Here is a 141,028-nt window from a genome sequence, read left to right on the forward strand (position 1 = left end):
TCAGTAATCTAAACAATGCTGAGATAAACCTCTGGTTTCTGGATTAGGAGTTTAATATGCAGTTTGAATTTTATCCACAAGGGGGAAGCAGACCACCATGAGTGGACAAGCTAAGTTTTAAAAGCAAACAACTAGAAAATTCTTTGGCATACATAAGCTCCTCCCAAGCTTGTGAGGTAGATATTAATATGTTCCCCCATTTTCTAGGTAAGGAAACTAGGTGGGGGGAGAGTAAGTGATGTAAGTGTACAGATTCTCACCACCCAGTGCTGTGGTGGGATTCAAAACTGCCTTCTGATTCCATAGAGCTGGCTCGCTTCATTCCCCTGCACTTCCAAAGCTGACAGCAATAAAGGATTCTCCCTACATTCAATTCAGTTCTAGGCACTGTGCTGGGACACCATGCAGAAATATATAGGAGAAGCCCTGCCCTTTAAGGGGTCATTATCAGGTGTGAGGACAGACTTCTACATAAATAACTGAAAGACTAAATGTCCACCAGAATGGAGAGAGCCCAGGAAGGCAAGAACGTTACTTTGCAGTAAGGCGAAGCTTTATAAAAGAGGCATGGTAACAGTAAGAGCTAAGGTTTGGTTACCATTTCCTCTGTAAGAGGCACCATGCTAAGTGCTTTATGTGCACTCATTAGAAATTCCCCATAGACTTGGAAGGGATTATATCTTTTTCACAGGAAAGAAAATTGATGGTCAGAGAGTTAAGAAACTGGCTATTTGTGAGAGAACACTGGAAATCACATCCTTCATATCAGTTTGACAGGACCTAATAAGGGATGGTGGACTTTCAGCAGACAGAGCTCTGAAAGAGAATTCTAGGAGAGGAAACATGGAAATGAAGTCTTAGAGTCCAGAAATACAAGTACATTTGCAAATGCAAGGGGATCAGTGTGCCTGGAGGTTGAAAGAGGAGGAATCTGAAGAGATCAAAGCTAGAAGGAGAAAGCTGAGTCAGATTGGAGAAGTCTGGGAAGAGCAAGCCAAGGAGATCCTACTGGATTTCGTATTCAGGGGGGAACCAACCAAAGAGAATGACATGACCCATGCTTTATAAAGATTATATTGTTGGATTGCATAAGAAGACTAGTTAGGAGACTGTTAAAATAATCCTGGCCAAAGATAACCAGAGAAGGAATGAGGACCAAAAGACATTACTGAGATAAAATCCACAGGATGTGACATCTCACTAGACGTTGGAGGGAGAGAGGAGAACAGTATGATTAAAGTTTCCATGTCTGGGCAACAGGGAGAAGGTGAATATATATTCCAGAAGAGGGGCTGCAGGGAGGGAAGAAGAGATGAGGTCACTTTTCTTATGTGAGATTGAGGGAGCTCTGGTGGAGATGCTCCCTGGGAAGCTCAAAATAGGAAGCTGGTGCCTTAGATATGGTACCTGAGAATCACAAGATGTGGCCCCAGGAACCAGCTAGGGAGAATTTATACTTAAGATTCCGCAGGGGATGTTCTTACCCCAATAACCTGTAATTCCACTGCCAGATTTCTGTCACAGAAAAATAAAATCGCATGTGCACAAGGTGGATGAAGGATGTTCAGGCAGCATTGTCTGCGTCAGTGAAAGGATGGGTGAGGGGAGGAGCTAGCAAATAAACCATAAAACACCCACATTGTGCAGTGGTTAATAATTAATTAGATTAAAAATGATAGCATGGACAGATTTCCCAAACATATAGTGGATGGGGAAAGCAAATTGTAGCACAATAATGTGTCGTAATACTTATGGGAAAAAAAAGGTAAACCAAAAAAAAAAAAAAAGCTGTCACATATATATTTTAAGCAATGAATGTGTAGGCAGAGAGAAAAGTCTGGAAGAATAAACCTACTGCTAATTATGCTAGAGAAGAGTTGTGACAAAAATGGAAAGCAGAAAGGGTGGAATGGGATTTTCACCTTAGTTATCAAGTTTTAATTTTATAAGAATGTAATCATGTATTACTTATATGAATAAAAATTCTCGAACTGTTCAAAAATATATAGATCCAGTGGGACTAAGAGAGAAAGGAAAAGACAGGGACAGATTCTAAGACTCAAGGTGGGGCAGTATTATTGGGAACAGTGAGAGAAGTTTCTGGAAGTGCAAGTGGAGCGGGAGGGGATCCTCCACACTCACCAATTCCGGAGCAGAGACCAGCAGGATGAGCCCTGTGAGTTCGGCTAGTTTTCAACACCTTTCAATTACGGCCACAAGTTCCTGTGTCCTTGAAAGGTCACCACGTCCTACCACTTGCCTTGGAACTAGATGGTGTTTGTGCTGTTCTTTCTGAATTGTAAATATCCTCAGACTTTTTATCCAGTTCTTGTGTTTGGACATACCCTCCCTTTCCCAGAAATTCCACAGGGTTCTTGGTATTCTCATCCCAGTTCTTCAAACTGTCTATGAAACCTACTTCCTCTTATTCCAGCCCCAGCACATACCGGCCACATCTCTTTTTCCCCATTCAAAAATATTCCCATTCCAGGCTACTTGCTGTGGGAGGCTTTTAATGGAATTTCTCAAGGGACACTCGGCATAGGTGTAGCTAACACTGAGTGAGCACGTGGAGGTGCCAGGCACAGTGCTAACCTTCATAGAAGTGTCTCGTTTAATCCTTCCAACAACCTAGCAGATAAGTACTATTATAACCCTCATTTCAGTTGAGACCTGCTGTGTGGTGGTAATCATGTGGTGGGTGAGTGAGTAAGTGAGAGAGAGAGAGAGAGAGAGAGAGAGAATGTGTGTGTGTGTGTGTGTGTGTGTGTGTGTGTGTGTGTGTGACTGTGTGAATTTGTCCTAAGGGATTGAATAGCAGGTGTGGTGATTGGGGAGGCATGAGGGACTGGACTGGGAACAAATTCTCAAATGCTCAGGGGGGGTTCAGTTTGCCAAGTGCCTTTATAGCCATTATTTCATTTGATTTCACCACAGTGCTCTAATGATGGTGGTCATTAGGGAAAATAATGAGCTGAGTCAAGCTTAATTCCCTTAAAGTGGCAACTATTGGGTCAAGGGTTCTTAGGGCCCATTAACCCACCGTGCAGCCTGGAGCAAATCTACAAGGGGGTGGATGTAGACAGATTGTGTGCTCTCTGTGGCTTCTTTTGACCCCGCTCTTAAAGGATCATTGACTTTCTAACCGCCACTCCTCCTAGTCTGGAAACTCTTGGCCCGGTGCCCCCTGCTCTCCAAGCCCGCCCATCCCAGAAGATAAAGCTAAGTGGCAGAGGAGCCAGTTTCCTGGGGTTAATAAACAGGCTGTTTATAGCCTAGAGCAGTCACGGGGCAGGAACAGGCAGGCTGGGAGGTCATGCTCTTTCTGACTGTTGAGGTTTCTCATAAACATGCCCCCGTCAACCTTCTGGGATTCAAGAACAACTCTGGGCCCATTGCCCTCTCCTCCCTTCCTTCTTTCTCCCTGTGATGGCTCTCCTCCTCTTTCCTTTCTCCTCTCCTATCCCCTTCCATCACCCTTTCTTCCATAATGAAAAGAGGATCCATTTTCACATTAGACACACTTGATAACTTTGGGTAGGCAATTCATCCCTCTGAGTCTCAGTTTCCTCCCTTGTACAAGGGGGGTATAATGGGGCTCTCCTCAAAGAATATACATAGGAGAAGGTGCCCAGCACTGTGTTTAGCACACACAATGGGTATTTAAAATCTGTTTGCCCTTCCCTTTTCCCCCTCCACCCATCCCATCTCCCTAATCCTGGCCCCCACCCATGTTGTTTACATTCTTCTTGGGAGGAGAATAGAATAGACCATAAATAGGTAGATAAAAATAAATGAATGAGATCACTTAAAATTGTGAAAAGAAATAAAAGAATAACAAAACAAAGTGATGTGAGGAAGGAGGCTTTTTCTGTCTGCTGTCCTCAGGATAAAGTCCAAGGTCATCAAAGCCCATCTCCATCTGCCCTTGTTTACCTCTCCAGCCTTACCTTGAGTCACTTTTCTCCTTGAACTCTCTGCTTTAGCCATGAGGAACACGGAGTATAAAAGCTGGAAGAGGTTAGTCAGTCTTCGATCCAGTGGTTCCTTCAACCCCACTCTTTCCCATGTCTCGCCCATGAAGGAGTCGTCCTGCTCCTGCCCAGATTACTAGTTACTTCCACCTGGAAGCCAGCCATGCAGCCACTCATCTGAGTTAGGTTTCCCTTTCTGTGCTGCCACTTTCCCCTGTGAGAGTATCCATCACCCTGCACAGCTGGTTTGTTTTCACCTCCCCACCAGACTGTAAGCCTCTTGTGGGCAAGAATCTCTTGTTCACTCTGAGTCCTCAGCAGTAAGCATAGTGCATAGCACATAGTAAGTGCTTAACAAACACCTGTTGTTTACTAATGTGCTTGTGGAATACTTAGTTTAGTAAGTTTAAGAGCTCAGTAAGATGAGGAAAAGGCACTGACAAGGCATGGCTCTGGAGGCAGAGAATGAATTGGAAGGGGGAGAAAAAAACCTCCTCAGTTCTTAGAGTTCTTGCTCTAGTTTCTTCCTGTTCCAACGATCTATCAGCGCCCCCTAAAAGGCTTACTGAGCAAGCAGAGCTGAAAGCGTGGACCCCGTTTAACACCTTCCAGGGGGAAGGTCACACCCTAGAGGGGTGGCTCTGCTTTGGCTGAAGTTACCCAGCCAGCTGGTGGTAGAGTGTGTCTTAATAAGGTTAGGGCCCAGAGGTGCGGGGCTCAACCTCTTCATCTTGCAGGGGATGTGGATGGCAGTGGTGATATGCAGACTCTGAACTAAGTGCCTCGCTCATTTCAAATCAAAAGAACCATTTGAGGGCGATGGTACCCACAAAGAAGGAGACAATATGATTTACCCACAGTCCACCCTCACCCTATAACCCACCCCTGACTGGGCAGACTCTCCTGGGCACCACTGCATTTATCTTCATGGACTCCTCCCCTGGGGTCAGTTCATGAGAAATGGCACATCACAGACTGCCTGGGATGGACAAAGCCCCGGAATTCTGATTTCCTCATTTCAGAGTTGGAGGGATTGCAAGGTTCAGAGAGAAGGGACTAGGCTATGGGACATACTAAGATAGGATCAGGACTCCAGACTCTCACTCCAAAACCTTCTCGAGTATACCTCACAAGCCCCCTTGGCATGAACCTTCTGAGTTGGGGAAGGGGTAGGAATGATACAGACCTGACCTGGCCTTTTCTTGGCTGTGGTCATGTTGGGAGAAGAGGGAGGGAGGGGCAGTGATAAGCTACCCACCTCATCTTGTTTGCTGTAGAGTTTATTAGTTCCTTCTAGTCCCCGTTGGTTTTGTGCATTGTTAGTTAACCCACAGGAAGTAGGATATGGGTTGTTCACTGTTAAGTGACTATTTATGAAGGTTGTTATTCTTCTCCAACACTATAGTCTCCCAGCCCAACAATAACCTAGAAAGGATGGAGGTGGGTGGTGTGAGGCTAGCAGAGACATAGGTAGGGCTCACTACTACTAAGAAATGGGAAAAAGAGTTTGGGGTTCTAGAAACATATAAGGAATCCCAGAGAATGGAAGGGTCATTGTGACTGAAAACTTGGAACTGTATCCAGCCTGGTGTGACTCTTAGAGATGCCTGAATTTGCTGTGGGGCCCTAGACAAATCACTCAGCCTCTCAGAGATTCAGCTCTCAGATGAGGGCCAATTGAATGAGATAGTCTGTAGGGGCTCATTATTTTTTTACAAGTCTCCCTCCAACTAAGCAGGCTTCGGAGTGAGAGGGAATCGTTGACTCCCATGTCAGGAAAGCTCAACACCTGGTATTTGCCAGGCCAGGTCCTGGTAAAGTTTAATTGGGAGATCTACAGAAAAGAGTTAACGTAGCAGGACTGCTACGCTTAGAAAAATCTGCTTGCACAGTTGGCCCTTGTGTTGGCATTTGGGAACTTCAGTTTCAGTTTTTCAGGAGGATTTCCACTATTCCCAGAACTGATAAGAGTAGGTCACCGTGCCCAAACTATTTATACAAACAATGTGGTTTATGCTGAGCACCTGCCTTCCTTCTGGAAGTCTGGAATTTTGGCACATGCTAAACAGATGATGCCTACATGACCAGCCCCCAGTAAAAGCCGTGGGCACTTAGTCTCTAATGAGCCTCCCTGGCAGAAACATATTACATGTGTTGCCACTGTTCATTTAGAGGAATTAAGCACATACTGTGACTCAGCTGGGAGAGGACTCTTGGAAGCCTGTGCCTGGTTTCCTCCAGACTTTGTCCCATGCACATTTTTCCTTTGCTGATTTTGCTTTGTGACTTTTTACTATAATAAGTCATAGCATGAGTATGACTATATGGTGAGTTCTGTGAGTCCTCCTCCCGAATCACTGAACCTGGATGTGATCTTGGGGACTTCAGACAGGAGATAAGCCTGGATTGCTTTTCTTTCTTCTTCCCTTCCCTTCCCTTCCCTTCCCTTCCCTTCCCTTCCCTTCCCTTCCCTTCCCTTCCCTTCCCTTCCCTTCCCTTCCCTTCCCTTCCCTCCCCTCCCCTCCCCTCCCCTCCCCTCCCCTCCCCTCCCCTCCCCTCCCCTCTTTCTTTCTTTCTTTCTTTCTTTCTTTCTTTCTTTCTTTCTTTCTTTCTTTCTTAGAGATAGAGAGAGAGAGAGGGCACAAGTGAGCGAGGGGCAGAGAAAGAGGGAGAGAGAGAGAAGTGGGGCTCACCCGAAGCTGGGCTCGAGCTCACCCAGATGCGGGACTTGTCCTCAAGGACCATGAGATCATGACCTGAGCTGAAGTCAAATGTTTAACCAACTGAGCCACCCAGGCGCCCCAGGAGATAAGCCTGGATTTCACAGACAACCATAATCCTTTACCAATCTCATGATTATATAGCCTAAACCAGGACTGTCCAATAGAAATATAACATCTCTAAAATGTAATTTTACGTAATTTTAAATTTTCTATCAGTCATCTTTTAAAATGTAAAAAGAAACAAGTGAAATAAATGTCAAGAATATATTTTCTTTAACCTAATCTATAAAATATTAATATTTTAACATGTAACGATACAAACATTTATTAGGGTATTTTACATTCTCTTTTTCATACTAAGTCTTCTAAAACCAGTGTGTATTTTATACTCGTAGCACATCTCAATTTGGACTAGCCACCTTCCAGGCACTCACTAGCCACACCTGGCTGGTGGCTGCCATGTTGGACAACACAGCCTTAGAGATTAAAGGCAAGAGCTCTGGAGACAAAATACCTGGGTCAGAATCCTGGTTCTACCACCTATCAAACTGCATGACCTTAAGCAAAGTTACTTAACCTCTCTATGTATTAGTTTCTTCATCTGCAAAATGGGCATAATAATGTTACCTACTTCATGAGGCTGCAGGGATTTTTCAAAAAGCTAACACATCTAAAGCAATACCTGGTACATACAGGATGCTGGGGGCTGGCTGTTACTCTTACTGTCCAACAATAAGATCAACTCGTCCAACTTCTTACTCCATAGATGAGGAAACCAATGCCCAGAGTTTGAAAGGCCCACGTTTCAAAAGTAGGGGCTCTAGCTACGTCTCTTAAAGAACTCCCTGTCTCTAGGCTGACTCTGAGATCGGATCAGCTAGTTATTTAGGCAACCGGCAGCAACAGGGCCACACCTGGGTTCTGCAATCCCTTCTTGATTGCAAAAGAGGGCTACCGTTTGAAATTGGCACTGAGGTGATGGGAGCTGGGCCTCCCTTCTGCTGCCCCCATCTGGACCCATCAGTTGGGCTGGCTGACCCCATCACCAAGTCCAGTGCTTACTCAGCAGTGACAGGGCTGGCTTCCATTGTTTTGGCTTTTTATAGCCCCTCTTGTTTATTAACTCACGTTCTATCTTCCTCAGAGACAGAGAGCATCAGTACTTTTTAAAAACCTCCTTTAAGTCATCTGTGGTCCCTGTCTACCCACCAAACAGTAAGCTCCCTATTTATGTCTCCAAAAAGGATGGAGAAGAGGCACTGGGTGCCCATTTGTCTAGGACTCTGGAGAGCACATTCTCAGGCTGGAAACACAACTGGCTTATGATTCCTCTACAGCATCTGTTTCCACCCTTCCTCTCCTGAAATCAATGCAAATCATTTACTCTCCTGTGATAACTCAGTAACTCACATGTCTCGAATCTTACTAGCAGCTAGAATCAGACCAGTTTTGTCTGCTCAAACTGTTAGCACGTGTCGACCTGAAGTTCCACTTATTCTATATGCTAAGTAGCATTTTATTTAACATTCATTTATTTAATATTTCCTGAGCATCTACCATGTAGGAAGCCCTGTGAAAAGTTTTGGGAACGAAGCTGTTGTGGACCTTGTGACTTAGTGTAGAAAGTAAACAAGAAATGATGATAAAGGACAACAAAGGGTTGATATAGAAAGTATCAGATGCTCTAGGAACAATACTAAAGCAAGGGGACCTGAACAAAAGTGGAGACCTGATAAATGGTAGGAGAGAACCAGTTAAGGAGAGAATGTGGAGTGCTCCAGGCAGGGGGGACAGCCTAGACAAAACCTGGAGGCAAGAGAGAATGGCACATTGGAAGAACTGAAAAAAGGTCTAGCACAGCTGGGGTAGAATGAGAGGAGTGCGGCTGGATTTTGAGGACATTGTCTGAAGCGCTAAGGAATTTGGACTTCAACCTGAGAGCAAGAGGAAACAGCCCAGTGGAGAATAACATCTTTCAAAACATAGGGTTCTGGGAACAAATCAACCAAATGAGCTAAAAATGTGGGCGGCGAAAAGGCGGGGGCATACTCTTTTCATGTTTGTCTTCGTCTTCTTGGTGGGAAGTCTCAGCCCTCTTTTGAAAGCAGTGTGCAGGCTATCCTCAGTGCCAGGCCGTGCTCGCCTGACCCCCACAGCCCACTGTCCGTGAAGCTAGTACTCCTGAGTTTGGTGCAGCACAGGCCTTCCTCAGACCCTGGGAACTGTAGAGCCACAAAGACCATCCATATGAGACACTGCCAAAGGCTCTGAGGCCCAGAGAAGGAAAGTAATCTGTGTGTGGCCCCACAGTAAGCCTCAGGCCTCTGGCTTCTTCTTCTTTCCCCCGAAGAAAGTGAACACCAGGTCTGGGACTAGGATGAGGCAAAATTTAAGGAGACACTTACAAAATTTAAGGAGACACTCACTCTCAGGTGCCAGCTGTGCGTTTGCAAGACCCTAGGTGCCCACTTGCCTCATCCTCATCCTGGCTCTGTTGGACACACCTGGAGGGCTGAGACTGTAACTTCCAGAAAACTCTCTGACATCTCTCGTGGTGTTAACATGATGCTAGGCACATATTTTCAGGGTCATTAGATGCCTACTAATGATAATGAACAATGGGTTTCTGACAAACTGCTAGGTAGACAGACATTTTTGTATCTTTGGGTAAATATGACCTTCAAAAGACAACAGAACAAAGTGGAGAGTGCCTGAGACTGGAGTGTAGAGATCTTGATTCTGGTTCCCTCTCTGCCACCGATTTACTATGGGAACTTGGACAAATTGTTCTCCATCTCTAGGCTTCAGTGAAAGGAGGCGGCTGAATAACATTTATTGAGCACTAACATTTAATGACTCTGTGTCAGTCATTGTTCAAATGCCCCTGCGCTTTAACTCATTGAAAGACTTTCTGGCCTTCAAGGTTCCCTTTCCTTCAACAGGCTGTGATCTGAAGTAAGAAAGGCTTTACAGAGAATGTGGGACTTGAGACAGAACTTCCAGGTTCCCACGCAGACAGTATCTTCCATTATAGTGAAGGCATGCTATCTCAAGGCACTTCTCCACTAGAAGACAGAGAATCATCTGCCTCAGAATCATGTTTGGAACATGTCTGAAGGCAGATTCTTGGCCTCTGCCCCTGGAGATTCTAATACAGTGATTCCAGTGGGGCCTGGGAATGTGTTATAAGCTTCCCAGGTGACTCTGGTAGTTGGGCAGATTTGGGAATGCACTGATCCCAACGCATTCCCCTATCTATGAGCAGGATCATACAAGACAGCCCAGACCTAGAGCTGCCTGACTTCATCAGCAGTTCTCCCCAAGCAGAGAAATGAATTATTTGATTGATTAATGCAACAAATATTAAGCACCTGTGTTCTGGGCCCCGTTCCAGGTGGTGGTTTTGGTCTCTGCTCTCCGGGAACTTCTGTTCTAGGTCTGTCACTTATTTTAGAACCAGAAGGTCTTCAGGAGGTCAACAACTAGTCCCATCATTACACAGTTGGGTAAACCAAGACCCAGAGGGGGAAAGCAACACATTCAAGACTACACAGTGAGCTAACGTACTTTCTGCTCCCACATCAGTTGAGGTACCCCAGTGTACCTCCTGCAAAATCCATGGGCACCCACTGTTTGCTTCTTAAGCACTGAACCTGCACGGAGCAAATGTTCCTGAAGGCTCACGTCAGATCTTGCAGACATTTTTAATCCTCAACATCCCTTCAACTGGAATGGAGGAAAGAGGAGAGAGGGCACACCGCGAGTGTTTTAAAACCTAGGGCTAAGAAATGCTTCCTAGGATTGAGCCTTGCATTAGTTCCTCGGTGCTATTTAAAGCCCTTTCCCCTGGTTGTGCTGGAGGATATTGTGCCTGCCTCCTCCTGCACTTTAGAGCCGAAAGAAGAGGGGGCCGCCCCATGGGTTCACCAGGACCAGCTCCCATCTCTGCCCAGACTTGCTTATGTCACTGTCGCCCGGAGCCTGGGGAGGAGAAGGAGTGCCCGCCCCCGAAGTGCCAGTCGCCCTGCGATTGGCTACAGGGACTCCGGCCCGGCCGCGGATTGGTCATCGCCGAGGGCTTGAAAGGTGGCTGGGAGCGTCGGACACCTCAGACGGCGGTGGCCCGGGATCAGACCGCGTCTCAGGCGAGCCCGAGACGCGCCCCCAGCCCGCCATGGCCCGCCTGTTGCGGGCGTCCTGTCTTCTCTCCCTGCTCCTGGCTGGCTTCGTCCCGCCGAGCCGGGGGCAGGAGAAGTCCAAGGTGAGTGAGCCTCCGGGGTGGGGACCTGGCGGGACGAGCAGAGCCCCCAGGTGTCCATTTCTCGGTGGCGAGGCACCCCTCTTCCCAGGCTCCCCTCCAGAAGGGCAACACCTAGTGCGAGGACCCTTAACTCCGGTTCCTCCCTCTCCGCCGCCGCCGGGACCCCCACCCGGAGAGCGGGTCTTCACAGCTCCATCTATGGGTGATCTGGGTGCCCCCGGTGGGAGGAGGGGCATTCTCGCTGAGTTGACCCCTTCTGCCCCACAGCTGCCTCAGAGTCGCCTTGCTACATGCATGACACGACTGTCTTCAGCTACTCCCTTCCAGTCGGGCCTGAAGGGGGCGGGGGCGCAGAGACCCGGGGTCTGGGTTGGCTGCTGAGGTTCCCGGGGTGACTGACAGGCTAGGAGAAAGGGAAGGAGCTGGGTAGTTCCCGTCTCAAAGAACTGTGGTGGGGGCTCTTCTAGCTCAAGAATTAACGCAGGTAGAAATGCCCACTTGGATTCCAGGGCGTCGGTGGAAGGCGTAGAGATCTGTGACACCACTCAGCACTCTGGCTACATCTTCAATCCTTTCTGGGCCTCAGTTTCTCCATCGGTGGGGACGGGTGTGGGGGTGGTCAGGGGCACAATGAAGCTGATGGTTTCAGAGAGGATGCTTGGAGAAGCTGCAAAATCTACAATCCTTGAAGGTCTGGGCAGAGTTCTGGGGCAGCCTCACTACCCACACCCACTGCCCATAATGGCCTGAGCAAAGCCTTGTAGGGTGGGGATGCTGAGGCCAGGAGTGGGGTGACCCAGTGTCCTTATGTCTTTAGACAGCGTATGCCAAGGTGGGCCCAGTAGATCTCTTCCAGGGTGGGAAGCTGAAACCAGGCAAAGGGATAAACCCAAACAGAGAGATTTTTCTCTCCACCCTCCCAACACACATCACACACACACACACACACACACACACACACACACACACACACCACATGCTTGTGTAAGCTCAAGAGAAGCTTTGAGCTTCTGTGTTTCTAAAATCTTCTGGGTTTTTATTTTAATATCTTAGGAGTTCATAATTCTATTTCCAAAGTTCTATTCACTATTCAGTTAGCCCTTTCCAAGCACAGGGTTCCTTCTGTATGTTTCTATCCCCCTGTCCTGTCCTCAGCTAAATCCTATTCAGTCTGTTTCTCTTTGGAGTAAGCATAGAAATTGGATGGCCGTGAAGCCACCTCTTCCATGCCTCCTCCTTTGTATCCAGCCCTGTTCATTATCCCCAACTCATTTTCTAGGGCAGAGATGGGACTGAGTTTCAAGATGGTGGTGTGGGGTAGAGGTAGGGGTAGGCAGCCCAGCACCATGGAGTCAGTCCTTTACCCTGTTTGGGGAGAGCCAGAGAAGAGAAGATTGGGCCCTGACTCAAGAAGGTCGGGGGTAAGAATGTGGACCCCGTGAATAACTGAATAACTCATCATAGCCATGTGTTGTCTGGGGAGGAATTGATGGATTCAGAGAGAACAGGATGGGTATGGTCTAGAGGAGTCTTAGGGTGAGGTATGATCCTATCAGATACAAACCAGCTAGGACCTGTTGGCTAACAGGCTGGGTATGTGCATCTCTCCACCCAGGCCCTTAGAGAGTCGAAATGTCATAGCGCTGGATTCTAAGACTCAACCACCTACCTTACCCCCCGACTCCAGGGCCAAGGGATAGGATGGGGGGCCTGTGAGGAATGGGATAGACAGTAGGTGACAGTCTCAAAGGGTTGGCTGCCTCCTCCCAGTTCAAAGGGAGGAGCTTGGATAACAAAAGGAATCCTCCTTTCCTTGCTGTGTCCCCTCTCCAGTCCAGCTTAAAGCCACCCAGGCTCTCTGTACTTGCTGTGCAGAAGGACTTTGCAGAAGCTGAAGAAGGGTAACAGCTGCTGACGTGCATAGGATCCTAGTAACCGCTGGTTTCTAGGTGACTAAAGCAGGCAGAGAGAATCATGGAACCACAGGCTGACAGAACTGAAGAGCCCTTAAGACAGCACTGAATCTGAGCCTATCTGACAGGCGAGGAGCCAGAGCCCCACAGAAGGGAAAGGAGTGGTTACAGGAGTCCTGGCCAGGCCCAGAACTCAGGTCTCCTGCCCCCAGGCCAGGTCTCCTTTCATACCATCACATCGATGGGAGTGGTAGATGGAAGAGGAGAAAGATCCAAGACCAGCAGCCCAAGCCAGCCGGGGTCCTGGCTGAGACCCCCTCCAGCTCCCAAGTCACCAGCACTCTCCTGTCTCATCCAACTGTGGCAGGCCTGAGGCACTTGAGCTGCCTCTCCCCACCATCTCCTTTGGCCTCCCTGTTTAAGGTGCAGGGCTCTGGCATTCCTGGGCCCAGAGGAGGGAAGGAGGCTCACAGCTCGCGTAAGGACTGGGTAGCAGTGCTCAGTGGTGAGTACAGGCCATGGCTTCTGCCACCATAGGCCACCCTCTGACCCCCATCAGTCTGAATCCACAACGCCGGCCTCACTGTCCCCACTAGAAAGCTCAGAGGCTTTGTCATCATCCCTTCTCCTGGAGACACCTTGCACAGTGCATCATCTTCTTTACACTGGCTGGGGAACATCAAAGTCCTCTTCACAATAATGTAGGGACATTAGGGCCCTTTACCCTAGCCTCAGGCAGAATAATCAGTATCCATCCCTCGACGTGGGGATTTCTCTCCAAGAGGTCTTCCAGACTTCTTTGATCTGCCTATAGATTCTTACAGCCATTTTGGGAGGTGGGTGGTAATATCCTCCCCTGTCAGCTGACTGAGGCTTGGAGAGTAAAATTGGCTCACTTGCCCCGGGGCCCCAGAGCCAGCCGCGTCTAAAACCTAGTGAGAAGAGGTTCCCCTTGCCCCACCCCCAGCCCAAAGCTGTGCCCAGAAGCTGATCCTCCTGTTGTTTACAAGCTTCCATTATTTAGACAACCTCTTGGCTTTTGTTCTCTCCATTTCCCAGAATTTGTTTTTGGATTAGGGTGGAGTTTTGGAAGAGCTGGAGAGGCTGGAGAGACGTGTAGGGAGGCCTTTCCTTCTGGCTGCTAGACCTCTGTGGTCAGCTGGGCTATGTTTGTTGTGTCCTGTTTGTCTGTATTTTGTGGTGGAACCCACCCAACTGGGGCCAAGGAGGCCCGAGGGCTAGAGGAATGTTGAGCTTAGTTCTCAGGCCTGCCTCCAGCACCCACCAGAAATCACAGGGCATGGAATAACAGCCTCATGGAAAGCAGGGAATTTGCATCGAAGCCAAGAAGAGAGTTTGCAGCTCTCGGATTGGCTTGTTGGAGGGAGCCCTACCTCATCTGGCTCAGCAGGCCTGCGGCATCTTCCAGACAGAGGGTGGCTTTTCTGTACTGTCCTGGGGCCACACCCTGCTAAGCCAGATGACTCCCTTTGCCCAACTGGGCCCAGGTACCTCGCCTACAGGAAGTCTTCTTGGTTGATGGGGAGGAGAGGGTGTGGATTTGCTTCTGTAACTCCAACCACCTGTCTCTGTCTCTCCTGGTCTATAATGGTGTTTTGCATTTGATTTGTTTTATTGTCTTGCGACCCCTCTCCTACGACATTAGGGCCAGAGATTTCCTGCTACAGTGGTGGCAACATTTTCCTTTCCCATCATGACCAGCGCCTCTGCTGATTGTGTTATTGATGCCGAGTCACCCTTTCGAGAGCAGACCCAGATTTTTGTAGTCTGTACCAGAGCCAGGGCGGGCACAGAGAAGGGTCTGATGCAATGTCGTGCTGGTTGGCAGGGATCCCACTCCTCCTCTCCTGATAGTGACGCTGACAAGTCAGCAGGGTTGAGCAAAGCTGGTCCAGTTCGAGGTTCTCATCTTATGAAAGAGGAAACTGAGACCCAGCCCAGAGAAAGGGCCAGCACCAGACCACACAAAGTGTCAGTGGCAGAGCTGGACGAGGACCCCAGGTCCCCCACCTCCGAGTCCATTGTTGGCTACTTGTTCTGGAGGTTGACTGGGGGTAGGGCAGCAAAGAGGGAGGCATAACAGTCGTCTCAGCTGCACACTCGCAGGAAACGTCTCATACGTGCCAGGCTTTCCTCTTGCCGTGGTGCCAAATCCTCTCAGCAGGACTTTCCCCTTCCTGGTTCCTCCTGCTTCCCTGTTTTATAGCAACAGCCTCGGCTTTCCAGCCCTCCGGATTTGGAACCTCCGAATCACCCCTTTCTACACTGCCACTTCCTCCTTTCTGTCCAGTCCCTCTTCCACAATGCTGTCATTCAGGCCCACATCATCACTTGCCTGGCTGGTTGCACTGGCCATGCCAGGAGTCTCCATCAGCACCCAGAAATGCAACCTCCAGCACCAGCATGGTCTCCCTCCAAGCCTGGCAAATGTTCACAAATTGGCATGTGAAGTGGAAGTAATGGTCACCGTAAATCATTCTCCGGGTTTCCATACGATCACCAGACAATTAAGTGCTTTCGTAATCATCCCTTTGCATAAGGAATTAGAGCTCGGTTCTGGTCCACTCTGGAGTGGTCTTGGGAAAGTCACTCCCCCTTACTGGTATCTTTTATTGTCTTGAAAACGGAGATGCCAAGTTCCCTTCCAGCTCTAACTGCTCCCGGGTGCCGGTCTTCCTGTGTTTCAGACGGACTGCCACGCTGGCGGGAGCGGCACTATCTATGAGTACGGAGCTCTGACCATCGATGGGGAGGAGTACATCCCTTTTAAGCAGTATGCTGGCAAATACATCCTGTTTGTCAATGTGGCCAGCTACTGAGGCCTAACAGGCCAGTACGTTGGTAAGAGCCCACTTTCCCTCTCTGCTCTGGGACTGTTTCTGCCAGTTGGGCACATTTCAATCATAGGAGAGTTTTTGATGCAAGGGGAGAGGGGTGACTGATCACGAAATGCCAAACCGTGTATCCCAGTTCTACTGTGTTCCATGGGTTTTTTTTTAAATTTTTTTTAATGTTTTTATTTACTTTTGAGAGCCAGAGAGAGACAGAGCATGAGTGGGGGAGGGGCAGAGAGAAAGGGAAACACAGAACCCGAAGCAGGCCGCAAGCTCTGAGCTGTCAGCACAGAGTCTGATGCGGGGCTCAAACTCACGAACCGTGAGATCATGACCTGAGCTGCAGTCGGACACTTAACCGACGGAGCCACAGAGGCGCCCCTGTGTTCCGTGTTTTTGTGAAGATTATGTAAGCCCAAGGTCTGATCACCTTCAGACGTGTTCTAGAACATTCCCAGTTATCCTTCCTCCCTGGGTACCTCAACTGCCCCGAAAGCAGAGAGAGGGAAGAGACTTGTTTTGTACCTGGAGTGTCCTTTCACTAGAGTAAGAAATGGTAGCTTTATCCTGAATTTCCCATCTGCCCTGGTGCTTCTCTTGGCCCCTATCTGGAAAGCAGACAGTTGGGCTGAGGTCCCCAGTGGTGTGTCAGTGGCTGTATTGGGTGTTTCACCGAGATTTCATGATCCTCGTATCCTCCCTCCTTTCTTCTCAGCTAGGGCTAAGGGTCAACAACCTGGGGGAACAGGCAGGCCAAAGGCATCTGACGGCACCCACAGGAAAATGCTCTGGGGCTGAGCACAGTCTGCTGATGGGGCTGGGGGAAGCAAGGGCAACCTGACCCTGAATGTCTGCCTGCCAGACTCAGGCAAATTCCTGGATGTGGAATGACGCAGGCCGGATGGCCCAGTGGGCACTGGGTGCTCTGGCTAGAATGCTTCTGTGTAGCTCTTGGAAGAGAGCAGAGTGTTTGTGCAACAGATGGGCTGGGTGCTGGCAACTGCACGAGAGGCCAGGTGCACCAGGTGCACCGAGGGGACTAGGGTGCTGGGCCAGGGCCTCCCTTTGATTCCCAAGCTGGGGAAGTATGGGAGAGTGGTGATGGCCCCGCCCACCTCCCACCCCCTCCCCAGGAAGTCCTGTCTTCTGCCCAGGGATGTATGGCTCTTGGTCTAGGCAACTCAATCCCGACAGTCCGGCAGGAGCCCTTGGCTTACTGGCCCAGTGGCAGTGGGCAGGTGACTGACTACTGATTTGAGGAAGAGTATTGCTCTCGCTTCTCCCCAGACCTCCAACCCAACCAGACTGGAGTCAGGAGGATGGGACTTGCATCCCAGTGGTGCCACACTCCCTGGGCGATCTTGGGCAGGCCCTTCCCCTGTCAGGCCTCAATGATTTCAGCTATCCAATGGGAGAGCAGGAGGAGTGGTACGGATGACGCGGGGCTCTTTGATAGACTACCTTCACCTCTGCCCTCTTTTTCCCTGGCCCAGAACTGAATGCACTACAGGAAGAGCTTGCACCATTTGGTCTGGTCATTCTGGGCTTCCCCTGCAACCAATTTGGAAAACAGGAACCAGGAGAGAACTCGGAAATCCTACCCAGCCTCAAGTGAGTGCTTGCTTCGTGTCCCGAGAAAGCTCCTCTGAGAAAGCACAGCCCCGCCCTGTGCCTCCGCCTAAGCACCGGGCATCTCTTGCATTGGCCCCTACTCATGACAGATACTTAGCCACCAAGAACGATGCTCCCCTTCCAGGAACCCCATTCATTGAAATGAACGGAAGAGGGGTCAGGGACAGGGATGACTGCATGTGAGTGCACGATGGGATGGCATGGGTGGGTGGGGGAGGAGTGTAGGCAGGGGACAGGGTTACTGAGAAGGTACCAAACTGGAAAAAGAAGCTTGCAGACCCACACTATGCCTATGCCCATTCAATATCAGCTCCAGCTGCCTGGTGTGGAATAAAATCCAGATTCCCAACACCCCCTCCCTGTTCAGTCCCTTCCTTGTCATTTCTGGGCCCGTGCCCATCTCCTTGGGACCCACATAAGAATATTCTTTGTAGGCATGTCCGACCAGGTGGGGGCTTCGTCCCCAATTTCCAACTCTTTGAGAAAGGGGATGTGAACGGGGAGAAAGAGCAGAAGTTCTACACGTTCCTGAAGGTGAGTGTATAGTCACCTCTGCGGGTGTCTCTCGGCCCGGCTGACACCGGCTCTGAACAGGGCTGCAGCCACTCCTGTTCCCGCCCATGCAGAGACAAGGCCTGGGCCACCCTCCCCTGCTTCTGGGTTCTGGGGGAGTTTCTTGGCATCTATCCTTGCAACCATAAGACTCTGCAGACACTAGGCTCTCAACAGCCCATCTTGTAGATAAGGCCCAAGCAGGGCCCCACAAGTGATTGGCTAAGAGTCTCACAACCTGCTAAAGCCACTGCTGGTCCCGGGACCCCACTTTCATCTCCCAAACTGGTATTCTTTTCGCAGTGCCAGGCTGTTCCCCTACCTGCCAGGAAGGCCCAGGGCGGGAGGTGGGGAGGGCCCCACGTAGGGTTGACACCAGTCTCATCCCTGCTGCAGAACTCCTGCCCACCCACCTCGGAGCTCCTGGGCTCACCTAACCGCCTCTTCTGGGAACCCATGAAGGTCCATGACATCCGCTGGAACTTTGAGAAGTTCCTGGTGGGGCCAGATGGCGTGCCCCTCATGCGCTGGTACCACCGGACCACGGTCAGCACCGTCAAGATGGACATCCTGGCCTACATGAGGCGGCAGGCGGCCCTGACAGTCAATGGGAAGTAAATCAGGCCTGCCCCACCCCGTGTCCACCATGCAGGGGCTGGGGAGGGACTCTGTTCAGGAAGGAACCCATTTCTCTAAACACAACACACTCCCGCCACAGACCCCTTACTAATATACAAGGCCCCGACCTGACCCAAACGTGCACGTACGATTGTCGTCTGTACTGCTGCGCATGTGGGTGTCTGCACACGTGCCTCCAGGTGTGTGTGACCGTGCGTGTGCATGGGTACAGCCACCGCTGTCTACCTGCACAAATATGGGGGATGTGAACCGTTTGTGTGCCCACAGCTGTGTGTTATGGAGAGTGCTGGAGAACTCCCCTTTCTCTCCAGTTGTCTGTTCCAGTGACAGCCATTCACTTTCAGTGGAGCCCAAGTTAAAACCAGCTCCAGATCCAACTGTTCTGCTCTGACCCGGACCTCAACCTTGGGGCCGGCATCTCCCACTGCCTCCAAACCTCACCACTGAAGTGCCCAGAAGTTTCTGGGTCTACCACACTGCCCCACCACTGAAGTGCCCAGAAGTTTTTGGGTCTACCACACTGCCCAATCTTCCCCCTCTCCATCATGCAGTCTCGCTCCTTCCTGAGGGGCCCTCCCAAGCCCCCTCCCCCACCCCACGGTGCTCCCTGAGAGCAGCCGAGGCAGACGTGAGAGCAAGGGCCACATCCCCGTGTCAGGGATGGTGTCTCCATGAAGGAGGGGCCCGAAGCCCTTGTGGGCGGACCTCCCCTGAGCCTGTCTGAAGGGCCAGCCCTTAGTGCATTCAGGCTGAGGCCCCCGGGCAGGGATGCCACCCCTGCTTTTCTGCAGGATGTGCCCTCTCCCCTCACCCTGGCTCTTGGTATTAGACTCACCCCTGTGTTCCCAGTAAAGGCCTTTCTGCAGCAGCTGAGCCTACTGTGGTGCTTCCTCCATGGGGCCACCCTAGCTGGGGAGGGTGGGAGGGAGCAGAAGGATGGAAAAAGAATTGGAGGGAGTGCTTTGGGCGCCTGCTGTTTGGTTTCTACCTAGGCCCAGCCCACTCTGCTTCTCTAACTCGGCATTTGGAGTTTATAAATCCAGTTCATATCCGCTCTCGTTCCCTCCCACATTTCTCCAGGCAGCTGGAGCTGAGATGAAGTGTTCCATTTGACAGGTGAGGAAACTGAGGCTCACAGAAGGGCCAGCCTCGCCCAGGGTGTTCTGGTAGGTGAGGGGCAGGACTGGAATACAAACCCAGGTCACCTCTCAGCCCAGATTCTGTCCACTGCCCCTGGCTGCCCACCCTCGAGGAGGCGCAGAGCAGGGCCCAGGGGATATTTGCCAAGAGTCGGGGCAGTGCTCTTGGGACTAGGGGCCATGGGGCACAGAGGGAAGAGGCCGGGAAAGCAGCACTCTCACTGACTGGGAGGAGAACATTAGCCCGGACGTAAAAAAAAAAACACAAGTCACAGAATACTGATCTTCAACTTGGATTTATGTCCAAGGTTCGTGCAAACAGCTGCCCAGGGACAGCCAGCCACCCTGTTCTGGGCCTCTGACACCACAAGCCTCCAGCTGCAGGGCCGGGGCTCTGGTAGCTTCACGGTGGGCCCCTCAGCGCATGTGACTGGCGTGGCCTTCATCCCAGGCTGTCATGGCACCAGCAAGGCTGGTGGGTGGAGGTGGAGGGCCCTGCAACGGAACACCCCGTCATTCTCTTCTGTCTCCGGGGGCAAACCTGCCCTTCCTGCAGCTCCTCAGAGGGGAAGGGATGGGCATGGGGCAGGTCCTGCTGCTACAGAGCTTGAAGCGAAAATCAAACACACATATGAACTGAACGTGGTCCCCAGAGGGGCTGGAACCACTTCTGAGGAAGTTTTGAAAGGAAGGGGTCTCAGCTGGACCCCACTCTTGAGACTGACGTCCCCCAGCGCTTCTGCAAAGCATGGCAGGTCAGAGTCAGATGAGGCCTCTCTCCACTTGGTGGCAGGGTGGCGAGTTTCTCCTGGCCACTCCACAGGAGGGGCCCCAGATGGAAGCCTTCTGGGTAGAGCCTCTCCAGTCTGTGAACAGTTCAGGTCGGGCTGGGGCACAAGCTGGTGGCCCATCAGCCTCCCATCCGGTCGGGGCACTGGCTGCATACAGAACGTGGCCTCTAGTTTTTCAGTAATCTGAGATCAGGTGGCTCTGGCAAGACGAAGGTGGAGCCAAGTGACATAATCTGGTCTCACTGAGGCCCCTCACGGTCATTTTTCGTAGACTCTAAATAAAGAAAAATGTTGAGGACTTTAAAAGATGATACGATAACAGTAGGTTCCAAAGGCCTACAGAAACCAGTAAGTAACGATGAACGTAACACCTAGAGTTAAGTGTTGCCAAGTGCCAGGCCCCGGGTTAGTACCTTAGGTACATTTGTCACTCAATCCTTCAGCCCTATGAAGCAGGCAGATTATTGGCCCTTTATGGAGGAGGGAATAGGCGCACAGAGAGATTTTTAAAAATTTGCCTGAAGTTCCAGATCTAGGAAGTGTTTGAGCTTAGCCAGTCTGGCTCCACATCCCAGAGTTAGAGAAGTTCTGGGGGAGGAGACAGCCCTGCCCACTTGCCCCTCATCACAGCAGCCTGTGACAGGCTCCACACAACCTCTAGGGCTCTGTGGGGAACCATGAGAAAACGGCGGACCGGTGCAATGCCTCCTGCCACCCACTACGTCTTCCAAACCACGCTGCCTCCACGTCCCCCTGCAGCCTCTGTGAGGGACACCTTCTGCGAGGGGCACTCTATCTCCTGGCACAGCTGGCTCTATCGCTGCACGGCCACAACCCTTAGAAAACACCTCTTTGTGCTGGGAAGGACTCAGCTTCCCTGACGCTTGCCCCCACAGGCAAGATGGTACCTTCTGCCCCACGCAGCCTTGCAGAAAGCAAAGGCTGTCACTAAGGGCCTGTAGTCCTCCTGTGACTAGTGAAGAAACCGCCAGTCCCCAACTGTTTACGGCCAACACCGTGACCTGACGGAGCTTTTCAAAATGCAACTCTGGGGGCACCTGGGTGGCTCAGTCGGTTGAGCGTCCAACTCTTCATTTCGGCTTGGGTCCCGATCCCAGAGTCAAGGGATCAAGCCCTGCATCAGGCTTCGCACTGAGCACGGAGCCTTCTTGAGATTCTCTCTCTCTCCCTCTGCCCCTCTCCCCCTCTCGCTCTCTAACATAAATTAAAAACAAAACAAAATGCAAATTGAATCTGTCATGACACTGTGCTTTAAACATGTCCAAGGAATCCACATCATCTTTAGAATAAAGACCAGAACCCTGCCATGGTCTGCAAGCCCTGCATGGCCTGGACTCCCCTCCCTCCCTGACCTCACCTCGCCTCGCCCGTCACTCCTTCTCCACCTTGTTCTTGGCTCCTGCAGTCTTCCCTTGATCGTCCAGTCTGCTTCCTTCCTCCCTCCCTCCCTCCCTCCCACCAAGGCCTATGTATTTGTCATTTCTCTGCAAGAACGTTCTCTTCACCGAGTTAACGCCATGCATTCTGAGAGTCTCGACTCAAACATCACTGTCCCCGGGCCAGGTCAGGCTCCCCCGGTATCTACCCTTCTTCCTTCAGGGCACCTGAGTGCAACTGAAGGCCCATTTGTGTGATTTTTTTTTTTTTTTTTGGCATGCATTTTATTCCTTTCTGCCTCCCTCCCTAGACAGTGCGCTCCATAGGGGCAGAGACCGTATCTGTTTCTCCTCACTCGGCACCCAGCACCCAGCACAGCACCCGGCGATTAGACACCACACTCAGATGAATGAATGACTTCAGTCCCCTCAGCCTGCAGTCACCTCCCATTCTCGCAACACTGTTTTGCAAAGTGAGGCCTCTCTTCCACCAAGATCAGAAGGTGGTGAGATCAGCCCCAAACTGGGGCACACCTGCCATGAGAGAAGTTATCTCCCCGAGGGGACGATGAGACCCAGTACAAGCTCCCACTCACCTGGTTCCGCAGGCCTGGCTGTGGGCGAGTCCATCACTTGGGAGCTCTGATTGCGCATCCCTCCACAGGGCGGCCGCCAGGTGTATTCTGGCTGCAACAGGACCGGTGCTTAGTAATCGGTGACCACGCTCAGAAATTACAGTAGCGGCTACCATGCCAGCATGGCGCTAAATACACATTAATCTAGTGCAACTGAATCCTTAACAACAACCCAGGTTGCCACGTCCATTTTACAGGTAAGGAAACCTGAGGCTCAGAGGGGTTAAAGAAACTTGTTGAAGGTCATCCAGCTAAGAAAGTGGCCAAGGGGCACCTGACTGGCTCGGCTGGTTAAGCGTCTGACTCCTGACTTCAGGCCATGATCCCCCCCGGGCGTGAGATCCAGCCCAGTGCCTCTCTCTGCCCCTCCCCACCCCGCCCCCGCTCTCTCTCTTAAAATAAAAATAAATAAACCAAAAAAAAACAAAACAAAAACAAAAACTCCCTTAAAAAAAAAAAAAGAAAAGAAAACAAAGTGGCCAAGCTTCGGATTTAGGTCTCTATATAAGCCCAGAGCCAATCTCTTAAGTCCCACACTCTACTCCAGTGTTTCAAGAAGCTGCGTAAGGACAGGGCCTAGCAGGAGAAGCTGGAAGAAATGCCAGGCAGGAGGCAATGTCATCGTCCAGGTGGGAGCAGGGATGCCTGAGCAGGACTGTGGCAGAACGATGCAGAGGATGGGATAGGGGACAGCAGCTCTTTGGAGAAAGAATGATAAGCAAGGAAAAGGAAATAAAGAAGGGTGGGGAGGGAGCGGGGAGGAAGGGAAGGGAAACTGAAAAGGAGAAAAGAGAAGGAAAAGCAAAGGAGAGAATGCACGGTGAGGACCCGGTACCTGGTTACATGCAGAAGTTCTAAGAAAAAGTCAAACTCAAATCTGACACCCCTGGCCTGCTTGGTTGGAGGCAGCCCTCCTTCCTGTCCTGACCTCTGAGTCTTTTCTGTTCAAAACAGTGACCTTGAGCAGCTCTGGGCTGGAGAGTCCTGCCAGGCTTGGACATCTGCCTGTACACCACAGTGTTGTTCGGCAAAGAGCCAACCCAGCATGCAGTTTCAGACCCCCTCACTCGATCCTGCCCTCTGGAAAGTGTGCGGGGAGGCCTGTGTGTGTATCCTGGAGCAAAGGAGGGGCACAGACTCACCAGATGGAAGAGGCGTGAGTTGGGGAGTGGGGGCGGGTGCTCCATGGCCATGGGGGGCGGAGGGTAGCGGATCTGGGACCAGTCCTCAAAGCCGTGGTGTGGGACCATGGCTGGCATGGGTGCGTAGGCGTACGGATAGGCCCCGCAGAGGTGTTCTGGGTGGGGCTCCATGTGGTAACGGTCCGCTGAGGCCTGCAAGAAATGCTGCTGTCCGACTCTAGCCCGTGATAGGCTGCACAGGCCACCCCCAGCGATACCCGTCTCCTCCCTTTCCCTATTCAGAGTCTTAGTTTGCTGAAGGCTGGTAGATGGGCACTGATGGCTGGTACATGGACACAGAATAACAACAATGATGACATCTAACGTGTCCCGAGCACTCACTCTGTACCAAGTGCTGTTCCTAGTGCTCTACCTGCATTACCTCATTAATTAGTTGGACCCCTGAGCAAACATGGCCTCTCCCCTCAGACTGTAGGTCCCTGAAGAAGGTAGGATGAGGTAAGTGCTGCTTCCTCCCTCAAGCCTCCTCACCTTTGCCTTCCTCTTCTGCTGTTTGAGGGCTTCTTTTGTCTTCTCCTCATCTTTGAATGCTTTGAGCTGAGAGAAGGAGGGAGGGAGAGAAGACTTGGCACAGGCACTTCCTGGCCAGGCTGGGACCCGGGGCCTACGCAGCCACCACTCTCGGCTGCCCGCCTGGCTCGGCCCCAGGGCAGTGTCTGGGGCGGGGGGGGGGGGGGGGGGGGGAGGGGAAGGCCCCCGTGGGGCAGAGCAGAGCCCAGGCTGGTGGCTGCAGGTGAGGCCTGCCCTCCGTGGGTCTGAACACAGGTCAGGAGAGCCCCCACGGGCCTCCTGTTGCTCTGCTTCCCTGTCAGTGTCCTTCACTTCCGTTCTGTGACAGAGTAGGTGGCTCCGACTGTGGAGGCCAGAGTTAGAGGTCAGGGAGGGGAAGGGACTTGCTGAGGTACACAGAAATTGGGTGGCAGAGCTGGGAGAAGAACCAGTGAGTGTCCCGACCTCCAGTGTCACCGGGGACCCTCCACACCCCCCTCCCCGCCCAAGGACAGGCCAGCTGCCCCTCCCTCCATCCAGCCGTTCCCACCTGGGCATTGGACAGGGTGACCTGGGCCTGTAGTTTCTCCACCTGCTTCTTCAGCTCTTCCTTCTCCTCATTCATGCGTTCTCGATCACTGCGCTCCCTCTGGAAGTCTTCCTCGAAGATCTTCACCTGCAGGGGAACGGAGGGGAGGGGGTGGAGTGGGGGGTCGAGGGTGAGGAGGAGGAGTAGTCTGCTCTGGCCTCCAGCTGCTTTCACCCCATCTCACAGTCGCTGTGAGGAGGGGAACGAGTGCACCTCGGGCTTCCCAGCCCTCACTTCAATCAGAGAAACTCTGGGTCCCTCTATTTCATATTCCGGGCTTCAACACAGGCTTTATTTAAACAAGGTGCCCGTGGCCTAAAAAAAAAAGGAGGGGGGTCACAAGCCCCCAACCAGTCCAATCCTGCTAAGGCACAGCCACAGGCCCAGAGCGTGGGTGCAAGACCGGACTTTGTCTCCCGGCTCCGAGAGCAGAGGACCCGCAGGGCTCTCCCAAGGCTTCGGGGGTGCCCTGGCACAGAAGGGGCTGGGGTGGCTCCCTGCCTCTGCGTCTGCAGTTTCACATCCCACTGCAGACCAGTGAGACGATGTCCAGGTTAGAGATGGTTTAGAAGCCTCCAAATCATGGCATCCAATAGAAACACGTGGGAGAGCTCCAGCCTTTCCAATTTCCTTTCAGTCCTTCTGTGCCCCGCAGGGAGAAAGTCTGTGTTTATGCTAGCATGTCTTCAACACCTTCCTAGTACTTACTAATTTCAGTTCCCTTCCCTCGAAGAGGACTCAAGTTCAGAGTCTTCATCAGGCAAGGGTATCCAGCTGGAGTTTAATAACACTGCTTGGCTTTTACTGCATTTATTGCTTACAGCTACTTTGACCGGTGGCAAATAATAAAGTATTTTCCATTTGCAGTATTGTTACAAAGTTCCTTTCCAAATACGTTTACTGAAAGTAACGTATTTAAAATTTATTTTTAAAATACTAGGTCAATAATAGCACAGCTGGGGTACAGAGATGGTTAAATCAAAAACGCGGCAGAGGAATGACTTAGGGATACAGTGCTGGAAAGGATAAACCAAGAACCAGACAGGGGTCCTGGCCAACAGCCAGAATGTGGACTACTAATTACAGCTTCCACAGGATTTCAAGCCCCTCCTGGGTCCTCAGGAATGCTCCAGCCCCCCACTCAGCACCTCCTACCTGACCTCCACCTCTTGGGCTCACCTGCTGTTTCAGCAATTCGTTCTGCGTGACCAGCTCCTGTCTCCTTAGGAGGCCACCAGCTCCTTCTGGGCCCCCAAACGCAGCTGGTGGAGAGGAAGGGGAGGCCTGGATGCTCAGTGCTTCCTCCAGGGCCTGGGGATTGGGAAGAGAGGAGATGGACCCATCAGCAGGAGCCCTGGCAGTCAGGCCCCGTCGGAGAGGTCACCTTAGTAACCCCCTTCCTGATAAGAGTGACAATAATAATGACCACCTCCAGTACCATTTAGTAAATGCTACCCTATTCATTTACACGATACACACATCATTTCACTGGATCCTCTCCACAGTCCTATGAAAAAAAGACTATGATCATCACTCCCATTGGACAGATGTGAAAACTGAGGTTCAGAAACATGAAGGGATCTGTCCAAAGTCACACAGCTTTTAAGCATGCTAAACGGGGGTCCTCATGTAGAAAGGAGACTCTGTCCTTCCCTGGGCAGGTGCAGCTCAATTCCTAGCACCCAGACCTAGACAGAATATTCAGTTCTTCGGGGAAGCTTCCGTGTCCTCAACAACTGCCCTGCCCTCAGATTTTTTAGCTTCCCAAATCCCTGGCTACCACACCAAACTTTCTGTCCCCAACTCTTCTGTGGTTAGACTGGATTTTAATTTTGACTTATTTAATATTTTGCCTTTCTAAGCCTGAAAATGGGCTGAAACATCACCAAAGAAGATTTTGAAAATTAAAAAAAAAAAGCACCCTTATTCTACCACGCTCACAAAATACTTTCCTTTTTGTAAACAGTGTGCTCCCACCTTCTTAAAAGGGTCTCTATTGGGGCGCCTGGGTGGCTCAGTCGGTTAAGCGGCCGACTTAGGCTCAGGTCATGATCTCGCAGTCCGTGAGTTCGAGCCCCGCATCGGGCTCTGTGCTGACAGCTCAGAGCCTGGAGCCTGTTTCAGATTCTGTGTCTCCCTCTCTCTGACCCTCCCCCGTTCATGCTCTGTCTCTCTCTGTCTCAAAAATAAATAAACATTAAAAAAAAAAAAATTTTTTTTTAAATAAAAAAAATAAATAAAAAAAAAGGTCTCTATTAACTGATTTTCTCCTTCAGCTTGGTTAACATGTTACTTGAGAACTCTGGACCCCTGCTCAACACCGACCACCCTCCTCACCACCTGCACTTTAGCCCCTGGGACATCAGGGCTTCCGCTCGCCATGCATTAGCAGTGCCCACAGTGCCTCCCTAGACAGTGGGGAGATAAAGAAGACCTTCTCCAACTTGGACTTGGGCCCCCACGCAGTCTCCTTGTCTCTCCCAGAAACCCGAGGAAACCGCTGAGCCAGAGGAAGCCCAGGACGCTGCAAGGGGAAGTTATGGCTCTACTTTATCCTCCTACTTACTCCATCTGCCTATATTTTATTTATTTATTTAATTTTTCAATGTTTATTTTTGAAAGAAAGAGGAAGAGAAAGGGAGGGAGAGGGAGGGGGGGAGAGAGAATGAGCAGGGGAGGGGCAGAGAGAGAGGGAGACACAGAATCGGAAGCAGGCTCCAGGCTCTGAGCTGTCAGCACAGAGCCTGATGTGGGGCTCGAACTCACAGGCCGTGAGATCATGACCTGAGCTGAAGTTGGGCACTTAATGGACTGAGCCACCCAGGCGCCCCTCCATCTGCCTATATTTTAGATGAGAAGACTGAGGTCCAGGGACAGGGAGAGACTTGTCTGAGGTCACAAGCAAAGCACGTCACTTGCCTTGCATCAGTCACCCACACCTAGGTCTCTGTCCCCAGCGATGCCAGGGAAACTTGGAAAGCAGTGATCCTGCCTGAGTCATCTCTGTCTGCCACTCTGTACAACACTGTGTCCGAATGTAGACCCCCAAATCCCCCAGCTCAGGACAGGTCATTCTTTCCACTGAGAACAGGTCCCAAGGTTCCCCAGACTTGACATAATCAATGCTTATCAAATTCCAAAACCAAATAGAAAGGTTTACCCTAACAGGGCTAGGGCCCAGCAAATGCCAAACTCATGCCGAGCCTGTGTGAACAAGGTCAGGTGGCAGGAGGGAAAGGAGGACAGCCAGGCAAGGAGGAAAAGATGAACCAGAGACAATTCCTCCAGGCCTTCGGGGAACTCATCTCCTCGGAAGAGGAGGCCTTCAAAGCTTCCTCTTGTCAGTGCACCTGTGCTGGAAGGTGGGTGGGGCTGGAAGGAGTCCAGCCAGGGTTCAGATGGCAAAACTGAGAGGCTGAAGTGGCTAAGCTGGGATCAGAATCAGCCCCCAGACCCAGCCTGTTCCCTGCCCACTCACCTTGGCCCACGAGGCAGCAGGCCTCGGCTTTAAAACCCAGCCTCTGCCCAGGCACCCCATCTCTCTGGGTCCCAATTCTCGAGGGCAGGAACCCTCAGGCCGTGCTCAGCTACTCCTTTGAGCAGCTGTGTCCTGACCTTGCACTTGGTGCCAGGCACGGTGCCAGGCGCTGGGGGCACATACACTGGTGAAGGTGAGCACCTCCCCCCACTGGGAGACAGATCATTAAACAGGAAATCACAAGAAGATGCAAGAAGGAGAATGAAAGAAGGTTCTGGTGCTTTAGGAGCATACAACAGGAGGACCTGAATGAGACTCCAGGGAGGCCTTGCAGAGGAAGTGGTGTTAAAACCGAGCCTGAACGATGAGCATTGAGTGGGATGGGGCCCTGTGAGGAAAGGGCTCGTCCAAAGGCCTTGAGGTTGGAGCGGGCACATGCACATCTCAGGGCTGGCCCCTCGGCACGTGGGGAGGGAAAGGCAGAGACAGCAGGAGCTGCGAGGCTGCATGGAGGCCCTCAGCAATGGCTCACCGATCCACAAGTCACCCCTCCTGACTTGAGGGTCGGGGGTACCGGCAGTGGAGGGGATGTTTGCGGCTGGGCTCAGGAAGCCCTGCCTGCTCCAGGCGCCCACCTTGTTGAGCCGCTGGATCTCCTTTTCCTGGTACTCCCGCTGCCGGGTGAGTGGGCTCAGCTGATCCTGCAGGTACTTGACCTTCTGGCGCAGCTCCTTGGCCTCTGCTGTCAGCTGCTCCTTGTCGGTCTGCAGGGAACACAGGGTTGGTGAGCAGGGAACCCCTCTGGGAGGCCTGACCTGCTGCGCTTCCTGCCCCACCCTCACTCAGCCATGCCTCCTCTCTGCCACTCCCCCAGCAGCCCCCTGCAACGCTCATGGTGTGAAGGCACCATGCAAGGCACCTGGCATCAGAGCCGTGATGCCATAAGGTCCTGTCCTCAAGGAAAAGGCAGTTTGGGTGGGTTCTGACACCAGCTCCTCTACCAATGGGCTGAGACCTTGGCCACAGTCACAGTACTCTCTGGTCTATGCTCACTTATCTGCCATGGGTAGGGGGTTCTTTTCTTTCTTTTTTTTTTTTTTTAATGTTTGTTTATTTTAAAGAGTGGGGGAGAAAACGTGAGTGGGGAAGGGGAAGAGGTGGGGGTTGGGCAGAGGATCCAAAGTGGACTCTGCACTGACAGCCGAGAGCCCGGTGAGGGGCTTGAACTCACAAGCCGTGAGACAATGACCTGAGCTGAAGTCAGAGGCTTGACTGAGCCACCCAGGCACACCGGGGAGGGGTGCTCTTAACGTGAGTCACAGATGGGCGTCAGGAGGTCTGTGAGCCCCAAAACGGGCTGCAGAATTTTGTCTGTGCAATTCTCTAGGGAGAAAAGCCATAGCGTCCACGAGATTCGCACAGGGATCTTCTGTGATACACAGAAAGTGATAAACCATGAAATCTCTAAAGGATCTTTTAGTTCTTATGGTCTCTAAGCCTAGAGGAGACAGGACCCTTAAAGAAATAAATGCAGCATAAAAGGCAGAGTGTTCCTCCACAGAGAAACAAAGCACTGTGAGGTTAAAAGAAAGAGCATCACAGCTGAGAAGAAACCAGGGAAGGCTTCAAGGTGGAAGCCCTGCCCCCACACCCACTATGGAACAGGCAGGGCTCCTTCACTGCAGAGGGCCACAGCTGGATTGGCCTTTAGAGAGCACCAAATCTTAGCCCTTTCACGTGATGGGAAACGAATGTCCAGAGAAGGGAGGGGACTCACCGAAGGCCACACACAGCGAGCTGGGGCCAGAACCCAGGTCTCCTAATTCCAGTGCTCCCTCTGCCTTCGCAAGTCAAAGGAAGTGTTTCAAATAGGGGAGGTCAGCCAGAGATTGGGGAGGGCAGCCTTGGGCAGACCTCGGGGGAGGTGTTCTGGATTCCTATGTAAGAGGCTCCAGGATTAGCATGGCCTCTATCACCACGTGTCCTTATCACAGGGCCATGCTTTGTCTTAGGACACCCCACACCCCCCTGCTAATGGGAGACTGTCCCATGCCAGGGACTTATTTTGCCTCCTGATGGGAGCTAGGGGAAGGGACCAAAGAGCCAGGGGTCTGGCTGCCAGTCACCGACGTGACTGCACTTGGAGAAAAGATGGGCAGCATCCTTCCTAACACAGACCTTCAAGGCAAGGGGTGGTCACTGAGGCAGGATGACCCCTCAGATAAAGCCCCTGGGTGTCACATGCTGACGGAGGGAACTCTGAAATGCAATTCGTGTTGAAAACGTCCATTTTTAGGCCAGGCAAAGCAGCGTGTGCCCAGTCCCCACGAACGGGAAGACACCGTGATACAGATACTATCTTCTGAGAGTCTGGGGGTCAAATGGCCTTTCCTCTTTAAGCTGTCCCGGGATCCTGGAGTGCCTTGGCTGCTGTCAGTCGCACACTGACAGGCCAGATACTATTTCTCCTGGTCTCCCTTTCCGCCCTCCTGTGGTACTTTAACACACTTCTACTTATTTGCTTCTGTGATGAGCTGTTTAGTGTTTCTTTCCCACCAAGGGCAGGACTGGGCTGTTTGCCGCTAAGCCTCTGTGCCCAGTATAATGCCAGGTGCACACTGTTGAGTAGTCGCTCGATGCGTGAAGAAAGGAAGCCCCTGCCTAATGTTTTAGCTGCCCCACCCCCAAACAGCCATCACTACTCTAAACAGTCAGCAGCGGCCCAGCCCCGTCAAGTGTTCCAGAGCAGCCTCTGTGTCTCTTGTATTGCGCTTCCCTGTACGGTTCCCTGGTCCGTGAGATTTTAAGTGAACAAAAAGCTCTTCCGCGCGCGGGCGCCTGGGTGGCTCGGTCCGCTAAGCGGCAGACTTTGGCTCGGGTCATGACCTCATGGTTCGTGGGTTCGAGCCCCGTATTGGGCTCTTTGCTGGCGGTGCAGACCCTGCTTGGGATTCTCTCTCTCCCTCTCCCTCGCTCTCTGCCCCTCCCCCACATTCTCTCAAAATAAATAAACTTTAAAAAAAAAGCTCTTCTGCATGAAAGCAAGAAAATACGGAAAGCAACAGCTAATCCGATCTCCTCACTTTTCAGATGGGAAACGGGGGCACAGGGGAGGAAAGTGCTTCTGCCTGTGGCCACATAGCCCTGAGCACTAGAGGCAGAGACGGAGCCCCCAGGTCTCCCAACTCCAGCCCTCCGCCCCGCCCGTTCACTTCACAGAATTCTCGGCTAATGAGGCGGGAAAGCGGCCTCCCAAGCTGGAGCTGCAGGGACCGGCAGCCGACTTGCCTCCTCCATTTCAATCTTGGACTTGGCCAGGAGGAGCTTCCGGTCAAAGTCACGCTGCTTCTGCTCCCGCTCAGCCTCCAGGTCAGTCACCTGCTTCTGTAGGTCCGCCAGCTTCTGGCGCAGCTCGGTGATCTGGGTTCAAAGGCGAGAGGGGGGATAGTGCGTGAGGGAAGGGGTGAACCTTCAAGGTTCAAAGCTCCTGAGAAGGAAGCAGCAGGCAGAAGACTGGGGATGCTCCGACAGCACAGCCAGGAACCTGGGGTTCACAGCCCTGGGTTCCCATAACCCCCCAGTACCTTCTGCTCGTACTGCTGCTTCATGGACCGGAAATGCTGGTCCCACTGCTTGTTCACTTCGAGCAGCTGTGGGGAGAGACTGCGGTTAGCAAGAGATAGGCAGCGAAGGTACAAAGAGGGACAACTCCATGCAGACCAGCAGTGTGTGAGGGAGGACGGTGGCCACGGACGCTGCCTCAAACCCTCTCTTCTTGGAAATTCAGTGTTCCCTAAGGAGGAACTTTTATCAACTGCCATGTTTTATCCTTGCCAGGAAAGCAAGACTAATAGCAAAGGAGCATTATATAATTTGGGGGTACAATTACGGAACACATGTGCAACCTGGGACTACGTACTCAAGCTTCACGTTCTCGTTTTCCTTAACCTGGCATCTCTCTCTGAAAATGAAACCTAAAGATGCCCTTGCACAAGTGTGCAAGTGCGTAAGCACAAGGCTGGCTGCCTCAGCAATGTCTGTCTCACAGCAAACTCTAGAGGACCACCTACGCAGAGGAGGTGGGTTAAGAAAAGTCTAGCACAGGTAGGGGGTGGGAGGGAGGGGAGGGTGGGTGATGGGCATTGAAGAGGGCATCTTTTGGGATGAGCACTGGGTGTTGTATGGAAACCAATTTGACAATAAATTCATATATTAAAAAAAAAGAAAAGAAAATTCTAGCACAAACTAAAAACAAGGTGCTGTGCAGCTGGTAAGAAAATCAGGCCCCTAATACACTGCCTCGTTTCTAAGACGACCCTAAATTATTTGCCATACACGACAGAACAACTCCTCAGGGAAGAAAAACAATCCTACATCATTAAATACAAAAAACAATGGGAAAAGGTATCCCAATTTCAGACACAGTAACATATGATAAAGAGTACTCAGAATCGAAGAAATGTATGTTTTACACAAAAATAAATACCCTCAAAGATATAGTTAATTTTAAAGGAGAAGAGAAAAACAGCAATCTGCGATGCAGTATATAGGATATAATTTTTCTGCTTAAAAAAAATTTTTTTTAACGTTTATTTATTATTGAGAGACAGAGAGAGACAGAGCGTGAGCTGGGGAGGGGCAGAGAGGGAGGGAGACACAGAATCTGAGTCAGGCTCCAGGCTCTGAGCTGTCAGCACAGAGCCCGGTGCGGGGCTCGAACTCACAAACAGCGAGATCGTAACCTGAGCTGAAGTCGGAGGCTTGACCGACTGAGCCACCCAGGCGTCCCTAATTTTCTGCTTTTCTGCTTTTTAAAAAATTTCTCATGTTTATTTATTTTTGAGAGAGAGAGACAGAGACAGAGTGCAAGCAGGGGAGGGGCAGAGAGAGAGGGGGACACAGAATGTGAAGCAGGCTCCAGGCTCTGAGCTGTCAGCACAGAGCCCGACGCGGGGCTCGAACTCACAGACCGCAAGATCATGACCTGAGCCGAAGTTGGACGCTTAACCGACTGAGCCACCCAGGCGCCCCACTTTCCCGTTTATTTTTAAAAACAGATTATAAATTGATAAGTACAGAATAGAACTTAGGACTGTTGCCCACTGGGGGCATCTCTAGGTGGTGGGGTTCTCAGTATTTTTCGAATGAGTGTCACATTACTTTTGCAATCAGAACAAATACCTTACAGCGACAGAAGAAGAAAACTAAAATTGCTAGGCACATAAGCAAAAGACTAATGGAGGCCTGACTTTCAAATGTGCTGGAGGCCCAGGGAGGGCAGCAAGGCCCAGGAATCTGGAGAAGAACCCGGGCTGTGTGGAGTGGAGAGGCTAAGAGAACAGACAGGAATTTGGCTCCGCCTCCAGCCTGGAAATACTGGCCTGGGGTCGGGGATGGAGGAGGAACATGCATGGGACACAAGGGCATAGCCTCAATTTTGGAGACTTCCAGCCGGTTCGAAGCAGTGCTATAAAGCGTCACATCCTCTCCTTCTGTGACAGTCCCTCCCTGAACCAGCTACAATGGTGACAGAGGAACCCCATGCTCCCCCTTCCTGATGCTGCAACTTCCCTACCTTATCACAACTCCTTTCACCATCCAGGGCTTACCAGGGAAGCCTGCTACACTCTCCCTCCTGCCAACAATTTTAGGCCACGCCCCAAATGCCACGTCTGCAGAGTGACCCCCGTGGGCAGGGGAACTGATCAAGAAACAAGAGCCCAGGACAAGGCAGCAGGTCTCTCCCGTGGCCAATGGTTCAGTGGTCACCACGGCAACTCACCATGGTGATCTGAGACCAGACAGGGGGCCAGGGAGGGCCTTTGCTCCTACAGTACAGTCCGGGGAGGGAAGGAGGGTCTCCCTTGGCCACCCCCACCCCCTCTAGCCACCTACCTCTGTGCGCTGCTGCTCCAGCATTTTCACCTTCTTCTCAGCTGCACCCAAGGCTCCGACCTCTGGGATCTTACCTGCTGTCACACAAGCCTGGGGAGAAACACGGAGGGGCCTTCAGCAAAGCCTCAGAGAACAATTCTGTCACTCACTCAGCGCTCCTTAAAGGCCTCTACCCAGGGACCCAGCCGTGGGTCTCCCACATTTCTAATCCCCTCACTGGCCAGGACACCGCTACATATCCCAGCCATGACTACGCCTGCTTGGGAAAGTCTGCTGAGATCATTATTCCTCCTCCCCTCCTCCCCTGCCCTCCTGCCCTCTGCTCCCCTGCCATGGCCACTTCTTCCCCTGCTCAGACTCTATCTCTAAGACACTGCCGCCTTCCCTCCCCTCTTCTTCCCCAACACACACCAACCAAACGTCTTCTGACCTGGAAGGCAAGAGTTATAGATTTTTTTAAACATTTTACAAAATGTTTACTTAAAGACCTTTTTTAGAAAGATACAGAAATAAAGACGTATGTGTATGTGTGATCAGTACCTGTGCGTGTGTTTCCTAGCTCTGTCCTCTGAGAAAGCCTAAAGCCATGACATGACACTCCAGTGGCAACGAGCACACCCAGGGCCCAGATCTTGGTTTCTAAATGCCATTCTCTAATAAAAAGAAATAGGGTTCCTTAGAGAAGTGGTTCATTCCCAGGGCAGGGAAAATATAAGGAGAGCTTGGAGTATCTTGTGCCAGAAAGTAAGAAAGTGCTCGATAATAATTACATGAAGAAGGGCGTGTCTAACGGGCAAAAGAGACAACTCGAAAGAGCTTCCTGTGGCCAAAGCTGGAGCGATTTGAACAAAAATATACATCGCGACAGAACTGGATCATAGCCCAAAGAATAAAATAAATGCCCGGAGTCCATACTGGTAGAAAGGAACAGCTGAATAAATAGATAAGTGGGGGAGAAGGGGCAACTCTTCCTTACAGAAGAATTCCAATTACTGAGTATAGAGGGAATGAGAGAAATTCAAGATCTCTGTGAGAACACTATCGTCATAATGATCGCGGCAGGTGAGATCCACCAATGGATACGAAAATTAGTGAGAAGTGTAAAAAGAAACAGGACATTTGCACAGACTTAAAGTTTCTCCTCAAAAATAAGTCTTTGTTGGGGCACCTGGGTGGCTCAGTCGGTTAAGTCTCCATCTTTTGATTTTGGCTCAGGTCATGATCTCACAGTTTCATGGGTTCCAGCCCCATGTCAGGCTCTGTGCTATTCTGCAGAGCCTGCTTGGGATTTTCTCTCTCTCTCTCTCTCTCTCTCTCTCTCTCTCTCTCTGCCCCACCCTGGCTCGTGCTCTCTCTCTCAAAATAAATAGAAACTTAAAAAAATTATTTAAAAAAAGGATTTATTAACTACAAAGGGAAAATTAGCCCCTTTATTATGGAAAAACCAACACACGCCCCCTCAGCCAAGCAATCAGTGTTGACAGTAGTAAGATACACTGACATCACGTATCCTTGACATGATGCACCACGAAGGGCATGGTGTCACTCCCGGGGAAGCTTGCGCAAATCCACATCTCAATCCGATCACGAGAAAACATCAGTTAAACCCATACTGAGGCACATGTTACAAAATAACTGGCCAGCACAAGTCAGAAGCGCGGAACACAAGGTGCAGCTGGGAACTGTCACAGACTGGAAGAAACTAAGGACTGTGACACCCAAGTGCGGCGTGGGATCCTGGACTCCCAGCGCCAGCACAGAAAGTAAGAAAGACGATATGAGCGAGAAACTGGTGAAATCTGAACAAAGTCTGTAGTTTAGTTAATAGTGTTGTTTGTTTTTGAGTTTTGGTCATTGAACCGTGGTTATGTAACTTGATAAGGAGATACGGGGGATCGTCCGGACTACTTTTGCAATTGGTTTTTTGTAAATCTAAAGTTCTCTAGAAGTTAAAAAAAATTTTGTTTAAACAGGAAATGTGGAGGTGAAAGAGAATGAGCTTAGGAGTCCAGCAGTGGAGTATTGGGTCTACCTCCAAGGCCCTGCATGAGGCCAAGACCCACCCCCTCTCTGGGCCTTGGTACAAGGGAGATCAAGCCAGATGGGCTCTGCAGGCCCCAATCTCTGACACCCATGGGCTTGTCAGCATTTGTCCTGGGGTCGCTGCCCACATTCTCTCTATCCCCTGCCTTCCCGTGGCTCGTGGGGGCGGGGCCGGTCCCTGACTGCAGGACTAGTGAGGCTCAGGTGCCCCCTGCAGGCGAGCGCCTGCCAGCACACCACAGAACCCGGGAGGAAGGGCAGTGGGCTAGGGGAGCCCTCCAAGGACCGTCACCTTTAAGAAAGGCAAAAGATGGGCCTGCCCCTAGAAGCCTGCTGTGTCCTCACAGGACAAGGAGGAAGAGGGGACAGGGTCTCCTGGGGGGCACACAATCAACCTCCACAAAGAAGAGAAGAGTCGGGGGCGCCTGGTGGCTCAGTCCGTTAGGCGTCCCGACTCAGTTTCGGCTCAGGTCATGATCTCATGGTTGGTGAGTTCTCAGGCTTGGAGCTGTTGGTGTGGAGCCTGTTTGGGATTCTCTCTCTCCCTCTCTCTCTCTGCCCCTCTCTCAAAATAAATAAATAAACTTTAAAGAAGAAGAAGAAGAAGAAGAAGAAGAAGAAGAAGAAGAAGAAGAAGAAGAAGGAGAAGGAGAAAAGAATCAGCCCACATGGCTGCTGGCACCAAAGCTACCATTAAAAGCAACAGCTAGTGTCACTGTTTACCATGTGCCCAGCGCCACACCTACTTTACAGGTATCACCCTGAACCCTCCCGCCGTCCTCCGAGGTGGGTGTCACAGCCTCCATTTTACAGAAGAAGAAACTGAGGCCAGACGGTTGGTTTATGTCACTCAGTCACGGTGGCCGTGCTGGCATGAGGTGGAGCCAGCTCCAGGGCACATGCTCCACCGCGACCCATAACACATGCCTCCCATGGGGCCTTCGTCCCCAGCAGGGTGGTAAGAAGGGCTGGGCCTCTGGGGAGTCAAGTTAGATGAGCCGACATTAAAGGGCTTGGGAAAGCAAAGAGGCCTCTCCAGGGAATCCCACACCCGTGGTGGCTCAGGGAACCCACGGGGGATCAGGGGGCTCCACAAGTCACTTCCGCAAGGGGACGGCCAAGCAGGCTCTGCCCTGAGGGCTAAATGGAGGAAGGGAGGGGCTCCCTAGGCTGGAATTCAGAAGGCCATTTATCAGCGCATTTCCCTGAGGCACCCCGAGGCACCCCTCTGTCTGCCTGATGGCAGGTGATGCAGGGATCTTGATGACAGGAAGTCACATGACCTCTCCACACCTCCTACCACCGCTGTGTCATGGAGTAATAGTCCCGGCCCTGCCTAGCATACGTGTAGAGTGGAGATCCAAACAGGATGATGGATTTGCAAGCCCCAGGTAAATGCTACATTGCCACATAGTAGTGAGGAATTAAGTTATTAGGATAATTACTGCCTTTACATAGGTGTGGGTTTGTTAAAGATGTCAAATCCTGCCGCGCAGCCATTAAACCCTAGTAAGAAGGGGAAACGTGTCAGTAAAAAGTTGGGACTCAGCGCCACACCAAGGGGAAAGGTACACACTGGGCAAGGGAGGAGACTCAGCTTCTGCTCGGGAACTGGGCGTGAGGCACAGCTGAGAGCCGCGGTGGGAAGGGGCGCCGGGCCATGGCAATGTCAGGTAACCCCACTTCTGTCCAGGTCAGAGGCTCTAGGAAGCGATCCCAGGAGCTTAACAGAGTCCCCTGATGGGCCTTCTCAACCCAACACCCTAATTCTGCCAGGAATATCTGAGATGTTACACTGACTTTTGAGACCCACCCACAAGAGACCTTCACAAACTGGAACGTGTTTAGGGAATGTGCCCAAACTGAGCGAGGGACTCAGTACCACCTTCTATGAGCCATGGCGGAAGGAAATGAAACTACGCAGCCTGGCGAGAAGGCCGGTGGGGGCCACGAGGCCACAGTCATGGCCAGCAGCCCAAGTGTGTGTCCCAGGGAATGGGATGTTCCGTGTGGCTAAAGGCAGAAGGAGGGCTAAGAAGTGGAAACTCCGGGACAGGTGGACTGTCAGGCCCAGCTAAGGAAAAGCCATCTAACGGGAACCCTGTAACAGTAGAACAGGCTATGGCAGGAAGTGGTGAGCTCACTGCAGGGGGCAACGGAGGCTAGACAGTGGCAATCCCAGATGCTGTGGAAGGAGTCTGTGACCACGTACCTGCTGCTGTCCGGCCACCCCCTTCTTGCCTGCGCCTTCCATCTTTGGGAAGCCCGGCTGCCCACAGGTATCCTCTTTGCCGCAGCTCATCAACAACCTCTTGAGCTCCATGTTTTCCTCCCTGGGTCGGAGGCAAACAGAGAGGTCACGTTGCCGGCCCTGTGTTAAGAAGCCTGGGGTTCTCAGACCTACTACTCATCACCTACTACTACAGCTGAGTTCTGGGGAAGAAGGGAGGACCCTGAAACCTGCCCTTGGATAGAACAAAAGAAGGCATCCTTAAGCCACTTTGCTGGCAATGTGGGCTTGTCTGGGAGTCTCCGATCATCAATCAACAGCAGGGTTTCCCAACTGTGGGAGGTCTGCAAACAGGAGAACTCCAGGATGTGTCCAAACCTGCATCAAATAACCCTGACCGCACTCTAGTGAGGAAGTTACACCCTTTCCAATCATCTTCAAACTTCTTGTGTAGAGCATGGGAACAATCTCAGCTGGTGCTGACAGGTCTTGAGCACTCCTCCAGGACTTGCCAGTCTCCCTTGTTCACAGGACAAGGGCAGACTTCAGGCTCAGAGCTTTCAGTGGGTGGCGGCACTCTGCCAGGACTCACTAACACCCAACACCCTTCCGTGTTCGGTGTATTTGTTAGGGTTGTCTTCTATTTATTAAAGGTAATGGTGTTTTCCATGAACTCCAATGCAACTTTTCTTTATCATCATTTTAAGCGAAAACATTATTCAAATTGAAGCAAATTCTTAAATCAATAAGGTAGGTGATATAGGACATAATAAACGTGGTGATATGGATTCAGGTATGACTGAAGTAGGAAAAATATTTCTTTACGTTGTATTTGCCGGCTAAGTTTCCACGTAATAACAGAAGAAAAAAAAAAAAAAGAGAGAGAGAGAAGTAAAGTGGCTTTCCCAAGGTCACACAGCACGGACTTGCACTCTTGCTTTCTAGTCACGACTCATTCCTCCGACCTGGGGTTTCGGATCCATGGATGGAGTCATTACGGCTCTAAAACTCCCAACTGTTTGGCCGTCCAGAAGTAAATAAATATATGCTGCCTCAAAATGACACAACGGCTCAGTGGTTACATATGACTCTCTCTGGGCCTCAGTCTCCCTCTGCACCATGAGGGGTCTGACCTGCATAACCTCAAAGGGCCCTTCACACTCGGACAATCAAGAGCAGTGTTTCTCAACTGTAGTCCTGGGTCTACCTACACCGTAATCACAGAAGCCCTTGGGAAAATGCCTAGGTCGGCTTCACATCCACTGAATCAGAATCTCAGCTGAGGAGGGAGGGGTGGGAGAGTGAAGCTGTAATGCCTTCCCTGACCCTCAGTGATCCTGAGGCACAGTGAAGTCTGAGACCAGGAGGCAAATGAGGGACCCCTGACTGTTGGCAGGAAAACAGCAGGACATGACGGTGGCCAGAAGAGGGCAGCAAAGTCCTGAGTCCTCTCCCCACAGCAGACTGGTGGTTGCTAACAACAAGCTAAGGGGGCAAGTTCCCAAGGAAGGAGCGCGATTTGTACAGACCCTCTTCTGAAGCTCTCAAGGCATTTTATAAAGGTACTAAAAGGGCCAGAAAGGAAACACCAAGGTACCCAAGGAAAAGGACCAAGACACCTGACATCCGAAGCCTCAGAGCCCTCAGCCTTCAGCCCGGAAATCGGTGCCATGTACTATCCCTCTCTTCCTGCCCACCTGAGTCCTCACTCCTGAGGAGTCTGGACTTACCGCAGCCTCTCGGCAGCCTGATCCCGCTGCTCCAGGCCCTTGTCCAGCTTGGCCTTCAGGGCCTCATTCTCCTTCCGAAGCTGCTCACACAGAGTCTGCAAGGCAGAGAGATAGATGGGGGCAAGGTGAGGGAAGGGTTGGACCCTAAATGCAACTTGATGATGGAGGACAGAGCCATGCCAGGTCCCAACACGCTACCCCCCTTTGCATGGCCTCACCCAATCTGTCTCAGGACAGCTGAGAACCCAGGCGCTAGGCCCATGCAGGCTCCTCTATGCATCCTCTCCCTCCGGAGCCAGCCATGGGGATGCCTGACCAAGAAGCGGCCACAGGGCCTTCTGGTCTTCCTGGGCAGAGAGCTCCATCCCTCCTCCTCCCACACTGCTGTTCCTACAGCGGAGAACACTCCTGCCCCACAGCCTTCTCCCCGGCTCCCTTCTACTCCTGCTTTAGGTCTTAGTCTGAACATCACTTCCTCAGAGAAGTCCTCCCCGACTCCCAATCTCGGGTGAGTTAGGTCACCTCCATTATTATCCTTGGTCACCCTTGGTGCTTGTGACAATTACGGCCAAAGAACCACTCATGTCATTGTTTCCTTAACGTCCACCCCCGACTCTGCCCGCGAGTCTGCGGGCTCCCGGAGGGCTGGGACCCCCCCCCCCCCCCCAGGACCTCAGCCCAGCTCAGCACTTAGCACGGTCAACACTAAACTCTGCTAAAGGAATGCACAACTGAATGACTGAATGGCCAAATGAACGAATGAACAGGGGAAGGGCTGAGTCCTAGGAGGCCCATGAGCTCAGTCAATCTGGAGAATGTAAGAGGCTGCCAGTGCTGTCCAATGGTAAGTTGGAAAACAGGGCACTCAGCCAAGACCTCAGCAATTTCTCAGGTGTGGCTCGGGCTTGCTTCACTGCTGAGACACAGTTTCCTCCTCTCCGGATGGGGACAACTGTTCCTTCTCTGCCTCCTTTACAGGGCTGCTCTGAGGACAAACAAGACCTCCAGGGTGCAAGTGCCCTGTGACCTGCCAGTCATGTGCTGATATCTGAGGCCTCCTGTTCGAAGCAGTGCAAGGGTGGGGTGGGGCATGGAAGATGGGCAGTTGGACTCAGGGCCCCGCAGACGGGGAGGGCAGGGAAGTGCCGACCGGTGACGTGATACCCCACGTCGGTACAAAGTTACCCACTTTCAGCAAATACTCAGTGAGCACCTAGTACGTGCCACGTCCATGGCTAGGTGCTCCTGCACTCGCTGCCTCCTTGGGGCCTCGCCGCTTCCCCAAAGCTGCGTAAGTCACCTGGCTCTGTTTTAAAAGTGAGTCATCGCAGGTGAAATAATTTGCATGAGGTTGCACAGCTGCTGAGAATCGCCGCTGGGACTGTGCTCCACGTGGCAGACCCTCAACTGGTGTCTCCCCGCTGTGCGGAGGGTGCTGGGGGGGGGCCGATGGTATTCACTGCATTCCGCCTGCTCCCTTCCATGTCCTTGTCCCGGGCTGTCTGTGACCATGTGATTACTTGTGGCCAATGAAAGTGAGTGGCAGCGCCCCGTGTCCACTTCTGGGCTGGCTCAGGCCCAATTCTTTGGTCTCTCCTGTGGCTGTGGCTGCCTTATACACCAGAGCGCACGAGATGGTGGGGTCTCTGTCAGCCTGGGCCCCTGAGTAAACCGAGCAGCAGAAACTAGCCCCTGCCACATGGAATCGGAGGGAAACTGTATGTCAGCCGAGGAGATTTCAGAGCTGTTTTGTTTCCACGGCAAAACCTAGCCCTTTCTGACTAACACAGGGGAGACCTGGGAAGGCTGCATGGAGGAGACAGCCTGGAAACGGAAGCTGGTAGGACATGAGGGATCCGAGGCCGAGAGAATGGAAAACCGCGGTGACTGGTTCCAAAGTCTAGCAGACGCCTTGCACCATACCTGGCTTTGACAATGTTTGTCGAGTGAACCAAGAAACAAATCAATGAATAATTGAGGAGGAATTGGATTAATGTGGCTCCACCCACAGGCTAGGCAAATACCCAGGATGCCCTGGCCAGAAACAAAACATCCTGCTCCTAGTCACTAAGGGAAGGCCAGGACAAGGATTCACGTGCTGTCTACCCTTCCAGTCCAGAGGGCAGTTTCCTCCCAGTCCCTGAGCACAAAACAGCTGATAGAGAGAGGCGGTCACAAAGGTCGTCCACTGCCATCAAAGGGAGCCAACAGAGCTTTCCTGTGAGGTCCTGTGATTCACTCACTCACTCAAAAATGCACATGTAGCACCTGTTAAGTGCTGAACACCGGGATACCTGACGAATATGGCAGACAAGGTACCTGCCCCCACCCCTTGTGAGACTTATACGCTAACAGGGAAAAAAATCAAACACAAAGTAAATAAGCCACGTCATAAGATAAAATTATTACAACCTATGATAAGAGCTAAGAAGGAAACACATACAGGAGCTCGCTATATAAAAAACGCCAAAGGCTGGCAGGACCCCCTTTGACGAGGCCTGGTATCACTCCCCATTTCGAAGCCAAAATGGTGGCACTCAGAGTGATCTTACTCCATGAACAGCCCCAGGTTTACCTCCCCGGAGCTCAGCTTTGACACCCCGAAACCCCTGCCATCAGAAGGGTGTCTCCCTCAGCCTGGCGCCCCCAGACCCTCACAGCATGTCACTCCCTTCAACATGTCCCTCCCTCAAGGTGGGATGGGAGTCCTGCCCTCTCCCTGGAGTCCTCTGCCCCTCACATCTCTCCTCACACCTGTCTCCAGCCTGGACGCCCCTCCTGCTCTTGTCAACCCAGCCCTTCCCAAGGTCACACACGGTAGACGTCCCCCCCCCCCCCCAACTTCCATCAACTGGAATATCTTGAATGTCTGATGACATGAATTAGATCACAGACCAGTGACTGACCAGTGGCTGGCATGGTCTAGGAAGGAGGAAGGAGACTTCAAGTTATGCCTTGTCACTAAGGTGGCAGGTGCTCTGATCCTCATCAAGCCCCAGTTTTGCCATCTGTGAATCCTTCCCTATCCAAGGTCCCTGAGGCTAAGATCCCCTGCCTAGTACGGATGATCAATCACCATGAAATTCCAACAGTGACCACTTGCTATGTTTGAGGCTGCTCTGGGTGCTTCATTAATACAGTCATCCCACGAGGAAGGCATTCCCCACTCCATGGTACTGATAGGGACAGTGCGGCACAGAGAGGGCAAGTGACCTGTCCACGGTCATACAGCAAAAAAGAAGTCACTACTGGAACCAAGGACCATTCTATTCCAAGGCCTAGCCTGGCCTAGGAATGAAAGCTGACTTCACTCCCAAGGCACAGGGAAAGTTGGGAAAGAAAGACTCCCTGGTGGGGAGGCAGGTTTGGATGATGGTTAAGAGCATGGGATTTAGAAAAGAACAGATTGAGGTTTGAATCAACCGTATCGCCCACTAACTGGGTGACCTTAGGCAAAATAATCACCTCTCCAGGGCTGCACCCCCATCCGTGAAGTGGGGGTAATGATGTTACCACCACAGGGGGCAGGGACAATAACATATACAGGCTGGCCTCTGTTCCTTCCCCCCACCCCACATGTGAAGACCAGAGGCAGGGCTGCTGCTGACCTGCCCACATCCACGCCCCGAGGGTATCCCCAACCATGAAATTTGCATTGCCCACCCACATTTTCCAATTTCCTTCCTCTTCCTCCTGCCTTCCCACAACTTCCTCACTTTGCTCACTACCCTGAACAATAAGCCCAGAGTCAGTCCCCAACATTGCCCTTAGACATGCCCGTGGTACCCCTGGATCCCTGAGAAGAGCTGGAGGAGGCGGGGGAGGGGGGAGGCACACCTGCCATCCCCGGCAGCCCTCCCACCTGCTGGCCTCACCTGGAGGATGGAGGTGCGCTGCTCGTTCTTGTGCACCTTGGACGCCAGCCGGTTGAACTCGAGGGCCATGCGACCCAGGTGGGTGAAGAGCTGGCTGTGGTCCGGCTCCTCGGCACACACGCTCAGGGTGGTCTCCAGGCGCTGCAGGTGCAGCATCAGGTTGGTGTCCTCGTGGGGCAGGGGGCCCAACTCCTGGCGGGAGGGAAGGGACACTGACCACTCTTCACCGGGGGCTGAGTAGGCACCGCCGACCATTCTCCCTCTGCTTCCCCGTGCCTCGTGACTCAGTTTCCCCTCTGATCCCAGCTAGCCCAGGGAAATTCTCTAGTTACACAGGTTCCCTGTCTGGGGCTGACTCACGGGGCAGGACCTGGGGCTCCCAGGCCACAGGCGGGCTTACCAGCAGCACAGTCACCTTCCTCCCACACTCCGGGCCTCGCTGAGCACCTGTGGGTAAACCACTTGTCCACCAGGTCTCAGAATTCTCACCTCCTAAGTGCACACACACTCCCTCCTTCCCTTCTATCTCATAGGGTTCTTATGAAGGTGAACTGACTTATGAAAGCTACAAGCCCAGGAAAGTGGTGTCGCTCCATGTCACTGCTTCTTCAGCTTGGGGACTCCTGACCAGGAAGCCATGCAGGGACCAAAACTGTCCCACTTCTATGTCTATGTGTGTCTTCTGGGGAATGGTCCAAGCATTCATCAACTTCTTAGAGGACCCAAGAGTCAAAACAGGTTAAGAACCATTGCTCTAGATAGTGCAAAGAACCCCAATCTAGTAGAGTGTGTAAGAAATGAAGCACACTGTGGGCACGACAGTCGAATCTCAATAACCAATCAGTCTCTTTCTCTCTCTTAAGCCACCTCTCCTCTGTCTAGAACTTTCTTACCACAGATAGTGCCTCAGCTACACCAATACTGTGCCCAAGGATCCTTATAGGCACCTTACAGCTCACTGCATTGAGCCCAGCTCCCCTGCCAGGTATCTGAGTCCCCACCTTCCCCTGCCTGAGCCTCCGTGTACCAGGCTTCGGTCCCACAGTGTCCTCCCTGCTCATCCTTCCTGGCCCTGTCCACATTTCCGCTCCTCTAGCAGCCTCCCCTAAACGTTCATGGAAGTCATGGACATCAGAGCTACAGGGGAACCTCTCAGGGCTCAGGCTGGGAAATCATGGGATGGGGAGAAGGAACTCGCCCAAAGTTGCCCAGCAAGTCAGTGGCAGAGCCAGGACTGAACTTTGGCTTCCTGGCTCTCGATCCAGTGCTCTGCCACACTGAACTCCTTTGTCTCTGCATTGCGCAGCGCTAGAAATGCCCTACAGCCACAGCGTGGTGCTCAGTGAATGCCTACGTAATATTGTTAGCACCTTATTCTAACAGGAGATAATGTTGCTTCTTCAATTCTGCATTCATTCCCCCCACTGCCTCTTCCCACAAAGGATTTGAGGCGGTGAATGCCGCTCTATTTAAGGCTCATGAATGGCTTCATCCCTCCGGTTTCTCCAACCAGTCTGTAAGCTCCCAGGCTGGCTTGGCTTGGCTTGGCTTGGCACGGAATAGGCACATGGTGGGACTAAGGAGGAACTTATTAACAAGATGAAAGTACTGGTCCAAGGTCACAGACTGAACTACTCTCTGAGCAGCGGGGTCTCACCTCCTGAGCCAGCATCTCAGAGCCTTCAGGCATAGGGCAAGACAGGGGGCAAAAGTTCCCAGGAGACAATATACGGAGCCTTTCTACTACTCAGACCTGCCAGATACGGTGAGGAGCCACTTGTCACTGAAGGCATGCTAGCGTAAGCTGAATGACCACTTGATGGGGACCTTGCACTGGGGACTGACAGACACAACATGAACTAAAGAGCAACATCTGTCCCCTAGGCCTTGGTGAGTTGAGGAAACAGGACATCAAGGTGAAGAGTTAGGCCACTTACTGTCTTATTACCACCACCAAAACCAAATCTCAAAGTGGAGAGGGAGGGCGAAGGAGGAAAGGACAGGGCTTTAAGACTTTTGGAGAATATTCCAGACCTTTTGCCATGGTTCTCCAAGAAGTCTGCCATTTTAAGAGAGAGCAGAGGAGGACATAGGTGGAATAAAAGCAGCAGGCAGGGTAAGGTATAGAAAGAGTAGCTGGGTAGACACCCCAGAGTTAGAGGAGTGTGTGTGTGTGTGTGTGTGTGTGTGTGTGTACATGTATGCCCTGAGGGGAAGCCTGGGAGGAACAGAGGGCCTGCACAAAAGGGTAAATCACCTGCCTTAAGCTGCTCTGGGCTTCTCCGACCCCTTCTACTCCAGCCAGGCTAGGAGCCCACAGGCCCCAAAGCTGAGTCATAGTGTGTAGAGGCACCCCCCGACAAGGCAGAGACCAGCAGGGCTGGCAACATGCCCAGGCTTTCTCAATGGTCGGTGTCTGTATGGCCCAAGTCGGGGAAGTCACCAGCCAGGAATTTGCATATGTGAGCGAGAAGCACCCCTTGCCCTGGCCCCTCGTGTATCCCCAGGTAACTCCAGGGTGCCCAAGGGATCTCAGTGGATCCTGTGCCTCTCAGCCAGGGCTGGGTGACTGAAACAGAGAGACATGGGACGTGCTGGGGACCTGCCATCCACTCACCATTGTGTTTCTGGCTTGGCCACCACTCGCCGGTGGAGAATTCTGCTCCTCGGCGGGGACCACTTCAAATTCAGACGAGGTGCCCTGTGCAGAAAGGGAGTTAGGGACTGCCCGAGAGAAAGACACCTCACCCCTCCGCTGGGGCCTCGAGACTGAGAGCAGCAATTCAGCTGGGCAGCCCCTCCATGCAGAGGCTGAGCTCACAGGGCGGAACCACGTGACTTCATGTGAGACCACAGAGAATGATTCTCAACAGGTCTGCCCACACCCCACTGTGTGATCTGAGGTCACTTTCCCCTGAGGCGAGTTTCCTCATCTGTAAAACAGGGATGTTGGACTAGTGACCTTGAACGGCTAGCACTTTACAAACGCAGTCTCTTTCGAAGGCCGTGCACTTTTAAAATGTTCTCACAGACTCCATTATTTCTCAAAGCAACCCACAGAGGGCTCAGAGGGTTATATCCCCTTTGGACAGATGAGGAAACGGGAGAGCATACGGTTAGTTAATGCAAAAGCAGGGACTGAACCCAAGGACTGCAAGTCCAACACTCTTCCTGTGGCATCAGAGCGATCTCCCAGGCCCAGGTGTCTCTAGTTGGTCGCCCAGAGAACACAGATAGCATTTAGCATGGCCACCACCAAGGCGGTCCTGTGCCAGCCTTGCCAACCCAGTCCCAGAGATCCCAGAGGAGTGGTCTGATCTGCAGTAAGTCCCAAGGATGCATCAACAAATTTGGAGACACTTTTACAGGATTTGCCTGAATCCTTGGGTGGCCAAGGACTTCGGGACTTCTCACACCTCTCGGCCATGCTGAGTAGAATGTACCGGTTGTGCAACCAGTGGATAGGCTGATAGTTCCTCTCAACCAGGAACTGACTCTGGGATTGCTACCAAACCTGGTCTCCAAAGCCTGTTCCAGACTTGCCTCATCTCAGGAACAGGCAGATACGTAGAAGGATCTCTACTCAGCTTCAGCTGAGCCTCGTGGTCTCTAAGAACCCTGCTCTGGATCTCAGCTCTGCTCTAGAAAGTCTCCCTTTCACCTCCATTTCCTCAGAAACACTCTTCTCTCTCTGGACCCCATCCGTGGGATGAAGACACTGAACAATATGACCATGTGGCTCCCTTCCAGGCCTAGGATACCAAGAAAAACTTCTCAAGGCAAATATGGAGAAGACACCTTCTGAGGCCCCTGTGAGAATCTGAGTTCCATGTCACATCTGTCTGTTTTCCCAGCACTGTACCCGGCCGACACACGCTTGGCATTATACAACTCAGTAAATGAGAGGAATGCCCTGTGCATACGAGAGTCTTCCTGATAAGTTTTCACCATGGCCTTCGTTTGAAAATGGGGAAATCAAGCCCCCAGAGAGACAGAGATCAACTTGCCCAATGTCTCCTAGCAAGTCAGAACCCAAGTTCCTTGACTTTAATCCTCTCTCGTCAAGTTCTTGTATCTGCCAATGAGCACCTGAGGTCCAGGCAACTTTCAGCCATGACTCCAAATGTTAACTTACACTGGATGGAGGTTTTTGGACCGGCTCTGCCTTGTTGCTGGGGTGTGCAGGGTCAGCAGGGGCTGCTGGGACATCTGCCTCCTTTCCTGGAGAATTGAGAACACATGGATAAGCAGCAGGAAAAAGGGGAAAGCCCAGATACCATGCCCTCGCGGACAGCCCCAGCCAGGAGAGTTCTACCCAAGTCTGGGAAAATGAGAGGTGGTCCTGCCAGGGCCAGGCAGCCTGGGAAAATGACTGGAATGATGGGGACAGAACCTGGGCAGAGAGACTATCTTCTTTGGACTTGCTGGGAAAATCCCAAGGTGGCCACTGCTCCTCGCTACCCGGGACCTGCCTCAATGATACCAAGGGAGACACTTTACAATTAACAAAGTACTTTTATATTTGTCATCTCAGCCAATTCTCATGACAGCTCTGTATCTCCAATTTGAAGGAAGGAAACTGAGGCCTGGAAAGGTCACCAGATGGCCCACAGTCACGCAATCAGCAGCTGCACCTCTCACTCAGGGCGTGGGCCTGGCACCAAGCTGGGACTCAGAAATCGCTGCTGAACAGACAAGAGGCTGGAAATGCCCTCTGACGGCAGCACAGTGGACTCTGGGATCATCACTCTCCTCCATTTGTCCATTCAGCAAATGTAACCACAGCCGATGGAAGGCTCGCATACTGGCCTAGGCCAAGACTGTAGGTAGGCGGCAGCACAAGGCACTTGAGCCCCATGTGTGGGGGCCTTTTCTTCCCTTGCCCCGGACCTTGCCCCGTACTCAGAGACATGCTGAGGGATGCGTGGTGACCACACACAGGACCGCAACCCTCCCTCACAGGTGACGTGTTCCTTTAACAGGCAGTGTGTGTGCCTTACGTTTGAGGTACACTGCAGCAAGCTAACAGGAAATCCAGATTCTTCCGTGGGCCCCAGCGGTAAATGGAAAAAGTGGGGCCAGACCAGAGAGCTGTTGGTTCATGTGCCAAGTCTGAGTGACCCGAAGTAGCTGTCTGGAACGCTAGGCCTGGCACGCGGGAGCTGCTCGTTAAAGATCTGCTGACTAAATACGCTGATAGAGATCCTGAGGCCACATCTCAGGTGCAGTGTGTTGTTGTGATCCATCGCTAATGTCTGCCAGGGCCTCAGGAGTGCTGAGTCACCAGCCATTTTTACACAGAATTATTTTCAAGTCCCTTCCAAGTCTGACCTTCTCAGGGATGCTGTAGACAAAACATGACTAGGAGGATGGTCTGGGGCCCAAGGATAAATGGAGGAGATGTGGGTTTCTGAATGAGGAGGGAGACACTGTTAAGGGTCTAAAGGCTTCGGAGTCTGTTGAACGCCTGAAAACAACCCCGGCCCCCCGGTACCTGTGAGCTCAGCCAAGTGGTCAAAGGAGGCCAAAGAGGGAGATGGCGGTGGCAGCAGCTCGCTGTCCTTGACCAGCTCCTCGGCCTTCTGCCGCAGCCTAGATGCTTCCATCTGGGACTCTTCCAAAAGCTCCCCTGGGGAGATGATGGGCATAGGAGGAGCAAAGGAGTTACTCAGCTCAGTGCACCGGTTCTCCCGTCCCCATGCCCCTAAGCCTGCTTTTGCGTGGCTTCTGATGCTGCGGGTCCTGGGCTGCATTCCCACTGTTGCCTTGTGGGCTGAATGTGACACACCTCATTCCAGCCCCTAGGCATAAATGGGCCGGGTAAAGAAGGGGCCTCACAATCAGGGAGAACAGAGTAGAGGGGAATCTAGAACAAACTCTTGACCTCCTGGCACCGTCTGTCCTCCTGCCCCACTCCGGCCATTCCTGGCCAGGGGCTCTCAGACTGCCCGTCATGGTACCTGCGGCTACCCACAGCCTACAACCACCCTGGTCAGGGGCTGCCTGAAGGGAGGAGGCCCTTGATAATACCACCACCCCTCTCGGCCTCCTTCCCTAAGCTGCCATTCCAAGCAGAGATTTGCCAAGCAAGGATTCAGCATTTAGAAAATCAGGCACATGAGCTCACCCCCAAAGCCTCAGGCCAGAGAAGATGGCAGCAAAGCAAAGAGTTTTAGGGGCGTAGAGGAAAGAGACTCCTCTGGACAGGGTATCAATGAATCCTTCGCATGACTGGTTCAGTCACGTGGAGGTAAGCGGACTTGCTCCAGGCAATGGGGACAGCTTGGGCAAAAGCCAGGAAAGGAGAAATCAAGGGACCTATTCCCGCTTTGCTTCAAGCCAAGCTCAGCTCCCTGCTCCAACACTTGGGGGCCATGCCCTCGTTGCCCCAGTGATGCCAGCTCTCCTATATCTGGTGCTTCTGGAAGACGAGGCCATTCTGTTTCCATGTCCCCAAACTGGGCCTTCTAGCTCCTCCCCCACCTCCATGCCTCCTTCTAGGTCCCTCAGGTATTCTGAGTCCTGTCATCAGAAGGAGCTGGGGTGCTGGGGTGCTGGGGAATCAGGGCTGGGAATGCTGCCATCATGCTACAGAAGTGCACAAAGACACAGCTGTGGGACAGAAGCCAATGCTGGGCCAGGAGGGACAGAGGGATGACTTGGGTGGGGGCATATGCCAGCTGGCATTGCAGGCTGCAGGGAGGAGGCTTGCAGGGAGAGCGCAGGGTCTGTTTTACCTAACATCTTTATCCCTTGCATTTTTTCCTTCAGTCGGGAATTCTCCTCCACTAGGCGCTCAAAAGCTGCGGAAGCCTCTCCTGGAGGCACGCCGCCCCCAGGGTCGTAGATCCGGTATGGTCCTCTCCCTTCCATGAGGGTGGCTCCACCCCTGCCGTGGTGCCCACTTGGCTGTAAGGACAACAGCAGTATATCAGGGGGCAGGCCAGGCCACTGAGGCATCCTAGTCAATCAATGCCCCCAGAAGGCAGTCCCATAACCCAGAAAAGAACACAGCACTTGAAGCTGGTCTGGTCACAGCACAGCAGAGCAAGACAGTCACCTCCTTTGATCTGGACGCTGTGTCTCTATTAAGAGACACCCAAGAGTGGCATCAGTTTCTTTGGGCAGCCTCACTGTGCAGCTGGTTCATTTGGAACAGTAATCCACCATTGAGTACAAGAAAGAGCAAGGGACTTGGGAGTCAAAAAGCCTGAGCTCACGTCCTGTTGGTAGGGTCCAGAAGGACAGGGACCTTGCATTATGGCAGCCCCAGCGCCCAGCTCGGTAGAGCTATAAAGTGAATGTCCAGTGAACACTTAATGACTGAACAAACGGTCTAGCCATTAACTCACTGTGGGATTGTGGGTAGTCCCCTCCCCTCTCTGAGGGGAAATGAGAGTCTTCCACTAAATCAGTGATCTTTACGGTAAAACAAATGGGCCCTCAGGGATAAGCAAGTCAATCCAATCCAAAGTTTCACTCATATGTACGTTACCTTTTCTAAAAGAAAGAAGAAGGAGAAACCCTGACTAATATTTAATACACTCAATTGACACTGTCACCCTTTTCCTTCAGTCTCATATCATGTATGGTCTGTCCCTTGCAGTTCTAGTGAACAGATAAATTTTCCACCAAACGACTCTCTACTTGTGCAGCAAGGGTTTTGCATCAATCTGTTCAAGTAAGTTCATCTGCTTTATTCATTGGAAACTGCCCTGCAAAGTGACTGGAGAAGCCTAGTTCTGGAACTTAGCAGAGAAACTTCTTTCTTTCTTCCAGTCATTCATTCATTCATTCATTCATTCAGCAATTATTAATTGAGCATCTACTCTGTGCTGGGTACCAGTCTGGGCACTGGGAAATTATCAGCAAATAAAACAGACAAACAAATCCCTCAGGGAGCTCACATTCTAGTGGTCAAGACAGACAGACAGCTCGATGATAGGTGGATAAACATGGTATTAGGGGTGATTAAAACATCTATGGACAACAATTAAGCAGGGAAATATGAGGCAGGGAACTTACTTTTAAGTGGAGTTGTCAGGAAAGGCCTCACAGAGAAGGAGGCATTTGAGCAAAGACCCGAAGGAGGTGAGGGAACTAGCCAGGCAGGTTACCTGAGGGAAGAATATTCTAGGCAGAGAGAATAGTTAAGGGCAAAGGCCCCGAGGCTGAGAAGGGGATCCAGCTTCCAGCCCTGCAAAGGGCTTGCCACCCAGAAAGAGTTCCGAAGGGCAGGCTCCACTGGAGACCTCAGAAGGACTTGGGGCCCCAAAACCTCCTTCCCAAGATCATCACCCCCAGGGCAGGAATCCTCAAAGGCCCTTTGAGCACCCACACAGGGCTCACTGAAAGAAAAGGGTGAGCAAGTGCTAATAATGACAGCCCCATTCATTAATCATCTACTCGCCAGGCACTGCGTTCACCGCTTCGGGTACATTATCTCAGGTAAGCTGTGCACCAACCCTAAGATACCAGCTAAATTATCCTCATTGCATAAGGGAGGCTCTGTGAGGTTAAGTACCGAAGCCAGGATTACGTGGCCAGCACATGAGAGCCAAGATGCAAACCCAGCCTTGCCTAGGAAAGCGAGTTAAATTAACCCCCTGCTACACTGGCATACAAACTCCCATTTAAGACTCAGCCCCAAGGGCCAGACAGCGAGTTCCAGTCTGTGGGGTAACACCTGCCGAGCTGTCAGGTACCCTCTGGGCTGTTTCCCCCGCCTTGCAGCACAAGAAGTAATAAGCATTTTGACCAGAGGGTCCATATCACCACAGAATGGCATGGGCCAGAAAGAAAAAGAGAGTTCTGGTGAGTGGGACCCCTCCCCCAAAGACTGACAAACAGAAGATGAACATGTACTTCGAGAGGCACCCACGCCCTGCTGGGCCCCACAGATGCAAAGGACGGCTGCCCACACACCCGACACAAAAGTCATCACTGAGTTTAGGGGGGACTTGTTTTCAACGTGAAAGGTCAAGGTTATACAGCAGAGCATTAAAGCACCGACGTGTTCCCCGAACTACGGAGATGGCATGGGGAAGGCACTTAGCACAGTGACTGGTGTTTAGCAAGGTGCTCAAAAATGTTGGTAGACATGGTGGGGGAGTCCTTCCTCTGCACTCCCCACTCTCCTCACGTGCCTCTCCGGCCAAATACTTACCACCCTGTATGCAACGTATGTGACTGGTGTAAGCATTTGTGCATTTGACTGAGAACTTTCCGGAGGCTGTCACCAGCCTAGGTCTGGCACCTGGAAGGTGGGCCATGATTGAGAGCTGAATAGAGTTCACATATGGGAGGACTGAAGGCTTGGAAGAGGCTTGTAGCCACTTTTGGTGATAAGTGGCCCCATGTGTCCTGGGTCCTGCTCACCACTCTACACTCACCCTAAACGGAACTCGCGGCTGACATTCCATGATGACTTGGGTATGGCATCCGGCTTGCCCAGTAGACCAGGAGCTCTATGAGAGCAGGGGTCAAGTCCACCTTGTCTACCAGCGTATCTTCAAAGTGGTCCACAATAGAGCCTCAGTAAGTGTCTAATCAGAGCAGAGAGAGCCTGTGACCTGCCTCTGCCTCCTGAGAAGCCAACTGAAAACATCCCAAGAGCCTGGCTGTGACCCGCCACCGACCAGCGGCACTAGGATGGCCACATGCTTCTTTTTTTTTTTTTTAATGTTTATTTATTTTTGAGAGAGACAGAGACAAAATGCGAGTGGGTTAGGGGCAGACAGGGAGGGAGACACAGCATCCGAAGCAGGCTCCAGGCTCCGAGCTGTCAGCACAAAGCCCGACACAGGGCTTGAACTCACGAGCTGTGAGATCATGACCTGAGCTGAAGTCAGATGCTTAACTGACTGAACCACCCAGGCGCCCCGAGATGGCCACATACTTCTGAGACCAGGGCCGGCACAACCATGCTCCTTTAGGGATACCCGGATGTCAGGCCAAGTGACAGAGCAGGATATGGGATACAGGAACTGAAACCTCATCTCCGTGTCCTCCAAACTGCATGACACTCAGTGTTGGGGAGCCGACACAGAAGAGGGTTCAGGGAAGCCAAGGAAGGAGCAAGCAGGCTATTCTCCCGACTCCAGCCTCGCAGGCAGCGCCCGGGGGCAGGGCGAGCAAACAGGCTGCGGGGCAGGAGGCCAACGGAGCCCACACACAACAGCCCGATGTGAGAAAACCCTCTCTGGAGGTGAGGGGAGCCACCCAGGGGAGGGCCTGGACTTCTGGAGGGAAGAAACGCAATAAGAGAAATGGGGAATTTCCACATCCTGCTGACCTCACGCCCAGATGGTCAGCGGCAGTTCCAGGGTGACTGCCGGGTAGATGGGAACTCTCTTCCTGTCACTGTGGTTTCTGTAACCTTTCCTGAAGAGGGGAATCATTCCCAGGATGACGGAGCTGGAAGGGAATCTCCAAGGCGACTGGCATGACCCAGGGGTCCTCTGAGGGAGGGGCTGCACCCCTCTCCTGTCTCCCATAGGCAGCCACCTAGTCTTCCCTGGTCACAGACGGCACAGTGTGTGTGGAGGGGCAAGGGGGGACGGGCCCCAGCCCCTGCGAGGGGCAGCACCGAGGCCAGCGCTGAAGCTTCCTGGACATCGGCTCACCTGACTCTCCCTCACAGTATGAGGACAGCGAGTCAGGGCCCAGAACGTGAAGACCAAGGTCACTCAGCAAGATGGAGCTGGAACCAGAAGGTCCTTGCTCTCGATCTCGAGTCTGCCCGCTGCCCTCGCCCTCCGTTTCCCCTCCCGAGCTAAGATCCCACTGCAAAGCAGAGACCCCGCCCCATGTTCTTATAGGACCTGGTAGAATCCACGTCCATCCGGGCCTGGTGCCAGCAGCTACAGAAGAGCAAGTGCCACACCAGCAGTGCAACACCAACCCCCGCCTTCTGAACACAGAAACAGCCGGGAACGAAGTGGCAACCGCTCAGACCTCTGTCCTAAGCAAGAGCTCAGCTGAGGGGTGCCCTGGGCTCCCACAGCCGGCCCCAATAGCCTGGGAGTACCCGCTGGGGGTACCAGAAGGTCCCATCTGGGGCAGAAAGGGGCCCAGATAGATGGGAGGCCAGGCGGCAACCACAGAGTGTGAGGATGGAAAAGATGCTGTTGAACCTGAAGCAGCCCCAAAGAGGAGGACATGGTGTGACAAGGTGACAGAAGAAGAGCCAAGTGGGTGTGGTGGGGAGGAGGGGGGGGGCAGAAGTGTGGGCTCAAATCACAGCCTCCATCTGAGAAGAAAAGAACTGAAAGAGGTTGGACTTGGAATTGAACTTGCATTCCAGCTCCTGCACCCAAGTGTTCTGGCCCATCTGAGACTGTCTTGTGATGAGCCGTGGGCTGGTTCCAGGAGGGGGCTCCCAGGCCCTCCAAATGACACGAGCTTGCATAACCTGTAACATGTGCAGAACACCTAGCAGTGCCCCACGCTTTGTTTTTCCATCTGATTGTCACAACAGCCGTGGGAAGATGACAGGGCTGATGTCTATTTGCCAGATGAGGAAACTGAGGCCCCTGGGGAACTTTAATAAGCTCAAGCTAAGGCTGCTGGGCACTGGCTGCATACTGCGGGAAGTGAAGTTCTCCCTGCCCCCGAGGGAAAAGCCTGAGTGGATCTCTGGTACCTGGAGTCAGGAGGTCCCAGGTAGCCAATGGCCACATCCCCAGGCGGAGGCAGGGGCTGCCAGGGATGCCAGTGGGAAGGGGCAACAGAGGGCCGAAGGGAAGGGGTCTCTAGGAAGGAAGGCACAGGACAGAAAGTCAGAAGGTGCTAGCATCTACTCTGCTGCCCACTTTCATGGCCATAGGCAAGCCTGCCCACTCTCTGCACGCCGGGTCCTCGTGTGCACAGGGAGGAGCCTGGACTAGAGAGAAACATGGTGATGTCGTAGGGCGGGCCTAAGGATCAACCAAGACCCAAGCCCCGGGAGCCAGCAGCAAGGCAAGGAAAGAGAGGGGGCCCAACACACCGGAGGTAGCACAGCCGTGGAGTCAGGAAGAAAGGGTCCCGATACAGGGCGTGGGTGATGCAGGTGAGGCACACAGCGTGTAACACTGAAAGGGGTGCTCGAGTGCAAGCACGGGACCCGGAGCAGGAGCCCCCCTCAGGTGCGGCACCAGGGGGCGTCACCTGTGCTGACCCCTCCCGAGTCCCAGCTCTGTCTACCCCTGCAGGCTGTGTGCCCCTTCTGAGCCTCAGCTGCCTCTGTTGCACAACAGGAATAACAAGAGAACCCACCTGCTGTCAGACTAAAGAAATTAATCGCAAACATATATGTACAGTTGTAAGGGAGTTCTCACTTTCTACTTCATACTTCCTGGTTACTTGATTTACTCAACAAGAAACATTCATTTTATAATAAAATTTCCAAAGTAATTATGATGTGTGTATAGCACCTAGTTAAGTGCCTGGCACGCAGTGGGTTCTTAGTAAAAGGTTGGGGCAGCCCCATAACTCCAGCCCACTGATTTAGGGCCAAGTCTCCCCCACTCCCATATACCCCCCCTTTTAACGGAGTTTTTACGTTCCTCTGCCGGCTCGGTAAGCTAGGTCGTGACACCACTGAATTTCTGGTAACTGCAAAAAAAATCGTTGAGCACGACACTGGTACAACCACAGCTAATGGAGACGCAGCTCTGAAAAGCCGAAGGTACCACACTCACCAAAGACTGCGAAGCATCTAAGCCTCCCTTTCCTCAACTGTAAATGGAAATATCCTCCAACCCTCCCCCCCACCACACCCCCACCGCCCGGGATGAGAGGAAGTCATGAAAGCACCTTGCAAAGTAAAGCAAACATCTCTTTGTGTTCGTACTTTATGATGATCTCCAGTCCTCCCCACCCATTTCACCATCAGGGAAACTATGGACCCAGGGCCATCCATCAAAGAGCAAGCTGTGCCCTCTTGATGACCATCAGCAAGGACACAGCACCTACTTTAGAGGGCGTGTACTTGGGAGCACGCCCTGGCATCCTTGTCAGTGAGGACTTAATGCACTCTTTGCAACAATTCGGTAATCAAGAGGCTGCATGTAAAAACAAGGAACTGGGCCCAGAAGTCATGGGATCGAGGCAACGTCCACCAGAGCAAACATCTTCCCCTCGCTGGGCTTCAGTTTCCTAAAAAGAGGGGCCTGTATCTGCAACACTAGCAATAACATAAGGGATTGACTAGACAATCTTTAAGGCCCCTTCTAGTTCTGATATTCCAGAACTTACAATTTATCATTGCCCCTTTCTGTAACTGTCTGACCTTGAGAAGGCTGCTCTCCTCAGCTCCAATCCCTCCTAATTCCCAAGTGGATTCCCCTGAACCAAGAGTCTTCCCACAAGTGCTATCAGAGTGCCTCTGCCGCCCCCAAGAGCAGTCAGAGAGCCCCAAATGATGTCTGCAGCCCTTCGCTGGGTCCTCCCTGCCTCCCTAGCATGCACCCAGGCTCCAGTCCAGCTTGAGGACTGTGTCCCTCAAACACAGCACACATCTCCTCTGTGTCCTTCTTCTTCCCGTCCCCTGTGCTGCCTCCCCCACAGAGGGAGCCCCACTGGCTCCACTCAGCCTCCAAGATGCAGGCTCCCCATCATGAGCCTGGGGACAAGACCATGGACCAGAACCATCATCTGGCTGGCACCACTGCAAAAGGAGGAGAAGGAGCATCTGACGCAAGCTGGGAGAGGACCTGGCAGTTAAGTGCTACCATATGCCAGGCACGGGGCTGTATCATTATGCACACTGCTTCATTTTCTCCTCACCATAGAGATGAAAACTGTCCCTGTTTTCCAGCAAGGAAACCAATCTTCTCAGCTAGATAGTGTTATCTCTATTTTTCAGGTAAGGAAGCCAACTCAGAGAGGTTAAGTCACTTGCCTAAAAACACATAGCTGGTGAGTGGCAGAACAAATAATCCAGGCTCAATCTGTCAGACTCCAACACTGGGTGCCCTTTCCACTGGCCCGTACCGCCTGAGAGACAAGGGGCTGAGGCACAGTGGGAGGAAACCAGTCCTGCCGTCTGGCTATCTGGAACATGCTCCCCAGTTCCCAGCACCTGCCTCCATGCATCTCTAATTTTGTATACAACCAGGCCCCAGTCTGCCCTTGATCACCTGCAGTCACCAGGGCTTAGAATCTCAGGCTGGAAGGAAGCTCAGGGGAAATTCAGTCCTGTACTTATCCAGTCCCCAGGGGAGCCAAGGGACTCCAGATGACCATCTTAGGGACCCAACTTCCTCCCTAAGGACCCTCCCCTGGGTAACCAACACTGGCTGTGGTTAGACTACTCCCAGTTCGACTTCTACCAGCCCTCACTTTACCCTCTGGGGTCCTCTAGAATAAGGAACAAGATGCCCCTCTTCTCCAGTTCAGCCCTGCAGAGATTTGGAACCTACAGCATTCTCTTGAAGCTGATTAGACCCCGTTCCCTGTGCTGTTCCTTGAGGGACTGGCTTCTAGACCCCTCCCCCTATCTACCTCCCTCAACCCTCTACCACTACCCTATCCGTAGCTGGTCCTGAAATTGGACACAACACTCCAGGTGTGGTTTACCTGACCAAACAGAAGAACTTTCACCTCCACCTTTTTAGGTATTGTGTTTCTCTTGATACAGCCTTGTGTACATTTGTTTTTCTTGTAGCTGGGTCACCCACAGCGTGGAATGTTGTTTCTCAATGACGTCAACACCTGCTTGTACGCCTGATCAGCTGAGAACAAAGTTCTCATAGAAAAGTAACGCTTGAAGTTTCAATCATCTACAGGACCAGAGGTAACTGACTATATCAGTAATCCTCTAAGAATCCAGAAATTTTTGCGTCACTGCCCACAGGAGCTGAACAAAAATGTGCACTGCCACATGCTTTGTAACTGCGAAATGTCCTAAACGTCCACCAGGGAGGCACTGGTTTTATAAACCCTGGTGCATTCACTCGCTGGAATACTATGCAGTCATCAAAAAGAACGGGGCAGACTGATGTGCAATGACATCAAAACATGTCCATAAAATATCGTTAGGGATAAAAAGCAAAGTCTAATACTATTTTTGTATTTCTTTTTAAAGTTTATTTATTTTTTTTAGTAATTCCTACACCCAGTGTGGGGCTCCAACTTACGAACCTGAGATCAAGAGTTGTATGTTCTTCTGGCTGAGCCAGCCAGGCACTCCAGGATACCACTTTAAAAAAACCCCACATACAACTGCATGTGTGTCTATATGTACGTACATGTACGTGTAGATACACAGACATGTACACGTCTATGTACATACATGTGTGTAAAATCTTAAATCACATAGAAAAAGGTTTGGAAAGATGCACACCAAGCTGCTGTAGCAGCTCTAGAGAGGGACTTGGGATAGGGACTAGAAACAAAAGAAACTTTTATTTTACCTATAAAACTGAAACTCTTTTCAAGGGAAATCTAGTCCTGTTCTATTTTAAAAATACAGTCGGGGAGCACCTGGGTGGCTCAGTAGGTTGAGCGTCTGACTCTTGATTTCGACTCAGGTCATGATCCTAGGATCATGGGATTGAGCCCCACGTCGGGCTCTGTGCTGAGTGTGGAGCCTGCTTAGGATTTTCTGTCTCTCTTTCTCTTTCTCCACCCTCCCCCCCCCCCACCATGTGCACGTGCACACTCTCTCTATACATAAAAAAATAAAAATACAGTGGGGATAGGGAAAGGGAAAAAGAAGGAGAAAGAAGACATCTTTCTTTTTTTTAATTTTTTAAAAATGTTTATTCATTTTTGAAGGAGAGAGAGAGAGAGACAAAGCGTCAGCAGGGGAGGGGCAGAGAGAGAGGGAGACACAGAATCCGAAGCAGGCTCCAGACTACAAGCTGTCAGCACAGAGCCTGATGCGGGGCTCGAACTCACAAGCTGTGAGATCATGACCTGAGCTGAAGTCGGAAGCTTAACTGACTGAGCCACCCAGGTGCCCTGAAAGAAGATATCTTTCATTTTTTACTTTATGCCTTTTGTATTGCTTTAGTTCTGGGGAATTTTCCTCTGATGAGAATGCCATTGTAACTTTTTTAAAGGGATATCTTAAAATAAGTTTTAAAAATTTAAGTGTCTTGGGGCACCTGGGTGGCTCAGTCAGTTGAGCGTCCAACTTCGGCACAGGTCATGATCTCACGGTTCGTAAGTTTGAGCTTCATATCGGGCTCTCTGCTGTCAGCACAGAGACAACTTCGGATCTTCTATACCACCTCCCCCCCCCCCCCCCCAACCACCTCGGCCTGTCTCCCCCTCTCTCTCTCTCTCTCTCTCAAAAATATATAAACATCAAAAAATTTTTTTAAGTTCTGACAAGGTCATGACAATAGGGAAGGCCCATTCTTCTGGCACCAAATGAGGCCTGGAGGGCTGTGGGCAGGAGTGAGAGCTCATTATGTACCTGCTTCATATGGACAGACAAGGTTATAGGGATTTGATCACAAGAAAATTCCAGGAGCAAGTTTTCTAGTCAGGGAAGTCAGTGAATGGAGAGTTGGCAACTGTAGAGGCGAGTTTCAACCTGGAACCTACTGGAAAGGATCTGGCTTTGGGAAGGCCAGGGCTGGCCTTGAGATGACAAAGGCGGGAAGAGAAGCAACAGACTTTGGATAACCACCCTCAACTGGGAACAGTACAAAGCTCCCCGCCCACCGCCTGTGGGTCCTCACAGCAGGAACACCTGCTTTGCTGGAGAGGAAGCAGAGTCCAGACAGGTGCAGAGCTTGGCTCAAGGCCACACGATTGCCAAAGGACAAAGCAGAACCCACACCTGATCATCTATCACTGGTCCCACCCTGTACTCCTTGCTGCCGAAATCTTCCTAAGAGGGGTTGAGAGAGCAGCCCCAGCAACCCCAGCCCATGTTCCTTCCATCCCGTGCGTGCCTCCTCTCAGCTCCTGTGATCCACAGGTACACACACTCCGCGCCTAGAAGCCAGCTTCCATCCCAGCGGCTGGGACATCACTTGGCCCAGAAGGAGTGCCTCAACTATCAGCCATGGGGACAAAGGGCACCAGGTCCACCCTTAGACAAAAGGAACTTGGCTGGCCTTCTGTCTCCCAGTCCCCAATATGCCCAAAGCTGGTTAGCTAATGAAGGCTTTCTCCAACTCTGTAACTACCCCTCCAAGGGGGAAGGGGACAACCTGTAGGAATTTCCCTTCTCGGGGACGTCTGGGTGGCTCAGTCAGTTTAAATGTCCGACTTTGACTCAGGTTATGATCTCACGGCTTGTAGGTTCGAGCCCCGTGTTGGGCTCTGTGCTGACAGCTCAGAGCCTGGAGGCTGCTTCCGATTCTGTGTCTCTCTCTGTCTCTGCCCCTCCCTTGCATGCGTGCTCTCTCTCTCTCTCTAAAAAAAAAAAAAAAAAAAAAAGAATTTCCCTTCTCTACATATGGTGGAAGGAGGGCTCAAACCCTGGCTCAGTTCCTTGCCAGGTGACCCTGAACATACTACCCTTGTTCCTCCCCGTGGAAATGCTGGGAGGACCAACTAGGAACCACAGAGCTCCTTGCAGACCTTAAAGTACAACCCCAGCAGAAGCCACAGTGACTAGGAAGGGGACAGCTGGACAGGGGTGAGACCACTCAGATAAGAGCCAAAGATATTTTGTTCTAGAAGCAAAGGCTGGAAACTACCTAATGAAGAAGAAAATGAATACACTGGGGCAAGTTCATACCAGGGAATACAATACAGCCGTGAAAATGAATGAACTACAGCCAGAGATACAAACATGAATGGATCTCACAAACGCAATATTAGGCAAAACACAATTATCAGGCAAAACAATGCATACGGACAGTATGATAACATTTGAATAGCATTTTTAAACATATGAAATTACTACATATTGTTTAAGGACGTATATGTGTATAATAAAACTATAGAGAAACATAAGAGAATAAACCCTCAATCAGAACACTTGCTACTTCCATAAAGGGGATGATCACGGAGAAATTTCAGGTGTACAGGATCTGGATCTCTTAAGCCGGATGGGTGGGTGCCTGGTGTGTGCACGTTACCTTCTATGTCTGAAAGATCCCTTCATATTCTCTAAATGTCAGTGTTGCCATGCTTAGACCTCTGTTCTTCTTCCCAGGGGTTGGGGGATGGGGGAACACGTGCAGAGGCAGAAGTGGGGACAGAGGGACCAGCGTTCCTCAGACCACTGATGAAGCTGGCCACGAGGAAGGCACAGGACGATGGCCTGTCAGTCGGTGGAAAGTGGAGCGAGTACTCTCCAGTGTGGGTGGAGACCAAACCAAAGGCCCCTGACTCATGGGACACCCCCCACGCCCGCCCTAAAAATACCAGCTCTGGCCTCTAAGTATGACTCCTTGGTGACACAACTCCTACAGCACCCCCACCCTCCCCCCCCCCCCACACACACATATCTGCCAGGCCACCCGGTTTGTCCACCCTGTAGGTGTTCAAGAACACAGGGAACAGCTTCAGGGTGAGGTCCCTGGGGAGAGAGGAGCTCAGCCCTGCCTGGGGACAAAGAGCCAGCTGTTCCTCAGGCCAGTCATCTGTTCCTTTCAGAAGAGTGACTGTCCTGGGCCAGTCATGGGGAAAAAACATCAAAAACTTCCTGCAACTAACTGGCCATCGTGGCTGCCAAGGTCTATCTCTGGAGATTGGGGAGCTCTGCTCCGCAGAACCAACGGAGCTGCTCCCTGCTTCCCTGAGCCTCCCTTTTGGGAACTCTCCAGAGGGTCCCAGACACCCTCCTTTCAAAGAGGGACGCGGAAAAGAGAAGCAGGCACTTCGGGCAGGCAGGGGTACAGCAAGGAGGCGTGGGCAGGGTGGACCCAGAAAGGCCTGGCCCGGCGGGAAGAGCCAGAGAGAGGGCAGGCAGCCCGGTCACTGGGGTACAGAGTTTTTAAGGCTGAAGGAAAACATTCTAAGACACCAGCAAGTGGACTGCCTTCATTTTGCAGTAACACCAAAGCCAGCAGAGGAAGAAGACCTGCCCAAGGCTGCCCAGGATGGTGGGGACACAGAGGGGAGGCAGACCTAGGCTTTCTGGGGCTCGCTGGGCACCCTCTTCCCACACGGAACCATGCCTGCCCTCCCTCAAAGCGGTCGGGTGGCAATGAGGGAAAAGGAGGTGAGACCGGGGGAACCTGCACCTGGGGCAGGGGGTGCCCACAAAATCAAACCATCCATAACATGGGAAGAGGCTGCCTACAGGCAGTAGTGCACTCCCTGACCCTGGGGATGGGGTCAAGCTGAGGCTGAAGGACCACCTGCCGGGGTGCGAGGTGCTGTTGAGGGACTTCAGGCCAGATGTCTGCTGTGCGTGCGTGTAAGTGTCCACTATTCCAAACAGGGATGGAAAGGCATCTGACACAGAGCAGAGGACGACCCATCCAGACAGGACACAGCATGGTCCGCAAGTGGCAGAGGGGTTAAGGCCGGTTATCCCCAAATATGGAGTATCGGACCCTCTCCATCATTGTCCTACTGAAATCCCTGCAACATCCTCATGACAATCATCACTAACAAGGTCAGCAGCTAGCACTGACTGATCACTTACCCCACATCGGCCCTGCGCTGTCCCATGAATTCGCAGCATGGGAGAAGACAGCGCTGACCTCAGAGAGCCTTACAGATGAGGAGGCAGGGGCTGCACCCTCTCAGGTGTGCCAAACTCTGAAGCACACGCTCTCCACCAGGGGTTCCCACCGTGCGCCACACCAGGCATGGGCACGACCCGCTGCCTCGGCCCCTCGGGGTACAGGGACCAGTATGCGTTTAACAAGCCACCCAGATGCTCCACATGCGTGCTTACAGTTTGCCAGCCCCGCTGCTCTAATCACTTCCCAAGGCTGCCAACAAGGGAGAAACCACCACTTCTCTGTCTGGTAGTCAAGACCTTCAGGGTTTTTCCTGGGCTAGCTGGTCAGCTCCCCCAACCCAGCAAAGCCTTACCCCCAATCCTCTACCCAGTCTACAAGTTCCAGAGGGGCTCAGGCCCCACTCTGCTCTCATCGTCTTCCTAGAGTCCGGCCTTGAAGTCACCTCCCTCCGGAAGCCTCCTGACCACCTGGTGCCCCCAAACTGCCCTGCACTCCAGTGAGACTTATGCCGGGCACTTGGGGGCACATGCTCAGAGCACATTTCTCTGCATTCCACTGCCAGTTCCCGGACGGCCAAGCTAGTTCCTTATGTACCCAAGCATCATGTTCCTCTGCAAGCACTGGGCACAAGGGTGGTCAGGAAAAGCGTGCTGGCTATCAGAGAGAGAGAAAAAAAAATCCCTTGGGGAGCACGTTCTGGTTCTCCGACTGACGCTGCCACTACCCTTCGGGGACAAGTGTGTTCCCATCTCCCCGCCTGGGTGAAATGCACCATTATTCTAGTTTCTTTTATTCTACGCATCCATTGAACCCCAGACACTCGTGTACCAAGAATGCACATGCACTAAAGTGGTTCCTGCTCTCATCCTTCTCTCCCGGGAAAAGAGAAAGACAACAGACAAGTAAACACTAAAAATTATTATATTCTAGACACTAAGCTCTGTACATATACTTTCTCAGTCGCAAATAAACAAGATTATTTCAGAGCATGATGAATGCATAAAAACATAACAGTAATACGACAGAAAGTGAAAAAAGGGGCTACTTTGCATAGAATGATCAGGGAAGGCCCCTTTAAAGAGGTGACATTTGAGCTGAGACTTGGCAGATAAGGAAGAACCAGCCACGTAAAGAAATGGGGAAAGGTGTTCCAGGCAGAAGGAACAGCACATACAAAGACCTCGAGTCAAGAACAAGCTTGGTGTGTTGGAGGGAAGACAAGCAGGCTGCAGGGGCTAAATTGCAGTGCAAACAGAAGTAATACCAAGCAGTACTCAGAGACAGAGGCAGACAGACGGCCTCCTACAAATGTGAGGGGCTCAAATGAGGTCGGCCCCATCCAGCCCAGGACATCTGGACCCCAACTCACAGGCAACATTAGGGTCAAGGGTATAAGTCAGACCCCTTAACTTCCTGGGGCCCCAAAAGACCTGGTGTGGGCATAGGGGCAGGCACCACCCCTCAGCATGAGAGCCTCACGGGTACCCACAGGACACCCCGGGGTGGTGGAAAACAGGGCCACAGAAGTATGTAGAATACAGGACACTCACAACTGCAGCTTCCAGGGGGACATGATCAAGTGCTTCCATGAAGTGCCAGTTCCTGATTACACTATTTTCCCAGGACACAGAGAGGACAGACACCTTGGTCCGTGGAAAGAGAACAGGGCCATGCTGTTCAAGGCTTACTGGTCTTGGCCAAATCTTAACCTTTTGGGGTCTCGATTCCTCATTTGAAAACTGAGGCTACTAGTAGGCACTAGAGCTAATAGCAGTTAGAGCCGTTGAAAAGATTAAATGAGATACTGAAGGTGAAGCACTATGCCCAGCACACGGTAAGTGTTCATAAATGTACACTGTCATCGTTACTGCCATTGGATTTTCACTGTCTCAGTTCTCTCTGCTGTAAAATAAGGAGATTAATCACGAGATTCCTGTGAGCTTGTACTAAAAAATGTTCTAGCCTCTTAATGCAATATCCGTTGTCAGGAATACAAAAAAAAAAAAAAAAAAAGAATCCTCTTTCCTGACTTCTCATAAGATGCTGAATTCCCCTCTACCACACCCTGCTGTTTGGAAAATAGATGTTGATTAAATTCTATTTTAATGATACTGTGAAATCAACATGATGCACTGGGAATCCACAGATTTCTCTGTACTGTCATTCTGCAAGGAAGTAGGGATGGATGTTGCTGATTCTTCTGTATCCGGCCCCCCAACCAAAACACAATCTCTCATTCAGTCGCACAAAACTCCCACCCACTTCCATACACACAATTAATGAATGTATAATGCAACCACTTCCATACACACCACCACACACACACACACACACACACACACACACAAATGTCCTACAGTGGAAAACTCACCCACGCGTAGAAACACATCCAAAATCACTCCCAGAAACTCACTACGGCTACCCTGCAAAATGCACACAAATGTTGCTTCCAACAGTGTGCAAAATTCGTTCAAAAGAAACTGAATAGCAGGGACTCTGAAGCCAAAGGCCCGGGTTCAACTCCTTACTTTGCAACTCCCTAGCTGTGTGACCCCAATCTCTAAGTGCCTCGATTCCCTAAACTGTAAAATGGGGATAATAATAATACTGATTTTAAGGGGAAATGTGACAATTACATGAGTTTAAAACATGTTAAAGGTTTAAATCAGCACTTGGAAAGCGCCCAATAACTTCGCCCAATAACTTCTTTTCCTCTTCCTTACATGTGCACACTGCTCCCAAGCTGGTCTCGCACACTGTAAACAGACCCACGCCAGCCCACTGTCCCCTAACCGGCGGCTCTGCACGCCCCGCACATTCGCCTGCACGCTGTTCCCAGACAGCGCTCACCCACGCAGTGCGCAGGCGCGCCCACCGCCCTCCGAGCCCTGCAGGGATTCGCCACTGCCCGACCCCAGCCACCCGGGCCTCACGCGCCGGGGCCCAGAAGCCGAGGAGCCCAGGCCACCGGGCCGGGCCTGACCTCCCCCTTCCTCCGTGCCGGGTCACTGCCGAGGCTCTGAACGGCCGGGTCCCGGACTCCCTTCCGCCCCACCCTCGCTCTGCCCGGCAGGCTTACCTGAGGGTGGGGGTCTTGGGACACAGCGCCCCGCTCTCCGCGCCCAGCCCCGGGTCCAGGGACAGGTTATGGGCCGCGGCCAGGATCTGGCCCTCAGAACTCCTCGGGCTCCCGGCCGGGGCGGAGGACCGCGCCGGGGACGAGGAAGTGTCGGGGGCTGGGCCACCCTACCCCTGGGAAAGTCCCCGGAGATCGACAGGCCGCTCGCCCAATCGCGCTACGCCGCCGGGGCGGGCCCGCGGCCGCGGGGGTGGGACGAAACGAGGTAAACAGCGGCCGCCCTGGGAGGTCCGGGGCGGAGAGCAGCCGAGCGGCCGCCGGTGCCCACTCCCGCAGGCCCGCCCCTCGGGCTGTGACCTCCCGAGCCTGGGCAGCCCCTCGCGGCAGTCCCCGCGCCGGAAGCCCCGGAGCCCGGGATGAGGCCGGAATTTCAGAGCGGAGAACAACCGCAGAGACCACCCCACCGCTTCCTTGCTGCGGAGGGGCACACCGACCCGAGCGGAGAGGGGACTTGCCAAAAGGCACGCAAGCATCTGGAGCTGAGCCAGAGCTGGAGCTCAGGGCCCCAGAGTTGGGTCCAGGGCGCTCCTGGACAACTTCATAGAGTTCCCACAAATTCGAGGACCCCTAAAAGAAGATTGTTTGCATACTTACTGTTCCAGACATTGTAAGCACTTTGCATGCATTAATTACTTGATTTCCTTCGCACGCCACCCTAGTGAGATGGGTTTTATTCCCTTGTTTACCGTAAATAAATTTACAGGCACAGAGAGGTTAGATGATAGTAAGTGGCTGAACCAAGATTCAAACCCAAGTGGGCAAATCCAGAGCCCGCCTCCCACTGTGCCTACATATAAGTGGGCCAGATCCCCTGAAGAGCTGTGGGATTTCCCAGACCCTTAAGAAGCGGCTTGGTTTAACGGTGGGAACTCTTTTTTGTTGTTGTTTCTTTTTAAGCCCGTCATTTTATTTAAAAGAGAGTTTTAATTTCAAAAAGTGGAAGGACCTGAACTTGGAATAAAGGACAGCTCTTTTCATGGGGTAAATATAGCTTTATGAAAAATCGATTGCAAAAGACCCTTTTCTCCGGAAGTGGTGAAAACTTAGTCATTGACAGGCCCTCATCCTCAGAAAGGATTTGGGGAGGTATTTCATACAGGCCCTCATTTTAGGGAAGGAGAGATCTGTCAATCAACTGTGACTGTGTGAACATACACATAAACACACACACGCCTACCCAAATATAGACCCAATCCAAGGAGTCTCCTTTGTAGCTTTGTAAATTCAGTTACCTCAAAGACGTTTCCAAATTCTGGGATGCTCTAAGTTACTTCGAAAGTGTTATCAAATTCTCAAAACAATATTCTGGTTCATTTTAATTATGAAGATAAGTACTCAGATACTCTGATTTTTAAAGAGGTGGGGGGAGGGAATGCAAAGGCCAAGCAAAGCACCACTGAGTGTCACCAATGGGGGGTGGGGTACAGGGGGATTAGAATCGCCATCCCACGGTTTATAAGCAGCTCTCAGGCATCACCACCACCCATTAGGCTTCCCCAAACTGGTTTTCTTCTTGCTATTTGTCTACACTTCCCAATTTGCCTCCTCCTGGAATGCTGTCTTTCTTCTCTCAACTTGTCTTCTCATGAACACCGAAATTTACTTTAAAAAACGAAGAGTCTCCAACTATTTGCGTTTTGTTTCCAAACCATTTCAACTGTTTTTGTAAAATATCTGACCTTAGAGAGTTAGACAAATAGTTTCATGCCTTAAAGCGTCTGATGACTCCTAGGTGGACTTGTTGGACAGTGCTCTGGTACTACATAAAAAGGTCATATGATCATTTTTTTGCCTGGTTTCCAATCTTGGGATAGTTTTTCACACTTACAATATGTGAGAAAACTTACCTCTTCAAGGTCATGAGCACACCCATCCTTCCTTTTAAGTCTTAGTTTGAATTCAGAGCATCCCACCACATTAGCCATGGAGACCATTGTTCACAATCCCCTATTTGATAGGTAGGGAAACCAAGACCTCAGTGTGGTAAAGGACTTGTTCAGGGCCACATACATTGAGTGATGCCTTCACGGTTGGAAACCATGACCTTGATTTCCAGTCATGTGTACTCTTTCCACTGTACCATGTTGTTTTCCCAGTATCATGATTTTTCTTACACAAACTCAACATTCATTATGACCATAGGCTATGAATTTAACTAATTGGGTTCTAACCCCTACTCAACCACTTGCTACCTGGGTGGCCTCCCTAAGCCTCAGTCCCTCCCTAAAAAAATGGAGAAAATAATTGTACCTTACCCCTAAGGTGATCATCAAGATAAATGAGATAATGCAAGTAAACCCCAAAGCTTGGCACCCAGTAGGCACTCAAGAAATGATAGTGGCAATTTTACAGAAAGCAAAATTGGGGCACCTGGGTGGCTCAGTTGGTTGAGCATCTGACTCAACTTGATTTTGGCTCAGGTCATGACCCCACAGTCATGAGATCGAGCCCCGAGTCCGCTCTGTGCTGAGCAAGGAGTCTGCTTGGGATTCTCTCTCTCCCTCACTCTCTCTGCCCCTCCCCCACTCATTCTCCCTCTCTCTATTTCTCCCAAAATAAATAAATAAACATTTTTTAAAGTAAAAAAAAAAAAAAAATGATAGTGGCATCTAAACATGGATTGCCAGCACTGGACAGAACTTCACTGTTAAACCCAGGAATGCATCCTCCCCAAGTTCCATGTCACCATCCACATCCTCTATGGGACCCTAGCCCCCAGGTGGAGTGGGAAACAGCACCCCTCACCTTGGACAGAACTTCACTGTTAAACCCAGGAATGCATCCTCCCCAAGTTCCATGTCACCATCCACATCCTCTATGGACCCTAGCCCCCAGGTGGAGTGGGAAACAGCACCCCTCACCTTGGACAGAACTTCACTGTTAAACCCAGGAATGCATCCTCCCCAAGTTCCATGTCACCATCCACATCCTCTATGGGACCCTAGCCCCCAGGTGGAGTGGGAAACAGCACCCCTCACCTGGCACCCCCTGCCACCCTCAGATCTAGAAGGAGATGTCCAAGCCGGAAGCTGAGTGACCCAGGCAGCTGGAAACCTCTTGCTCTTCCAGAGTGACAACAACCACGGGCACAAAGCTCTACCTCAGAGGAGAATCAAAGGCCTGTGTTTTATTTTGTTTTGTTTTAAAACATGAAACTTCCCAATCTCCTTCCTGCCACTCCCTACCCTTGCACCACTTCCAGTAAGGCTGCCCCGAAGGAAGATCTAAGCCCACGTTTGAGGGAAACAAAAAACATACCCCCAAACTCACCCGTACCTGATTAAGCTCCAAATCAAGTTTCTAAAGCAGAGTGGAGGTAGCATATTAAAAAGGTTAAGAGGTAGCATTTATGGAGTGTTTGCTATGTGCTAGGTCTGCACTTTAACATAACAGGGTATCTCCCAGCCACCATGAGGTTATTACCACTGCCATCCCCACTTCACAGATGAAACTGGGGCTTTGAGGTGTTAGATGACTTGTGCAAGGTCTTACACAGCAACAGGTAACTGGAGCCTGAAGATCCAGACTCCTAACCGCTTAACGCTCTTGAGCATTATGCCAGAGGCTTGCCAGCTACTAAGACAGAGCTCAAAATGCCAGTCCTTAAAGGGTTGTTTCGAAAGGATCAGACCCAGCCTTTTTCTCATAGGGATGAAGCTTCTGAGGGCCAGAGAAGGGTAGGAACTTGCTGGAGGTCTTACAGCAAGTCTGTGGTTCATATTCAGGGCTAGGACCTACAGCTCCTGCTCCTAGAGCAGTCCTATTTTCACACACCCCACCAATGGGAAGTGAAGCTTCTAAAACCAACAAACTCGGCCTCACTCTATTAGGTGAGTTTGTGAGCTGGGGTCTTGACTAGAGGTGAATGAAAGTCAAGGTGAGCAGCTAATGAACTAGGAAAAGAGCAATCCTGGGTCTGGGTCCCCTCCTTCCATCCGGGCTCCTGTCTCCATAGCCCAGGGCAATCTTGGGAATATGAAACCCACGGTGGATTCTAGGTGCTTTTTGGTATTGGGTGTGTGCACACGAGAGAGAGAGATTTTAGTGATAGCTAAATGAGAAATGCACATCGAGCACATGATGTTGACTGAAATTGTCGTAGGTAATCATATTTTTTGGTAAGAAATAAATAAGTGGGCAGTACCTACGGTCTCTGCTTCCCACCCTCGGCCTAAGAAGCGTTTTTAATTCTGTCTACCTCCCAATAACTGCCAGAGGGATGGATAGAATGGCTTTAAGATATCCATAACTTTTCACATTGATTATACACCTTAAGGTGAACTAAAGCATCTCATATTCATGATTTCCCCCTCCTCCAAGAGCATGCATGCCATGCAAGGGTTAGGGTGTGGGCTCTGGAGTCAGACAGACCTGGGTTTAGGTCCCAGCCCTGCCCTTACACCTCATGATAGCCCTCTGCCTGTTTCCTCACCAATAACCTGAAGTGTAGAGTCTGATGCATAGGGTAGAGAAAGAACGAGATGCCACGGGGCCTGGGGTGAGTTAAAGGCAGCGATGCCCAGGGCCCAGAGCTGAGGATGAACTTGCCCTAGACCTCACAAAGCGTTCTGGGAAGCACCAGGCCTAGAAGGCATTTCTCTTGACTTTTTCTCCAGGGTCTTTCCTGTTTTCCTCTTTCTCCCTCCCAGCTGTTTCCGCTGCGGCCCTGGGCCTGCCAGTCACACTAGGGTTTCTAGGACACCACTGGCAGAGAGGAAAGAGCCAAGTGACTCTGGGGGAAATTCCCGGCCTCGGAGCATATGTGGCCTAACCAGGCACCTCCCACAGTTCCTGGGAGCCCCAGGCTTCCCCTGGTCCACCTCCTCTCCCTTGGGCCTCCCTGTCTTCAGGTCAGCATGTCAAGCCAGATCTGGGTTCGGATCCACGTTTGCTCCTTGTCACCCTCCTGGAAGCGGAGAGAGGCCAGCCAAGCCCATCCCCTGAGGGAGGCAGCCCCATGGGAACCAGACATTTCCTAATCCTGGGAAGCCCTGACAGGGCCCAGAGAGCCATCCTCCTTCAGCCTCACCCCGTGTCCTCTCTCATTCTCCCTCTCCCAGGGTCCCTCCTGCTTCCCCCTCCATTGTTCTCCAGCCCAGAAGCAGCTGTGCCAGGGACTTGGTCTCTGCTTCTTGCTCCTCCTAGCAAGGGACTTCCCTGGGCTGGGCCTCTGACCAGCTCTGGAAAATCTGGACTGCTTGGGGTTTAAAGAGGAGGCCGTATCACCACTGCCTGCCAGCTCTCACCCACTCCCAGCGCCTGAGGCCCTCTGTTAAAGGTTCAACCGCAGAAGGGTCCAGCCAGCCCTAGGGAGAAAGCAGGTGAGAGAGCCCTCCAGAGATGCATTTGCCCCAGCGCTAAGGAGGGTCCCAGCCTTCCATCGTGTTCCCAAGGAAGGCGGGGCTAGACTCCCACCTGGTCTCTTCCTACCTCGCTGTAGACCACTAAAGTGCCTGATACACACGCACACACTCACCCTCCAAAGCTCACATTCACACACACATTCACATAATGACCCAGACACTCCCCAACACAGACATGCTTGTGAACTTGCGCTCAGGCCCATGCATATATACCTCCATAGATCTGACACATGCTCGCAAACATGGACACACATTCTCAACACCGACACAAATCCACATTCACACTGGTGAGCCCAATCCCTTTCCTTCAGGGAAGGGTAAGACAAAAAGCGACTTTTCTTTTCCTTCCCTTTGGAAGAACTGGCAGCGACTAGAGAGAAAAACACTGGCTGAGGAGGGGGCAAGAAGAGGGGGACAGGAAGAGGAAATAAGAAATGGAGGGAGAGCAGCAAGAGGAGAATGAGGCCAGGCAAGGAGGCAGAGAGAGGCCCAGAGCCCAAGCCCTGGGGGGGGGGGGGGGGGGGCGGGGGGGCGGGGAGAGGGAGCTGGCACAAGGGACCAGCCGAACCCAGCTGGCAGGAAAGTAGGAGGCCAGGTGGCTCTTGGCGCAGAGCTGGGGGGTGATCTGGTGGCCCCGGCACCCTTGTGCAGTGAGCCCTCACCCCTGTCCTGGCTCATGGACGCCCAGGCTGGGTCACTCACCTGGGGCAGAAGACGAAGGTGGGTGCAGTGGGGGCTGCCGCCCTGTGAAGGCTTCTCTGCTCGCTGTGCTTCTGCAGGAAGGAGGGCTGGGCTGGGTTGACTTTTAGGCAGGAGGGGAATTCCCCGAGACGGAGGAGCCAGCCGCCAGGCAGCCCCACAAGGCCCAGCTGAGGCCCCATCCTGCCCCCTGGCAGAGCACAGGGCCCTTCTTTGTCGGTTCCCCACCTGTCGCTTCCCAGACTGGCTATCACTTGCCAAGCATTCCAGGGAGAGGAGGGAGTTCTGGGGAGGAGCTGGGGGCCTGATGATTCTGTGGCTGGACCAGGAACTGGCAGGGGGGCAGGGGCGACCTGGTCTGCCCACCTACCCCACCCCTGGGTTCTCCCTTGGACTGCTAATTCCTCCTTTGCCTGAGGTGGGGGATTCCAGCCCCCAAGGGCCTCAGGAAACCTCCAGATGCCCAGCCCACTTTCTCCTCCCCACCTCCCATTCCTTTTCCGTCTGTTTCCATTCATTGTCTGTGGACTCTCCACAGGGAAGGAAAAGCTCACTCCTTCCCACTGTGCTGGGTTTCATTTCGATGTCAAGTGGGGCCTTAGGGACCTACCCACCACGGAGCAGCCCAGCTCTACACTAACCAGCTCGTTCTCCTGAGCCTCACTTCCCCATCCGGAGCCTCAGTGATCCCCTGCTGTAAAATGGGGGTAATGAGTCCTGCTGGGCCTGCCTCCTGTGAAGGTAATTGAAATAAAATGGTTTGCTGACATCCTTTGTAAACTCTCAAGTACTTTACAAACATAAGATCTCAGTTCATTATCCACTGAAAAGATGCTTTCAGAGGGGATGGGTTGGCTCTGGATCATTTCAGGTTTCTTGGTCACTTCAGGTTCCAGAGTTTCTTTATTCTTAACAGCAACATTATAGACCACTGAGGATACAAGAATGGACCAGTCAGACCCACTTCCTGCCTACTCAGAGGTCACAGACTCTGGGGCTGCCCTGTCCAGTACAGTAGCTGTTAGCCATACATGGCTATTTGAATATAAATTGGTTAAAATTAAGTAAGTTAATAACTCAGTTCCTCAGGAGCACTAGCCACATTTCAGACACTCAGCAGCCAGCCACATGTGGCTATCACGGTAGACTGCACACGTATAGAACATTTCCATCATCACAGAAAGTTCTATCAGATAGCATTGCTCTGGGGGCTGGAGGCTAATAGATAATTATAACAAAGTGTGGTAGAGATGTGTTTTGGCAGGAGAAATACAGGGAACTACAGGAGCCTGGACAGGGGAGCATCTAGTCAGGATTGGGGGATCTGGGACATCTTCCTGGAGGAAGTGACATGTCAGCTGAGACCTGAAAATGGCCAAAGCGAGAGCACAAGGAAGGGTGTTCTTAGGAAAGGGAATAGAATATGCAAAGAGAGAATACATTCAGGGAACTGAAAATTGTTCACTCTGAGTAGAGCATGGAGTTTGAAGCAGGCAAGGGGGAAGTAACAGAGTTGGGCCTGGAGAAATAAACAGGGCCAAGTCACATGGGGCCACATTCAGCCTGAGCAGGGGGATGAGAAATGGAGGGTAGGGGGTGAGGGAGGGAGAGAGTCCACTGAATCCAGTTCTCTGCTGCTTCTGTGTTCCTCGGATTGGAATCCCATGGGGAATGCTAGGGGCACCTCCTGGCCCAACAGCCTCACTTTACAGATAAGGAAGTGAAGGCCAGACAGGGGAAGTGACTTTCCAAGTGAGTAAATGAAGGGACTTCCTGACTCCTAGTCTAGTGCCGTTTCCCACACTGCACTCAGTCCCTTGGTCTCACTGGCCACTTTTTAAGTGTTCAACAGCCACATGTGGCCAAGTGGCTACCATACCAGACTGTGCAGATGTTTCCATCATCACAGAAAGTTCCATAGGACGAATAACACCAATCCCTGAGCTAGACCAGGTGCAAAGGATAATACACACTCCTGCACATAGACCCTTTTCTCTGCAGGGAGTAAAAATACACTTCACACTGAGGCTGTCAGATGCTCCCCTCTCTGCCTTCTGATACCAACTTGCAGGGCCTCCGTCACCTATGTCCCCAACTGGGACTTAGGATGGTAGCAGGACTCAGCATCAGAGAGAGAGAGATCGTGTCCCTGGCTCCCTTTGAGAAGCCTCCTGGTGACCTGTGACCAGCCATCTGGGTCAGCCAGAGCCTTCTGTGAAATTGAGGAATGTCCCTTCCTTGAGGAATTCTGGTTTCAGATTCCTCATCGGTATTGTGTGTCATTCAGCCCTGACATTTCTGGATTGCAATGTTCCCTCTAAACATGATATTTTCTCTCCATGGGCCACAATAGTCATAGATCCTCTATGAGTTCACAAAGCCTTGCTTGGACCGGTTCCTGCTCATGGCGTCATAAATGGTGGCAGGACCTTGAAGGGCTAAGGAGGCTCAAGGAGGTAGGCCCATAGGAACTAGAATCTTCAGTTAGGAACACGGCTTGCACATCCTGGGGGAAGATTAGCTCTGGGCTCTCCTTACTGGAATGCTGAACACACTTAACTTCCCCTGTCTTCTCTCTCACCTCTTCTTTGTCCAGCCATGGATTTTCTGAAATTGCCTTCTTTGTTCAGGCCACGGGAAGAACATCAAGAAAGAAGAGGCCCTTGGACTGGGCATTAGCGGAGCTAAGTTTGAGTCCTGGCTCTGCTGTGTGGCTCTGGGCAAGTCCCTTCCCTTCTCTGATACTCAGCTTCCCCTTCTAGACTGTGAAGGAATCAGACAAGATGATCACTAAGGGACCTTCCATTTTGACACCGTAAGGAAGTCCAAAAGTTCAGAGAAAGGAGAAATCAGGGCTGGCCAAGACGATCAGGAAATAATAACACTAATAGCTAATATTTAAGATGAACATGTACCTGACCTGATGCTAAAGGCTCTTAAGTAGACTGTTTTCATGCATTCCTCATCAGAACCCTGTGAGATTGGTACCACTGTGTTTTGGATGAGGAAACTCAGCTTCATAGTGGTTTAAGCCAATAGCTAACACATGGCACAGCTGGAGTTCAAACTCAGGTCATATCTGCAGAGGTCACCTGAAGGGGACAAGGCCTGTGCCAGACCTCAAAAGATGGGTGAAATTTGCATATGCACAGGCCCCTCTCCTTTGATACCTAATCACCCAATCCCACCTCTCTAACCCTGACGTCTCTGGTCTTATTGATGTTGTGGGAACAGCACTAGGCCAGTCTCACAATAGTCAGTCGATATTTATTTAGCAAATGCTAAATTTGACTCCTCGGGTTTCCTGATTGACCAAGTCTGTTGAATGCTCCTCAAGGATGGGAAATCCTTGTACCATTGGGACCTAGCAGGACTCTGGGCCGACCTCTGGGTCCCACCACAGACCTAAGAAATCATATTCTCTGGGGGACAGGGCCCTAGTGGCAGCATTTTTAGTAAGCTCCCAGGGGTTATCTCAGTACTTAGTAGTTTGAAAGGTCGAAGATCCCTAACTGGGTCTTCTAACTCCAAAGTAAGAATTATCTGCTCATAGAAAGGCAGCCAAGAACTCACTGTCACAGACCAGTGGGACTAGCCTGCTAGTACTTCTCTGGGTCACCCATGTAACAAATGTGTGACTTTTGGAAAAAAAAAATTTTTAGTAAATTTTTAAAAGTTTTTTTCTTGTTTTGGTTTTGTTTTTTACTTATTTTTGAGAGAGAGCAAGAGAGAGCGAACATGGGAGGGGCAGAGACAGAGAGGGTGAGAGAGAGAATCCTAAGCAGGCTCCATACTGTCAGTGTGGAACCTGATGTGGGGCTTGCACTCAGAAACCGTGAGATCATGACCTGAGCTGAAATCAAGATTCGGACACTTAACTGACTGAGCCACCCAGGTGCCCCCCAGAATACTTTGAGTCTATAAGCTTCCACTAGGTGCCAGGACCACTACTAACCTTGTATGACCTGAGCAGCAATTTCCTCTCTCTGTCCTTTATCTTCCTCATCTGTGAAAGGGAGTCAATTCTTTTTGTCCATGCATAATCCTGGGAATACCTGTGTGCATAGAAGAAATGCCCATTAAGATAATTTCAGGGGCACCTGGGTGGCTCAGTCTGGTTGAGCGTCCAACTTCAGCTCAGGTCATGATCTCGCGTTCTTGGGTTTGAGCCCAGTGTCGGGCTCTGTGCTGACAGCTCAGAGCCTGGGGCCTGCTTCGGATTTTGTCTCACCCTCTCTCTGCCCCTCCCTTGCTCACGCTCTGTCTCTCCCTCAAAAAATTAAAACTAAATAAATAGATAGGATAATTTCATAAAGAATATCATAGGTCAGGGGTTCATCAACTTTAGCATCTGCCAGATTTGGTCTTGGGTAGGGCCTTAGATCAGTGGCTCTTGATCCTGGCTGGACATTAGAATCACCTGAAGAGCTTTGTAAAAATACAGATGCTCGGGGCACCTGGGTCGCTCAGTCAGTTGAGTGTCTGACTCTTGATTTCAGCTCAGGTCATGATCCCAGGGTCTTGGGATCGAGCCCCTAGTCAGGCTCTGTGCTGGGTATGGAGCCTGCTTGAGATTTGCTCCCTCTGCCCCTCTCCCCTGCTTGCACTCTCTCTAAAATAAAAAATTTTAAATGCATTAAAAAAACACAGATGCCCAGGCCCTACTCCAGACTAATTATATCAGAATCTTGGGTGGGGGGGTGGCCTGGGACTGGTATTTAAAAGCTCCCCAGGTGATTCAAAGTTGTGACTCCCTCTCTCAAAGCTGCCTTTCTAAGAGTTGGTTCTGATGCAGGTTGTCCCAGGACCTCATTGTTCCCCCTTTTTGTTCCAGGGAAAGTGCCTTCTCAGTACCAGTGTCAGAGACCAAGAGGACAACTGATCTTAGAATCTGGAGAAAAGGGAGCTCTGTTCCACTTTTTGTGGTCACACGGCATTCTACATAGTGGATGTGAAAGGAAAAATTAAACCTCAAACCAAGTCGCTCCGAGGAGAGGAGGTACATGTTGATTCTGTCGGCATCTGGAAAGTGGGATTCAGGAATGCATTTTGCAAAATTGTGCTTTCCAAGGAAAGGAAAGAAAAACAGATATAGGGCAGTATGTTGCAAGGTTCTTGTCAAAGGAAGAAGATCCAAGGACGAATGTTGCAAGACTGTGCTGCTAAAGGAAGTGGCTTCTTAGCTCATTTGATCTGGAACAAAGCTTACAGATTATCTTGGCCACTCCCCTGGCTGGACAGAAGGGGAAACTAAGGCTCGGGGAGGGGAAGGCCTATGCCCAAGGCCAGGCTGGGAGTTCCTGACAAGCTGGCATTACTAGGCTTCTCAACCACCTCCTGCCTGCTGCCTTTCCTCTAGCCCTTGAGCATGGGTCACGACCACTTCTGATTTTGCTCCAGGCCCCTAGCCCACCCCCCACCCTCACATTCTCTTGGACAGCATCCCTGATCACAAGATAGGACTCAGTCTGGGAACTTGGATCTCCACCTGCCAGATACCAGGGGCCAAAGCCAGTAAGAGGCTGGGGCGAGCTGGAGAGGAAGGAGCTGAGTCTGATGATGTGGCCTGACCTCAGAAAGGAAGCCTGGTCACCAGGGGGAATTTCCCCGGGGTGAGGTCTCATGTCTATGCAAATGATGGACTCCAATTAACCTGGACCCCAGAACGGGAGAGGGGCAAAGGGAGAGACAGCACTGTGCTAGGCTCCTCCTGTGCTGCGTCTCATCTTGTCCCCAGAACAGCCACCTAGGTAGGAAAGTGGGAGGTGTGGCGGGGGGGGGGGGGTGGCGCTGAGGCCCAGTGAGGGGAAGGCAGGTCTGTCCCAGAGAACGCAGTGCACCCCCAAGGGGACACCAGGCCTTGGAGAGCAATGCCGAGGGTGGAGTTGGAGCCGCTGCTGTTGCCGCTGACCAGAGTGACAGTGTCAAAGCTCGAGTGGGAGAAGCCTAGCAAAGTTTCATTTTGGGTTTCCATCTCACTCACCTGGGGACTTTTGTCCTGGGGACAGCTAAAAGGCAAGCGGGGACGTAGGGACCCTGACTCCGCTTGGGCAAATCCCTGCACTCAGGTTTTCCAAAGCCCGAAGGTGGGGTGTGCAGCAGTGCCACTGTTAACCCTTTCACCGCCAGCTTCTAGAACACTCCTTGAAAAGTGGACCGAGTGGGATGGGGGCTGTTGACAGCAAATCTCTCCCTCCTGCCTCTTTACATTTCACTCAGTTGAGCCTCACTACGCCACAAAGACTTCCCTGGGGATTTCGTTCCTCTCAAAGGCGGATCCCGCTTACTGCCTGGTTCTCCAAGGAGCTGGTCTTGCCTCCCCCAGAGCAGGGCTGCAAACAGGAGCAGAGCTCAAGTCCAGAGCATTTGGGCGCAAAGTCTGCTCTCCACAGAGCCTGGTTGTTTGTTCTGCTGTCGAAGAACATACCCGAGAGCAGGCAGGTCAGTGATTCCTGGAGTTGTGTGCCACACACTAAGGCTGTGTGCCAAGGAAAGTATGAGTGCATATGTGCTCTGGTGAGCGCGTGTGAAAGGCGAGTCTAGGTACTTGTGTGAGGAGTTTCGTGTAGTACGCATATGGACAACAGTATCTGTATTTCTGAGCGGCGTATTTGTGGGCCTAATCATTTTATTTTCCCGTGTGGTCCACAGTGTGCATTTCTGTGTGTGTGTGTTACCAGCAGTGTGCTTCTGATTCTGGGATATACATGGTGTGTCCCCATGGGTATGACTGGCAGTGATGTGGAATTCTGTGTGTGTGATAAATGGGATTTGGGGGCTTTGAGTGGACACCAGCCATGTGGGAGAACAGAAATCACTAGCCCAGCACAGACTTGGGATCTCTAGATCCATTCCCCACCCTCCCTGCTCACCTGTCAGGCCCTCCCAGCCCCGCCCATGGCTATCTCCAGGTCAAGGTCCAAGGCCATCCCAATGAGGTAGCCACTAGGTGGTTCTGGCTGCAGCTGGCAGCACACTAGGCAGATGGGGGTAGCTGAGAGGGAGGAGTGAGACCGTCCCACAGAAGGAAATGCATGTTCTGCAAACTGCTACAACAGCTGGCCCAGGGGAAGGGGCCATTGCCAGACAGCTCCCGTATGGCTTCTCCAGTTCTCACCTGAGAGGTGGGTAGTGAGATGGCCTGCACTGGAGGTCTCCGGCCTCACATGCTGCTTTTAAAAGCACCTGCTGCCTCTGGGTTCCCAGGTAATGACATTACCTCTGGCTTTGTATCTCCCTCCCTCTCTAATCCCCCATGGCAGATTGGGCAGTTTCCTTGGTTTCTCACACCACCATGTTTTTCTTAAGGCTCTTTTCTCCATGTCTGCTTTCCTGCCCTGGCTCCTGTCCTCATCCTTCTATATCGGAGGAACACTGCAAGCCAGTCCAATGGTCTCCCAGCCCGTTTCCTTCTTCACACTGGCCACAGAGATGTCTTTCTAAAGGACATCTCCTGTCCCTTGCATCTTTGGGGCTGGCTGGAGGGTAAGGTCCACACTTTAGCCTAGAATCCCCTTCTGGGTTCTTCTCCTTTATGAAATGGAACCTAGCCTACTTATTAATACCAAAGAGCTGATATTTATTGAGTTCTTATTATGTCCCAGATAGTGTGCTCAGAGATGTGCATGCATTGGCTTCTTTGATTCACAACAACCTTGTGAAATAGCAACCTTTGTCATTCCCATTTTACAGATGAGGAAACCAAGGCATAGGGAGGCCAAGTGACTTATCTACTTCTAAGTGGCTGACTGGGATTCGATCCAGCCATCCTGCCTGCCTCCATAGGTTAACCTCTGAGTAGAGGGCTCAGTTAAGAACTAGAATTTCCTGCTTGCCTAACCCAACTGTAAAGTGAGGAAGTCTGCCTGGGGAAACCTGAGGTCTAAGAGGCCTGTTAGAACACCGATGTGCTGCTTTTGGGTTCTGAAATTCGGGTTGGGCAACTTGACACTTCTCCCTCCCATTCTCAGCTCAGCCTGGCTTCCGTAACCAAGAGGAGGAAGACCTGTGAGTAGTGAGCAGAGCAGGAATCAGGAGACCCAGGTGCTAACCCCAGATCTAGCCTTTAGTAAGACCATGGTCACTGGGTCTTGATTTTTGAACTCCTGAAACAAGAGCGTTGGTTTGGATGAGCTGCAAGACCATTTCCAGCTCAATCCACGTGTCCTGTACCTTCAGGCAGTTTGTTTGACCGCTTGGACCCTTGGTTTGCTCATTAGAATAAGGGTGATCACCCTTGCCCTCCTCCCGTGGGATTACCCATTATTCTCAGCAAAGCTGGGGCACAGTAAACATCAGGGGGTTCCAGATAGCCAGCAGTTCCCACACCGCTGTCCAACAGCTGGAAATGTGGCCGTGGCAGTTCTCAAATAGCGGCTCTCTGCTCGGGTTAGAAGGGCAACCGCCTCCCGGCCAGTCGCTTCAGATGTTTCCCTGTGGCCCCAAAGAGCGAGGTTGGAGCTTCCCAGTCTGGAGCTTCTGAGAAGGGTTCACTCTGAACGGAAAATGCAGGGCTGGAGGCAGGAGGCTGGGCGAAGAGCAAGGGGCGGAGCTGGGGAGAGGCTGAGAGAAGCCCCGTGGCAGAAGGGGGAAGAAGGAAGACAGTGGGAGAAGACACGGGCGGGGGTCCAAGAGCACCAGATGGGGCAGGACTGCAGGGTTCCAGTTCTGCCTGCCGCAGAAACGCTAAGTGCCCTTGGGACAGTTGTCTGTGAGAGGGAGAGGGAGGTGAGACTTTCCGAGGGCCCCTTCCACACTTAGAACATCACCACCATCCTCCTTTTCTCCCATTTTGAGACAGCAGTGGTTTGGGCTTCTGCTTTCTCTTTCCTTTTAGTTTTAATTTAGTCCCCCGCCACTTCTCTCCATTGAACTTTGGCCACAGAAGCAATCTCCGGTGTCATTTAACAGCGTGTTTTGGAGTAAGCTGGGTGACAGGGACACTCAAATGTCCACTCTCAAGGATTAGGAGGCAACAGTCTTAAGTTTTGATATCTTTAGTATCCACCACATATGGCATGGCATACAGGAGGCATTCCAGAAGTGTAAGCTGCAAGAGTGAATGAATGAATGAATGAATGAAGTGCAGGGATTCTGAATAGTGGCTGCTGCCTCCTCTGCCACAGCTCCAAGGGAAAAAAAATGTGATTTGCTCTGCAGGCACCTGAGTCTTAAGTGGGATTGTTGCTTTAGCCTTCCAACTGGCCACCCTTCCCTCACACAGTTGGTTTTTCTCAAGTGTGTGGCTAGATGCATACCTTCCCTCTAAGAACCTCCAAAGGCTCCCCTGTGGTGTAAGGTAAAATCCTGACATTCCCCCATAGCTGGGTGCACACTCCCATTTCTAATGCCGTCTGCCTCATCCCACAAGCCCTAAGGGTCTCCCTCCTACTAGAGACCAATCCCAGAATGCAACCCACCTTAACTGAAAAGCAAGTGAAAATTGCACCTTGAGGAACTACAACAGGCTTGTACATTGCGAGTGATCAGTTTCAGCTATCCTCATTCCTGGTTTCTGGGAATTCAAGACATTCCTGGCCTCTCTGCTTGTGTGTTCCCCTTGGCCTCAGGGGGCCTCCCCCTTCTATTCCCTCCGATTCCATCACTCGTTCCTTGCCACTCCCAGAACTGTTCTTCCCTCGGCACATGTTTTTAAGGTGCTTTCATGTTTGTTTTTGGGTGCCCCTGTGATCTGCAGTTGACTTGACAGCAGAATCAGAAAACATCTTGGGATCCACTTATCAGCCTCCTACAACGGGGCCTGGCTCTGGGCAGGTGGTGGCCGACAGCTGACTCCGGGCAAGGCAGGCCCCTGCCGAGTACTTCCCTGCATTACCTCATTTCCATCTCAAAGGCTAAGAGATGGGTGGAACTGGACGCCCTGTTCTCTAGATGAGGAAACTGAGGCTCAGAAATGCCATGCTCACGGTCAGTTAGCGGCAAGGGCCTGACTCCACAGCTTTTAACATGGCAGCTTTGTTAATTTGTCTTTTGATAATAGTTGCAGTAAGTTGGGTAAATACCCAAAAAAGCTCTCAGCTGACTCTCCTGGGATGTGGGTTCCCAGCCTGGTGGAGGACAGAACAAGATAAACCATCTTGCTCTCAGCCTCATTATGGCAGAGATGAAGATAGGACTCTTTAAAACCACTGGGTCCAGGGGCGCCTCGGTGGCTGAGTCAGTTAAGCGTCCGACTTTGGCTCAGGTCATGATCTCATGGTTTGTGGGTTCGAGCCCCAAGTTGGGCTCTGTGCTGACAGCTCAGAGCCGGGAGCCTGCTTTGGATTCTGTGTCTCCCTCTCTATCTGCCCCTCCCCTGCTCACGCTCTGTCTCTCTCTCAAAAACAAATAAACATTTAAAAAAATTTAAAAAAAAATTGTTGGATCCAACCCCTCACTGTACAAATGTAGAAACTGAGACCCAGTAAGGGCAGTGGCGGGCCCAAGGTCACTCAAGTTTCCCAAACCCCGTGCCCCCTGCACAGCTACTATAGCAGACACACTTGATTTGTCAAAGTAGGTCAGGTCAGTCAGGATAGGGAGCAGGGCCCCCCAGTCAGCAGGCGCCCTCGCACCTCTGTCACCGTCACCAGACAACTTCAGACCTAAGTCTCAGAGCAGAAACACATCCGATGGAAGGGAGACGGAGAAGCTGCTGCTTATCAGTGATCTTCACAAAGTAGAAACTTTCCACGGGCCTCCCCAGATCACGATCACATCTGGTGCCCTTGAAGAGCTCAAAAGAGGAAGTTTTGGTTTGGTTGTAATGAATGAAGAATGCACAGAGACACGTCCAGGCAGCAGAGGGAGGAGGGAGTATCTGAGACCTGGAGGGGACTGAGGCAGCCTTTCTAGGCTAGATGTTAGCTCAGACTCTCACTCGGATTCCCAGTCAAGAGCATGAGGGTAGAACTTACTCCTGGGTGGGTGAATACCTCAGGCTGTCATGAGGACAATCCAGCGGCAGGTCTAGGTCAAAAACACAGACCCCGTGGGAAATATGTTTATGTGTCTATATGTGTGTTTCTAGTTAGAGAGGAAAGTGGAAAGGGAATGATTTGGGGGCACATCTTACACTGTCAATGTTAGAGAAAGCCAACATCCTTTCATCCAACTCTCCTACTTTGTAGATAAGAGAGTAGAGACTCAGGCAGGGACAGAGGTTGGCCTGAAGCTAGAACGCATACATGTGGCAGATGCAAATTTGAACCCAGGTAGCTAGACTCCCGGTTCCATCTCTCTGGATGGGGGCAAGTGGTGAAACAGTGGGGGGACTGGCAATTGGCTGGAAGGCATTGACCCGACCCTTCTCTCCCCCAGGACACTTAATCGGCACCTGCCACCACACGCTGCCATTCAAAGCACACGCTTCACTCATTTCACAGACAGAGGCTCAGTATGTTTTTGGATTTGACAAAGCCCAAAGCAGGGCAAGGGCTGCCGTAAGGGATGGAAGCTGGGAAGGGCTGAAGAGGACGATGGGGAGTGGAGGTGGACGGGATTTGTGGCTACGGCTCTTCAGTTGCTCACATGTGAGCAGAAGTGACCGTGCTGGGCCTTTAGTGGCCTGTGGGAGTGGGAGCCTTTCCTAAACCCCAGCTGAAGACAAAAGCCCACCCCTGACCCCCTCCCCCCACCCCTGTCCCTTCCTTAGTCTCTGGAGCTGGAGCAGTTAGGCTCAGTCATGGCGGCTGGTGCTGCTGACCATTTCTCGGCACAGGTGCCAGCCAAAGCTGGTCGCCCTAGTCCTCGCCTCCACAGATAGCCAGCAGGGCCTTCAGGAAGTCTCCAGAGGTGTCACCCTGGCAGGAGCAGAGGAAGAGCAATGAGTTAAAACAATCCTGATGGCCTCAATGCCCCTTCCTCCCAGCTGTTGTCAGCCTAATGTCTCCCAAACACACAAATGTGACCATGTCCCTTCTGTGGCTCCCCACTACCCTCAGGAAAATGTCCAAGCTCTCAGCCTGGCCTCAAGGCCTTTTGTGGTCTGACCCCCATGAAGCTTGGTGGCTTCACCCCCCTCCCCCACTTCTGGGAGCATCTAGGTTCATCTTCCTACTTTAATGCCTACCACTCCTGTGTCCAACATGCCCTCTGCACCACTCCCAAATCCTGCCTGGCCCCTGATGCCCCTTCTTCTGTGAAGTGTTCCTGCCCTCTGTTCTTCCCTTCCTCCTCCCACAGCCATTAACACATGCGCAAATGAGATTCCTTATTTGAACAGACACTGTGGAGCACTTACTGAGTACCAGGCCCTTGCAGGAATTTATGTGAATGTCATTGTGTTTTTGACACATAATATCTGGCCTCCAGCAGAACTGTGGGAGGCCAGACTCTCCCTCTTTTTAGAGTGGCTCCTGTCATTTTTATTTTTATGATATATGCTTTTTTTCCTCTTTTTTTGGTAAACTCATCATTATATCAAATCATCATCATTTTAAAAAATCATCATTATAAATAACGATGTAAGTCAAAGGAAAGATGATACAATAAAAATCTCCCATTCCTGACTTCTCTTTCCCCAAATCAAGAGAGAGCTACGATTACCGTTGTCTTGTGCGGGTTCCCAGCAACAATCTGAGCATATACTAATATGTATATGTGTAGAATGTCCCTTTTCTACACAAATGTACACATAGCACTCACACTATTCTGGGCATACTTTTTTTGGCTTAGAGGAGATCCGAAATCAGCAGATAGAGCCTCCTCAAGCTTTTTCATGGTTGTATCGTGTTCTATCGTATAGGTGTACCATACTTTCTTTAACCAGCTCTGTACAGAGGACTTCCAATATTTTGCTACATAAATATTCTCTTACACATCTTTGGGAACATGTGTAGCTAGGTCTATAGGATCAATTCCCACATACAGAAGCAGCAAGTCCAAAGTGTACGCATTTAACATTTTGAAAACTGCCAGACTACTCTTTAAAGATGTGCTAACAATGTACATCCTCCCCACCAAGTCTGTGTGAAGCATTTCCCAGTCTTGTCGGCCAAGCCCAGTATCAAACTTTAAGATCTTGGCCAACCTCGAAGCCAAAAAAATGGGCTCTGTAAGTGAAAGAAGTCAGATACAAAAGATCTCACATCACATGGTTCTATTTCTATGAAATAGCCAGAAAGGCAAATCTATAGAGACACAAAGTCGCTTGGCGGGCAGGGGTGGGAATAAGTAAGGAGGTACAAGGGATCTTAGTGGGGTGATGGAAATGTTCTAAAACTGGATTGTGGCAATGGTGCACAACTCATTAAGTTTGCTAAAAAAAATATTGGGTCACCTAGGTGGCTCCATTGGTTGAGAGTCTAACTTTGGCTCAGGTCACAATCTTACAGTCTGTGAGTTGGAGCCCCGCAGTGGGCTTTCTGCTGCCGGCACAGAGCCTGCTTTGGATCCTCTGTCCCGCTCTCTCTCTATGTCTCCCCTGCTCACGATCTCTCTCTCTCTCTCTCTCAAAAATAAATAAACATTTAAAACAGGTGCACTTTATGGTCTATAAATAATATTTCAATAAAGTCATCTTCAAAAAACAAAATAGGCTGTTTTATCTGGAAATCTTCCTTATAAACCTTTGAGCCATCTGGAATTTATTTTGGTATACACAATGAAGTAGGTCTTTCATTTATCAATGTCCTGACTGAGAACTCCTTGAGAAAAGACTATGGGAAGAGAAAGGACTTGTAATCTCATGGTCAGGGATCTGACACTCACGCCCCCTGCCCCACTGACCTCTAACCCCTCCCCCTTACTTCAATCGCTTGGTGGAGAGACTTGTCGTATTTCTCGATGAACTCCCGCCGGATGTTGAGCAGGTCGATCTCACTCCGGGAGATCATGATCCTGGTGAGGGTCTTCTCATCTGTGCCAGCACCCTGGTGGAGCCAGGTGAGAAGGAGACACAGGGCAGGAGAAGAAATAGGGTCAGGTCAGACAAGAGCTCATGGGTGTCTGTCTGCCTGTCTCTCTTTTCCCTCCAAACCAGGGTGGGGTATCCTGCCTCTGTCTTCCACAAGTAGTCCTGACCCTGCTTCCCTTGTGCCTGGGACTGGCCAGACAGGCAAAACCAACCTGTATGAACTGAATAGTATGCCCCCCAAATTCAGATCCACCTGGAATCTCACAACGTGACCTAATTTGGAAATAGGGTCTTTGCACATATAATGAGTTGAGGTCATATTGGATTAGGGCGGGCCCTAGATCCAACAGCTCGAGTCCTTGTAAGAGAGGACACATGGACGTACACACAGAGAAGGCCATGTGAAGATAAGGCAGAGTCTGACGGAGGCATCCAGAAGCCAGGAAACACCAGGATTCCTGGCAACCACCAGGTACTAGGAGAGACGCATGGGAGAGTTTTCCCCTCAGAGCATCTAGAAGGAACCTAACACCCTCATTTTTCACTGCTGGCCTCTTGAACCACAAAAAAATAAAATCTCTGTTGTCAATTTGTGGTGATTTGATAAAGGAGCCCTGGGAAATTAACAGGGGGCCCGTGCAGCAGGCACATGACATGGATGTGTGGGCAGCCACAGCCCACTTCGGCCCCCACGCAGCTCAGGAACACCAACTTGGGGGTCAAAGCTGGACGTGGTGAGCGCTCAATAAATGGCCATGATGTTTGGGGACTGTAGGCCGAGAGGGGTCTCAGGCTCATTCCCACAGTGTGCCCAGGCTCTGTGAGCAGCCAAGGGCAGTCCATTTACTGGGCTGAGAAGGTAGCCAGAGTGGCCGGGGTTTTCGGGAAGCCGGAGCTAGTCCCAGAGCCCAGCACTTGCTACTTTTGTGATCCTTCGTCATAGGAGGTGACACTGTGTCACCTACTGGAAGGTGAGTTCTAAGAGGGCAGAGATTGAGCCCCACTCAGCCCTGTGTCCCCAGAGCAAGTTTCTCAACCTTGGCCTTTGGGGCCGTGTCATTCTCCGTTGCGGGATCTGTCCTGTGCATTACAGGCTACTGAGCGGCGTCCCCGCTCCCATCCCATCAGAGGACAGCAACACTCCCCAGGTTGCGTCTGAACATTGCCAAATGTTCCCCTGGGGACAAAAATCACCCCTACTTGAAAGCTACTATCGTGGAGCCAGACATGAGGCAGATGCTGGTAAATACCAAGTGGGTGGACACAGTTGCCATGAGTCCTGACCCGGGGAACTGCACACACCCATGTTTGCGGGTGAGTACAAGGGCAGGAAGGGAAAGGAACAAACATGCAAGTTTACCTTCATGGATTTGTACAGTTTGTCGGCAAAGAAGAGAGGCTTGTTCTTGACACTTTGAACTGGTAGGAAGAGGAGAGAGATGCAGGAAACTTGGTCAGAGGTGGCGTGCCCAGACTAAGGGCCCCGGCTGTATCCGCCCACCTCCTCTCCCCCCAGCCTGGGCCTGCAGGGCATTGCCAACCCTGGGCTTGTCCTCAGGGCCTGACACCTTCCCTCCCCCTTCCCGAAGCCCCTCCTCCCGCTCATCCTAGACCTGGCTCTCACTGGGGTGCAGCTCAATCCTGCTGAGGTGCCTGCAGCTAACCAAGGTGAGTGGAGGACACAAAGGGAAGAAACCCTCAGAAGCCCAAGGCACGGGGACTCCAACTTCTAAGTGCATCAGAATCACTGGAGAGCTTGTTGAAAACTTGGGTTCTAGGCTCCACCCTACAGGCTCAGATTCAAGAAATATTTTGAGCGGCAGTTCTCAAAGGATGGTTCCTGGACAGCTACAGCAGCAGCATCTCGGAACTTGGTGGAAATGCAAATTCTCACGGCCCTCCCCAGATGGGCTGAGAATGCCACTCTGAAGGGAGGTAACCCACTTTGCCCAGGACATTTGGGGTTTTAGTGCAAATCAGAATGGTTGGCCTCCCTACTCTGGTGCAGCCCACTGTTTGAGAACTACTGATTTGGAGGAATATTATGCCAGAGAATGGGTGTCTGTTGGCCTAACTGAAGGCACCATGTGAATCCCAGGGGCTGACTCTTGCCCCAGAGCCTACACGCTCTAGCCTCACTGGCAGCCCCTGCCCCCCACCCGTCACCACCCCAGATAACGTCTGCCTGACTCTGCCGGTCCCTGCCCTTTCTCAAGGCCCAGGGGGTCTCCAGCCCTCAGCAGCTGCTGGATTTCAAGGCCCCAGAGCCCACACGAGGGTGTCTCAGGCAGCTCAGGGAGAGGGAATCAGACCCTAGTGCCAGAAAGCCAGAACGATTCTGGATATAAAGGTATCTCTGGGAGGAGGGCAGGGGGCAAGGGGCTGGAGTTGCATACCCCAAGGGCATGGTCACCCAAGATGTGGCCATGCACTGGCTCAGGAACCCATGGGAAAGATCGCATTGTACACTAACCTTCCCAACTCCTCATGTATAGCGTGCACACCCTAGTCTTGCAGGACACTGTGCCCCTACCCGATGTTGCCATGCCTCCCCCCGCCCCCCATTACCTCCCCAGGGAAAGCTGTTCCGTCATCCTGCCCTGCAGCCTGGAACAAGTCCTCACGCTACCCCACCAACCACACACTGGCAGGACCCCCGCAGCAGCAGGGGTTATTTTCCAGTAATAGTAGCTTAGGAAGTTGCCACGGCCACACTTGTCCAGGGAATCTGGCCACGTTCCCAGTGTCCCCAGAGCCTCCCCAGGACGTCCATCCCCTTCCTTTGGTCCCCATTAGTTACCAATGGCCACAAACACGTCCCTGACATCCCCTGACATCTCCTTCTTGATGGTGTGCTCCACGTCGTAGTTGGTCATCTTGACAAACTCCTGGAAGACTGGCCCCAAGAGAAGAGGGTGGGTGAACTTCAGTTCAGAGGGAGGGGAGAGATCACCCTTCCTCTTCCCCCCAGGCCATGCCCCAGGAAAGGGGGAAGGGGCAGCAGGTATGGCCACAGCCCAGGCCTAAATGCACTCACTGGGCAGGACTCACTGAGCCTCCTTGGGCTCAGAGCCAAATCTGTGTCACGTCAGACACAGCTCCAGAGCCTGAGACCAGTTCTACCCAGGCTGGGGTAGCAAAAGGAGCTTGGGTCCTAGCAAAGGCTCTGCCCTGAGCTCACTGAATGACCTTGGGTAATTCCCCTTCCCCCTTCTAGGCCTCCCTTTCCTCCTGTGTCAAGTTGGGATAGAGATTAATGTAAGTAATCATCATGATGACCCTGAGGAAGTTACTATGTGCCAGGCATCGCCCAAAGGGCTTTTCACGCATTATATTTTTCGTATCCTGACAACAATCGTGTAACCGTGTAAAATCCCAACTTATAGATGAGGGAGTTAAGGCACAGATATTCACTACCTCGCCCAAGGTCACACAGCTGGTAAGTGGGAGATTCATATGGAGGCAATCTGGCTCCCAAGTCCATTCTTTTAGCCACTAAGCTAGAGCACCTTGAGTGCCAGGCAAATGCACGTTAAAAGAAAAATGTCTTAGTGGACAGGGCGCTTCATTGAGCACCTAATGTCAGGGCCACCATGTACTGGTGTGCCCTGTGCATGTGACAGCCTGGGGCTCAAAGAGGTGCAGGCGGTCCTTGTGCCATTAGCGCCCCTCATTGCCTTGTTCCCAGCAGACATCAGCAAAGGTTCATGACACTGAACCTTCGAATCTTCAACACAATATTCTAGGCAGCCACTACGAATCTACTGAAGTGGCCTTGGAGGCGGAAGCCACCTGCCATCCCTTATCTCAGGCATCCCACCTGCTTCCCTAAGGAGGTGAAGGGGGTTGGTCTGGGGCTGAATGTTAGCGGTAGAGCCAGGACTCGACTCGGCACCAGCTACAATATTCTGGGGTAAGGAGTGGGCAACCGGCTCCTCTTGTCAGAGAGAACGGGGAGGCTCCCATCAGATCTGGGGAGCTTCCTGCTACATTGGGAAGGGAAGGGACTGAGACCTCACCTCTCCGGAGATGCTGATAGCTACGTGTGCACAGGATCGTCATGAAACGTGTCTCCAGGGAAGTTTTGTCTCCACTGGGTGTGTCTGCTATTTCCTGCAGAGACCAGGTGGGGGCAAGGAGTTGGGAGGGAAGACACCGGAAGGCCTTGGTTATTCACTTTCATGTCTTTGCCTAGGCTGAGGGCAACTACCTAAGGAGTCTGACGTTGGCCCCTTCTTCCTTCGTCAGCCTCCACCTTCCCCACCGCCAGTTCCCAGGAACCCTCTGGACTGACACAGAGGGGCTTAGCACCAGGCATTTCCACTCTGGCCTCAGGACCTCGAGACTGGGACCCAGGGGAGGGCAAATAGGTACCGGGCACGGGGACTCAGAGTTCTTCTGTCCTTAAGCCCTTCTGAAAGCCCCTCTGGGAAAGTGGGTCTGTCCATGTGCAAAGAAAACAGCCTAGCCAGTGTTTAGCCAAGTGCGGTAAACGGACACATGTATTTTGACACACCACATATACATGCTTCTACAATAGTCTTCCAGCCAGCCACTAGTTCCATTTATATTGACATTAAATTTCCCTTTAAGAGTTCATTTCAGATTTCAAAAGGGCCCCTTTAAAGAAAACTACCCACGGCTGATGGCGTGTGGCACAAATCATGTGGCAGGTGAGCGGCTGAAATGTGGGAAACACTTGCCTGGCCCATTTTTTACCCAGTGGGGTTCTTAAGAGGCCCTGAAGCGGGGAGAGAGAACCTGGGGGCAGCCCCAACCACTGCCTGACTGGCCGCTTGGCCCTTCCAGAGGCACAGTCACTCAGCCTTCGCTCAGAGAAGCCATGAAAATCCCCGCGAAGAACAGGACACTCACCAAGATCTCAGCAGCCACCTGAGAGCAGGGAGGAGAGAGAGGAGGGAAAGAGGGAAGGCTTGAGTCAGAGGAGGCTGGGAGAGGGTGGCTCAGGGGCTCTGGGGCCCTGGGGGCAGGGGCAGGGCGGAGGGAAAACACCTTTCCCTGATCTTTGGGCCAGAGCCCACAAGGGGGAGAGGCCTGGGAGTTAACTCTGAAGTATTCACCTGAGGGGTTGGGGCAGACACAGAACGGGGCACTCTACCTGGCACCCCCAGCCACCTAGGGCAACTCCAGCCCTCAGCACGCCTGTCTCCACAGAGCCGCCCAGAAGTTAGAGCAAGAGAAGTGCTGAATTCCCCACACCCTTTACCACAAGGGGGTCTGAGACCTGTCATTTCACCCCCTCAAGTTACAGCAGGAGAGACAGGAAAGCTGAGGTCAGGAAGGGAGGGGACTTGTGGGAGAAGGGCACAAAGCCAAAATCAGATGGGACGATGCCAGCTGTCCAGTCATTTTACAAGGGTGACTTTTAATCACTGTGCTATGCTGAGTCATTAGGGCACTATCTTGTTAGGCAAGCAGCAGCGCCCTGGAGTGCCTGGGAACAAAATACAGCCAGCCCTGTATTCCCTAGACTGGGTTTTGCCCTTGCCTGTTTCCCTGAAACTCTGCCGACCACTTTTTTCTATTGGGCAAACCAAAACCATCCTCTTTATAAACTTCACAATAGCCTTCACTCTTTCCGGCATATAAATGGGCAACGTCTTTCAGAATTTTAAATGCACCTGCCATTTGATCAAGTGGTTATGTGGCTAGGAGTGTGCCTTTATCAATAGATTGGCCAAAGCCATTCAAGATATAATACAAGGGTGTTCACTGCAGCATAACTTTGTGACAGAGAAAAACTGGAGACTGCTAATAGCCCGATGATTTGATAAGCACACTATGGCTACCCAATAATGGAAATCCATGCCACTATTAAAAAGAATATTATTTAAAGGGAAACTCTCATCAGCACAGTAGACTGATAAGGAGAGTTTCCCTTTAAATTAAGCAAAAAAATTAAGGATAGCATATGTGTATAACAATGTTCCTTTTATCTAGCTAAGAAAAGGCTTGGGGTGGGGGGGTGCCTGGATGGTTCAGGTGGTTAGATGTCCGACTCTTGGTTTCGGCTCAGGTTGTGATCTCAGTTTGTGGGATCGAGCCCCACATTGGCCTCTGCACTGACAACGAGGAACGTGCTTGGGATCCTCTCCCTCCCTCTCCCTCTCTGCTTCTCTTCCACTTGTGCTCTCTCTCTGTCTCTCTCAAAATAAGCAAATAAACTTAGGGGAAAAAAAAGGCCTGGAAAGCCAATCTTTAGAAAAAAAAAAAAAAAAAGTTTAGCTAAGGAAAGGTAAATGCACAGTCACACTTACGTATTTGGTGGTAAGCCAAGCTAGAGGCACAAGTCAAGATGGACAGTGGTTACCTTTGAAGAGAAGGGCTGGGAAAGCTTGTGCATTTTATTTTTCCGGAGATTTTATGTTCACATCTTCTCAATGTGCAAATACGTTCTTTTTATGCTTTCTTTTAATGTCAGATAGGTGTTGTTGGGGCTACTGGGATTATGGGATCCTTTTGGCTTTTATTCACCCCTTTTTATATTAAAAACTTGGTTGAAACATGAGGACATTACATACAGTGACATAAGCCAGTTACAAACAGGGAAATGCTGTTTGATTGCAATTGCACGCGGTCCCCAGCGTAGTGCGATTCACAGGGACAGAGGGTATGCTGGTGGTTGCCGGGGCAGGGGGAGGGGGGATGGGCAGTTACTGTTTAATGAGCACACAGTTTCAGTTTTACAAGATGAAAAGAGTTCTGGAGAGGGCTGGTGGTGATGGTTGCACAACACCGTGGATGTCCTTGACGTCACTGAACTGTATACTTAAAAATGGTTGAGATGGCAACTTTTACTATGTGTCATGTTTTATTATGTGTTATGTGCCTCTCACCACAATTTTTAAAAAGTGGTGCTAAAAATGCTAGCATTCTTTTAAAAAGAATCTGACGTGTCATTTTTCATTTATTTGAGCCAGAGGACCCCAGACATACTTGTTTTTTCAAAGCATCTTTAAGACAGTAATATGTGTAATACGAAAAATTCAGTGGGATGCTGAAATAATTTTCCAAACATTTGACACAAAGGCTTTTCCTTATTAGCCTAGCTACTTTGGGCAAAAATCAATCTGGGAAGTTCCTCCAAAAGTTAAACACAGGTATCATAGGACCCAGCAATTCCACTCCTATGTACCTAAGAGACATGAAAATATGTGCATACACAAACATGTATACATGTGGGGCATCTGGGTGGCTCAGTTGGTTAAGTGCCCAACTTCAGCTCAGGTCATGATCTCATGATTCATGAGTTCGAGCCTTGCGTCGGGCTCTGGGCTGACAACTCAGGGCCTGGAGCCTCTTGTGATTCTGTGTCTCCCTTCTCTCTGCCCCTCCCCCACTCGTGCTCTGTCTCTGTCTCTCAAAAATAAATACACATTAAAAAAATTTTCTAAAGCAAACACATACATGTGTTTATAGCAAGCAGCATTATTCTGAATAGCCCCAAAGTGGAAATAACCCAAATGTCAGTTAGCTGATGAATGGATTAAAAAAAAAAAAAGATGGGGTGCCTAGATGGCTTAGTTAGTTAAGCGTCTGACTCTGGATTTCGGGTCAGGTCATGATCTTCTCAGTTCTCGAGATCAGGGTCTGTGCAACTTGGAGCCTGCTTGGGATTCTCTCTTTCTCTCTCCCCCCCATCCTTCCCCCCCCAAACATGTGCTCTTTTTCTCTCCCTGTCTCAAAATGAATACATAAACTTAAAAAAAGGTGATATATACATACAATGAAACATTATTTGGCAGTGGGAAGGAATAAAGTACTGATATATGATAAACGTGGATGAACACTGAACATACTAAGTGAAAGACACCAGTCACAAAGGGCCACATATTGTATGGCACCATTTATATGAAACGTGTAGAATGGGTGAATCTATAGAAACAGAAAGTAAGTTAGTGGTGACTCAGGGCTGGAGGGTTGGGAGGAAATCAGAAATAAGTACAACATGTACAGAGTTTCTTTGGGGGGTGATGAAATGTCCTAAAATTGATGGTGGTGATGGTTGCATTCAATCTGTGAAGATGCTAAAAGTCATTGAAGCATAGGCTTTAAGTGGGTCAATAGTATGGTATACGAATTATATTTCAATAAAACTGTTATATTAACAAATAATAGCCTGGGGATTGAGGTATCCCAAACTGGCACCAATTCTTCACTCTGAGTCTCCAGTAATCAGATTGCCTATATTATTTGTTGCTCAAACTGGAACATGGGGAGGATGGAAAGGAGGCTATCGGCAATCCCTATGGGGCAACAGGTGAACACTGCACACACACACACACACTGTAATAACAGACCCGGACTTCCGAGAGCTTGGGGGTGTGCTGGACACCCAGGGTAGAGTGTGGGAAGGAGAAGGTATAAAACAAACAGTGCCAAGTACTGATATGCATTATCTTTCTAGGAGGAACCTGGCTCTGCAGACCAAATGCCTTCAATTTTTGTTTTTGTTGTTTTTAAATGTTTCTTTTGAGTGAGAGAGAGAGAGAGAGAAAGAAAGAAAGAAAGAAAGAAAGAAAGAAAGAAAGAAAGAAAGAAAGAAAGAAAGGGCATGAGCGGGGAAGAGGCAGAGAAAGAGGGACAGAGAGAATCCCAAGCAGGTTCTGTGCTGTCAGCACAGAGCCTGATGCAGGGCTCGATCTCATGAACTGTGAGATCATGACCTGAGCCAAAACCAAGAGTCAGACGCTCAACTGACTGAGCCACCCAGGTGCCCCTCTACAGACCAAATGCCTTCAATTTTTGTAGACATTTTCCTCTGGCTTTCCCATTTTTCCTCTAGAAACCTATTTAAGGAAAACATTCCTGCATATGATGGAAGAATTGGTGACCAGGAAGAGGGTTGGTTAAAGAAAGTTTGGTAGCTCCTTAAATGGAATAGTACATGGCCATGAAGGGATGTCAATTTTTAAAAATAGGAACAGTGCTCACAGAATATTAATTTTTAACTGTTATACATCAGGAATGCATTTTTATATACACATAAAAAGATAACTAAAGTGATATATTCCAAAATACAAGCAATGGCTATTACTAGTAGGTTATGGATTTCTTTCTTTATTTTGGCTCGTCTCTATTTTCTAGAGGCTCTACAGAGGAATATGTATTACTTTTGAAACCAAGTATTCTGGCTCGAAGAAAATGAGCCCACATGAAGACTAATCAGGGTCTAGCATCTGTGAATCTGGACGGGCAGCTGAGTTGGGCAGGCCTCCGTGTTTCCGCCCAGGTTCTCTCTCACCCCTTCGTCCTTGCAGTGTTAGCCAGCGTGGCCCACCACTGTCCCCTGCTGGCCATAACTGGAAGCACAGCCCCATAGGTAGGCCCCAGGTGGACTCATTCCCTAGAGGATGAATTTCAGGGCGGAGGATGGATTTGGGGTGAGCTCTAAGGAGGAAGCCACGTTCAAATACCCTCAAGGGCACAATGAGACTGTTCGTAGTAGTACTTAATACACGTATATTGAATAAGTGAACGAAATGTGGCCTCAACAGGCCGCCCCAGGGGCTGGGTTCCCAGGCTAGCCCCCATAAATATGCCCACATGTAGCTGGAAAACCACATTTAAACGGAGCCCTGCAGCTTCTGACACCTGCATCCCAAACCAGGGGCCACACAACTGGAAAGCAGCAGCCACCTGGTCTGGAAGCTGCAGGGAAATTGCCATACTGGGTCCTGTATTAGCATAAACTTTGGAGTCAGGCAGGCCTGGATTCAAGTCACACCACAGCCACTTAGAAACCAAACCCTTGGATAGGAGCTTCATTTTCCTCCCATAAAAAAGGGAATATGATCAAGTATAAAACAGTCTTAGCATCATGCTTTGTATTGGTATGCATTTTATAGTTTCGTAACCATTGGGTTATAGCTAAGGATTCTCGCAGCTCAGATGCTGGTATAACACTCCCCACTCTGCTGTTGGCGGAGCAGGTGTCGGAGCTGGTGCCTCCATCCCCAATCCATCAGGGTTCTTTTCAACCCACCAACTGTAAAGGAAGCGGGGCCAGATCCCAGTCTGTGGTGTCTGTGCCCAACGCCTGGACCTGGGTCAGGCCAGAGGGTACTGGGAGCAAGGCACAGGTGAGTGGGGACAGTGCACACGGCCTCAGGAGGGACTGCCCAACCATAAGGACTCTCAGGGATGATGGATTTGGGGTTGTCCAGTCTCCAGACCTCACGCGCCCCAGCCTAAGGAGCAGGACAGAAGCAGAGCAGCTAAGAGACCTAAGAGAACCCTTGACTCCATTATTCATTTAATATTAAATATTTACTGAGTTCTGACCATGTGACACTTTGGATACATCAGTGAGCAGGACAAAGATCCCAGCCCCGGATGAACTCATTTTCTAGGTTTTTCCAGGACACTTCCTTCAATCTTGGTTCCATTTCATAAATAATAAACTCGAGACCATTAGCACTCAGGGCCCCTTCCCAGCAAGTTCTGGACCTGCTCCCTCTGGGTCAATTCTACCTGGGCCATTGATTTGCTGTGTGACTTTCAGAAGTTATTCATCCTCCCTGGGCCTCCATTTTCCCACTGTAACATGAGGAGTTTGACCCGGATGATCTATAAGTCCCTCCCAGCTCTGAAGGTCTGAGGGCTCTCAGTCTACTCTTCACCCAGGAAATGCCAGTAGGACCAGCACCACAGTCGTGAGAATCTTTCTGGAAGTTGTGAAAACACTCAAAGTCTTGCTTCTAAGGGGTAGAGAGGTGCAAGGGATCCATGAGTCTAAGTATCCACCAATGTCAGCCATGTCCCTGGCAGGGGCCTTCCCCACTCCCAGACAGCCAAGGCCTGGCACGGACGGATGTCAGCTACAGCCGCTTGGGGGGGTTCTCACCTGGGCATCTTCCCGGGCCTGGTCCCGGTCTTCTCCTCCCTCCTCACGGTTCCCCTGCAGCAGGACCAGCGAGAAAGATCAGTCCCCACACATCCACCCTCTTTACCCCTCAGCAGCCACAGGATGTTGGCTCAGCTACTCTGGCTCTCCGAACCCTTTCTCTCAGCTTTCACATGGGGGCAATAATCCTGCCCTCAGAGCGAGGCTGTTGTGAATGTTAAATCTGAAGGTACTTAGCTCAGGGCGACTCGGACATAATGAGCTTGCAGTGCTGTGTGTCGGGGCCTGGCGACCGGGTTGCAGGAAGTCAGGCGATGGTGAAGGAAGCTTGTGGGTCATATGGAGGTCACCCACGTGGCTGCCCTATGAGCTGGGGGCCCAAAAAGCTGGGCTGAGGGTCACTGGGGAGGGCCTGCTGGGAGAAGGTGGCACCAAGCCAGCTTTGAAAACTGAACAGTGAGGGGTTCCCGGGTGGCTCAATCAGTTTAAGTGTCTGGCTCTTGGCGGCTCAGGTCATGATCTCAAAGTTCATGGGATCAAGCCACACGTCAGCCTCTGAACTAACAGTGCAGAGCCTACCTGGGATTCTCTCTCTCCCTCTCTCTCTGCCCCTCTTCTGCTTGTGTGCTCTCTCTCTCTAAATAAATAAACTTAAAAAAAAAAAAAGAAAGTGAACAGTGGGAGAAGGCCTTACATGAGACAGTCATGGTCTCAGCAGTGGGACTGAGAAGGCACGTGGGTGGGGAAGACACCCTTTCTTCATCAGGACTGGGCTCCTAGCTCCCTGCCATCGTCCCAGGCCCCCGGGGGGGGGGGGGGGCGTGAACTCACTCACCGTGGCCAGAGAGACGAGGATCCTCTTGAAGTGTCCAGACGTATCTGAGCTCAAAGCATCCTCAAGGGACTTGTGATAGTCTGAGACAGAGAGAGGGTGTGTGGGCAGCTACTGGGCAAGGATGGGGGGCTGCTTCTAGAACCTCAGACTTGAGCCAGAGCGCATTGGCAGGAGTGGTGGGGATGAAGGAGTTTGTGGTTGGTTCTTGGGAGCATCCAGCCATGGAATTGTGGATCGCGACACTGATGCCTCCAGTCCATCGCCTCCCTCCCCCTGTCCCAGCTGAGGACTCTGGGAATCCTGCCTCTCCTGCTTTATAGCCTCCCTGTCTTCCCTCCTGCAGGACAGGTGTCAGACCCACGAGCAGGGCTCAGGCCGTGTCACTACCCTGCTCAAAAGGTCTACCGCTTTAAAGCCGCTTATAAGGGGAAAGTTTAAACGTTTTTGATGGGTACTCAAGATTCTTTAAAATAATATTGTGACCAAGCACAGGCCTTCTGAATGAGGGCTCAGAGTGACTGCACAGGCCGCCCACCCAGGATGCTGCCCTCCTGTCCCCCAGAGGCCTGGACATTCTCTCCTCTGTTTCCTCCAGGCCTTCGTGGAGCTGGGACTCTCTGCCTGGGGCACCCTTTCCTCAGACACAGAGCTGGGCACACCCAGGGGCTTATCACAGCCTCGTGCCTGAGCGAGGGGAGATGGGGCAGAGCAGTGGGGTGATGTCAGAGCTGGAGAGGTCACTCTTCTCCCACCACCTCCCAGCGGCACTGGGCCCAAGGCTTCCCACACTCACCTTCCTTATAGGCCTCACAGATGGCCCGGATTTCCGCATTGGTCCGAGTAGCGAGGATTTCGATGAGAGCCTTTTCATCTGTGCCAGCTCCCTAGAATGTGAAGACAAAGAGCACTTGAGCCACAGCCCTGATCCCCATCAGAGGCCTGAGGGGCCCCGGCCAAGGAGGTCCCTGGTCCAAGAAACCACCCAGGAGGCAATCACACAGACCACCAAGCCTTCCTGGACTTTCTCCTTACCCCTAGACCAGAGATAGCACAATCACAATGGAACATGCCAGCTTGTCAAGATTTCCAGAACCTTCCATGAGAAGTGCTTTGGGCCAAAAATTTAAAAGAAAAGAGTATGTGGTATATGGGTATGTGCATATAAAAAGGCATATACACATATGTCTCTGAATATAAATATTTATACATAAGGGTATAAAAAGAATTAGAAGTAATGCATCACAGTATAATAGTGATTATGGTCTCTGGGTGGGCGAAGGCTCACAGGTGATTTCTAGTTTCTTCTTTTTTTGCTCTGTATTTTCTCACATATTATTTTGCCAGAAGAAGAAAGTTTTGTGCTTTAAGGAAAAAAACATGCCGTATTTGTTTATATTTGGATTTGATGAGTGATCTATGGACAGATACATTAGGCCCTCTGGATGAAGATAGCTTGGGGGGATGTGCTACTCAAAGGTCCCCACTTTGGGGGAAGGGAGGGAGGTGAACAAGACAGATCAATCGATAGATTCAAATATCTGTTAAACACCTGCAATGTGCCAGTCACTGAACAAGCTGCTGCGGCCACAACTATAAAAAAAAAAAAAAAAAAGTAAGGCGCGTTCACTGCCCTTGGAGGTTACTGCCTGCTGGGCGGCCAGTCCGTGGGTTCTCTGACCTCAAGCAGACTGAGGCTCACTGAGATCTTAACAGGCTCTTTATTAAAAGCAAGCACGTGGGGAAGACAGCCTGATCCTCAGAGCATCCTAAGACCCAGGGTCTAGCCCCACCCTTCCCTTCCCCGAGCTCACAGATGTGCTGGGCCTCCCTCAGTTTCCCACTTGTAAACTGTGGGAATGGAAAGCGTTAGGTCAGGTTAGCTCACTGGTCCCTTCAACTTCTAAACTCCGTGTTCTCAAATCATTTGCTTTTTTGTCGGCGCATTTTAAATGGACAATAATCTCGATTTGCTTTGCCCAGGGAATGTCTGTTTTCTTCTCTTAATCCTCAATGGGCCAAAAGCCCTAGTGGTTTCATGTGGTTGTCGGGTCAGGCTCTAGAGTCAGACAGAGTTGTTCTGAATCCCCGCCCTGTGATTTCATAATGCTGTGACTTTGATCAAGTAATTTGGCCTCTGAACATGAGTTTCCTCACTTGTAAAACGGGGACAAAGTAAAAGCCTTGCCTTGTGGGTTGAGACAAGCAGCTGAGCTAGTATATGGAGCCAGGGACAGGTTACTGGATGCTCCTAGAAAGGAGACCAGTCCCGGGTACAGCTGCTGCCTCGGGAAGAAAAGCAGCTCCAGAAAACAGCTGCACCAGGACATAACGCCCTTTCTTGCTAACCAATCACAAGGGCAGGTCTTCAGAGTTAATAGTGCCCTCCATGCCCATGACCTTGCTTGACCCACTCTAATGTCTGAAGGGCAGGGATGACTGCTCCCATTTCACAGCAGAAGGCATGGAAACTTAGTGCAAGTGGCCCAACATCACACAGTAAGTTAGTGGTGAGGCCGGACTAGAATACAGAATCCAACTGCTGTCGTTTTCCTTCCAGATCCATTCTGCTTCCTCTACTGCTCCCTGAGATCCCAGTGACACCACCCATCACTGGGCATGTGACCTCACTTGCATCAACCAGAGTAGAAGCCAAGATTTTGGCGGAACGCCGAGGAAGAAGGAACAGAGGTGCTAGCTGGTAGGACAGACACCAGCTGTCCTACTGTCTATCACGAGGAGAAACGGTTTCTGAGAGTGAAGCTACCACAGAGGGTAGACAACCAAGGTGGGGCAGAGATAAGAGGCCACATACCATTATTTGAGTCCCTGGACTCAGCCATGTCTAAAACCAGATGGGAGTCCTCTACCTTTCAGTTATAGGAGCCAACACCCCCTTTGGTGTTCATGCTAGTTTGAACCGGGCGTGGGAAGGGCTCGGCCAAGGAGCTACAGCCCAGCCATTTGGGCTTGTGAGGAGCACCTGTGTCCCCCCACCACCTGCAGACTAGACCCCATCCCGTCGGTGCCCACACCATACCTCCATGGCCTTCTTCAACTGCTTGGCATCGTAATGGGCCGGTGGCATCATGAGCCCCAGAATCAGCCTCGCCAGGTCTCCAGAGATCTCCGACTTCAGGTCAGCCATCAAGTCCTACAAAAGGCAGGGCTGAGGTCACGCCAACATCAGCACTTGCTCACATGTGACCCAGGATAGGGAGGAGATATGGAATGAAGAAATAGGGGCTCCATGTGAATGCAGGGGATAGAGGGAGACTGTCTTTGCTGCTGTTTGTCTTTGTTTACTATTTAGAGGACGCTAAAGAGGGCGGGATAAAAAAAAAAAAAAAAAACCAGCAGGAAGACCCACTCTCCTTGGAGGCAAGGAGGCGGGCAAGGAAAGGGACATGCCAAAGGACATTGTTTCCATCCCGGGGGAAAGTCGCCAGCATGACACCAAGGCACAATAATCACTGACGCTCAGCCTTGGGGCCTTGAAGCCTCTGGAGCTCTGAGATCCAGAAAATGCTACGTGAAAACAACTCATGTCCTTCATCTCTGCCCCCAGGTACTGATCACAAGGAAGCGGGGGATGGAGAGAACGTGTTGTAGGCAGCCCGAAACCGACGTGGGAGATACTCCAAGAACACGGGAGCCACAGGGAGCCACAGGAGCCCCGGTGCCATGAAGACCCAGGTGCCCAACTGTGCAGAGCTGGCAGTGACAGGCCACGCCCCTGGGAGGAGGGAGGGTGCGGGCCCCGGGTCCCCGGCTGAAGCCTCACCCGGCCAAAGTGTGACTTGAAGGTCTGGCGGATCTGCTGCCGCTGGGCGTTGCTGCGGTGCGTGATGATGTCGATGATGGTGTCCTCATCAGTTCCTGAATCACCAAAGCCACACGGCTCAGAGGGAGGCCCGTGGCCCAGCTTCCCCACGTCCCCCCACGGATGGGCTGTCCCAATCTTAGTCAGGGTAGAAGCCTGGCTAGGGCCCCTGAGCACCTGCAGGAAGCCTGACTCTGGCCCAAGCCACTGACTGCCCCAAGGTTCCTCCTGGCATTTCCATCTGTCTGCTCACTGGCTGAGAAAAAGACCCCCAGAGGAGCGGGGAGCCCTGGGTTGAGAGTCAGGGCCTCCAAGTTCCAGCCCTGGTTCTGGCAATGGCTGAGCAGGTCCTGGCCCCTTTCTGAGGCTCAATTTCCACACCTATCCCCTGAAGAGCCCGGAGTAGTTACTAGGGGATCCTTCTAGCCTGGCAATCTAAATCCCATGGGGACCCCATGTCCCTCCTCTTCAACTCCCTGGAAACTGGAGCCCAAGTCCTTCTAACCACAGCAAGTTGACTCTGGGAGACATCAGGATACCACCTCCAGCCTCTCAGATTAATGCCTTGGACCTCAGACCTGGCACAGGACTGTACCTTTCACAAGTGCTTTTATATCTGTCATCTTACAGTCCTAGCTGTGCTCGGTAGATATTATCATTTTTTTTTTTAATTTTATTTTTTTTAACGTTTATTTATTTTTGAGACAGAGAGAGACAGAACATGAACGGGGGAGGGTCAGAGAGAGAGAGAGAGAGAGAGAGAGAGAGACAGAATCTGAAACAGGCTCCAGGCTCTGAGCTATCAGCACAGAGCCTGATGCGGGGCTCGAACTCACGGACTGTGAGATCATGACCTGAGCCGAAGTCGGCCGCCCAACCGACTGAGCCACCCAGGTGCCCCGATATTATCATTTAGATATTATCATTCCCAGGAAACAAATGAAGATGAGGCCCAGAAAGGAGAGAACTTAAGCCAAGGCCCCTGGGAGATGCCGTTAGACGGACTGGGGGGAGAAAGGACGACAGTAGCCAGATTCTGGATGTTCTGTGCCTGCTGGCCTTTCTGAGAACAGGGCATCTGTCCAGAGTGGTTCTTCCCACGCATTCCAAATGGAGAATGCGATGTGATAACCAGCAGGGGGCGCTCTCATCCCAGAACTGGGACTCTTGGATCAATGGGTCCACATCTCTTCTTTTACACATGGCGGGGAGGGGGTGGACACTTGGAGGGATTGAAGGACTTGCCTAAAGTTACACAGTGAGTCTAAGGCAAAGCCAGTGGGAGAACCCAGGCTTTATAACCTAGTACTTTCTTCTGCACTAGAAAGGGCTTGTGCCAAATTCCTTACAAACCTCCTCACTCCCCAGCTCCCTACGCTCAGGGAGCCAGGAGTCTCCTCTGGAGGTTAGAGACTTATGTAAAATTTGCCTCATTCTATGGACCCTCCTTTGAGGCCTGAGCTCTTACTCCTGCCTGGCCCGCTGCCAAACATGCCATGCCCGCTGCCCCAGAGGCCAGCCTGCCCCCTTCGTGTCCCCTTACCAAGTCCCTTCATGGCCTTCCGCAGCGCTTTGGCATCTGCATCAGGGTTGAAGTTATCGGCTGGACGCACAGTTCCCTTCAGCTGCAAGAAGCAGAAAGAGACTCAGCAGGTGCCTGCAGGCCCCCCTGGGGGCCAAGCCACTAGAGGAGCATGCAAGGGAAGGGAGGCTTTCCCCACAAGCCCCAAACCAAGCAGCTTGGGGGGAGAGAGGCAGGGGTGAAGGCACAGCAGACAGGCCCCTGCCCTACAGCTGAGAAAGAGAGAGGAGGAGAGACAGACCCAGGCCTGGGAGCAGGGCAAGTGCTGGTCAAGGGAAAAGTAGCCAGCTTCCTGCCCCAGGAAGTCAGCTCTGTCCTAGCTCCACTGGGGCCTCCCCAGTCCCTTAGAACTGTGCCCTGTCCCCAAGGCCCTCCTGCCTCTTAAAGAGTTCCTCCCTGTGAAAAGGTAACCAAAATATCCTGAAATACCAGAACAGAATCTCCCAAATTTCAGTCACTCCTAAGTGAGATTCCTGATGTCATATTTGCATACATCCTGTTATTTCTTCATATTTTTATGTAATTCAACTTTTCTGTTTTACTTAAATGCATTCATTTTTAAGTACATTGAAATACTCCTAAAGGGCAAGGAGTTTTGTTCATTTTGTTCTTGGAGATATCCGAAGTATCCACAACAGAAGTAAGCACTCAAAAAATATTTGCTGAATGAATGAAAATAACTTTACACCGCTCTCATGAAGAGGAAATTGGTATGATGTGCCATAAACAGATGATAAGCCATGAAAACAAATGTAAGAAAGAGAAAACCACGACGTTGTCAAACATCACCAAATTTAACGAGACGCCGTTGCTCGCCAAAAGCTCTGAACTTGAAGCCGGCTCTCTCAGCTGTTTGTGAAAAAGGAAAGCTGGGGAGTGTGGCACCCAATGGGGCCTCTCTGACAAAATGAGTTGCGTTGATGAAATCGAAAAGGAGTAATGCTCTCACTCCGTGAGGTTCAGTCTTATTTAATGCCGCGGAGGCTCCCCACCTCCACACTAATTGATTTCTTATATAATTTAAGGTCATCTGCAATGACAGCTCTTGCCTTGTAATTTGGGAAATGCTGTTCTAGAGCATCAGAGCTCAAGAGCCCTGGGAAGGCACTGAGCTTGCTGTGTCTAACACCTCATTCTAAACATGGAGACAGAGGCCCAGAAAGAGGGGGCTTGGTAAGTGAGTAACAGATTGCAAGGTTCCAAACGTTTTCACGTGGACCAAGTGTACCAGGGCCTGGAACGGTTTGCCCCAAGTACTTCTGTGGACCTTGGGTCTCCGGGTGGTCAGAACAACCTCGAATCGTCCTGTGCCCCTCCGGGTGCCCCTCTGCTCTGTTTTCATGCCTCCAAAGGCCAACTGTCTGCCCCAGGATGAGCAGGCCTCTCCACACAACCAGACATGTCTCCATTCAGCAAGCCCTGTTAGTAGTTAGTGGGCCACAACGCTTCCCAGTGTGTTAGAAGTTAATGCAGGAATCAGATGCCCACACCAGAAACTCATCACTCCTAGAAGACAAGGAAGCTTCAGATGTGGGAAACCAATGTCTCAGGTTGGCCACCAGGGGGCGGCTGGGTGCCAAACAGAGCAGCAGGAAGGTGCGAGCAGAAGAGTCCAAGCTTGTGGTCAAGAGGTCAAGCAGGAGGTGGGGAGGGTCTGACCTCTACTCGGGCCACTGCACTAAGCTCCCACATCTGATAGGCCACCTGCGCTGCCTCCGGGAAGAACTGGCCAGCAGCACTGGAATGGAGGGGGTTGGGGAGAGGACAGGAGGGAACATCATCGTGGGCAAGGCTCCACACACACAACACACAGCCATGTACACACACATACGCCGACACAGGCTTTAAGTAAATCTGTTTGGCTCCACCTTCTCTCTAGCCTCATCCATTCAGAGTCCTCTCCCCCATTTCTGAAAACCTTCTACCCTCTCTTGAGACCCCCTGCAATGCTGGTTCTGCCCAGCAGCCTTCCTGGCCCCAAGTTCCCAGCGGGATGGGATTTCTCGAATCCTCTGACCTCCCCTTTCTTCCTTATAACTTGAGTGATTTCTGTCCAAGTCTCCCCTTTCAAACAAGTCCATGACCAGCTTATGGCCGTGTCACCTCTTTATTGCCTCCTATAAAGCACCTGGGTATATCAAGGGCTCAGTAAATGTCTGTTGAACTGAAATCAACCCCTAAGGCACTTGTCAGAGGTTAACAGGAGGTTCTCCTATTCCTTACTTAACCGGATCCTTATCAGCCCTGGGAGGGAAAATCAGAGTACCTACAGCTCCCTTCCTAGCACACAAATCTGGTCAAGTCAAGCCCAACTTAATCTCTTCAATGGCTCCCACCACCCCGGGGAGAGGTTCCTATGCCAGGAGGAGGCCCGCAGGTCCCGCCCACCTCTCAGCCTCTTCTCTTCCCTGGCACTCTGCAAAAGTGTGGCCTCGGTTACAGAAATGAACCAGGCTACCCCTGCACATCACTAGGCCTTTCCTCCACCCACTCTCCTTCAGACCCTGTCTTCACCTCCTCCTCTTCCTCACCTTCCTCCTTGGGCCTCTCTGCCTCATTACCTCCAGGAGCCTCCCCCAGGATGGGCTAGTGCCCTGATCTGTGCATTCATAGACAGGTATACTTTCCCCATCCCGAGACCACCCTGCACTGGTCTATGTATGTCGCTGGGCTGTGGGCCTCACCGGTCCTTCCCCGCAATGCCTGCTCACAGAGGGTACTTGTCACAAGTACGATGAACAAGTGAGTACGCAGAGCAGGCACCTGTATGTTTTCCATTTAACAGCTGATGAAACAGAAAGGCAGCTATGAAGTAGCAGGGCCTGGACCCTCACATTCTGGCTTCCAGTCCACACCCCCAGACTGACTTTCCAAGGTCACAAAAGCAGACATCTCCACGTCTGGGAGAGTACATTCACGTTCACACACACACACAGACTTTCACCTGTGCGCTGTTCCCGGCACCGAGGAAGCCCCAAGCTCATCCAATCCATCCATCCATCAGGATGAGGGCTGGGGAGTCCAGGCCTGCCACCCCCCGAGGCCACTCCCTCCAGCCTGGGGCCAAGGAGACACTTACTCATCGTCACCCCCACATAGCTTCAGCAGAGCCCTCTTGTACTCGCCAGAGGTATCGTTCTGGGGAGAAAGAGACAAAAGTTACCTCTCACTCACTCCTGGGCTCCCCTCGGACTAGGAGGGAAGGTTCTACACAGGCCCGGATAGGGGAAGGCTGAACATTTATTCATAGCAGCCCCGACTCTCCCCCTGTCCGGGGGTGGTGGCTAAGACCACCAAACAGTGGTAATGCTGGCACGTATTTAACAACCTAGTCTCTGGGAACGAAAGCAAAAAAGCCCCGCTTTGTAACAACTGCCAATTTCTGTGGTGTAAATACTTCCAACAAGGGATGCTTTCGAGCCATCAGCAGATTTCACTGAACGTGAAGATGCTTGCTGCTCTCCCAAGCCGGTGAAAGCCGGCCCCAGAGCCCCACTATCCCCAGATAATCCCCAGCCCAGCCCTTCCAACTGAAATACTCCAAGAAAATAGGGCTCTATGAGCAAAAACACCGGGAAATGCCAAAACCGAACAAATAGATGCAGCCTATTTTATATCCCTCCCAGAGCTTCATAATGGACTTGACATGGTAAAGGCCGTGAGAAGTTCTGAAATAAACCAACGTGCTTATCTTTAAACTAGTTTTTTCCAAACATTTCTCATGGCACATTTTTGCACGTAATACCTATAAAACTCCTCTTTGGAAATATACTTTGGGGAACGTAGCTGGACCTCATAAAAGCTTGATCTCACTCACCCACAAAAAGAAAACAACCCAGCTCTCTCTTTCTCTGTCTCTTGGCCAAGTCTCATGGGCTAGACCGCCCCCCCCCCCGTCATTACAAATCACCTGGCCTGGGGCCAAGCGTTCTCCCCCTTGGAGCCTGACCTCTCCCTGCCTTTGGGATAGAGTCCTCACCCTTAATTCAGCCTGCATGCCCTTCCTGACCCAGTCCCACCTTCCTCTGGAGCTTTGGGACTCAAGTACCACCAGACGCTTGCTTCTCTATCGAATTGCTTTCCATTCCCTGAATGCGCCACGAGGCAGGGGCTCCTGGAATCCCCAAGAGACTCCTAGCTCTCTGGGACGGCTCTTTTCTCCTGGGAGTGGCTCTTGAGCCCTCTGCTCCTCTCCGTACCCCCGTTAGCTCTGCTCACCTTGATCATGCTATACAGGGACTTTTCGTACTTGGTCCGGAATATCTCCCGAATGTCCAGCATGTCCAGCTCGCTACGGGAGACCATGATGCGGATCAGGGTGTTGTCCCGAGTCCCCAGGCCCTGGAAAACAAATGGGTTTGGGGGACAGGGATGTGAGTGGAGGCTCAAGTGCAAACAGCCCCCAGCTTAGGTGAAAATACCATTGTCATGATGAGACAAAAGGAAGAACAAAAGAAGCAAAATATTGCCACTCTCCCTGAAGCTCCCCACGTGTCCCTCCTGCTTCGATGTTCCCTCCCCATTCAAACATCAGCCCCATTCTTGGTTTTCCTTATCATTTCACCATAACTTTGCAACTCTAAGCATATACTGTTTAGGTCTGTACATCTCGGAACTATGTAAATACACCACTGTCCATTCATTTCTCCTGGTACTCCTGACGGACACTGGGTTGTTTCTCATTCTTTCCTAATATGGCCAGTACTGCCACGAACAGTCTCATGAATGTATGCACACAGGAGCCATCTCTCCCCGGCTGAGCTGCCAGGCTTTACTCTGGCACAATGAAAGACAGTGAATGGGCTACAGTTCACTTGCCCTTGTGGGCTGGACACACAGGGCCGGGAAGGCCTGAGTTCCCGGGGCCTTGGGTCTGTGGCATCTGGCCACAAATGACTACATTCATGTACCCTGCTGTGCTATGGAATTGTCATCAGTTGCTGTGTGTCCTCTGCACAAACTAGTGGGAATCACTGTTCTCAGGTACACAGCCAGAGTAGAATTGCTGGGTCACTGGGATAAACATCACGAGCCTTAGCAGACAAGAACAAGTATCTTCCAAAGTGGTCTAGCCTACGTACACTGGTTAATTAGTCATTCTGGTTAATTAAGATTTTTTCAGAGTGTGGGTTTCCAGCCCATCTGGCTGACGGATCATGTGCAGGCTGTCATGACACCCTGTGATCAATCAGGAAGTTAGAGTAGGTATTTGGGTGGGAAGGTGCATGGCCGGACAGCATCCCAGGTTCGGGAGCTCACCTGGGAAGAGTGCCCATCACTCTCTCCTGTGGCCAATCCCCTGAGGGCTCCTTGGCCAGTGGGCCCCAAAGACTTGTCAAAGAATCTCTATGGTCCCATGGGGATGGGTATAGACCCCCCCCACCCCCACCCCAGCTGGTTCCCACCAACCCCACCACACACCTTCATGGCCTTGAATAGCCTTTCAGCAAAATACTCTGGGGTGCTCCGGATACACTTCACTGAGAAGAGGGAGGAAGAGGCAGAGTTATTCTGGCGGTCTCTGGGTCGGGGTGGCCTGACCCCCTCTTTGTTTTTACTCCCTGGGGACTCCCAAGTGCAAACCCAGGAAGAACCAGGCTCCTGATAACCTGAGGCCGCACCCACTTTTAACGCAAACCCAGAGCATAACAAAATCAAGAAACAGGGGCTGTTGAAACGTGGGATGTGCATCTCAAAAACCCACTTCATCTTTCTAGTCCTCTCGGGTTTTGCAGGCAAACTGGGCCAGGTGGGGGCAGGGGGTAGCATTTGGGGTGGAACTGGGAAAGATGTTTCTTTAGCCTCCGCTGCAGAGAGGTACTGGCAGCTACATCACTTTGGATCTTGCTGACAGGGCAGGCTAGAGGCTGACTGCCTGAAACAGACTTGGTAGGGGCAGCTCTGTGCAAGAGGATAGCCTGGGGATACAGCTCTCCCCACCCAAAACGCACATACTACCTACCCTAGGTGCAGGCATAGCGACTCCTGCAATGTCCAGCTTCTAAGGGCCTCTGGGTCAGGCAGTCCATCCTCCCTGCCCCCATTTATCAGATGAGGACACTGACACCCAGAGAGGACAGTGACTTGCTCCAAGTCAACGGCAGATTTGGGAGAAGCCCCTGGGTTTGAACCCTGACTCCACCACCAGCTAGTCAGCTCCTGGCACGCCCCATGCTCAGAGTACCCCCCAAGTCATTACAAAACCACTCTCTGGCAAGTGACACAGCCTCCGTGAGATGTGGTTTCCTCATTTGTGAAATGGAGATAATGCCCACTCCTGGGTCTTTCTTCAAGATTAAACACTCAGTGCAGCGCCCAGCACACCGTATATGTTCTACGCAAGTCCGCTCTCCCGCTGGTTATTTCCCCAGGCTCAGCGCTCTCTCTCGCCCTACCACACACACCGGGGGACGGAGTGGCAGGAAGTCTGGGCCTGAGGCTCCCCTCCCTGCCTCCATGTGCTCTGGCCAGCCTTCAGAATCCATCGCCCATCCGACTTTCTCCTTCCTGCCTCCATACCGCATAACCCCCCTTTTTCACTCTTGGCACCCTGTTCCTGGGCCAGAATCCCAGAATCCAGCAAAGCCCCTAGGAATGCAAGGTGAGGACGTACCCACAGCCAGCATCAGCTTCTCAAAGTCCCCGGACAGCTCCCCTCGGATGCTGGCTTCAATCGGCTTCCCCGTGGTCTTTAGATACTCATCAAACACTGAGTCAGAGAGACAAGGATGTTGAGAGTTTCCCATAACACTGAGAAGAACCCAAGACCTCAGGAGGGGAGGGCGCTGTGGCCAGGACTAGAGTGCCCAACATGAAGGTAGGGCTGGTATTTGAGGAGCTAGCTGGCAGGAGGCCTGGCACACCACCAGCCACTGTGCACTCATGCTGTGTATGAGGTGAGACTACATATACTTCACTCCAGCATGAGGACAGGATTGGTACTCAGAAGGAAAGGTTGAGCGTCCTGTTAAGGACTTTGCTGAGGGACTATACAGACCACCATCTAATAAAACTGGGACTAGTACTTGAGTTGTAGATGAAGTAGCTATTGTGCTCTATTAGGAGAAAAGGAAAAAAGAATGGAATTCCAGGCACAACCCTAAGGGACCAGCTGTAGGTCTTTCTTCTCTGGAACTTACCCAAACGAAGATGCTGCTTGCTGCGATTTCCCAAAATATAAATGAACTGGGCTTCATCTGTTCCCCATTTCAGTTCCCCTGCCTCGTACAGGTCCTGAAAGGAAAGAGGAAGGACTTCATTGAAAGAGGAGAGAACTCCCTGGCCAAGCCAATCAACTGCTGCTGGATCCCTGATCATACCAGTAATTGGTAGCCTCAGGACCTTTGCATACACCTGTATACCTTCTTCTCTTTCTGGGGAAACTCCTACTCAACCTTCAAGGCCCAGAGTAAATGTCCCATTTGTTCTCAAAGTACTTCCTGATGTCCCCAAAGCAGAGTTCTCTTTCCTGCCTTCCTTCCCACTTCTAGGCTCCTACAGTTTTCTGCTTCTCTATAGCTTTGCTCCACTGTCTATTATAATGATATATATGTAATGATATATCCATAGAGAAGGTGTATGCCTGTCTCTCCCAACACTATCTGATTTTGTTCACTAGTGATTCCCCAGTGCTTGGCCGAGTGTCTGACACATAGTAGGTGTTCAATAAATATTAATTAACTGAACAAATGAATGAATGAATGACAAAAGCTCCAAAATATATCTCACCAATTTTGTATACATTGTGTGCCTTTGAAAGATAATAAATCCTTTCTTCAACAGCGTGCTGTAAAAATGCTGGCCATGAACTGGTTATTTCTGGTGTTTCATGCACATTGCTTCACCTGGGATCCTTCCCCGGATCCCCAACCTCCCCTCTCTTGGAGCTCCCTTGCTGTGCCTCCCTTGGTGCTGGTTTACCTGGACATCCTGTTGCACCAAATCCTCGCTCACCACATCATCCGCCTCCCTGGTTCCCTGGGCAGAGACACGAGGACATGAGGTTCAAATACCAGAGCCAGGGGCGGCGGGGAGGGGGCCTGGATGCCAGGGGTGGAAACAGGGAGGGTGGTGGCCCAGAAGTGTCCTGGAGCAGTAACTTACAGCTGCCACTACATCAAAGCCAAAGCACCTACTCGGTGAAAGGGAATCGTAGGGTCCCGCCCACTGGCTTTTCCCTTTATCCTCAGAGCTGGGATGGAAGAGGAGAGTCTGGGCAATGACCAAGGTCCCTCCAGGTGTCCCATCCCAGAGCAAGCAAGGGCCTGTACTGAGAACAGGACCCCACACAAGTCCCGGTATGGCTCACGATGCCCTCCAACAATGATACTGCAGGGGTAAAGAGTCTGCACGTCTGCATTCTACTGAGGGCTCCCATAACTTAACCCAAAGAACTCACCAGTGAGGATCTGAGATTTGGACCCTGAGATCCGAGCTCACAAGCAGTGAAGGCACCAAATCCTACTGGTGCTTCTGCTGCTCTGCCCACGCTCTGTGTCCCATCCGAAAAAGGACAATACTCCCAGGGGACAGGGCCCAGCCTTACTGGACATCTTAGTTACGTGGGCACAGGTCAGACCTACTGCTTAACTCCTCTTCCCCCCTGGATTGTGCATCTCAGGATCCCAAAGCCCTTGCTTCTCTTGGGGACTGAGCTTAAGAAGACAGAGCACCCACATTTACAATCCATGACGCGACACTGCCCACCGGCTGTTAGATGCTGGGGAGGAGTTGGAGCTCTCCTCTCCAGAACAAGTGGCTTTGAACATGGGGGAAAGGTCACACTTTCCTACTCCTGAGGTTCCTGACCGTTCCCCAGCTGCTTCATACGGGATACGGATTGCTATGGCAACGGAGAAAAAGCCTGGTGGCAGCCGTGGTAGAATGTGTTACGGGAAGGGACGAGGTGAAAGAAACAAAGAAGTGGCTGAATTTCTATATAAAACTTCCTAAAAGTTTGGTCCTTGGAGCTGGGCTTCAAACTTCTCAATATCTGTCCCCACAGAGCCTGTGGTCACAGAGACTTCCGGGCAGCCGGGCAGGTGAAGGTGGGGCAGTGGAGCGGGACATGTTTTCTAGCCCCCTGCCGTCACAGAGAACACAAGCCTGCTGTTGCCACAACTTTCAGTTATTCAAAAGAATGTAGAAATCTGGCTTTTGAGCAAAAGCTCCCTATTTTTAAATGTTAGCAACTAACTCAAAGCATTTAAAAAAAAAACAACACATTGTGGGGGCGCCTGGGTGGCCCAGTCGGTTGAGTGTCCGACTTCAGCTCAGGTCACAATCTCGCGGTCCGTGAGTTTGAGCCCCGCATCGGGCTCTGTGCTGACAGCTGAGAGCCTGCAACCTGCTTTGGATTCTGTGTCTCCCTCTCTCTCTGCCCCTCCCCACTCTCTCTCTCTCAAAATGAATAAACATTTAAAAAAATTTTTTTAAACACATTGTATGGGAAAACCAACAGAAAAAAAAAAACTTGGCAGATTGAAGTGGGCAGTGGACACCGTCTGCAGCCTCTTCATGGTCCCTTTTTTTTTTTTTTTTTTTTTTTTTTTTTTTTTTTTTTTTTAAATTTTTTTTTCAACATTTTTTATTTATTTTTGGGACAGAGAGAGACAGAGCATGAACGGGGGAGGGGCAGAGAGAGAAGGAGACACAGAATCGGAAACAGGCTCCAGGCTCCAAGCCATCAGCCCAGAGCCTGACGCGGGGCTCGAACTCATGGACCACGAGATCGTGACCTGGCTGAAGTCGGACGCTTAACCGACTGCGCCACCCAGGCGCCCCTCATGGTCCCTTTTTAAGTACTCGTGGGTGGGAGGCAGGGGTGGCGGGGGTTGGCTGTGGGAGATGCAATGCAGGCAGCCCCAGAAATGCCACATCTCTGCTGGCGACACAGGGACGTGCCAGCCGTGTCAAACACGGCTGGGAAAACAATGGCAGGAGAGAGGCCTGGAGGGGAGTGGGAGGGGCGAGAGAGAGGGTGGGGAGAGGAAGGCCATAGGAGAGAATATTCCTGGGCACAAAAGAGAAGGGATGTGAGACAGAGAAATGCGGGTCGTCTTCTCGCTTCTACAAACCGAGGACAACAGAGCAGTCCCCTGGATGCTCAGATTCTATACCCACATGAGCCAGAGAGAACCCATCTCAAATTTGAGGATAAAAGGGAAGCTGGGGGAGGGAGCGGCCACAGCTTACGAGGACTTTATACCTGAGGAGCCACCGAGGAGCCCCTCACAGACCACCCTGTCTGGGGCAACAGGCAGAAGGTGCCCACAGCCCTCTGCCCGCACTCTGGTAGAGAGCTCCAGGGAGGGCCCCAACGTAGACCAACCTGGAGCAGGACCACGAGCATCTTCTGGAAGTGGCCAGAGGTGTCGCCAATGATGTCAGCCTCCAGGTCTCGCTCGTAGGCTGCAGGGAAGGAACACAAGTTCTAGTCCCATCCCCATGAGACCTCAGGGATCCATTATCCAAGATGATCAAATCCCAAAACCCAGTCTCTATGATGGCCGTGGAAAGACCCAGGATGTATCTTTCACAGTGCTTTGTACTGACCCTGACACACTGAGATGGAATCTGCCCACTTCCCTTATCCCCACCTGTGCCATCTACCCAGGGTACCATGGCTGCTCACCTGGACGGTGGCTACGGCCTTCTAACTGTTCCCTCCTGCTTCTGCTCCCATCGCCCTCCAATCCACAGCAACCAGGGTGACTCTTGAAGCCCTCTCTGATCATGAGCTCCCCTGCTTCCCACCAATCTTGGAATAAAACACTGCCTCCTCTTGACCTTTAAGGCCCCATGTGACCCTGTCCTGCTCTCGACCCTTCTGGCCTCACACCAACTACCAGAATTAATTCTGCCCCAGGGCCTTTGGACTTGCTGTTCCCTTTGCCTGCAGGATCTTCTCCCCACTCCTTCCACAACAGGTTCCTTCTTTCTCATTTCCTCCCAAGACACGCTTTCCCTGACCACTTGCCTGGAGCAGGTCCTCCCCAATTAAAGTCTGATTCTTGTTACCTCGTTTGTTTTCTTCATAACACTTAACCACAATGTGTCATCACCGTGTTTACCTGCGTCTCGTCTGTATCCCTTGTCACCTTGTTAGTCTGCGAGTTCTAGGGGGCAAGGATGACATGGGTTTTGCCCTCCCACCATATCCTGAGAACCTAGAGCAGTGCTGCACAGGGCAGCTATTTATGAGTGGGTGAGATGATGGACAGATCAGAGGGAAGGAGGAAAGCAGGTGGATGGAGAGTCCTAGGGCCCCACCCTTGCAGTTACCCTCACTGCCTATCTGAAAGTGCTGAACGGCCCCTTCAGCCCATCTCACCATCTTTGTATGCTGCCACCAGCTGGTGGATCTGCTCATTGGTCCGAGAAGCCAAGATCTCAATGAGGCACTTCTCGTCAGTGCCGATGCCCTGGGAGAAGAGAAGGGACACAGGCGTCGGGGCTGGGCACTTCTCGTCAGTGCCGATGCCCCGGGAGAAGAGAAGGGACACAGGAGCCAGGGCTGGGATGGGAGCCCACCACCAGCCATGGGCTGGGTTCCTGGAGTGGCCAGAGCTATGACGTTCCCAGCAGGGAATGTCAGGGTGGTCCTACCATAGCTCTTGGTCACCAGACTGGAGCTGCTTGCTGCCCTGAGCATCAAAAGACATAGATTCTAGTCCTGCCTCTGCCAGCAGCTTGCTTTGTGACCTCTCATTAAGAAACTGTCTTTCTGGGCCTCGGTTTTCCCATCTGTAAAATGGAAAAGACGCCAGGTGCTCTGCCAAACTCCTCAGGACATCGAAGGCCATCTCTCACATCCTGAACTTACCAACATATGAAGTGCGTTCATGCTGGATAGCTCATCCGAGGCAAAGATGACAGTGCTTTACACACTGTAAAGTGCCAGGTACACTTAAGGGCTTTGATCCTTCCCTGCTTGCTGGGGGGCTACCCGCTCCTTCGACCAGACCGAGCTGCCCCTCCCATCCTGAACACACTTCCGCCACCGCTCCTGACGTTTCTTACCTGGCCCGGAAGGACCTTCTCACTCCAATCAACCAAATCCTCCCCAGGCTTCTGGGCACACCTTGATCTCCCATTTTCTGTGGCCCCCCCTCAAGTCACCCTGGGCCTGCCCTCCTGACCTCCTTTAGTATTCTCCTGGCCTTTGGGTATTGAGCATAATTTGTCTTCAGGTCCCTGTATCCTGCTTCTTCGGGGCTTACAGCTTACAGCTGCTGGGCTGGGGCCCGGGCCAAGGGCCCGCCTGACGAGGTCTGCCTCCCACCGACATCTGTCCCACTCTGTCCATCTGGAGGAGACTGTGGTGCCCGTCTGGGATGGGGTTTGAGCAAGCTGTCTCCTGCAGCAGGGCACCCTGCTGGCGGGTACAGGGCTCATGGAGTACGTGCTGCAGGGACCAGAATCTTCCCACTAATCACACCCCCGCCTGCAACACACATACACAGACCCACGCTTCTTACCGAGACGGCATCTTTAATTTCTTTGGCATCGCAATAGGCAAGTGGCCTCATGAGACCCACAATCAGTCGTTCAAACTTCCCCGTCAGCTCATACTTCAAGTCAGCAATGAGGTCCTGCGTTGAGGGTCAGGGGAAGGGAGGGAGGACGAGACGGAGGAGGAAGGGGAGGAGCACTTATGATAAGAATCACATTTAATGAGCACCTACGCTGTAAGGCACCAGGCTGCGTAAGCGCATGGAATTGTCACTTTTGGAGGCGTGTGCTATCATCAACCCTAAGACACGGGCTTAGAGACGTCGGGTAACTTGCCCCAAATCATGCAGCTAGCAAATGGCGGTGCAGGATTCAAGTCCATGGCACCGTGTCTCTTCCCCAGCATTGTCTGTTTACTTGTTTACTGGGTGTGTCTCCCACTATCTGTGAGTCCACAGGGCTGACACCTCACAGGTCTCCTTCCCCTGTGTAGCCCTAACACCGAGCACAGTGCCTAAGCATGTAGCAAGTGTTGGAGATGTATCTGTGGCTGAAGAGAAAGGAAGGCAGAACGGTCAGCACAGAGGCTGAGCTGGAATAAAAGAGGAAAGACCCTGAATGAACACACAGGCAAATGAAGTCAGCTCCCCAGCCCCACCCCACCTGCCCTCCAGTTGCCATGGTTACCTTGCCATAGAGGGACTTGTAGCTCTGGCAGATCTCTTGCCTCTGCCTGTTGCTCCGAGAAGTAATTAGCTCCAATATGGCCTCCTTGTCACTGCCTGGAAGACAGAAGGGCACCTGTTACCCTACCCCAACCTGCCTCCAGGAAGCCCACCAGGGCTACTCCCTGCAGTCTTCAGGACCAGCCTTCATGAGGCAGTGGTATGGGTGGGGGAGGATCTATGGGGACCTGTCAAGCCCCTACCGAGAAGGATCACAGCACCCACAGTCTCTGAGCTCGGAGGACCTGTGATCCAGCCCCCTCATCAGACCCATAATGAAACTGAGGTCCAGAGAGGAACAAGGTCTCATCCAAGCTTTTACAGTGAGACCTGGCTTAGAAAAACCCAGGTATCCTAACACACAAGACAGGGTTCCTTCAACAACGAGAAAAATAAAAGAGAATAACCAGCACCAAGTTCAGGGTAGTGGTTACCCCCAAGAGGAAAGGCAGGAGTGATGCTTCAGGAGTGGACCTATCAAGGAGGTTTCAACTCTACGAGGAAGCAAATGCAATTCCTCAAGGTGGGTGGCAGGCTGGTGGGTGAAGCTTCTATTATTTAGACCTTTTGGTTGGTCTGGAATAGTTCATTATAAAATTATGAAGAATAATACAAAGAGGAGACAAAAGAATCAGTGAGCACATCTCAACATTTCACTGGCCCCCTTGCCCCCAGCAGGGGCGTGGGCTGTGCCCACATGTGGGAACGTCCCCAAGCTCCCCTTCCTAGGGCTCCCCTGCTGGTAGCTGAGTACCCACCAAAGCCCTTCATGGCCGTGTAGAGAGCCTCGGCATCCCGGCTGGGGTCAAAGTCTGGGAAGTCATGAATGGAGCCCCGGTACTTGGTGCCCTGTGGAGAGAGAAAGGAGAGAGAAAGGAAAGTAAACTGCTGACCTTGAGTTCCCAGCCCCAACCTCAGGTCACACTCTCAAGCCCGGGCACAGTCAGAGTCTAGGCTGAGTTCCCTTCCTCTGAAATTAAGCGCTGGCCACAGAAATCCTGGGCAAGGGTAGGGACGACTCTCCCTACACCTCCTGCCACAGCCTGTCCCCAAGGACAGTGCCATTTCCCCATGGGAGGGTGGCTCCGTTGAGCCCACAGTACTGCATAACCTTCCCAGAACCCAGGAGGGAGAAAAGCCAGGCTGAGTGCAAGGGGTAGAGATGATCCCTACAAGAGTAACGAGAGCTCTGCCTATTTTTACGGCACTTTACAGTTTATAAGGCCCTTTTGCCTCCACTCATGTGTTTCCAACTCGTGGGAGCATTTAAGATGATCTGTTATCACGAAAACAAACCAAGCCCAAAGAAGGAAAGCCTCTTGCCGGGGATCCCACAGACCCCAGATCTCTGGTCTGTTCCCCTCTGCTCTCCAGTTCTAGAAACCTTGCGGCTGCCAGCTTCTGAGGGGGAGGTCGTGGCCCAAGGGAAGCCCAGAGCCACCCTCAGAATTGATGCCAAGACAAGGTGCCGCCCTTCTGGGCCCAGTAAGCTGAGCTGGCAACTGGCATCTGAGGACAAGCTGGCTGGGTCCTTGGGGTGAAAGGGAGGAGAGGCAGAGCCAGAGGATCTTAGACATCGAACTTGAATGCACAATGGGCTGGTTCACAGAGAAGTCAGATGTGGGTCAGCTACATGGCCCCAGAGAAGTCAGATGTGGGTCAGCTACATGGCCCCAGAGAAGTATGGGGCCAGGAGAGTGGCCGAGAACTGGGAGAGCTGGGGATGCCACAGCCCAAGGCACTGAGCACACGGCATGGTGACAGGGCACTTAAGCCTGGGCCGGGGCCAACGTTAAGGGCTGAAGATTCGGGGAGAAAGAACACCTGACCCTGTCTTTCATGAGCTTCGGACCCAGAAGAGAGACATGAACACAAATCAGCACAGAGCTCGTAATAAATACCCTAGGACAGAGGCACAGTAATTTGGGAAGACAGTGGAGGCCGGTTCCAGCTAAGGGAGGGAATCAGGAAAGGCTTTGTGCAAGGGTTAAGGGTGCACAAACACCATGCCTTAATGGAATAAGAAGCAGGGGCGCCTGGGTGGCTCAGCTGGTGAAGAGACTGACTTAATTTTGGCTCAGGTCATGATCTCAGGGTTCATGGGTTTGAGCCCTGCCTCGGGCTCCATGATCACAGCGCTGAGCCTGCTTCAGATACTCTCTCTGCCCCTCCCCCACTCTCAAAAATAAATAAATGTTAAAAAACTTTTAATTAAAAAAAAAAAAAAGGAGTAAGAAGCAAAGGCAAAAATGAGCCTCTGACAGCCTCCTGCACCCCCAGGGCTCACACTGAAGGACCTGGCCAGCTGTGTGGACGCCCCCTTGGTTTGTTTGCAGATGCTGCCCCTCTGAGGTATGCATGCGTGGGCGCAGGGTTGCTATTTAAAGTTCTGACGGGGCCGGTGACCAGAAAAGGGACACGGCCTTCTTCCTGCCACCCGTGAATCCCCTGCAACCTGATCACACCCCTGGGCAGAGAAGGAGAGTTAGTAACACACGCCAAATCCTGGGACCAGAAAAGACACAGTCCCTTGAGAAAGCCCTAGCAGTGTGTGTTTTGCTCACCGAGCATTCCCAGCACCTAGCACAGAGCCTGGCACAACTAAGTACTCACTGAATATCTGTTTCCTGGATGGATAGGCATGAGGATGGATGAATGACTGTGAATATATTCTGAGCAAATCCAAGAAGACTTCCTGGAGGTGAGTTCTAAAATGAGCCCTAAAGGAAGAGTGACAGAGCGGCCCCAAGGATTGGGGGCGGGGGACGGGAAAAGCAGAGAGGGGGAAGGCTTGGCACCGGAAACAGCATGGAAAAGTCCCAGGCACAAGGGCAAGCAAGAACATTCAGGGAGGCAGCCCAGGTTCTTCAGCGCTCAGTGCAGACACCCAAAGTCGCCAAGACCATGGGACTCCAAGGTGCCAGGAAGAAGAAGAGGAGAAGGTGGCAGGGCACGGGTCGCGGCAGCAAGCCGAGGACCCTCTCCCCTGTTGCTGTTCCTGCACCTCTACCCTGTGCGGTGTTGAGGACAGGGCTGCAAGCGAAAGATGAGGCACTGCCATCATGGGGGAAGGGATGTCTTGGGGGAAGGGACATCTAATGACGGACAGGAAGCTCGATCAAAATGTTCCCTTCAAGACAGGCTTGGTGAGGAGCAAGGCCAATTTCCCATGTATGTCTTTGCACAAGGAAATAAACTCTTCCAGGGGACAGTGGCCAGTTTAGTTATCCCAGGAGGGTCCCTCAGGATCACAGCCACTAGAAGAGGGGGACATGATGGGGGGCCCTAGCACTGGTCCCATTTAGAAGCAGGAGACAGTCCTTCAAATCACCCAGGCCTGGTTTCCCACCATTGGTCATCCTCACGCCAACCTGAAGAATTCTGCATCTCTAGGTGCCATCTGTGTACCTGTCCCCTCTTCTCCACCTCACCCAGATGGCCTGTCACTCCTCGTGCAGACAGGTTCCTGGCCTCCAGCACCCATGGCCAAGGGGAGGGGAGAACAGAGAAGGGACTTTCCACCCTGAAATATTCAGCAGGTCCTGATGCCAGCTGGTGAGCAGCCTGGACCCTGGGGCTCTGAGGTCTCGGGACCCACCCCAACTGCTGCTAGAGTAGGAGCCTGAGGCCTCTCGGGAGCAGAGCTGATGTCACCTGGAGAGATGGCTGCCCGGCCAGGACTCCACCTCAGAGCAGCCTTGACCAGACCTGACCCAGGCCTCATCTCTGCAGCTGCTAGAGTTCCAGGTACCGGCACCTGCCCCTTTTGCCCCGCCCTCAGTGTTCTCATCCCCCATCATCGAGTTCAAACCCAGAACATCCTTGTGAAATGGATGCCACAGAGCCATGCATCCGGGGCCTTTCTGACACCACGCTATTTCTTCACATCTTTGGGCCTCAAGTTTACCACTTCTAGAAGGAAACACTGGGAGAATAGCACAATTAACACTGGGGGTGATCTGGACCAGATAAGAGTGAGCGGCTGGTTCTGTGCACGTGTGCGCAGGGTTTCTCAGACCTGGTACTGTCTTCGGCAACCTTCTCCCTCCCCAAACCCTTGCACCCCAAGCGTGCCAAATTACTTTTGCTGCTCTGCACACCCTACATCAACTTCTCTCTGGCCTTCTGTTCCACTGTCCCCTCCCTCTGGAGCACATCAGCCCCCTTGCTCCTACCCAGTAGCGCTCTCCAGGCACCTTTCCGAGTTTCCCCAACCTACGTGCCCACAGAGCTCCTTTATGCCTCCACTAGAGCATGAGTGCCATGAATGGGGGATAACAGCTCATCTCACGGGATGAGGGACCTCTAAGCCTCTGCCACCCATTGACTCTTGCTTGCAGACTGTCTACTGCCCCCTGGTCCATGGCAACAAGAAACCACAGGTCAGCCAGGCAGAAGCGTGGCCTGGCAGCACTGGAACAGGATTCCAAAGTTCCGTGCCCTAGGTCCTGGCCCCTCTGACCTCCCAGGATCTGCGCTGTCCACTTGGGTCATGCAGAACCCTGCAGTCTGAATGCCTCCCAAGAAACAGCTCCGGCATGACTACATATGGGAAATGGGGAACAGCAAGCTATGCCTTGGACCTCTGCCCATAACCACTAACACTTTCTCTTCCTGGTCAGAGAGACCACTTGTGCAAGTGCACTCCTCAGAGGCTGATAGGGAGGTCACAGCTAGGACTTTTTTGAGTATGGATCCTGTATCACATGATACACTGTGCTCTTCAAAAATGGTGAAGATATCCTTAAGAATAGGTACCCTTAAGGCCCTTGTTCGCTGGGAGGCCCAGGGAGAGTCAGAACTCCCCCAAGATCACACAGCTCCTGTATTAGGTCTATGGCCAACAGCTCTGTGATTGAAGTGAGGAGCAAAAGGGGCCAAGTCAGGTGTCCCCTGTGGGTGTTTTTTAAATGTTTTCATTTATTTATTTTGAGAGAGAGCGCCCACGTGTGTGTTTGAGTGGGGCAGGGGCAGAGAGAGAGAGGGAGAGAGAGCATCCCAAGCAGGCTCCGCACTGTCAGTGCAGAGCCGGACACAGGGCTCGAACTCACAAACTGTGAGATCATGACCTGAGCCAAAATCAAGAGTCAGGTGCTTAACCTACTGAGCCCCCCAGGTGCCCCAGGTGCCCCCTTGGTTTTATTCTCCCTTCCTGGTCATCATCATTGCAGTGGCCCTATCTCCTTCTCTAAGGCTAGCCAACAAGGGTCACTCTCAGGTGAACTGTGGCACAGAATGACACGTAGCTCTGCCCAAGGACGGAACCTAATCCTGGCCACGCCCAGGAGTAAAAGCTCCACCACGCCTTAGCTTCTACTGCCCAGCAAAGTGGTCATGCAGCATGAGAGACTGGGGTCTCCCAAGCCAGGATATCCCAGGTGCACATTGACAAGGGACACTTCCATCTCCAGAGCAGAGAGAACCCTCTAATGCTTTTGCCTACCCAGTAGCCATCTCCCTGGGGAACCACTTAAGCCATGTAGTTCAGGTAGGACCAACTCTACCCTCTGAATCCAAGTTACCATTGCCCCAGCCAATGAGAGCCAAACCTAGGACTTTTCCTGGAATCCCTGGGAATAAATTAGGCTGTTTCCTCCAGGCTGCCCAGGAAGCAGAATGGAAGCCTAGGACAGCTGGTGTCTAGAGCACCAAATCAGGGAAGAGCCGCCCAAGAATGACGCCATGCAGAGGAACTCACAGAGGCAGAATCCTGACAATATCATTTGGGTCCCTGGAACCAGCCCAACCTGAAGCCCTGGGCTTTTCAGTCATATAAGCCAATATACATCTGATTAGGATGTTATATGCTGTCATTGGTCACTTGCAACTAAAAAGGATGTGATCTGTAACAGGAGCAAGCAAAGCCTGAGAACCTCCCCTGCTCCTTTCTAGATGAAGGTACCAGGGATCTGCAGAGTGGGCCTCGTGACTCTAGAAGCCCAGGAAAGGCAGAGCACAGGCTTCAGGAGGGGAAAGGCTCCTTACCTGTGCTGGTTTGGCCATGGTATCAGGTTTTGCAGCAGATAACGCTGTGGAGAAGAAAGAGACCTGTGAGATCTGGTCCCCTCCATTCTTTCCCCCAATTTCCTCACCCATCTTTCCTCCCAAGGGAAGGCAGGCTCCCCCTACTGTTTTCCAGCTGCCTCCAGCCCTTTTGGTTAAATTACCCCCCGGCCTGCTTCAGGGCCAGATGCCTTTTTCAGAAGACAATGAACAGACTAGCCTGTGTCCAGATACTCACACCAGGATGGGAAAGAGACTTGGAACCCAGAAGGAGACAGGGAGCGACCACCGACCCGCACGACTCCCCCAGGCGGTGCAGGGCACCTGCCCAGGTATCCCACTTAACCCTCACAGCGATCCTTCCCAGCACCAGATTCTCCCTTTCCACAGGGGAAGAAGTGGAGGATAGGGGAGTCAGGGAGGTTGCACCATTTACCCAAAGTCACACAGCTTAAAGATGAATGCAACAAAGTCCAGACTCCAGAGTCCATGCTATCTGCACCACGCATGTTCTATGTCTAAGTCACCAAGAATGGTTCCAGAGGCCAGGGCTTAACGTTCTACAGATGAGAGTGCTCAAAGGGCTCTGGGCCACCTGTTGCAAATATCTGAAGGGCTGTCGTTCCTGTGGAAGTCAGTGAGCATTTCTTTAGCGTCTACTCTGATTAGGCACTGCTCTAGGCACTGATGACACAGCAATCCGTAAAAGAGATTTTTAAAGCCCTGCTTTTCTGTGGCTTACTCCATAATGGGGAAGAATAACATGCATATGGCAAAAAGTAAGAAGAAAAGATAATACTTGGTCAGGAGAGAGTGACACGGGGTACAAGCCTAGGCTGAGTGATCAGAGGATCGCAAGAACCATGCCGATCCCTGGGGGCGGTGTGGTCAATGGACCCACTGTGGCTAATGTGGCAGCAGGGAGTGGAGGCAGGGGACCAGCACTGAGGACTTTTCGCTGATAGGACAAATGGGACACATGATCTGATCAAAGGGGGTGTAGGAGACAGCGTCTAGAGTGAAGAAATAAGGAACAAAAATGTCTTACCTAAAAAAGAAATGAAAAAAGGGCTGTAACTGGTTTGGAAATGGGAAGAACAGGGGCGGGGCAGGCTAATGGGCACTCTCAACAGGAAGGCAGGGATGGAAGTGAAGCAATTTTCCGGGGACAAGAGGAGAAGGAAGGGCCGGTACGTTCCGTTTCAGTCAGGACCGTACGACTGGGTCTTTTTAAACGATGTCTGTGTATTACTTTTGAAGATTTTTTTATAGTTATTTATTTTTGAGAAAGAGACAGAGGGTGAGCAGGGGAGGGGCAGAGAGAGAGAGGGAGTCAAAGAATCCGAAGCAGGCTCCAGGCTCTGAGCTGTCAGCACAGAGCCCGACGCGGGGCTCGAATTCCTGAACCAGGAGATCATGACCCGAGCTGAAGTCAGATGCTCAACCGACTGAGCCACCCAGGCGCCCCTGTGTGTTACTTTTTAAAAGTAAGAATAAGAACCTCGATCAGCTCCTACAAGGAGCAGAACTAGAAGAGCGGAAACCAGGGTGGCATTTTAGCTCAGTGCTTTCCCGTTCTCCATGTAGCCCACCACCACCAAAAGAAAAGAAACCCACCCCCCCCCCCCAAAAAAAAAAAAACACTTAGGGGAAGTCAGCCCTTGACCTCAGTCCATAATCCTGCTCTCATCTTGGGGCACTAGAGACAGTGTGACACGGTAGAGAGAACACAGGTTTTGGAGTCAGGTGGACAGAACTGGATTGTCACTTATTAGCTACGTGCCCTTCAGCATATTGCTCATCTCTGAGTTCAATGTCATCTCAAGTACAAAACTGGGGCTTTCCCTTTGCTCCCTTGCAGGACTGTTGGAGGAGGAGACATTTTAATTGAAGTCAAGGGCAGAGCACAGGAGGCCAGGTACTCACTGCACTGGTGGGAAGTTCTGACGGGGCTTTGTCGCGTTTGCCTGTGTCCCCAGTGCCTGATCATGAGTCCCCCACACTGCAGTCAGCAGACAGACAGGAGGAGGGGCTGGGAGTGAACAGCAGAGGACAGAGATCTGTCTGCAACCCCAGCAGAGCTTGAGGAAACCCTGCTGTTTCCCTGACAACCAGGGGCCCCTCTGTACAAACATGCAACTCTCACCAGGAAATGGAAACTCTTCCCCCCCCCCCCCCCCAGGGGAGGAGGGCCCAACTCTACCCCAGGGCCTGGCGGGGGAGCCAGCTCAGGGGTTTCCCAGGCCTGGGGCATGGTGTGGGCAGGGGGTGAGGGATCCCCAAGGCCAGCATCAAAATGGACAGAAAGAGGCCTGGGAAGTCCGCTGAGGCAGGCAGGGCTAAGGCCTGTCACCTGCACCTCCAGTCTGGAAGCATTTTCCTTTGGCCTTGTTGCTGGAAACTTCAGCTGCTGGCTGTAGCCCAGGCCCATCTGGACGAGAGCCCTTTCCAAGGAGAGACGGCTTAGAGGAAGGGCCTCCAAGTCTTTGGGAAAATGTCCTCAGCTCAGAGAGCAGTCTGTGTGTGCTTCATGTGAGTGCTCGTCTTGTGTCTACACAAAAAGCAAACTTATTCCAGAACTAGAGGTTGAGACGGCCATTTGTGGGGTGGGGAGGGGTTTGAATCTCCAACAGCCCCTCCTCTGTGGGCTTAGGGAAGCCCTGGTGCTAATCAGAGGCGCCATCTATCTTGGCTTTACAGGGGTCTCTGACCCCTCCCAGAGCAACCCAGACTGTACCTCTCAAATTGGTTGAATGAATGTGTTATATACAATATTTCAGAATCCCAGAGGGCTCTTAACCATCCACTACTTCAGGCCCCTCATTTTCTAGATGAGGTAAAGGCATTTCAGGGAGGGTAAGTAACTTGCCAAGGCCCAGACAATGGCCAATATCTGTGCCTCCAAGCCCCAGGTCATAAGCCCTTACACCACTGTGGACCCTGGCTGCAATGGGATATTAGGAGAGGCCCAAGAAAAAGACCTAGGTCTGATTCTCAATCTGTCTGTAACCTCAGACAAGCCAGGTTCCCGTTCTGGACCTCAGTTTCTTCATCTGTAAAATGGGGATAATATCACTCTCTCTTTGGGAAAATCCAGAGTGGCTGAGAGAGGCTTTTATAGATTTCAACCATGAATTTTCATAGCAAAATCTAGAATATTAGTCTCAGGGGCTTCTCTCCCAGGTCACAGGATTCTTCTCTATCCCTAAGCCTCCCCCCTACCCAATATGCTAGTCTTATCATCCTGGTTGAAATAGCTTCACAAGACTGGCAGGTATGGCCATTCTAGACCTGTGCCTCTCTCCTCCCAGGAACCCTGAACCTCTTCTGACCTGGATATGCAACAGGGCTCATGATGACTGATCATTCCAGAAATCCATTCAAGGGTGGGGGGCGGGCGGTGGGCACCTGGGTGGCTCAGTCGGTTAAACATCTGACTTTTGATTTCAGCTCAGGTCGTGATCTCACAGTTTGTGAGGTCAAGCCCTGTGTCAGGCTCTGTGCTGACTGCAGAGCTTGCTTGGGATTCTCTCCCTCCCTCTCTCTCTGCCCCTCCCCTGCTATGTGGGTGCATGCCTCTCTCTCTCAAAAAATAATTATTTTAATTATTATTTAATTATTAAATATTATCTGATAATAATATGTGATTATATAATATAAATATTATTAGTTATTATTTAATAATTAAATAATTATTGAGAGACACAGAGCAAAAGCTGGGGAGGGGCAGAGAGAGGGAGACACAGAATCTAAAGCAGGCTCCAGGCTCTGGTCTGTGAGCACAGAGACCGATGCTGGGCTTGAGCTCATAGACCATGAGATCATGACCTGAGCCAAAGTCAGACACTTAACCGACTGAGCCACCCAGGCATCCCCCCAATTTTTTTTTTTTTTTTAAATCTATTCAAGGGTAGAGTCTCCCAGTGGCTTTTTGCTACTCTGGCTACCCCCCTGCCTTAGTCCTTTAGCCTGCAAGCCATCAAGTTTCCTTCCTTCCCCTTTGGGAGCTCCAGACTGATTCCAGGAGGAATGCTCTAGGGTAGAGAACACACCAGAGCTGGCAGGACTTATGGCTTACCACTGCCCAAGTGCAAGACCTGGGAAACCACAAGCTGGACAGGGGAAGGGTCTTGCCAAATCATGCAAGAGGCATGGGCTTTCAGGTAGGACCTCGCTGGGAGTCACAGCTCCACCCCCAGTGTGTGATTTAGGTAAACTACCTTAACTGAATCTCAATTTCCATATCTGCAGAATGCACGTAAAAGTTATCTCCAAGTACTGGTAAATAAATGAAATAGCAGATGAAGAGCCCTAAGCACAGTGCCTATTACAGAATAAAGTCTTAATAAATGGTAGCTTTTATTATGATAAAACCAAACATTTACAGTGGAAGCAGAGTGGCATCGTAATCAAGAATGCAGGCTTTGCAGGCATGGACTGAGTTCAAATCCAGACACATCAGGGGCACCTGGGTGGCTCAGTCGGCTAAGCGTCTGACTTCGGCTCAGGTCACGGGTTTGTGAGTGCAAACCCCGTGTTGGGCTCTGTGCTGACAGCTCAGAGCCTGGAGCCTGCTTTGGTTTCTACGTCTCCCTCTCTCTCTCTGCTCCTCTCTGGCTCACACTTTGCCTCTTTCTCTCAAAAATAAACATTAAAATAAATAAATAAATAAATAAACCAACATTTATAAAGGGGAAAAAACTCCAGACATTCCAGAAAATTCCTAGCTCATGACCTATGGCAAGTTCTGTCATTTCTCTCTGACTCAGTTTCTGCATCTGGGAAATGCTAATATCCTACGGTTTTTGGTGAAAATTCTATAAACTAAGGTGGGTAAAGTACTCAGCATGGCCAGGAACACATTAAATGTGTAGTAAGTGTAATTGCTACACATTTGGCTTCTGTTATCAAGGTCACCGTTGCAGAGCAGTGGTCTCCAAAGTGGGGTACACTTCAAGCCATTGGGGTACAGGACAAAAACTACAACTTTCTCAATTTTTTTTTACCTTGTCCTTTTCTGTTGCATTTGTGCCACATATATACAGTTATAAGATGCATGTTAGGGGTTCAGGCTGATAGATGTGCACAATCAGGAGTCTGGACTTCAAGGGAATAAAGCAGATAGAGGGGATAGGAGATGTCAGACTGAACAGAAACACCAGCATAAGAAAAAAGCATTTCTGTTCTCCAAAGATGTCTTGCCTACTTTGGAGGAAGACAGAGCGCTTTCAGGGAGGGTGGCAACGCTGAGCATAGGGGGTAAAACCAGGTGTGTGGGGGAAGTAAATGTGAGAATAATCAAAAAATAACTTGGAAGGTCACACAAACACTCAGCCAGACCTCTGTGCCCCTAGGGCCTGGGGACTCTAACTTGGGCCAGGTCACTCCTTGCCCACTTGTCCCCAGGGACCCCTTTCAATGCAGGCCATCTTAGCTCAGCATCCAAGGCTCACGACATCCTTCCTGATTTGTCTTCCCCTCTCTCTCCTTCACCCACCACCAAACTCCTTCCCCACTAAGCCCACACAACCCCTTCTACCAGCATTTTCTATCCAGCCTTCTAGCATCAAAACCAGTGCTTTTCAATTCTGGCTTCATTAATGCCATCTGGGGAGTTTTTCCAATTTACCAAAGTGTAAGGTCAATGCCTAGAGATTCTGACTCATTGGTTTCTGGGGTGAGGCGTAGGCTTTGGTAATTTTTAAAAACTTTTCTAGGTGATTCTTCCAACTCTTCCAGGAAGCCAGGAGGGATTTCTCTTGCCTCTGAACCCCCCATAGTACTCAGAAATCACCTATATTAGACTGGCTTGGGTCAACCATTTGGATTTACCACTCCTCAAATAGAGGGAGGTTGCTTTCCTCCAAGGTATTCTAGGAAAAAAATCTACCTCAAACCCTCCGGGTTATCTGATTCCAGTCTGTCTTTGAGTTATTTTACAGCTCAGTAATTTGTAGGTAAATGGTGGTAATATAAAATAATTCTTACAGACACCCTCATACTATTCTATCTGATAAAGGTCCAATTAATTCCCCTCTCCTTCTGCCGGAAAAACCAGTTTGCCTCCATTTGAAAATTCCTTTTAAAAAAAGTGTCTACTGATTCTCTTTCAAGCTGGTTTTAACATCTGCCTGTCCAGTCATTAGTAAGTTAGTAGAATAAAATCTTGGCACATGATCATTTTTATATCTTTTGAATCACGATTTTACTCTTTCTTTTCTTTTTTTTAATTTTTTTAACGTTTATTTATTTTTGAGACAGAGAGAGACAGAGCACGAACGGGGGAGGGTCAGAGAGAGAGGGAGACACAGAATCTGAAACAGGCTCCAGGCTCTGAGCAGTCAGCACAAAGCCCGACACGGGACTCGAACTCACATACCGCGAGATCGTGACCTGAGCCGAAGTCGGACGCTTAACCGACTGAGCCACCCAGGCGCCCCACGATTTTACTGTTTCTTAAAAATGACTGTTCCTGCTTCTTTGCTGTACCCCTTAGCACAGGGTATGACTCATAAGGATTGTTGGGTGAAATACATTGAGCTGTTTTAATACTTTCTTAGTGACCCCGTTGGGGGTAAAAAAAATCATACAATAAGAGGACATCCAGGCTAGTGGTTTTCAAACTGTGCTTAATTCCTCATTATATAGCCAGGAGAGGAAATAACTTGAGGGGTTAAGTATAATTTGCCCAATGTCACTAAGAAAACTAGTGATGAAGCAGGGGCTCATTTTTCAAAAAATATTTACTGAGCTTGTCCATTGGCTGGAGATGGGGGTAGAATAAAAACTGAGACCGATGAGTCTCCCACCCACACAAAGCTGGCAATCTAGTGCAGTAATCCTCAATTGTTTTGGTCTCATATACCACCAGTAACAAACAACAACAACAAAAAATTGAGCATTCATCACAATAAAAATATATTTTGTAAGCATGAGATTAAAGGCATATGTAAGAAGAGGCCTGTCTCTTCCTGTACCCCAGAAAATCATCTTCGCGCCCCCCAGGATGTGTGCACCCGACTTCAGAGGCCCCTGGCCTATAAAATCGATATCCTTCCCTTCCCCTTTTCCTGATGGCTCCTCCCCCAGCCTACAGGAAGACACCAGGATCAGCCCCACAGTCCTCGGGGAGCAAGCCTTTGATGAAGCCAGGGGAAATGCCATTCCTGGCCTTGTGCCTGGGCACACCCCCCCAGCTGGAGGCACTCAGGTTTCTTAGAGAGCAGTGTCTCTCCCTCTCCTGACCCAGAACCCTTGATCTCAGGGTTGAGCAAGTCCCCAGGAGATCCTCGGGCTGCCCCAGGTTTAGAATTGGATGGGCCTGGGTTTGAACCCCAGTTCAGGTCACTTTTGTGAGAGACAGCAATGTGTAGTGTCTAATGGGACAGACGCTGGAGCCCCATTGCCTGACAGTGAAGCCTGACCTGCACTTTGGGAGCTGTTTGGCCTTGGGTAAGTACTTAGCCTCATATGCAAAACAGGATAAAAAGAGTGCCCAGCTCAGAGGAGTGCTGGCGAGGACAGAAAGAAGACACATCTAGAGCCTCGAAGTGGCCCTGCCACACAGGAAACACAACGTTAGACGTTAGTATTATTTCTTCCCTAAACTTCTGAGGTCTTACTTCCCACGTCGGCAAAATAGGCATGGTAACAGCATGTAATATATCAAGGCTTTGGCCAGAGCCTGACAAGTTGGAAGGGTTCAATAAACAATGCAGGTTACGATTTTATTATTATTTCAGATGCACCAGGACACCCGTTTTACAGATGAGGAACCTGAGGCTCAGGTCACCTGACTTCTCAAGCACCACACCCTTCTGAGATGACAACGGTAGCATTTGCTTCTCTGGGCACAGCACTCTGCAGTTTACAAGGCGCTCTCACAGCTGCTGTCTTATAATCTCAGGAGGGTATCAACCTCCTCCTCATTTTACAGGAGGGCAATCTGAAGCTCAAAGAACCCAAAGACAGTCATTTCTCCCTAGCCAGTCTCTGTGGGAGCTTCTCAATCCCAGGAGGAAAGGAAAGGAAATGCAGTGGCTGGATGCCTAGCCAAGAAATTTATAAGCATAACAGTCCTCCCTTCCCAAAGACTCTGTCTCCTCCATTGTGGAGGTGCAGGGAGGGCAGGTGTGAGGACAAGACCCGGACTTGCATGCTCAGAAATCAGGGTACAGACCACATCCTGCACTTTGTCCCCACCCAGGAAGTATCTTGGAGAAGCTGGGTGGGGTGAGGCTAAGTGATACCACTGGGCCTCCCCAGAAAATCCTAGAATAATACAACATGAGGAGTCATGCAGCCTGCACCCATTCTACCAGCTGGGTGCCCTGGACACATCTCTTACCCCTCTACAGAGGAAGGAACTAACGCCCAGAAGGGTAGATGTGCCCAGGGCCCCAGCTACTCAGAGGCTGGGGCCGAGGCTGGAGCCTGGTGGCCCAAGGCTCCTGCTGGGTGCTGCACTGCAGATGCTCCAGAGGCTGGCAGCTTCCCAACACTGCAGAACTCCCCCGCCCCGTCCCAGGGGTCAGCTCCAATAGGCAAGGTTCCGCACTTCCAAAGGACAGCCCCCCTCCTTTGCACACTGGTGTCCACATTCTGCCCCAGCAAGAGCTATGGCCCTTACTCAGAAACCGCAAATATTTTCTGAATCTGAGCAGCCAGTGCCTTGGGAACAAAGGGTGGAAGGCAAGGAAAGATGGATGAGTGACTGTCACAGCTGCAGAGGGGGATGCAGGCCTGTGCCTCCCTCCCTGGCCCCACCCAACTCCCAGAATCCTAAGTCCTAGAACAGTTGAATCCTAGAACACCAGCGCTGGAAGCGACAGCCAGTCAAGCAGCCTTTGCTACGGATGGTTAACTAAGCCCCAGAGAGGGAAGGGCCTTGCCCAAGGACCCCTCCAGCACCTGGAACTGTAACCCTGCTTTCCATGACTTCCAGGCCAGTGCCCTCTGCATGGCACAGGCCTGCCAGCTGGAAGGGCAAGGTCTGCAGGAGCTGCAGCTGGATGGATCATTCACCTGGAAGGGCCAAGCAGGACAGGATATCCCTCCTGGGTCAGTGGGCTAGCAATTTAAGGTGTGCTTTGGGTGGGGCGGGGGAAGTGAGGGAAAAGAGCAGAAGGAGGAAACCAGAGTCCTTTCACCAACCCGGGAGCCATATGGCCAAATTTGGAATTGTCAGGAAGACCCAAGGGGGTTTAGAGAAAAGGAAGGGGAGGGAGGAAGCAAAGGCTGGATTCTCTTAGCAAAAGCCCCCACCCCCCCCACCCCTTCCCCTTGCAGGGCTTACAAGGGTCGCCCAGGCTTCCCAAGCCTGTAATCAAGACTTCCCAAACTTGCAATCATTCCTTGCAGCTGACAAATAAATCAATTTTAACGATACCCATCATTTCCACCAAGAGGGTCTGAGTTTATCAGCTCTCGACTTGGAAAAGAAACGTGAGGCTCAGAGAGGGAAAGCTACGGATTCAAGGTCACACTGAAAGTTGATGGTGAAGCTGGGATTGGATTCAGGGTATTTCAGTCCCATGCGGGTATTTTGGGAGTTATCTGAAGCCCCAAGAGCTTTGGTTAGGCCTAAAATGGGCTTCCGGAGAGGAGAAAGAAGGGTGGGGCCTCCGTCCTTAGAGCCCAGCTCCAAGTCTCCTTTATGCCAGCGGTGATCCAAAGGGGACGGGCGGGTCCCTGGGGTGTGAACAAGCCAGCCCCCCCCCCCCATCGGTCTGCACACAGAGCCTTCTTTCCAACAACACCCACAAACCGCTGCACCAGCGGCTGGACGATATGACTCTTATGACTCTTCCTGCAGCCTCAGTCTCCGTTTGGCCTCAGCCACACCCTTCCCTGCGGGTCCTTAGATCCCCGTCCAGCTGTCCCCAACCCTAGATCTTCTAAGTCTCTCCAGCCCCCGCCCCCTCTCAAAGCGCGGCCAGCAGCCGGCTCTGCGTCTGCCGGGTTGCCCCCAGCCCCTGGACCACACCCGCTGCAGGTCGGTTCGCCCGCCCCTCTCCTCCCCTCCTTTCCCCTCCTGCTCTCCCCTCCCCCAGCCAGAGTGCCTTCGCCTCTGCTTCTACGCTCGCGGCTCTAAATTTGCTCCACTGCGTTCCCCCAGGCACGTTCTGCCAGCGACCCTCCCGGGTTACCGCGCCCTCGCGTTCCCGCCCCGCCGCCGCTCCCCACCTGCCCGCGCCCTCCACCTGCCCGCACCCCTCCCAGGAGCCTCGCGGGAGGCACAGGTCAGCAATGACTGGGCGTTTATTGCTCGTCCCCGCGTCCCTGCAGCCCTCAGGAAGGGGAATCCCTCGAAGCGATCCCCTCTCCGGCCTCAATCCACTCACCGCGCGGCGGAGGCTTCCTGTAGCGGACTGGGAGACGGACGCGCAGTCGCGACGCGGAGCTCGCAGGGTGGGAGCCCGTTAGCCGAGCAGGAGCAGCAGCGCGGGGCGGGCGGGGAGGACAGCGGGCGGCTGCTCCCCCGCAGGACACGTGGCGCGCGAAGGCCAATCGGGCTCGCCCCGCCTCCTCTCCCCCAGTCCCACCCCCCAAGTTCATTCGCTCCTGGAATCTTAGAATGTCACCAGCCCGGAGCGGCCCAGCCCCACAGCCCGGAGAACCTACGTCAGTGCTCAGACCCCCGCAAAGACCTAGAGAAAGTAGGGGGATTTGGCCAAGGCCACTCAAGGCCAGAAGTCAGGGCTTCCGATTCCCTGAGCTGGACATTTCTCCCCCAAATTGCTACTACTTGCCAAAACTTTGCTGAGAAACCGAACATTGAGACTTGACAAAAAAGAGGCCATGCACTTTATCTGCCTGGTCAGATTACATTCGTCAGTAGCCCCATCATACCCGTGACATTACTTGCCCACTTTTCGGAGGAGAGCCCAGAGATGTCCAGGTCTTTGACCAACGTGGCACAGCCGGTAAGTTGTGGAGCGGGGATTTGAACCTGGCCACAGAGACTCCAGAGGGACACTTATTAGAACTTGACTCTGGGGAGTGCATAGTTCACAGGAAAGGCAAAAAGACCAGCTGTTAAAATCCAGGGCTGTGTGGAAAATTCTAGAACATAAAAAACAATAAACTATTTGAGAATACAGAGGAAATTAAGAATGTTGTTCCCCCAGGATATTTGTAAAGACTTCCTGGAGGAGGTGGTCCTACAATAAAGTTCAGTAGTATCTCCCATCCCCCCCACATCTGCCTCAGTGGGGCGCCTGGGTAGCTCAGCCAGTTATGCATCAGACTTCAGCTCAGGTCATGATCCCACAGTTTGTGGGTTCGAGCCCCATGTTGACACCTCAGAGTCTGGAGCCTGCTTTGGATTCTGTGTCTCCCTCTCTCTCTGCCCCTCTCCTGCTCACACTCTGTCTCTCTCTCAAAAATACATAACATTAAAAAATATTTTTTAAAAAGAAAAAAAGGTTCTGCTTGGGTGAAAAGATGGACAGATGGCAACCCTGGGCTCCCCACTCACCTGCTGAGTTTGCATGGACAAGACATGTAACTGCTTTAAATATCAATTTGTTCATCCAAAAGATAGGGATGACCAAAAGCTTTTTCCAATGGTTGTCCTCAATCTGTCACCAGTTCAGAGTCCTCTAAGAATTCTACAAGGAGACCTGGGTGGAAAGTATGTCCTTCCATCTATTTGTAGGCGCCAAGGGCAGGCTGCTCCAAGATGGGTGACTGTGGCATAAAGATTATTTTGAGTTAAAAGCAATCCATACCCAGCAGATTCAAGGAAAGCTCTCCACCTCCCCCTCAACTGCCTAAATTTACACTGGAAAGAGCCTGTACCAAGAAGAGAGCTTTTAACAAGACATTCCAATTAGCCTAAGAAACTTATCTTCATAACAGGCTCATATAAGTGTTGCATAGCTTCAGTGCCTTTGGGATTTCCATGTTTATGTGGATTCCTTATGTATGAAACTGAATTTGATTTTTTCCCGTTAATCTGTCTCATGTCAATTTGATTCTTAGTCTAGCTAGAAGGATCTTGAAGGGCAGAGGATGTTTTTCCTCCCCAACATATTCGTTCCCCCAACAACATTTATTGAGTACCTGCTGCATGCCAGGTACTGAGCTGGGAGATGGAAGGGAGCAAATAGGAAGTGGGGGCCCTGACCTGCCCTCATGGAGCATCCACTCTCACAGAAGACAAACAGTTAGGTCATTGTTACAAAGAAGTTTGGACACTTGTGATCTGTAAACTATAAAATACAATGCTGGCCCACAGCAGATGGACCCAACCTAGGCATCCAGGTGAGAGTGATGTTGACCAGAAAGATGAATAGAATCCAGTGGGAGACTAAGAAGAAATTAAAATAATTACCTTATAATGAGATCTGTTAAAAATAAAACCACAGGCCCAACATGGTGTCATTGAGGCTAAAGTCACAAACCATGGCTTGGGGATTAATACCTAATCCGTTTCAACCTCCCCCAGAAATGTAGGCTTCACCGGTCAGTCAGGAATTTTTCAATCAGTGCCAGTGAATCTGCCACGGAGACCCCCCAAAGAAAGATGAGATGATCTACAGGATAAGACCCCTTGCTTTTCTCCCTAAGGAAAAGCCACCTTGCCTGGAACACCCCTTTTCTTTTGCTAATAACTTTCTTGCTCACCCTCCTTCTATAAAAACTTCCATTTTGTACAACTCTTCCAGGCTCCCCTCTGCCTCCTACGTGGGACATTGCCCAATTCATGAATTATTTAATGAAGCCAACTGGATCTTCAAATATACCTGGCTGGATTTTGTTTTTGTTTTAACAGATCTTCTAGTAGATGAGGCAATACCTTCTTAGACAGATTATAAAGGGGCTGGCCCCAGAGTGGAGGTTGGGGTTCCTCAAGCATCATAAATAGTAGCTGCCGTTCACTGAGCATTTTCGGTGAGCCGGGCAGTGTTGTAAGAGCTTTACTTGTGATGTTACATTTCATCTCCCCAATTCATTAGTAAATCCTCATTCAGCACCTGCTATGGGCCAAGTACTATTTTCAGAGCTTTATCAGCAAACAAAATGAAGATCTCTGCCCTCCTGGCCTCTGCGTTCCAGCAGAGGGGAGACAGGTACGCGATAAGCAGACATGACAGTATCTTAGCGGGTGACAAGTGCTGTGGACAAAAAGAAGGAAAAGCAGGTGAAGGTTCCCAGGATAACAGGAAGTTGCAGTATTCTGTAGGGTATTCGGCAGGGGCCAAACAGCGTGAACAACAGCGTGGAAGAGGTAAGGAAGGTAGCCAAGCTGTAGGAAGAGTGTCTTCGGGCAGAGGAAACAGCTGGAGCAAGTGCTTGGAGGCAACAGTAGGCCTGGAATGTTCCAGGAACAGCAAGGAGGCCAGTGTGGCTGGAGTGGAGGGAGGGGGAGGGGGAGTATCAGGAGAGCAGAGATAAGGAGGGACCCAATGAAATGGGGGTGAGGAGGGGGCTTGTGGGCCCTTGTAAGGACTTCACCTTTTACTCTGAGGCATTTGGGGAGCTGTTGCAGGGTGTGGAACAGAGGAGGGACAGGACGTTTATTTTCTTCTTTCTTCGGAGGTAAAATTCACATAACATAAAATCAGCCATTTTAAAGGGAACCATTTAGTGACATTGAGTACCTGACCTTCACATTGTTGTGCAATCACCCGCTCTGCGTGGTTTCCAGCCGGTTTCATCCCCCTAAAAGAAAACCCTGTTAAACAATCTCCAGTGTCCCCTCCCCCAACCCTTGGAAACCACCAGTTTGCTTTCTGCCTCTATGGATTTGCCTATTCTGAGTGGGTCATACAAACGGAATGGTATTATGTGTGGCCTTTAGTGTCCAGCTTCTTTCACTTAGCATAATCGTATTAGGGTTCTCCAGAGAAACAGAACCAACAGGGTATATAGAAATAGATATATATAGGAGGAGGTTTATTACAGGAATTGGCTCAGGCAGTTATGGAAACTGACAAGTCCCATAAACTGCCGGCTGCAAACTGGAGAACCAGAAAAGCCAGGGGTGTGATTTAGTTAGAGTCTGCAGGCCTGAGAATGGGGGTGGGGTGGAGGGGTGGTCTGAGGGCAGGAAAAGATAGACGTCCCAACCCAAGAAGAGAGCTGCAGGGCGCCTGGGTGGCTCAGTTGGTTCGGCATCCAACTCCTGATTTGGGCTCTGGTCGTCCTCTCCCGGTTCCTGAGTTCGAGCCCTGCATCAGGCTCTGGGCAAAGTACACAGAGCCTGCTTGGGGTGCTCTCTGCCCCTCCTCTGCTCTCTCTCTCTCTCTCTCTCCCAAAAATAAATAAACTTACGAGAGAGAGAGAGAGAGAGAGAGAGAGCTGCATTTGCCTTTTCTTTGCCATTTGTCATTTGTTCCATTCGCCCCTCGATGGACTGCATGATGCCCGACCAGACCACATTGGTGAGGGCAGTTCCTTACTCAGTATACTGTACCAAATGCTAATCTCTCAGTGACTCATATGCTAACCATCACAGACACACCCAGAAGTGATGTTTTATCAGCTCTCCAGGCATCCCTTAGCCCAGTCAAGTTGACATGTAAAACTAACCATCACAATAATGGCCTCGAGGTTCCTAAATGCTGCAACATGTAGCCCCACTTCATTCTTTTTATGGCTGAATAGTATTTGATTGTGTGGATATATCACACTTTGCTTATCCTTTCATCAGCTGATGGGCATTTAGCTTTTTTCCTCTTTTCGACCATTGTGAGTAGTGCTGCTATAAACATTTGTGTACCAACCCTTGTTTGAGTACTTGTTTTTAGTCCTCTTATGTATTTACTAAGAGTGGAATTGCTAGTCCGTATGGTAATTCTATATTTAACTGTTTGAGGAACTGCTGAGCTGTTTCCACAGAAGCTGCACCGCTTTATATCCCCACCAGCAATGCACAAGCGTTTTCCATGTCCTTGACAACCCTCGTTATTTTCTGGTTTTTATTTTTTGTTTAATGCCGTCCTGGTCAGTGTGAAATGGTATCTTGTGGTTTTATTTTCTCTTTTTGTAGCTGAAGTGTAGCTGAGTTGTTTTTTTCCTTCTTTTTTTGGTATCTCGTGATTTTGATTTGCATTTCTCTAATGACTAATGGTACTGAACATCTTTTCATGTGCTGATTGGCCATTTGTACACACATCCTCTTTGAAGAGATGTCTATTCATGTCCTTCGTCCGTTTTAATTTTTTTTTCCTTTGCCTGTCTTTAAATTGGGTTGTCTTTTTGCTGGTCAGTTGTAAGAGCTCTTTATACATTCTGGAGTTGATATATTTCTGTGTCAAGGATACTGAATACTAATGGGGGGCAAGAGTAGGCACTGGGGATCTGTTAGGAGGCTTTTGTAGTAATCTGAGTGAGAAATGCTAGTGGCTCAGCCAAAATGGCATAGAGTTGGTGAGAAGTGGTTAGAGACTGGATATATTTCAAGGTGGAGTTAACATGATTTCCTGAAGGATTGGATATAAGGTGACAGAAAAAAAGAGTCAGGAGTGATTTCAAGGATCTTGGCCTGAGCCACTGGAAGGATGGAGTTACTCTGAACTCTGATGAACAAAATTGCAGGAGGAGAAATTTGGAGAGTGAAAGTGGGAAAAAAGATCGACTTCAAGTCTGTGACCAGTTTCGTAAGATTTCTGTTGGACATCCAAGAGGCAATGTCTAAGAGCCATTTGGATAGACAAATCTGGCATTCAAGAAAGAGGTCGGGCTGGGGATACAAATTTGAAAGTTACAGGCATATAAATACTGTTCAAGGCCAGAGAAAGCAATGAGCTCATCAAAGGGGAAGAGAACCAAGGGTCACTCCTACAGTAAGAATCAGAAGGAGGAGAAGGACCCAGCAAAGGCACCTGGGAAAGAGCTCACAGTGAGGTGCAAGGAAACCCAAGGGGGTGTGGTGTTTTGGAAACCAAGTGAATGAAAGGGCTTCAAGGAGGAGGGAGTGGTCAGTTGTGCCAAAGGCTACTCTTAGGTCTAGTAGGACAAGACCCAAGAATCCATCACTGTATTTAGTATTATGAAGGTCAACTTTTCCCATGGAGAGCAGATTCCGTAGAGTGTTGGGGACAAGGGCCTTAGAGGAACAGGCTTAGCATAACAAGTGCAAACTACTTATTCCAGGAGTTTCCTCACAAAGGCCAGCAAAGGAAATGGGGCATCCCTGGTGGGGGGATGAGGATCAAAAGGAGAGTTTTGGATTGTTTTTTTGTTTAGGATTGGTGAAATCACAGCATATTTGTGAGCTGATGGGAATGACCAGATAGAGGGTGAAGAAATGGAAGAGAGAGGGGAGCGATATTTGGAGCGAGAATAGTATCTAGTATACAAGTGTAGGGGCTCTTAGTATCCTTAATTTGGGGTAAAGATTACTGAAGTTCAGAGAAAATACAGCATTTGCCCAAAGTCAGCCCAGATGACTGAGGCAGGATTGAAAGCCTGGTCCCCTTGACTGCCTGGGCCCAGGGCCTTATTCCCTGAGCTGCAGAAACAAGGCTAATATACTGCTCATTTTCTTTGACGGGTCATCTTATTTCTAGGAATCAGTCCTAAGAAAAATAATTTGAATTACAGAGAAAGCTTTTTAGGTCCCACACCATATTTTTTAAACACAGAAAGGAAACAACATAAACATCCAGGGGCTGTGGAGGAAGCAAGTAAGCATATGTCACACACTGTCACTGACTGGTGGGAACAAAGCCTGGAAGGAGGCAAATATGGGAAGGAAACATACTGACATGACTTCATCTTTTTGGTTCTGTTCCAAGCCCCTTCCTACATGGAGTGGCCCTTCCAAAATGTTTGTGAGAGAGAAAGACAGTGTGGTGTGGAGGTGTGGCCAGAACAATGCACTGGGATTTCAGACCGTCTTCCCCCTCTCTCTGGGCGGTAGTTTCTCTGATTTCAGGAGAAAAGTTCAAAATCTCTGGGCGGCCCTCTGGAGAGCTGCAAGTGGGTAGATACTGCCACCTGCTGGCAGGTCCCAGTTCTGCCGGCCTCCATCAGGAGAGTGTGCCCAAAGATGGGTCTCACTTTTAAGTTTAGTTAAAGGAAGGAGTCCCGGGGCAGGGGGACTGTTCATATGAACACCAGAAAAACCTTCTTCCCCTACGAGAAAGGCCTATATCAGTGTCCGGTATTCCCCCGAAAGACTTGGGGATTGCCCCTCTGTGTGGGGAAGAACACAAGGACTTTCTAACCACTTGGCACAAAACAGATTATTTTTGGCTATAGGTCTCAGGGATGCGAGGACACTTAGTTTGGGGCAGAGGTCACTTAGCGGGTGGAGAGATAGAGAAATAGAGTGCAAACAAAAAATAGGCTTAAAAGTCACAGAATCACTTTTCTCATGATTTTTATTGTTTCTCTTGGAAAAATATTAGGCGTTCATTATAGATAGTTCATCAAAAGATAGATAGTTCATCAAAAGATGAAAATAATTTAAAGCCATAATCCAAAGACAGCCTACGTTAACACTATGATTAATATCATTCTTTTATTACATAACAACATCAACAGCAATAATAATAATAATAGCAACATTTATGGATCACTTATGTGCCACTCATGTATACTTTCATTTGTTAAAACCTGGAACTTACTGTGAATATTATTTTATCTCTGATATACCTTAATTTGTTATGAACAATATTTTATGTGATTAAATATTCTTCAAAACATTTAAAGTAACTGTATCAAATTCCATTATATGGTAATAATATAAGTTATTTATCTAATCGCCTGTTGTCAGACATTTAGGTTGATTCTGAATTTTTCAGCATGGCTCCGAGATTGTTTCCTAAAACTTGAATTCCAGGTAAAAGAGTAATGAATATTTTTTGAGGCTCCTCATCTTTCCAAATTGGCCTCCATTGAGGGAGATCCAACCACGCTCTCACTCACAAGGTAGAAGAGACACCATTGAACCTTAGGATCCTTACATTTATTTCATAAGTCACAAAGCATGTTTGCATGCATTATCTCTCCACCGTTGAGGTAGGCAGGGCAGGCACTAGAAGGTCATCTAAGAGACGTGGAACTTGGGACCTACGGAGGCTCCATCACTTAGCTGCCAA

At 51.1% G+C, this 141,028-nt stretch overlaps 3 protein-coding genes and 2 long non-coding RNA genes across 10 annotated transcripts; 2 read left to right on the forward strand and 3 right to left on the reverse strand.

Moving 5' to 3' along the window:
• Positions 1-10,788: 10,788 nt before the first annotated feature.
• Positions 10,789-19,417, forward strand: GPX3 (glutathione peroxidase 3). Its single transcript, XM_019464456.2, has 5 exons — positions 10,789-10,958; positions 15,580-15,733; positions 17,220-17,337; positions 17,793-17,892; positions 18,307-19,417. The coding sequence occupies exons 1-5, from the start codon at positions 10,872-10,874 to the stop codon at positions 18,526-18,528; spliced, it is 681 nt and encodes a 226-aa protein (XP_019320001.1). The 5' UTR covers positions 10,789-10,871; the 3' UTR covers positions 18,529-19,417.
• A 551-nt stretch (positions 19,418-19,968) lies between these two features.
• Positions 19,969-66,843, reverse strand: TNIP1 (TNFAIP3 interacting protein 1). Of its 4 annotated transcripts, none has more exons than XM_019464453.2 (18): positions 66,711-66,843; positions 50,780-50,951; positions 49,537-49,671; positions 48,178-48,263; positions 46,660-46,743; positions 44,043-44,234; positions 40,168-40,262; positions 38,420-38,540; positions 34,165-34,254; positions 31,854-31,919; positions 31,558-31,689; positions 28,905-29,033; positions 25,971-26,102; positions 24,753-24,878; positions 24,185-24,250; positions 23,654-23,845; positions 22,473-22,559; positions 19,969-20,753 (listed from the first exon to the last, which is right to left on the reverse strand). In XM_019464453.2, exons 2-17 carry the CDS (start codon positions 50,913-50,915, stop codon positions 22,506-22,508), a joined length of 1,836 nt encoding a protein of 611 aa, XP_019319998.2. In that variant the 5' UTR covers positions 50,916-50,951; positions 66,711-66,843; the 3' UTR covers positions 19,969-20,753; positions 22,473-22,505. The 4 variants fall into 4 exon arrangements, with proteins under 4 accessions (XP_019319998.2, XP_019319995.2, XP_053763018.1 ...); XM_019464450.2 differs by having other exon boundaries at positions 22,473-22,563; XM_053907043.1 differs by lacking the exon at positions 66,711-66,843 and adding an exon at positions 52,068-52,159 and having other exon boundaries at positions 22,473-22,563.
• A 146-nt stretch (positions 66,844-66,989) lies between these two features.
• On the forward strand, positions 66,990-82,560 carry LOC109275975 (uncharacterized). Of its 2 annotated transcripts, none has more exons than XR_008423714.1 (2): positions 66,990-67,377; positions 77,667-82,560. It is a non-coding gene; the product is annotated as an uncharacterized LOC109275975 (long non-coding RNA). The 2 variants fall into 2 exon arrangements; XR_008423713.1 differs by lacking the exon at positions 66,990-67,377 and adding an exon at positions 75,115-75,288.
• Positions 82,561-84,208: 1,648 nt separating this feature from the next.
• On the reverse strand, positions 84,209-133,443 carry ANXA6 (annexin A6). Of its 2 annotated transcripts, XM_019464459.2 has the most exons (26): positions 133,316-133,443; positions 122,955-122,998; positions 117,728-117,818; positions 116,932-117,026; positions 116,271-116,384; positions 115,124-115,214; positions 114,122-114,201; positions 111,712-111,768; positions 110,931-111,024; positions 110,405-110,500; positions 109,213-109,271; positions 108,010-108,132; positions 106,871-106,929; positions 105,451-105,529; positions 103,753-103,834; positions 102,171-102,265; positions 101,427-101,540; positions 99,183-99,273; positions 98,390-98,469; positions 97,555-97,608; positions 91,563-91,580; positions 90,707-90,800; positions 89,488-89,583; positions 88,048-88,106; positions 86,581-86,703; positions 84,209-84,633 (listed from the first exon to the last, which is right to left on the reverse strand). In XM_019464459.2, the coding sequence occupies exons 2-26, from the start codon at positions 122,970-122,972 to the stop codon at positions 84,574-84,576; spliced, it is 2,022 nt and encodes a 673-aa protein (XP_019320004.1). In that variant the 5' UTR covers positions 122,973-122,998; positions 133,316-133,443; the 3' UTR covers positions 84,209-84,573. The 2 variants fall into 2 exon arrangements, with proteins under 2 accessions (XP_019320004.1, XP_019320006.1); XM_019464461.2 differs by lacking the exon at positions 91,563-91,580.
• Positions 113,005-114,112, reverse strand: LOC128778252 (uncharacterized). The gene is made up of 2 exons (XR_008423715.1): positions 113,564-114,112; positions 113,005-113,294 (listed from the first exon to the last, which is right to left on the reverse strand). It is a non-coding gene; the product is annotated as an uncharacterized LOC128778252 (long non-coding RNA).
• Positions 133,444-141,028: the final 7,585 nt, after the last annotated feature.

This window comes from Panthera pardus, unplaced genomic scaffold (genome assembly GCF_024362965.1).
Source record: "Panthera pardus isolate Hobbes unplaced genomic scaffold, ASM2436296v1 HiC_scaffold_2, whole genome shotgun sequence".
Classification (NCBI taxonomy): domain Eukaryota; kingdom Metazoa; phylum Chordata; class Mammalia; order Carnivora; family Felidae; genus Panthera; species Panthera pardus.

Excerpts from the sequence above, each read along its gene's own strand:
- TNIP1 (XM_019464450.2), bottom strand. The coding sequence starts at position 50,915 with ATGGAAGGGAGAGGACCATACCGGATCTACGACCCTGGGGGCGGCGTG. Across the intron at positions 31,920-34,164 it reads TGGAGCAGCAGCGCACAGAG|CTGCTCGAAGTGAACAAGCA; the intron begins GTAGGTGGCTAG and ends CTCTCCCCACAG. Across the intron at positions 26,103-28,904 it reads AGATCCAGCGGCTCAACAAG|GCCCTGGAGGAAGCACTGAG; the intron begins GTGGGCGCCTGG and ends CCCAATCCCCAG.
- ANXA6 (XM_019464459.2), bottom strand. Across the intron at positions 101,541-102,170 it reads TCAAGTCACACTTTGGCCGG|GACTTGATGGCTGACCTGAA; the intron begins GTGAGGCTTCAG and ends TGCCTTTTGTAG. Across the intron at positions 89,584-90,706 it reads CTATCAGCATCTCCGGAGAG|TCTTCCAGGAGTTTGTCAAG; the intron begins GTGAGGTCTCAG and ends TCTTGGGGCCAG.